The 144179-nt window shown below is 37.5% G+C and overlaps 1 protein-coding gene and 1 pseudogene across 5 annotated transcripts; one reads left to right on the top strand and one right to left on the bottom strand.

Annotated features, from left to right (window-relative positions):
* Window positions 1–45030: 45030 nt before the first annotated feature.
* Window positions 45031–139603, top strand: TANK (TRAF family member associated NFKB activator). 5 transcript variants are annotated; one of them, XM_047871646.1, is made up of 8 exons: window positions 45031–45252; window positions 79572–79719; window positions 105635–105743; window positions 106833–106951; window positions 128060–128136; window positions 128577–128692; window positions 134230–134810; window positions 138264–139597. In XM_047871646.1, the coding sequence occupies exons 2-8, from the start codon at window positions 79621–79623 to the stop codon at window positions 138441–138443; spliced, it is 1281 nt and encodes a 426-aa protein (XP_047727602.1). In that variant the 5' UTR covers window positions 45031–45252; window positions 79572–79620; the 3' UTR covers window positions 138444–139597. The 5 variants fall into 5 exon arrangements, with proteins under 5 accessions (XP_047727602.1, XP_047727603.1, XP_047727601.1 ...); XM_047871647.1 differs by lacking the exon at window positions 45031–45252 and adding an exon at window positions 59661–59793 and having other exon boundaries at window positions 138264–139596; XM_047871645.1 differs by lacking the exon at window positions 45031–45252 and adding an exon at window positions 59827–60158.
* LOC125172968 (60S ribosomal protein L37a-like) lies at window positions 117822–118136 on the bottom strand (annotated as a pseudogene).
* Window positions 139604–144179: the final 4576 nt, after the last annotated feature.

Genomic DNA, 144179 nt, shown 5'->3' with positions numbered 1-144179 from the left:
TACGCCTCTTACATTTAATATTTTAACCTTGTTTTTAAAACTTCAAAAGGCAATAGTACTGAGTACTCCACACTGGAAAAGCTGGAGAAAACCCCAGGCATGAGAAGAATCTCCCCAACTCCCTCAATCCCCAAGATTTATACTCAGTTAAAACTGCAGGCTCAAGGTTCACATATGTCCACAGATGTGTTTAGTTAACCAGAGTGACTTTTTGTCGAGTTTCACTCTCCAATTTGCCACAATCCCCACCACTGCTTATTATATTTCAGAGTCACTTCATACATTCACCTTACCTATTAGTCCCTGTCTACATCTCAGATTTTGACCCTTGCAAATGAAGATTTATCCTCATAGACTCACATAAACTCAGCATCGGCAGGGGATTTAGGCTGAAACAATCATCCATTAGATTATTGGATTCTCTAACACATTTCTGCCTAGTTTTTTTTGCATGTCAGAAACACCAGAACCTCTAACAAATATAGATGCCTGAGCCCCCTCCCTGATATACTGAATTAAAATATCCAAGGATGGAAGCGGGGGGCAGGGGGAGGTTCCTGACCATCAGTGCAGGTGAATCTGATGAACAGCTAGGGTTACAAACCATTTCTTGATTATATTTAGTAATAAAGAACTCACTGCTTCCCAACAGGTTTTTGGAGAAGAACTTAAGAAAATTCTCTCCTCACGCAAATCTTAGTGTTCAGACTAGAGATAGAGAAGTTACCTGCCTCAGCCCTGGAGTGGCTTGACAGTATATCAGAGAGCCTTGTCAAAACTTGCAGGGGTTTGTTATAGAAGCTAGTCTTTACTTCTTCCACTTCCTGCCATATGTTTCGTTCCCCGCTGGCTCCATTCTGAGAAAATTTTCCATCTCTGTGTCCATGTGAAAGCTAAAGTTACCTATTCAGGTGTTGCAGCTGTCATCGATGATATCCTGGTGATGGGATGAAATAGATTTTGCTTCAGAAACTATGAAAAGAAAGTCAGTGCACAGAAATGACACGTTATGAAATGATGAAGTACAACATCTGGCTGAGAAGTGAGTCATACAGGTGCCATTAACAAGAAAAACAGGAAGCTTCTTTATTAAATCGCAAAGTTAAATTTCCAGGCTATTTTGGACTTTCTCTACACAGGCCTATTCACCAAGTCAACCAAAACATTACAATGGATTTGACCAGATGTTCAGGTGAATTAACTGAAATGGTTGATTATTATAATGTAACAAAGATTCATCCATATGATTGTTAGCAGAAATTTGATAACAGAAGGTCCAAAAAGACATCATCATAATACCAAGTAGAAATATACTGTATAATACTTTATACTTTTCAGAGCACTTGCTTACAGAGAATCTCTTTGAAACTTTAAAAAAATCCTTTTGTCAGGTGATGATAAACCCATGCTATCGATAAACAAACAGAGACTCCGGTGAAATGACTTACCTAAGTTTAGTCAGTTAGAATCAGAGCCTGCACAATTCCCAGATTTCCTAAATGTAAGGCCGTGCTCAAGTTCTGAGGGCCTGCAGATTTTACATTATAAAAAGGAGCTTAAAAAAATGGCAAAATTGTTAACTAACCTAAACCTAACCATAATTCTGGAAAACATGTGACCAAGTAGGAAGAAATGCAGTAAAAAAAAAAAAAAAAAAAAAAAGGAATTGTAAAACAACCTCTATCCCTGGCTGCCAAGGAGACATGTCAGTTTTAAAACCAAGCCCTAAGGAACTACTGGTGATGTAAACATCTGCAGCCAGTCCCCAGGCCCTTTAGGAGCCAGTGGTCAAGGGCACAGACTGAGGGCAGAGAAGAGAAGAATGACACCACCTTATGGTTGTACAGCACTTTATACAGTGACATGGAAGAAGTGAGACGCATTTCCCTGCCAGGTAAACACTGGCTGAGGAATGTTGAGGCACAGGGACATTTTGGGAAAGAAGATGCAAAGTGCAGCTGGAAGGGCTTTTTGAGCCTCAGCCATGACAGTGCTTCCTGGTGCCCAACGGTGATAGGGGTGGAACCGAGGTTCAAGACAGATAGTTTGAAAACACAGGACATAATGCATTACTTGATTCCGTCATATCTGATTGAGCAAACAAAGTTAATTCATGGGAAAATGAGGAAGAATGTCTCTTAAAAATCAAGATCTTAATGCCCTAAACGATTAAAGCCTTGGATCATTCATCTGAGACAAGAGGAAATTGACAGTGAAAACAGCAGCGCCCTCTATTAAAATGTTGAAGGGATGAAATGAGGTATGGAATGATTCCCTCTTCCTATCTAATTCCTTGTTATTTAGGATACTTTATTGAGAACACTGCTATAAAATTATTAGTAGATTGAAAATTTCTTATTTCTTTTTACCCTCCAAATTTTGTTAATTTTCAGTGTTGATTTTTAGGATGGAGGAATTAACTCAAAATGTTACGTATCCTTATATGAATACTCCTTAATGGGATATATATGTTTTAGGAAAAAATCAACATATATAATTGATATATACATATATTCTATATATATAATTAATATATTTGATATAAAATTAATAATTATATATGGAATATATATTAATAATTATATATAATTACATATGGAATATATTCTAGCTCCAGCTTAAGGAAAGGCCAATGCAAGCAATAAAATTCAAAATTATTAAATGGATAATTATTAATGATTATTTGCCTACATTAATTCAATATATATTTACTAAGTACCAATCCTGTCAAATACTACATAAACATAAGGATGCAAAGATGAGGAATACAAGACCCCCTGCCCTTGAAAGGTTTACTATAAGAGGAGAAGCTTTCAAGGCTATGAGAAAAAAATGTATTCAGGATATAGTAGAGAAACACAAACCAGTAATCAAAACTCAGGTGATAAATAACCTTCTATTCCCCCCTAAGGAATACAGACTTTTTATGATGGGCAAGGAGAACCATGGAAAAGTTTTAAACAGTGAGTGATTGTTAAAATAATGTTTTGTGAATAGCAACACTCCAGTAATGGGGAACAGCGTAGCTTGAAAGGATTACGACCAGAGATAGGGAAACCACATAGAAGACTACTGCAGAGCTCACAGAAAACATGATCAGGGCTTGAACCAGAGTCCAAGATGGAAGTTAAGCGGGGGTAGAGTAGAGAGCAGGAAATGTGTGCCATTAAGGTACCCTATTAAACATTTTTTACAACCATACTTTAGAGGAGATAAGACTATGAAATATGGGAATTTCGTTACCCAAGAAAAGAGACTTCTTCTACAAGGTAGAAGGAGATGTCAGGAAAAAGAAATATGGACAAAGGACTTAACTAGACATTTCTCCAAAGAAGATATACAAATAGCCAACGTGCACATGAAAAATGTGCAACATCACTAATCATCAGAGAAATGCAAACCAAGACTACAATGAGGTATCACCTCACACCCATTAAGATGGCCACTATCAAAAACAAAACAAAACAAAACAAAACAATACAAAAACAAAAAATAACAAGTGTTGGCAATAATATGGAGAAATTGGAAGACTAGTGCACTCTTGGTGGGGTTGTAAGATGGTGCAAACTTCTATGGAAGACAGTATAGAGGTTTCTTGAAACATTAAAAATAGGGGCACCTGGGTGGCTCAGTCGGTTAAGCATCCAACTTTGGCTCAGATCATGAGCTCACAGTTCTTGGGTTTGAGCCCTGCATCGGGCTCTGTGGTGCTGTTTAATCAGACACAAATAAAATTCCTGAGGATCTCAAAAAAATAATAATAAATAAAAAGAAAAAATTTTAAAAAGAAAAATTAAAAATAGAACTACCATATAATCCAGCAATCTCACTTCTGGGTATATATCCAAAAGAACTGAAAGCAAGGTCTCAAAGACATTTGCACTCCCATGGTCATAGCAGCACTATTCACAATAGTGAACAGCCAAAATGTGAACACGACCCAAATGTCCAACAATGGGTGAATGAATAAACAAAATGTGGTCTAGACATACAGTGGAATATTGTTCAGCTCTAAAAAGGAAGGAAATACTGCCTCATGTTACAACACGGATGAACCTTGAGAACATTACACTAAGTGAAATCAGTCAGTCATAGAAAGATATATACTGGGGTGCCTGGGTGGCTCAGTCGGTTAAGCGGCCGACTTCAGCTCAGGTCACGATCTCGCACTCTGTGAGTTCGAGCCCCGCGTCGGGCTCTGTGCTGACAGCTCAGAGCCTGGAGCCTGTTTCAGATTCTGTGTCTCCCTCTCTCTCTGACCCTCCCCCGTTCATGCTCTGTCTCTCCCTGTCTCAAAAATAAATAAACGTTAAAAAAAAATTTTTTTTAATTAAAAAAAAAAAGGAAAGATATATACTGTATACTTCCATTTATATGAGGTACCTGGAGTAATCAAATTCATAGAGACAGAAAATAGAATGGTGGTTGAGAGGGATTTGGGGGAAAGGAAAGTTGTTCGTGGATACAGAGTTTCAGATTTGTGGGAAAAAACTGTTCTGGAGATGTGTTAACACTACTGAACTATACACTTAAAAATGATCAAGATGGTAAAAAAAAAAAAAAAAAAAGAGGAAGAAGGAGGAGGAGGAGAAGGGGGAGATAAAGAAGAGAACAAGAAATCAGAGGAAATGCACCCACTTCCCCCACCGCCCTCCTCCCACCTCCTCAGGGGTAAACTTTGGATGGGTTGTGCAATAGATAGCAGATAGGAGAAGCCCCAAAGTCACATGGAGCCTCGACCGACACGGTACCTGAACAATAGAGAAGTTACCGAACAAGGTGCCTGACCAGATGGGCCTAGGAGAGTACTTTGTTCCCCAGGGCCTGCACATGGCTGCAGTGGTCACAGAAGATTGTTCAGGGTGTTGGTTGTCACGCCTGTGAGAAGTTCACAAAGATTATGGGTGAAGAGACTCTAGCAGAGCCAATACTAAGCCAGGGATCACAGCCAGAAGCCAGAGGTTTTGTCTCACTGTAAGTAAGGTGAAGGCCATGTTACACGATAGTTACTGGGGCCAAGGGCACTTCAGCAGCTCATCAGCAAGAATACAGAGTGCAGCACAGGGTAGACGCCCTACCCCTCCCATTGCCTAAAGGATAATTAGAATCTCCTCTCGCCTAGATGCCTTCTTGAGAAGACAAAAAGAGAAGAAACTTGAGAGGAGAAAGGAGGAGCAAATCCAGGTTTTGCAGCGCCCGAGGCTTATACAATTTAAGGACTCATCTTTCAGGAAAAGAATACAAATTTGTAAATGGAGAATTGCTAGGGCCATTCCCAAGAATTTCAAGGTGGGGCGGGGCGGGGGAGGGGGATCACAGACAAGTGAGGGTCCCTGAAGCATAAGCTTCCTTTAAATTCACTTCTGGGAAGAAACCCTGAAAAACTGAGTAATTGTCAAAAAGAGACTGTTTTGAATCCGCAAAGATGAAAGTATATGCTATAGGCAGAGCCAATGCACTCTGCCATCAGTGGGAGTGAGGTGTCCAGAGTACAATAAAATCAGTCGTAGAAAATAAAGTGAAAATATGCATCCTAGTGTATAAATTTCCACCACCTACTACATCTTCTATGTTCAGAGACTTAAAAGTCACTTTGTAAATTTCTCAAAAAGGAATAAGCTGCTAGAAGTCGGATTTGAGTTGTATTGCTGACTTTAACCCAATGCATGCCCATAACAATGAGGGATGTAAACCATTTGAAAGTAATAAGTGCGAGGGTAGTTAAGATCACCTGGTATCTACTTCCTATGATTATTTCTCACTTTTCCTGGAATTGTGGTATAGATAGCTGAGCTAAAAGCTACTCTATGACAGTGGATTCTCAAAGGGTGCATGAGGTCCTCCCCTTTCCAACTACAAAGCTGTCTGAGACTGGATTTTTTTAAATATACACTTCAACCAAAACAACATTTCACAACAGATTGAATGCAGGAGCAGACATGCGAATCCAGCTGTCTTCTATTAAGCCAAAAAAAGATGGAGATTTGCAAAACTGTAACAAAGCCACGCTCCTCACTAATTTTTTTTTAAAAAACTATATTTAGGAGCGCCTGGGTGGCTCAGTCGGTTAAGCATCTGACTTCAGCTCAGGTCATGATCTTACAACTTGTGGGTGCGAGACCCGCATCGGACTCTGTGCTGACAGCTCAGAGCCTGGAGCCTGCTTCAGATTCTGCGTCTCCCTCTCTCTCTGCCCCTCCCCTGCTCGTGCTCTGTCTCTCTCTCTCTCAAAAATAAATAAACATTAAAAAAAAATTTTTAATAAATAACTATATTTATATATGAATGTATTGTAATACAAATTGTTACTTATGTTAGCAGCATAAACCTATCACATTACTTTAAATTAATAAATATGTTTAAATTTTTCTAATTATGAAAAATATTAACATAACCCACATTAACCAAAATTCTTTGGGATCCTCAACAATTGTTAAGAGTATAAAGGGAGCCTGAGAACCACTGGTCTGTGAGAAGCAAGGTGAATGCTAGGTAGCCAGCTTTATTCCAAAGGAATCAATAATGAAATATCGTTCTACTTTTATAGAATGGAGGATCCAGTAGAGATTAAGGAACACACAAATAGTGCAGATGCCACATTAGCAGTGGCTTTAGGTCTCAACTTTAATGTCAGCCTCTTAGAAAAGTCTTCCCTGATCACCCTGTCCAAAGAAGCCTTCCCTGGTCTCTGTCTCCCTCTCTATCTCTTTCTTGTTCTCTCTCTTTCTGTATGTGTGGTGTCTTTACCCTATTTCCTTTAGAGCACTTTTTCAAAATGTCTAATTATCTTATTTCTTTCTTTGGTTTTCTACGTGTTTATTTTCTGTAGTTCCCACTCTTTTCTTGCTTATTTATCTATCTCTCCCTTCGAATATCAGTCCCACGCAGACCCTGGATGTCTTGTTCAATCCTCTGTTCCAATATCTGAGTAAAGATACGACACAGTAGGAGTTTAAATAATATTTGTTGATTGACTGAATGAACTGACTAAATCTATTAAATACTCACTTCCAGAGCTATGAAATGAGGAAAAACTGGAGCGCCTGGGTGGCTCAGTTGGTTAAGCATCTGACTTGGTTTTGGCTCAGGTCATGATCTCATGGTTTGTGGGTTCCAGCCCTGCATGGGGCTCTGTGCTGGCAGTGCAGAGCCTGCTTGGGATTCTCTCTCCCTCTCTCTCTCTGCCCCTCCCCCACTTGTGTTTTTTTAATCTCTCTCTCTCTCTAAATAAACTTTTTTTCAAATGAGGAAAAACTGAGAAATCCAGAGAACATTTTTAAATGTGATATTTGTTCTTCTTTTCTGAATTAGCAAATGCTTCTTAAAATATTAAATGAGCTGCTGTTTTCCCTGTAGTTTTTCTTGTGAAGCACTGTGGTCTTGCCTATAGCCAAGTCTACTCAGACCTCCAACTGGAAATACTTTCTGTTAGTGGAAGATGGCACCCAATGGCATATCGCTAGGAAACCTGCTGGAGTGCCTCTGAGACTAACAGAACTTTTGTTATATATTTACCTCTGACCAGATTTACCACTTGCTGCTTTTTGCCTACTTTGTTCTGATAACGGTAGCTCAGATTTGACCAGCATATCAAAAAGCTCCACACCTAAACACGTACACACACGCACCACACACACACATAGAGAGAGAGAGAGACCTGAACACAGGCTATGCTAAACATAAATTTCTATCAAAAGAACAGGGGCACCTGGGTGGCTCAGTTGGTTAAGCATCCAACTTCGGCTCAGGTCATGATCTCATGGTCCGTGAGTTTGAACCTCACATTGGGCTCTGTGCGGTCTCCCTCTCTCTGCCCCTCCCTCACTCACACTCTCCCTCTCTCTCACACAAATAAATAAACATTTTTAAAAAGGTAAAAAAAAAAAAGAAAGAAAGAAAGAAAAAGAAAAAAGAAAAAAGAAAAAAAAAAAGAACAGACGGGTGCTAAAGGACTTTAAGTGCTTTCACCCAGGTAAGGACACTTGTTATTTATCACAAAGAACATATAGCACCATGTATGCAACCAGCATTCCCTAGGCAGAGAATCTGATCTTTGCCCACAATTAGTTTGCAAACAGTACCACTCATGTCTTCATATGACATCTGGGCCAGGGTCTACATAGGCCTGCATGGTGTAGCTCCTGCAAAGGTACACCATAGTTATAGCACTTGGTACATGTCCTATATCTGCCCCCACTAACAGTATGACCTTGCTTAAATCACTAAACCCTGTGCTATGGTGTTTCCCATTTACAGAACATAGAAGATAATACCTGTCCCAGGCGCTCCCCCTATAAGGATGTTGTAAAGATGGATGAGATTAGTGATGGCAAAGCTCTTTGTTTGAAAGGTGCTATTTCAATCCCACGTACTATTATTAGGGCTTTCTGCAATTTCTCAGCTAATGGACTGTGCAACAGATGGGGCCTAGACAACGTTTGATATTGATATTTCCCTTGGATTTTTTCTTTTTCCCACCTCTCCTATTTATTATTTATTAAAATTCTAGCTCTGATCTACATAACCAGAAAAAAAAAACAAAAACACAGAAGGCTTCTGTATTTGGAATGAATTTGTGAAGATCACCCTACCCAGACAGTTACAAATCTATCAGGGCAATGCATCTGTAAGTGCACTGGGGTCTTAGCAGCAGAACAACTGACAGAACTGGATTGAGAAGCTACAGAGCTACTAGGATTTAATGCAGTCGAGTGGATGGATTATGAGTTACTTTCATTTCTTTTAAAACATTCTTTTTTGGTGTTTGATGTTTATGAGATAAGAAAAAAAGAAAAAAAATTTTAAGCCCTACCTATACTCAAAACACCTATCTGGGAGGTCTAATGCGAACCCTTTCGACTAAACTGATAAAGTAGCATGAACTATTAACCAGAGACATACTGGTCTTTTACAGTTCCCCAAGGAGGGAATCAGGAAGACTTACTAATGGGTGCACTGGCCACTCACTAGGAGATAAGAGAAGAGGGGCGAAGGATTACATCTGGCAGGTGGAGGTATAACAGCACAGATACTAAAGGTTTAAAAAGCAGCCTGATTCATGGGCCTGACAGACAAATCTCATGTCCGGTAGCCTCCCCCACCACCTTGCTTTCTGCTTAAAGCCACTTCTGACTAAACCAATTCCATTTTGAGTACGATTTAGTCTTCATTTTAATACAAGTTATTTCAACAGTTAACTCACTGCCATGATGCCACTTTAAACTGAAAAACACACATCCAAGATTTCAGAGGGAGATGATGCCCAACGAAGACACTATTTGGCCCCATTTCGTTTAACCCAGTCACTTAAAAGTTGCTGCAGCTGGGGGAAGGAAGTCTCCAGCCGAACAGGCTGCTGAATTGAGAGAAAGGAACAGGTTGTGCCTGTTTATTGCTGTTTGGTGTTGTTCCCAAATCAATGGATGCTAATTGAGAGGGAGCGTGGCTTCATATTGCATGACACTCTGGGTATACGATAGGAAGTCTCAGGAGGGATGTTTTACATTAAAGCTAATGTTATACTCCGCTTAATTAGCATTGCTGTAATGGATTTCATTTTTCCCTGTTAGGAGAAGAATGTGCTATGTTACAGTTTTCCTGCTGCAAAATACTAAACTATATGATGGAGGTGAAGAAGTGGTTTGAGAGCTGAACGACTTGCTGGCAAAGCAGAACCAGACGGGATGGCATTTCACTAATCGAGATGAGTGGTACGCTAGCCAGATGGGAGGAATACAGAAGGGAACAATGGAAAGAAATCCTCAGAATGGCACCATTATTTCGGAAATTATTATAAATCAGAAGGGGCTGGGAACCTATAAGCAATTCCAGATTAAAAAAAAAAAACAAAAAACGAGTCAGTCACTCTTGAATAGTCTGTGGTAACAAACATTAAGGATGCTGAGGACTAAAACTCCTGAATCTCGTGTAATTCATCTGTACCTGATGGGAATATATTAGGAATAGCAGAGGTGGGAATAGCCCCTACTTTTGCCAGATATCACTGCCAGTCAGCACACCGATTGCTCTACCTTTGACCTCCTTAATTTCATCTCTGACACTGGCTGTTGCTTTGCTCCCATTTACACATAAGCTGTGCAGCCTTTACACGTTAAAGTTCCTTCCTTGCGTGCCAGAGTAAGAGGTGCCATACTGGCTGCCCATTCCCCAAAGCGTTGGTGACTTTAGCGGCAGCAGATGTGAAAGTACAAGACTGGATGTTTCTGGACTGGCCACCAGACACCAAGCCCTGGCCATTGCATAAGTACAACCGGGCCAGAGAGGCTTTCACAGATTGATAGAGCAACAAGTTGCCCAGACAAAGAAATTCAAGCTTGTAGGTACACCTAAATTGGTTTACTTAAGTGAGCTTATCCTGCTCATGGTCTCAAGAGAATATTTCTGAGGATGACCCATACTCAGCTGCCTACCTCTGCCAAAGAGGCCTGTTGTTATCCCAGAATAAAGAGATGATTATTCAGTTCTCTGATACAAGTCAAAACACTCACATCTTCTGCTCACAAGGAGCCAGCAGAAAATGGGTACTGAGCTGGGAGAACAGGTGTGTTTGCGCTTGGAGGAAGCAGCGAGGGATATGAAAACGACTTAGCAGCTGGTGAAAAAGAAGATTGAAATTGTGCCAGGCAAAGGGTGTTTTTTCCCTAATTATGCAAAAGCCTTAATTCCATTGATCATGTTGTTCTCTTCTTTCTCCATCTAAATAATATAAAATCTATGTAACAACTCTTTTGGGGAGTCAAAAACATTGCCAGGGATGCCTATTAAGGGAATGAGGGTCAAGAAACACTCTTTAGTGGATAACCTTGCTATTTTCTCAGGGTTTGTGAACCATGGTAAGCTTAATTAGAAAAAATAAAAGATGTAATAAAATGAGATGTAGTCATTAAAGCTAAAAAAAAAAAATGGCATAGAAAGAGTAACCTCAGGAAACAACACCCAGGAAACCTCAAAGGCTCCTTTTTCATTTGCACTGTTAGTTAATTGTTGGCATTCATTCCTTCACTCATTTGACAGAAATTTATCAAATATGTATTTTGTGCCAGACACTGAGATACACGTTTAGATACCACAAAGATGAAAAATGTGTTTTCTGCCTTCTGCAGTGGCTCACAATCTGAGGTTGAAAAAGCACTTCTCCCCTTCAGCCGAGCTGGTGTTTGGGGCGGTCACTTAGATATAACTTCATTCTATTTGTGAAGGTTAGTCTGACCTTTCATTTCAGGTGCAAATTGCATTCTTAAAAGTTGAATCTTAGTTGAATTCTTCTGATGATTTGTGAGAAACCCAGCACATGATTTGAATTGAGGACAAGGACCTTGCTCAGATGTGACCATGCGATCCAGAAGGCCCACGTTCCCCCTCGGTTTGCTTTGTGGGTGTGTAAGTGATCCTACATGAGCACCCAGCCCAGATATGCTCACCATTTCCAAACCCGAATAAAGTAAAAGAGCAAAATAAGACTCAAAACAGTAAAATAAGAAACCATCCTCACCCCCAACTTTCACACAAAAGAAGAACAACTGCTTGAAAGCAAGTTAGCAGCATCACTGCCCCTTGTCTCAGTTCTCTCTCACTCAAGAAGGCAACATGTGCCACACCACCCAGGAGTTAAGGCCACCTTCTGACTCTACAGCTTGTGGTTGCAAACCAGCATTACACATCTCTCCACACTGTCAGAAACTGCATCAGCAGACCTCAGAGCTGGAAACAGCAGTCACAGTATGAGGTTCCATGTCTCTCTGTTTGACTTATAAAATGTCAATCATTGTGTGGTCTCAGATACATTGACTTACTCACTGTTTGGTAACATTGCAATGACAATGTGTTTTAAATATATGCTGGAAGGACAATTTAAACACTTGACAGCAGTGAGAGTCAAGACAGACCATATTTTCCTTTCTGAATCTAGTATGCAAGAGAATCTGCACATACTGCCAGTGTTTTATTGTCATTTACATAGTCTTCAAATGCAAAAGTGTTGGTTAAGCAGGCATTTCGCTGGTTGGTTTTACCTTGAGAGCCTGATAGAGGGAGGAAAAGTTACTAGATGAAGAGAACAAAGAGAGCAGGAGCCAAAGGCACCAATCTGCAGGTTTCCCATTCATTTTGCTTGCTCTGTGTATATCCCATGTCCTTTCTTAAATCCCACTTCTACCCCCGGGCTACCATCCTGGAGCTTATACCCTTAAGTAGTCCATGCCCTAAGGTAAAAATGGTCATCCACTTTTATCAGGGGACAGGATCCAAGGAGAATATAAAAAAAGAAAAGATATAAAATACATTGTGGCAGGATAATTCATTCAGATATTAAAACAGGCTTTATTCTAAAATTACTTTTCCCCCCTCAGCCCCTTTTGAGAAAAAGAGCCATGCCCTTTGGACTCCTTTGCTCCAGGAGTCCACATGTTTTCTTCTTGGCTTTGTTTTTCAAAAATTGTGAATTCCTTGAAGGTATTAAGTTATAAGGATGATGAGAAAAAAAAGTTGGCCTGACAGAGAGAAAAGGTTTCCCCACATCCAGAAAGAAAGTGAGGAGCCTAAAACCTGCACCTTCTTCCCTAGATAGAGCTTCAGCAGGGATGATGTCCATGCAGAAGGTGTCACAGAAGCAGAAGGGTAAGCTGCTTCAAGGGGACCTCACTGGCTTAAACAAAAGGCATTTCAGTGGTGACCATAATGGATGATACTCGCTTTGCCCCATTTTCTGGGCAAAATTTACACCTCTGGGAGGAAGAAAAAGGAGCACAATAATGACAAAGATTTGGTTTCCTATTTGCTCAGCAACTTATAGAGAATAAAGTAATATGACACTTGTTGGTCACACAAGTTTGTTATTCCAAATTCAGTAATTTCAAATAAAAACAAAATAAACTAACCACATTTGTTAGCAGTTAATTCTACTTAGGGGTGCCTGTGTGGCTCAGTTGGTTGAGTGTCTGACTCTTGATTTCGGTTCAGGTCATGATCCCAGGATCGTGGGATCAAGCCTCGTGTCCAACTCCACACTGAGTGTGGGGTCTGCTTAAGATTCTCTCTCTCTCTCTCTCTCTCTCTCTCTCTCCCTCCCTCCCTCCCCCTCTCCCCCCCCCTTTGCCGATCTCCCCCACGCACACACACACACCCACTCTCTCTCTAAAAATAGATAGATAGATAGATAGATAGATGATAGATAGATAGATGAGAGAGAGAGAGAATTCTACTTAGGTGTCTTTTTCTCCCAGGGTATGTGTGGCTGCTGTTATTTCTTCCTTGGCTATAGTTGGTAGAGCAATGCTGACTTCTCCAAGTGCCATAAATTTGTGGTCAGAAGACCTAGAGTCTATTATTTGGCTGTTGATTCTATTCCACAAACTTTAATTGAACACTGTTTTGTGGTTACCAAGAACCGTGCAGGTTGTGAGATATTACTCTATTGATTAAATAACAAGTTAGCCTGCCACAGTTTCATGATTGTTGGCTGATGACATGAGACTCTTGGGTCAGAGACAAGAGTTTTATTACTCATAGCACAGCAGGCAGCACGAGTAGCATATTTTATCATTCTTCCTTGTCTTCAAGTCCCACAGTGGCTACACAGATGGGCCTAGATGGGTGCTTGCACATGGCATGAGTTGCATTTCAGGAAAGAAAACTTGAACTTAGGGAACTTGAATCTTTCATACTGGACAGCAAGAATAACTGATTATATATATATATTTTTAAAATATATTATATATATATTTTACATATTATATATATATATATTATATATATATATATATTCATTTTTGAGAGAGAAAACATAAGCGGGGGAAGGGCAGAAAGACAGGGGGACAGAGGATCCAAAGCGGGTTCTACACTGACAGCAGCAAGTCGAGCACAAGGCTCAAACTCATGAACCATGAGATCATGACCTGAGCTGAAGTCATCTGACTGAGCCACCCAGGTGCCCCAAGCATGCCTGCCTTTTGCTCTAGGGAAAACACTATCTCTGTCTTCAAAGGCTGCCTGCTGTATAAACCTCCTTGAAAAGACATTCTAGAGCAAAGGCCAGTCCATGTCTCTGTTCCCAAGACATGTAGAAATATGACAGACACATGGAAAATTATCTCCTGGCAGTGTTAAGTCACTTGCTGTAGCACTTATAAAGGCTAAAGAAGCATGACATCAACCCTCAAAGAATCCAGTAAAAGAGATCAATTAGTTGGTATGGGACTATAAGCAAAGAACTTCACTTTTCAGTGTTTCTCTTTCTGTGATTATAAAATAGGAGCGATATCTGCCCACTCACTGCTTATTTTGAGAAATAAAGGAAAAGGAACAGTCTGACAATGCTTTGAGTTTCATGATGGACACTCTAAAATAGAAAAACATCATATAAAGAACATACTGGTTTCTAATCACACTTTATTTTCTGATGCCCTTGGAGGAAATGTGATAAACATAAAGATATTTCATTCTGATAAGGTAGAGATACTGATTTTTTTTTTATGCTGAATGTGTGTGTAAGCCATTAATATTATCAAACTGCAAAGCTGACCAGATATGTTTAAATGCTCTGTTCCAATAGAAATCACTGTTCAGATTTCTGGGGAAGAAAATCAAATACATTTGCTATCTCTGTACCACATCACTTTGTAGCTGGAAAAGACAACTGATCTGCGATCCCTGAGTCCGCCTTATACTGTCTTCCCCACACACACAGCTGACAGGTCTGCCTCCTTGTCTGTCTTCCAGTTGGGGGGTAGCTGATCTCCTCTTCATTCTCCTACTCTTAACTTCCTTTCTGCTGCCTACCTAGTTTTCACATAAAGTCAAAACTAGATTTTACACTTATAGATACAACAATCATTAGACTGCACATATTATCTTTAGAAGTTTACCTAAATTCAGATATAGAATCTCCACCACTCTCTGGCCAATTCTAATACCACATGTCTGAAAAGATGTCCTACCTTTCCCTGAAGTCAGTGTTTATCCATGTGCTCTATAACCCCTGCACAAAAATGCTTAGGCCCACATCCCTGATCTAGTTAATCAGAGCATCTGAAAATAGAGCCAGAAGTGTGCATTTTAACAAGCATCACAGGTGATTCCGACAGCCACTAAAGTTTGAGAACTCCTTTAAAACAATCACCACTAACTTCAATAATTATACTTTTCTTCTAAATTGTAGAATAAAAGACAGAAGCATGAGCCATTCACTGAAAGGCAAAAAAAAAAAATACAAGAGGCAAAAATATTTTTAAGGTTTATTTATTTATTGAGAGAGAGGGAAAGAGAGAGAAGAAGAGAGAGAGAGAGAGAGAGAGAGAGAGGATCCCAAGCAGGCTCTGCATTGTCAGCATGGAGCCCGATGCAGGGCTTGAACTCACGAAATGCAAGATCATGACCTGAGTTGAAACCCAGAGTTGGATGCCCAACTGACTGAGCCACCCAGGCACTCCAAGGCAAAAATATTTTTAATTAAATAGAATGATTTCTAAAGACCAAATGTATTTTAATAATGTATATACATGAATAATAGCCTGATTACTTTCATTAAAAAGAAGAGTCTACAAGATTAAATATCCAACAATAGGAAAACAGTTAACTACAGTGTAGTGCATTCACTTAATGGAATATTTTGCAGTTGTTAGAAGTAATCATTATGAAAACCATATATAAAAAATATCTCTGAGAAAATAAACAAAAATGTGGAGCACAAACTGCATGCACATAAATACTATAACTAAATATATGTAGGTATTAGGGGAAAAACTAGGAAAGGTCAGAGTTATAAAAATTATATGTGACTTGTCCTCTCTATTTGTTTTCAAAAATACATTTAATGTTACATTTTTCCTAGAATTTAAGCTAAAGAAATAGATTGTGATAGAACTTGGAAATCCAAATTGCGATTTAAATCTTCTGACAATTCTACCAACTAGATTAACAACACTATTTGGCAGGCATTATGAAACAAGGGACTAGGTGACAGTGACAAATTCTGCTCACCTTGATTTCTGATGGAGTCAGGTTTCACTCTAACATATTAAAATCTTTTTATTGCCCATCATCTTCTCACTAATATCAAACCATATACCATCAAGACTTCTTCTCAAACTAGAAATAGAAATTCTCTCCCTCTTCTCCCCCTCCGCCAATGGCCTCCAGTATCTGCATCTGTTCACTGTTACTCAAAGAATAGGGGCGCCTGGGTGGCGCAGTCGGTTAAGCGTCCGACTTCAGCCAGGTCACGATCTCGCGGTCCGTGAGTTCGAGCCCCGCGTCAGGCTCTGGGCTGATGGCTCGGAGCCTGGAGCCTGTTTCCGATTCTGTGTCTCCCTCTCTCTCTGCCCCTCCCCCGTTCATGCCCTGTCTCTCTCTGTCCCAAAAATAAATAAACGTTGAAAAAAAAAAATTAAAAAAAAAAAAATTCAAAGAATAGCATAAAGACACACCCTCCAGAAAATACTTGCATTTCTGCTGTCTAGAAATCCACAGGTCATCTGTCCAAACTTCGAATTCACAACAATTTTGCTCTGCAGTGTAGAAGTGACTGATTGACCCATCAAAATTGGACGTTTTGGGGTTTTTTTGTAGTTGTTTTTAGAATTTCAACCTAAGAAGGGAGAATTTTTTCCCTCTACTTTTAAGTTGAAACATATGATATTGAGAATCTCAGGATGAAATACTCTTCTTAAACCAGCCCCTTATTTTATACGCGGTAAAACAATATAAATAAAAAGAAATCTTATACCAGGATGACACGAAAGTTTGTTCACGAGTTGCAGTACAAAAGAGCTCAGGCAAGAGGTTGAATGGCAGCCAACATCCAGCCAGAACTCTGAGCATCAGCTCTGTTCTTTTGTTGAGGTAACACCTGGAAGGGAGTGTACATTCTCTGTTGAGAGAAGAAATCTGCTATATGTTTGTCTATTTTTAAAGCTCCTTGATTGCATGATTTTCACTCCATCAAAAATGCCTGCCCAGGAAGAGCTTTAATATAACAGACAACCTGTGAATACAGAATTGTTCCCTTTCTCAGAGCTTCCCCGCCCCCTCCCCCGCCCCTGCTCTTCTAATTGTACTGGGAAACAAAAGAGCTGGATCAAACCCTGCCAAGGCTACTCCTGGTGCTCAGCTTCTTCAGGGCACACAGACTCTGGAACAGAGTAAGACTTGGATTCCTTGGACTTAAGGGAAATAATCCTCAATTCCAGTATCTGTCCTAACCAAGCACAATTCCAGAGAAACTCAGTATAATGATGCTGGTGTCTCTGAAAATGGCATAGCTCCTTTTGGATACAGAGTATAAGATGTAAGCTAGCACTATAAGTGCTATGATACTTATAACAAGTAATGTATACTTACATAATTATAATAATACTTATAATAAGTATATTTATGAACTTTTAAATTCATAAACTGTAATATATATACATGTGCCTAACACGCACTGCCTAGGACAGTCATCTACCTAAAGAATCGTACATATTATTATCATCAGGATTGTATCTCTCAACTACACTCTAAATAAAGAGGAAATTAGTCAAACATTAAATTGGAGGTGGGGATATCCCAAAGTAATGCCCTGGGTAAGCTTCAGACTAGCTACAAAACTGTATTTTCCACTTGGCTAACCCTTATCCAGATTAGTGAATGTTCACACCAGACTTAGTATTGAAACCATAACTTGTGACAATCATGTGCCCATACAACTGTCCCAAACCACCATAAGACTGCTTCTGAGTGGCTGCACCAGTTTGCACTCCCACCAACAGTGCAAGAGGGTTCCCGTTTCTCCACATCCTCTCCAGCATCTATAGTCTCCTGATTTGTTCATTTTAGCCACTCTGACTGGCATGAGGTGGTATCTCAGTGTGGATAAAGAAATTGTGGTTTATATACACAATGGAATACTACTTGGCAATGAGAAAGAATGAAATATGGCCTTTTGTAGCAACGTGGATGGAACTGGAGAAGTGAGATAAGTCATACAGAGTAAGACAGATACCATATGTTTTCACTCTTATATGGATCCTGAGAAACTTAACAGAAGACCATGGGGGAGGGGAAGGGGAAAAAAAAGTTAGAGAAGGAGGGAGCCAAACCATAAGAGACCTTAAAAACTGAGAATAAACTGCAGGTTGATGGGGGGGGGGGGGAGGGAGGGGAAGGAGGGTGATGGGCATTGAGGAGGGCACCTCCTCAATGGGATGAGCACTGGGTGTTGTATGGAAACCAATTTGACAATAAATTTCATATTAAAAAAAATAAAAATGGGGCACCTGGGTGGCTCAGTTGGTTAAACAACCGACTTCGGCTCAGGTCATGATCTTGCCGTTTGTGAGTTGGAGTCCCGTGTCGGGCTTTGTGCTGACAGCTCAGAGCCTGAAGCATACTGCAGATTCTATGTCTCCCCCTCTCTCTACCCCTCCCCTGCTCACATTCTGTGTCTCTCTGTCTCTCAATAATAAATAAACGTTTAAAAAAATTTTTTTAATAAAAAATAAAATAAAAATAAATAAAAATAAATACATAAATAAATAAAAGACTGCTTCTATAGTCAAACCCATCTTACAAGTATTACTGATTTTTTTAATCATTGGTATTTTTTATTTTTTAAAAAAAATTTTTTTTTTCAACGTTTTTTTTATTTATTTTTGGGACAGAGAGAGACAGAGCATGAACGGGGGAGGGGCAGAGAGAGAGGGAGACACAGGATCGGAAACAGGCTCCAGGCTCTGAGCCATCAGCCCAGAGCCCGACGCGGGGCTCGAACTCCCAGACCGCGAGATCGTGACCTGGCTGAAGTCGGATGCTTAACCGACTGCGCCACCCAGGCGCCCCTCATTGGTATTTTTTAAAGAATCACTCATTTTTAAAACTTCCTCTAGTTCAAATCCAATAAAAACCACAGAGTTGATTTCAGTTATTCAATATTTAGTGTCCATTTTTGTTTTTGTTTTTTTAATATTTATTTACTTTTGAGAGAGAACGTGCATGCACTAGCAGGGGAGGGACAGAGAGGATCGGAAGCAGGTTCTGTGCTGACAACAGCCAGCCTGATGTGGGGTTTGAACTCACAAACGATGAGATTATGGCCTGAGCTGAAGTCAAATGCTTAACCAACTAAGCCACCCAGGCTCCCCTTTCCATTTTGTGAAATTCATCAAAAGAATGTTCTCATGAGCTCAGCCTTAGTGATTTAAGCAAGCAGTCTTGAAATATTAAATTATAGTGAAGAAACAACCCCAAAATGAATTAAGAAGAGTTAGTCCCACCAGTTTTTAGAGATATACAAGTTTCTCAGAAACTCATAACATTTACATTGAGTGTTAAATCTGAACTAATTTCTGAGAGTGTTTCAGGCTACAATTCTTTTTAAAAATTTTTTTTTTCCAACGTGTATTTATTTTTGGGACAGAGAGAGACAGAGCATGAACGGGGGAGGGGCAGAGAGAGAGGGAGACACAGAATCGGAAACAGGCTCCAGGCTCTGAGCCATCAGCCCAGAGCCTGACGCGGGGCTCAAACTCACGGACCGCGAGATCGTGACCTGGCTGAAGTCAGACGCTTAACCGACTGCGCCACCCAGGCGCCCCTACAATTCTATTCCAATTCCACCTGGGTCTAACTCAAATCAATGCTCAAACACCATGTAGCTCACTGAATTCTCTTGAACGTCTTCAGGTTTAGGACAATACGACCCTCCACCTAAACTTGCAAAGACTGCCAGGCCAGAATCAGCAGTTATAGGATTGATAGAGAGTCTGGGAGTTAAGCCGGCATTTGACTCTTCAGCTCCACAGGGAGAGAAAGATGGGAATCCCTTCCCACCATAGGATGGGAATCAAAAGTTTACCAGAAAGAGAATGATAGGAGGTGATGTGAAGTGAGGGGAGTCTGATCACAGCTGTACACATCTACCTGTGTTTCACATGAAATTTAGTTGTTGATTCTTTTTTTAATTTTTTTTTAATGTTTATTTATTTTTGAGAGAGACAGAGACAGAGTGCAAGCAGGTGAGGAGCAGAGAGAGAGGGAGACGCAGAATTCGAAGCAGGCTTCAGGCTCTGAGCTGTCAGCACAGAGCCCGATGCAGGGCTCCAACTCATGAGCCATAAGATCACGACCTGAGCCGAAGTCATATGCTTAACTGAGCCACCCAGGCGCCCCAGTTGTTGATTCTTAAAGAAACAATTGTCAGCCATATATCATGTTTAAGAAACATCATTACAGACATAAAGGAAAATGATCTCACAGGTCCTTCAGCCCCGTGGGGAACATAGCATGTGTGCCATAGAAAGACCATAGGCCCTGGAGAAAGATATACCTGACTTCAAATCCTGATCTGGCATTTATTATCTATGTCCAAGTTACTTAGTCTCTCTGAGCCTCCTTTATCCTCAGAAAAATATCTAATTCACAAGGTTGTTATGCAAACAAAGCGAGAAAGTCTTGCCCAGCACAGAATGCGTACCCAATAAAAGTTAGTCTTTTGCTCCTTTTCTTTCCAGGAATTTACAAACTAGGTGTTAATTAAAAGAATTTCCACATTTCCAAGATTAGACTTTTGTGGAGATGATCCACTTTAAGATGGTCTAATTAACACCCATTCTTCACCTTCATCCATGCATGATCAGGTTAATCACTGGCACGAGGTCATAGGGCACATCCAAGCCTCGCAATTCTTTTTTTTTTTTTCTAATTTTTTACTTTTTTTTAAGTTTATTTATTTTGAGAGAAAGAGAGAGAGAGAGCACACGAGCGGGGCAGGGTAGAGAGAGAGGGTGAGCGAGACAATCCTAAGCAGGCTCCATAGAGTCTGATGTGGGGCTTGAACTCAGGAACCATGAGATCATGACCTGAGTTGAAACCATGAGTCAGACGCTTAACCGATTGAGCAAACCAGGCACCCTTAAAAAAGATATTTCTAATTAAATGTTTACACTATTTTTTGTATTAATTTATATAGCATATACTTATGCTGTGGTAGAGCTGCTTTTTCTATGGAGTATAAATACTTATTAGTTTTTCCCCTGCAGGTCTTTATTTAAAAAATCCTTGAAGAAGTAAAATATTACAGACTTCACCATGCTGTTTGCACATAACCATCAACAATCGACTTGGGACAGACCTCAAACCAATTAAATCAGAATTTCTGGGGATGGTACCCAGGCACTGGAGAGTTTCTGAGGCTCCCCAGATTATTTTAATGAGCAGCCTGAGGGAAGTGGAATGGAGGGGCAAAACTACTTCTCTACCCTTTTGTTTATGAGACCTCAGAGCCCTGCTCCCCACTGATTAATCTTTGAGTCCCAACTCCAGCCAAAAGCTGGTTGGGAACTTACAGGAGCCTCATCTCCTCCCAGGAAGGAGCCCTGTGAGTTTGCAATGACTTTCCAAGGCACACCCTGGCAGCATTTCCTATGATGCAGCTGTTCCTTTCAACCCTCCTGACAAATTGGCCTGCCCCGAGTCCCAGCCACACTCGGCTCCTCTCCTAACCTTGTGCTAAGAATGCCCCCATCTTGCCATAATAGACAAGGTTCTGTCTGCTAGTCCTCGGGTCCTGTTTTCCTCAACAGAACGAGAATCGCCTGGGTATATTGTCAAAATGCAGGTTCTGGTTGAGAAATGGAGAGGCAGGGCCCTGAAATTCTGTAGTTTGACTAGTCTAATGGTGCTGCTGATGATGATCAGCCAACCACACTTACGTGGCAAAGACATCAACGCTTTTCTCATCTCTAAATTCTAGGGCGGAGCACAATTCTATTGTTCCAAGACCATTTTCTTTTGCGAGACATTCTTTGTTGATTAAAGCATGGCTCGGGGCGCCTGGGTGGCGCAGCCGGTTAAGTGTCCGACTTCAGCCAGGTCACAATCTTGCCGTCCGTGAGTTCGAGCCCCGCGTCGGGCTCTGGGCTGATGGCTCAGAGCCTGGAGCCTGTTTCCGATTCTGTGTCTCCCTCTCTCTCTGCCCTTCCCCCGTTCATGCTCTGTCTCTCTCTGTCCCAAAAATAAATAAACGTTGAAAAAATAATTTTTTTTTTAAATAAATAAAAAAAAAATAAAGCATGGCTCAAATGGAAAAGCACAATCCATTTTACAAAAACCCACTTTTATCTTTGATTCACAGGAGGCATTATGATGAGAAACAGTTTTCTGTATAAATACACAGGTAAGTACAATCTGGAGCAGTATATGCTATGGAGCATTGACCTGAAATGGCAAATACACCAAATACATCGCCACCACAAATATGTCCACTACTTCTCTTTCAGATTCCTTGGCAGATATCAATGACCATTCATAACATTCTATTTCTTTGAGCCCATGTTTAGCCTTAGAATTGTTCCAGAGCAGTGACCTACCCAATATCCAATATTGGCATCCCTGATAGGGATATAACATAATGGGAGTTCAGAGGAGGAAACCATGGGCTCCAAGTAGGGGCATTTCCTAAAGGGAGCTGATTTTGTTCAGCCTTGACAGATAATTCAATAGCATCTCTTTCTTTGTGACACTAACCAATCAGTGATGATAAACTAGTGTTTTTAAGTGCTCACACACTTATGATAACATTAACTATTCATTTTATCTGTAACTATAAAATCATAATTTGTACTTTATCAATACTTCTTATAAAATCTTTGTTGTCTTCCTGATTTACTGTTAATAATAAGAAAACAACATTTTCAAATGGTATTCAGAAATAGCATTGATAGGAAACCCCATAGGTGACATTTATGACAGGCTCAGCACCTGCTGCTGACTTAGGGAATTGGTCTGAATTTGATGCCATTTTTGTCCCACATTCTGTTTGCCACCATCCAAAGAACACGGTCTCTTCCTGATTAGGTTTCCTGTTTCTTTGTCAAGGGTATTTCACTAGATAGTGTTGTGGCTTATCTCAAAACTTCCAGAATGTTTCAATTTTATAAACTAGTAATATTTTCAAAAACATTTTGGGGATCAATATAAGGTTGTTAATCTTTAATTTGCTAAGCAAAGATATAAAAACAAAGAATTGCTATTCACTAACACTGTTGTTTTATTTAAAAAAAAAACACATATTGATACCAAAAAAATAAACTAAGAGAGAACAAATCTCAGAATAAAAAGCAGTTCCTTAAAATAAATAAATTTAGGTTTAAAGAAAAATCACTACATTATCCTTCTCATTTCATATGGCCTGGTTAAAACTTTATTATAGACAACTGTCCTTTGGGTACTATAGTCCTAAGTGACTGGAACTTTTGACATCAGGTAATGTTTTTCTCATCAATGACACAGACTAGGGTCTTTGCTCAAGGCATGAGTAGGCTCTTTCTGAACCAGGTTTGAAAATAAATACCTGCCCAAACCACTCATGTGCATATCGTGCTTTTTGTGCTCTGTGTGGTCGACACCAAGCTGGTCCTGGAGGTCCACTTTCTATGTTTTTCCCAACTCCACTTCCTTCTCCCATCTGCTTGTCCATATTGATAAGTTCTATCACGTCCAAGCCATGGCAATCTTCTAACTATTGAGGAAATGCCAGGTTATGGACAAAAAGAGCTTTTTCCTTTTTTCAGTTTTTCCAGGAGTAGAATCTCTGATTTCCATTAAGTTGCTGCAGACTGTTTTACACTTTTGGGCTGCATTTATGAGCCCATTTATGATCAGCTCACACAGTATAAGTACCTAGAAGAGGGACAACAGTCTGAGTCTCTGTCAGGATTTAATTTTCTCATCATTTTTCAAAACTTACATTGTCTTTGAAGAGAAGGCAAACCTATGTCTTCTCCCATGTTTTAAAAATGACTTCAATAATAATAAAGATGAAATCGAAGAAAAGGCTTTTGGAATTAGATATATTAACCTTTGAAATCTTTATTAGTTAGCAAACTGTGAAAGCACTGGCAGGATCTTTCCTTCTGCGTCGTGACAACAAGATGAATCATAGTGAAGCAAATTCAAAGCCCCAGATACCAGATCCCAAGCAAAGGAGAAGCAGAAATCAGGCCCAGGTTGTAATCAAGAGTAAAGCAGAAATAGCACAGGAACACAGGTTGTTTGAGTCTGGTGGTCATGCCAAAATTCAGAATACAGTAGATCAGAATTAGGCCATTAGTTGAGGATCAGGAACACAAAAGATCAGACATCAATGGATGCTAAGTGAAGCCTCTTCATTCCAGCTTTCTGGGAAAGATGCCTAAGAGACCTTAAACAGGGCTTCTGGAAATGGTCTCCTTGTGAACTGTAGCCTGCAAAATAACTCCAATGTGCTCAGTCTATCCATTTGCCTGTATGGAGGGAACCACCCCGAAACAATGATGAAAGGATCTGAGACTAATCCACACCCTAAACTGGTCCAACCATATTGACGGAAGCAATACTCTGAGAAGACAGGTCTGGAAATTAAGCCATCTTGTTCTGTTTTAGATATACACTACGTCTAAACTTTGTGTTTAAATGATCTCAATAGTAAAATTACTGACTTATATAGCAGTATAAGTAGGCGTGTTCCTGTTGCCTCTGATTCTCCTCTAAAGCCCCAGAGCAGAGAACACTATGAAGAGCCACATTACCTATATTTTGCTTTGGGGTCACCCAAAAAAGTTGATCTAGAAACTCAATCCCAAAAATAAAAGGAGGCAAAGTGATGAATAGTGGAGAGTTGTTCAGAGAGAGTAGTCAGCACGTAGTGCATTCTCTCTACCCATCTCATGGTAGAATTCAGAAAAGTATTCACAAACACACAACCCTTCAAGCTAGATAAGGAGGAGAGCTTCCAGAGAATCTGTCAGGGGCCTGGCTTGTATCCACCAAAGTTAATGGGGTACAGAGACTCTTACCTGGAAAAGTTTAGAAGCAAGAGGCCAACCTGGACCTGGCCTTGAAAACAGAGCAAGGAGAGAGGATCATTGTGGATCCTAGAGTTGAGCAGAGCAATGATGGTCCAAGTGGGCACTGTGGGAGGTAATGAGGTTAAGTCAAGGTCCCAAAACAGAGTCTCTGTAGGATGTACTGTTGAAGCAGGGACTGAGGAGTCATAGTAACAAGGCAGATAGAGATTGAATTTTTCACACCTGGGACATGACAAATGTCTCAAGACAACCGGGTATCTGTCTTACAAGAGGCACCCAGAGTCAAATGATCACTCCAGCCAACCAGTAGTACGTCTTCTGTCCCATACCTCTCCTCCCTCCTCACAACCCTGCACCCATGTCTGGAAGATGCAGAGGTAACATAGACAGGAGACTGGGAAATGAAAGAGCAAGACAAGAAAATAATGAAGAGGTATACATGTCCTCTTTTGCCCCTTTTCTTACTGCAGGTCCTGAACTAAAGCTGGGAGAAAAGTTTGTTGTTGCTGTTGTTTATATAGAATAATACTATTTATTTATTTATTTATTTATTTATTTATTTATTTATTTATTTTTATTTTTATTTTTGAGAGAGAGCACAAGTTAGGGAGAAGGCCAAAGGGTGAGAGAATCTCAAGCAGGCTCCATGCTCAGCATGGAGCCGGATGCAGGACTTGATCCCATAACCCTGGGATCATGATATAAGCTGAAATCAAGAGTCAGATGCTCAACCAACTGAGCCATCCAGGCACCCCCTAGAAAAAGAACTTTTAAAACCTAAAAGAAGACTTTGCATTAAATATGGCAAGGGGACTGGATACATTTTAGGACTTACCCAGACTTTATCAAGGGTCAGAGAAAAATTCAAATAAGTACAGATAAAAAGCAGTGGTGGGAAAAGAAATTAAGTTCAGTTCATATAATGTTATTAGCTATATTATGTCCCATCAAATTCATATGTTGAAGCCCTCATCCCCAGTACCTCAAAATGTAACTGTATTTGGAGAGAGGGACTTTAAAGAGGCGACTAAGTTAATATGAGGCTCTTTGGGAAAACCCTAAGTCAACCTGACTGGTATTTTTATAAAAAGAGGACATTTGGACACAAGTCAGGGGCATGTCTGCATAGAGAGACCACTGTGGGAAGAGGGCAGCCATCTACAAGCCAAGAAGAGAAATCTAGAACAGTTTTCTCCCTTATGGCCCTCAGAGGAAACCATCTCTGCCAGCATCTAGATCTCCATCTTTTAGGTTTTCTCCAGAACTATGAGAAAATAACTTTATTATTTAAGCCACCTAGCCTCTGGTATTTTGTTTTGGCAGTCCTAGTAGATTAACATCTCTAAAATACCAGCTGGTGGAGGGAAAAAGTTCTTCTGCTTACTAACTTCAATGCTGTAGGTCTTGTAGCCACACAAAACTTCTGAACCACACCTCTAATCAAATTTAAAATTAACCTAAAAAATCAAGTTAAAATTCAGTTCCCTATCTTTTTAAGAAATTTTACCATCTTGCTAGAAAAAGGAAATAAAATTCTCTATCTTCAAATCTTCACATTCCATAATATCTGAAATATTGCAGCCTCATACTGCTTATCATGTGTCAGAAAAATAAACACTTACCCCCACATAAAATAAGTGAACTTTTCTCATTAACATAAGTGCATGTTTAGAAAGGAGTACTACTTGTGAGGCTTTAATTGTGTTTCTGAAGCTAGAGAAGAAGAGAGACTATTGAAAGCTCAGTCTCATACCATTTGTAGAAAAGTTGCAAAAGAGAATGGTGATTAAAGATACAGAGCTTCAGTTAAAGTCTCCTCCTCAGCCTCTTGGTAGGACTTACCTCGTTAATACTCAGTGGGTGGATGGAAATCCTGATAGATCTCATGCCCCACTACTTACTGGATATCTCCACACAAATGCTCTACTCACTGCTGAATAGCCATGTCTATAAAACTGAACATCTCTTCTCTGCCACCATGATCCTGTTCTCTCTACATCTTTTCATCTGGGTTCTGGCATGGTTGGGAAGATTTTGCAAAATGACATATTTGTGTGTGGCAGCTAAAATGGTGCTTGGACAGCAGCTACACTCACAGTCACGGGCATTACCAACTTCCCAATCACCTTGCTGGAAATCCAGTAGCCTTATCAACGATTCCCTTTCCCTGGTTTCCCACATTTAGTCAGTCCCCATACTCTGCCAATTTTACAGTCAGCTAATTATTCCTAACTGATCTTGCCTCTAATCTGTCTCCTCTCCACTAGATTCAATTATGTTATTCCTCTCTGTATCTCACATAGTAGTACAACATGATTTGCTCTATTCAATTAGAGCTTTCAGCTATTAACAAACCATTCGCGCTAAAGCCTCAGAAATAGCGTTGTCTACACAAGGTGCCTCCTCTAGTTGACAAATATAAAAATATAATGGGAAATTCCAAGAAATAAATATTTAAGTTACTTTTATCTTCAAAAATTTACCAAGCTCCAGAGCTAGATGAGCTGTGACACTACCTGTTTCCAAACCACACCCCCTCCCTCTGGCAAGGAGCACCCCACTGGAGAAAGTCTTTACCAGCTCAGCCCCCAAAACCTGCTGGGCCACCAACTGGACTAAGACTGTGGCTCTTACCTAGGCAGTTTCCTTGACAAGCTCCCACTCTACTCCAGCCAATCTCATTCAAAGCTACAAACCCAATCCCCACGGAAATGTTACCTGCTTTTATTTTTTTTAAATGCCTATTTACTGAGGGAGGAGCCAAGATGGAGGAACAGCATGAAAGTTGTTTTGTGTCTCGCGTCCATGAAATACAGCCAGACTGACACTAACCATCCTGCACACCTAGAAAACTGACCTGAGGATTAACGCAACAATCTGCACAACCTGAACCACAGAATTCAGCAGGTAGGCGGGGTGGAGAAGTGAACTGGGGGAGGGAGAAGCCACGGAGGGCAGGGAACCATTTTTGCTTGCAGAGAGAGAGAACGGAGACAGGGGTAGGGGGGAGAATACAGGAAAAGCACCCCCCCCCCAAAAGCAGCTGGAGAGAAAGTGGACAAGTGGAAACATCTGCAGGGACTGAACTAAAAAGGAGAAAGGAGAAAGGAGAGGGTTTAAATTCCATTAAGACTCTATAAACAGGGAGAGTGCAGAGTCTCAAACTCCGCGGCTCGATACCTGGCAGTGCTTTGGTGAGCGCAAACCCCCCGGAGCAGAGTGAAATCCGGAGGTCTTTGGGCCACGCGGGGAGAGCTGGTGGTGGGAGGACACCTACTTGAGGCTGTGTGGGTCCCCCAAAGGCAAGGCCCTAGTGGACCCAGGAGAACAATCACTTTTGCTGGTGCTGGAACAAGGTCGCTGGGGGTGAAGCCTGGTGCCAGATGTGTGTTGCGATTTTCCATAATTCCTGAAACGCTGCTGCTACTCGGTCGCGTGAACTTTTTCTGGAGCGGGCTGGCACCCGCAGTCTCTGGAAGTGGGCACCAGCGTGGTTCCGCACACATTACCGGATGAGGCCAGCACCCAGCCATTGCTCCGTGAGACCCTTCCGCAGAGGGGCTAAACGGGTCAAAGCCATAGTACCTCAGAAATAGGAGGTCAGGAAAAACAGCTGCATCTGAGATAAAGCCCAGGAGGGAGGTTCTGCCTGGGGCTTGGTCACAGACAGTGTAAAAGCAGGGAGTGGACAGAAGCTGAATACAAAGGACAGGTGCGCGGTTGCTGATGGGGCAGATCAGAGTCCTGATACTAGAGACTGGATAGATGGGTAACTCCATTTTCATCACTCCTGCGCATGCACACACATCTACAAGGGCCAGAACAATCCACCCCAGTAAGCTAAGCAGCGCCATCTAGTGGAGAATGGAGCCATTACACTAAGCCCCGCGCAACTGGGCCAACCTTGCTCTTCAGGAACACAAGTCTCTCCGCTTGCTTAGTTGATGGACTATAAAGAGCTTCATAGTATGACTTCTAGAGGAAAACGAAGTAATTTCAGTCGTATTTCAGTCTGTTCACCAGTCCATCTATTCAATTTTCTTTATTTTTTTCCTTTTTCTCTTTTTTGTTTCTTTTCTTTTTCTTGAATACAGAAAGAGAAAAAATTCATTTTTATTTTCAACTTTTATTAAAAATATTTTCTTTAATTTTTTCTACCATATTTTTTACTTTTGTGTAATTTTTTTCAAAGTCTATTTTACTTCCATCATTTGATTTTAATCTACCTCAGTGTATTCACTTTTTCAAATTTTCAAATGATTTCCTTTTTTTTCTCTCTTTCCCCTTTTTTCTCTAATCTATCAATCCCCTTTCAACACCCAAGCCAACACACATCTAGGATCTAGCATCATTTATTCAATTTTGTGTGTGTGTTTGTTTTTAATTTTTTAATTGTAATATTTTTTTAATTGTAATATTTTTTTAATTTTAAGGTTTTAACCTCATTAATTCCTTTTCTCCCTTCAAAATGATGAAATGAAGGAATTTACCCCAAAAGAAAGAGCAGGAAGAAACGACTGCCAGGAACTTAACCAACACAGATACAAGCAAGATGTCTGAGCCAGAATTTAGAATCATGATAACAAGAATACTAGCTGGAGTCGAAAATAGATTAGGATCCCTTGCTGTGGAGATAAAAGAAGTAAAAGCTAGCCCGAATGAAATAAAAAAATGCTATAACTGAGCTGCAATCTCGAATGGGTGCCAGGGCAGCAAGGATGGATGAGGCAGAACAGAGAATCAGTGATATAGAGGACAAACTTATGGAGAATAATGAAGCAGAAAAAAAAGAGGGAGATTAAGGCAAAAGAGCACAATTTAAAAATTTGAGAAATCAGTGACTCATTAAAAAGGAACAACATCAGAATCATAGGGGTCCCAGAAGAGAAAGAGAGAGAAATAGGGGGAAAAGGATTATGTGAGCAAATCATAGTGGAAAACTTTCCTAACGTGGGGAGAGATACAGACACAGACACAGATCCAGGAAGCTCAGAGGACTCCCATGATATTCAACAAAAATTGACCATCGACAAGGCATACCATAGTCAAATTCATAAAATACTCAGGCAAGGAAAGAATCATGAAAGCAGCAAAGGAAAAAAAGTTCATAACTTACAAGGGAAGACAGATCAGGTTTGCAGCACACCTATCCACAGAAACTTGGCAGGCCAGAAAGGAGTGGCAGGATATATTCAATGTGCTGAATCAGAAAAATATGCAGCCAAGAATTCTTTATCCAGCAAGGCTGTCATTCAAAACAGAAGGAGAGATAAAAAGTTTCCCAGACAAACAAAAATTAAGGGAGTTTGTGACCATTAAACCAGACCTGCAAGAAATTTTAAGAGGGACTCTCTGAGAGGAGAAAAGATAAAAACAACAACAACAACAACAACAACAACAACAACAAATAAATAAAGACCAAAAGCAACAAAGACTAGAAAGGACCATAGAACACCACCAGAAACTTCAACTCTACAAGCAACATAATGGCAATAAATTCCTATCTTTCAGTACTCACTCTAAACGTCAATGAACTAAATGCTCCAATCAAAAGACATAGGGTAACAGAATGGATAAGAAAACACAATCCATCTATATGCTATTTACAAGAGACCCACTTTAGACCTAAAGACACCTTCAGATTGAAAGTAAGGGGATGGAGAACCATCTATCATTCTTATGGTCAACAAAAGAAAGCCAGAGTAGCCATACTTATATCAGACAATCTAGAGTTTAAAATAAAGACTATATCAAGAGATGAAGAAGGGCATTATATCATAAGCAAGGAGTCTATCCACCAAGACCTAACAATTGTAAACATTCATGTGCCAAATTTAGAAGCAACCAAATATATAAATCAATTAATCACAAACATAAAGAAACTCATTGATAATAATACCATGATAGTAGGGGACTCCAACACCCCACTTAGAGCAGTGGACAGATCATCTAATCAAAAAATCAACAAGGAAACAATGACTATGAATGACACACTGGACCAGATGGACTAAACAGATATATTCAGAACATTTCATCCTAAAGCAGCAGCATATGCATTCTCCAGTGCACATGGAACATTCTCCACAATAGACCACATACTGGGACACAAATCAGCCCTCAACAAGTACAAAAAGATTGAGATCATACTGTGCATATTTTCAGACCACAACGCTATGAAACTCGAAATCAACCACAAGAAAAAATTTGGAAAGGTAACAAATACTTGGAGACTAAAGAACATCTTACTAAAGAATGAATGGGCCAACAAGAAGTTAAATAGGAAATTAAAAAGTTCATGGAAGCCAATGAAAATGATAATACCACAACCCAAAACCTCTGGGACACAGCAAAGGCAGTCATAAGAGGAAACTATATAGCAATCCAGGCCTTGCTAAAGAAGGAAGAAAGATCTCAGATATACAACCTAACCTTACACCTTAAAGAGCTGGAAAAAGAACAGCAAATAAAACCCAAACCCAGCAGAAGACAGGAAATTATAAAGATTAGAGGAGAAATTAATGCTATCAAAAACAAACAAACAAACAAAACAGTAGAACAGATCAATGAAACCAGAAGCTGGTTCTTTGAGAGAATTAACAAAATTGAGGGGCGCCTGGGTGGCTCAGTCGGTTAAGTGTCTGACTTCAGCTCAGGTCATGATCTCATGGTCCGTGAGTTCAAGCCCCGCGTCGGGCTCTGTGCTGACAGCTCAGAGCCTGGAGCCTGCTTCAGATTCTGTGTCTCCCTCTCTCTCTGACCCTCCCCCATTAATGCTCTGTCTCTCTGTCTCAAAAATAAATAAAACATTAAAAAAAAAGAATTAACAAAATTGATAAACCACTAGCCAGTTTGATCAAAAAGAAAAAGGAAAGGACCCAAGTAAATAAAATCAAGAATGAAAGAATAGAGATCACAACCAACACAGCAGAAATAACAACAATAATAAAAGAATATTATGAGCAATTATATGTCAATAAAATGGACAATCTGGAAGAAATTGACAAGTTCCTAGAAATATATACACTACCGAAACTGAAATAGGAAGAAATAGAAAATTTGAACAGACCCATAACCAGTAAAGAAATTGAATTAGCAATCAAAAATCCGCCAAAAAACAAGAGTCCAGGGCCAAATGGCTTTCCAGGGGAATTCTACCAAACATTTAAAGAAGGGTTAACACCTATTCTCCTGAGCTGTTCCAAAAAATAGAAGTGGAAGGAAAATTTCCAAACTCTTTCTATGAAGCCAGCATTACCTTGATTCCAAAACCAGACAGAAACCCCACTAAAAAGGAGAACTATAGACCAATTTCCTTGATGAACATGGATGCAAAAATCCTCAACAAGATATTAGCCAACCGGATCTAACAATACATTAAAAAAATTATCCACCACAACCAAATGGGATTTATAGCTGGGATGCAGGGCTGGTTCAATATCTGCAAAACAATCAATGTGATTCACCACATCAATAAAAGAAAGGACAAGAACCATATGATCCTCTCGGTAGATGCAGAGAAAGCATGTGACAAAATACAGCATCCTTTCTTGATAAAAACCCTCAAGAAAGTAGGGATAGAAGGATCACACCTTAAGATCATAAAAGCCATATGTGAAAGACCCAACACTAATGTCATCCTCAATGGGGAAAAACTGGGAGCTTTCCCCCTAAGGTCAGGAGCAAGACAGGGATGTCCACTCTTGCCACTGTTTTCCAACATAGTATTAGAAGTCTTAGCCTCTACAATCAGACAAAGATATAAAAGGCATCCAAATCGGCCAGGAGGAGGTCAAACTTTCACTCTTCGCAAATGACATGATATTCTATATGGAAAACCCAAAAGATTCCACCAAAAAACTGCTAGAACTGATTCATGAATTCAGCAAAGTTGCAGGATATAAAATCAAGGCACAGAAATCGGTTGCATTCCTATATACCAACAATGAAGCAACAGAAAGAGAAATCAAGGAATTGATCCCATTTACAATTGCACCAAAAACCATAAAATACCTATGAATAAATCTAACCAAAGAGGTGAAAAATCTATACACCAAAAACTATAGAAAGCTTATGAAAGAAATTGAAGAAGACACAAAAAAATGGAAAAATATTCCATGCACCTGGATAGGAAGAACAAATATTGTTAAAATAATGATACTACCCAAAGCAATCTACATATTCAATGCAATATGTATCAAAATAACACCAGCATTCTTCACAGAGCTAGAATAAATAATCCTAAAATTTGTATGGAACTAGAAAAGACCCCAAATACTCAAAGCCACCTTGAAAAAGAAAACCAAAGCAGGAGGCATCACAATCCCAGACTTCAAGCTGTACTACAAAGCTGTAATCATCAAGACAGTATAGTACTGGCACAAGAACAGACACTCAGATCAATGGAACAGAATAGAGAACCCAGAAATGGACCCACAAACGTATGGTCAACTAATCTTTGAAAAAGCAGGAAAGAATATCCAATGGAATAAAGACAGTCTCTTCAGCAAATGGTGCTGGGAAAACTGGACAGCGACATACAGAAGAATGAACCTGGACCACTTTCTTACACCATATACAAAAATAAACTCAAAATGGATGAAAGACCTCAATGCAAGACAGGAAGCCTTCAAAATCCTCGAAGAAAGCAAGCAAAAACCTCTTTGATCTTGGTGGCAGCAACTTCTTACCCAACACGTCTCCAGAGACAAGGGAAACAAAAACAAAAATGAACTACTAGAACCTCATCAAAATAAAAAGCTTCTTCACAGTGAAGGAAACAATCAACAAAACTAAAAGGCAACCAATGGAATGGGAGAAAATATTTGCAAATGGCATATCAGATAAAGGGTTAATATCCAAAATCTATAAAGAACTTATCAAACTCAACACCCAAAAAACAAATAATCCAGTGAAAAAAATGGGCAAAAGACATGAATAGACACTTCTCCAAAGAAGACATACAGATGGCCAACCGACACATGAAAAAATGCAAACATCATCAGGGAAATCAAAACCACAATGTGATACCACTTTACACCTATCAGAATGGCTGACATTAACAACTCAGGCAACAACAGATGCTGGCGAGGATACGGAGAAAGAGGATCTCTTTTGCACTGCTGGTGGGAATGCAAACTGGTGCAGCCACTCTGGAAAACAGTATGAAGTTTCCTCAAAACATTAAAAATAGAACTACCCTACAGCCTAGCAATTGCACTACTGGGCATTTATCCAAAGGATACAGGTATGCTGTTTCAAAGGGGCACATGCACCCCCCATGTTTATAGCAGCACTATCAACAATAGCCAAAGTATGGAAAGAGCCCAAATGTCCATCGATGGGTGAATGGATAAAGAAGATGTGGTATATTCCTGTGTGTGTGTGTGTGTGTGTGTGTGTGTATGCGTGTGTGTGGAGTATTACTCCACAATCAAAAAGAATGAAATCTCGCCATTTGCAACTATGTGGATGGAACTAGAGGGTATTATGCTAAGTGAAATTTGTTAGTCAGAGAAAGACAAATATCATATGACTTCACTCATACAAGGACTTTAAGACACAGAACAGATGAACACAAGAGAAGGGAAGCAAAAATAATAGAAAAACAAGAAGGGGGACAAAACATAAGAGACTCTTAAATATGGAGAACAAACTGAGGGTTACTGGAGGGGTTGTGGGAGCGGGGATGGGCTAAATGGTAGGGGGCATTAAAGAATCTACTCCTGAAATCATTGTTGCACTATATGCTAACTAATTTGGATGTAAATTAAAAAAATAAAATTTAAATTAAAAAAAAAATGCCTATTTATTTTGAGAGAGAGAGTAGGGGCGGGGCAGAAACAGAGGGAGAGAAAGAGAATCCCAAGCAGGCTCTGTACTGTCAGCGCAGAGCTTGACGCAGGGCTCGAACTCACGAACCATGAGATCATGACCTGAGCCAAAATCAAGAGTCCGACATTTAACCAACTGAGCCACCCAGGCACCCCTGTTACCTGCTTTTAGAGGATACCCATGTCATGGGCCTAACGTATGTCCATTTTCTACTGATTCTGATTATTAAAGATTCTCTTCTTAAGAGACACTGCGTCATGTGGTGGTAACAGCATAGGTTCCAGAGTTGGACCAGACTTGATTCTAATCCTGGTTCCAGATTAGTAGCTATATGACTCTTGTACCTCTGTTTTCTCATCTGCAGAATGAGAATAATATTTACTTCATGGTATGGTTGAGATGACTCAGTAAGGTAATGTATTTGTATATTGCCACCAATGTGGTAGCTGGCATAATGAAGTTACTTAATAAATATGTTTATTTATATTCTTTATTAATTTATTTTTGGCTCTCTCATCATATACCTTAAATTACATTGAGGATCTTGGAAGAAAGCCTGGAGTCCTGCCAGCAATGACTTCACCTTATACTAAGTATTGTCATAAATTTCTTTGTTTAATGTCTTGTACTATAATTCTTATAAGTGGGTTGGGCCAAGGTATTCAATTGGGTAGTTTCCTCAAGTTTCTGGGTAGAAATCAACTCAAGAGAGGAGTAAATGAATCCGTTAACTTCTTATTTCTTTGAATTAGAGTCTTGCTACCATAAAAAGTTTTTCTTAATGTATAATGCCAAAGAGGAAATTCTTCCTTCAGTAATATAAACTCATTCTGTGTGACCACCCATTCAGCAGTAATAAAGAATGTCAGGTTGCAAACCCAGTCTTATATTTCTCTATGCCCCAGATATATCATGGACTATCAAGTGCCTACCAAAGGCATAGCACTTCTAGCAGTTTGTGAGGGTACAAAATACACACAAGTCATGGCCTCTGCTCTCAAAATACATAGGACAGTTATAACAATGAAGGAATGTATAAAATAAGCTAACCTATATGCCTCAGAGTCTCAGTGCTAGAAAAGTTCAGAAGAGAAAGGAAAGTTTTCTGACTAATGGTAGGGGAAAGTTTCACCTTTGGGCAAAAAGGACAGCTAATTCAATTAAATAGAATGTCCCAAATGAATGTGCCATCAAACACTAAATACATTGTATTTGTTTCTGGATAGCTTCACTTTTTTCTTCTTAAAAACCCTACCTCCTCCTTTCATACTGCAAGAATGCAAGGAACCCTCTCTGTGCAGCCATCCTGAACACAGCCATCCTTCACATTCTTCCTTCTCACGCCCTCACCCTCACTTTACCTGCTTTTCTTCTCTATTATCTCCTGTGTCCTATCCCCTAATAAACAAGCTCTGTGTAAGAAACTCAATCCTGCCAGGGGATAGAATCAGAAAGTATTGGTATGTTAGAGTTGATTGACACTTGAGGCACTGGAGAGTTACTCTTCCCTTCATTCACTGTATGCAGCCAAGGACTTTCCATCTTCTGGTATCATTCAGTCATTTATTCTTTCACTTAAGAGGATACAAGCCACCCTATCATATACAAAGTTCCCAGTAACTGTATTTCTGCCAAATTTCCCTTATTCTTAAAAATCATATCCTCTGCCTCATTTCCATGTAATCAGTTTAGACAAAATCGAGAAATGGGTAAAACTATCTTTTGTACTCATAGACTCCTCATTCTTCGCCATGTTCCTCTTCAGTGACCACCTCCAACCTAGTTTCTCAAATATTTCTCATTGTCCTTATCAATAGTTAGCATTAGAGTCTCAGCCACCTTCAGGTTTAATGGCCCACAACAGTATAATGGTTCTCCTTAATGGATAGATTTAATTGGGTTCAAAGTCTTGTATTGTAAATAAAGGTCAAACCTATTTCAGACATCACTCAAGGACGATTTGGTGAGCCCCAAGATTTTGGTGGGGACCACGCCTGAAGAGACATTTTGTAGTTAACACTGTTTTACCTACCTTCAAGTAATATAGATAATATGCTTAGTAAAAGCTACTGTTAAATATTGACATAACAGAATATAATGAAAACAAATCCCTTACATTCAAAAGTGTGCCAGCTAAAAATATTTTGTCTCCCAGTTCCAAAGCCACGCTTTATTGTCTACTCTGAAAAAATGGAGCTAAAATATTGAAACAATTCTCCTTTTCAGTGAAGATGATGGTAACCTTTGTCAGTACAGGGATCTGGAGAGACATTATGAGAGAAATAGGGCTTCACTTTCTGAGTCTGGTGTTTCCTATTTGCTTCTTCTGGTTCCTATCTCACTGCTTCCAACTTTACGTTTGGGGTTCACCCAGTGGCACACACCCCCACTGAGTTTCAGTGGCAAACATATGGATGGCTTTCCATCAAGTCTCAGTAACATCTCTATTGACAGTTTCCCAATGAGTCTCATTTGTGTCAGAAGTCAGCATCCCAGTCTTGGCCCACCTACATTTAGGAGGAGTGTTTCAACCTCTTTCCTCAGCATCTGTGGATCAGGTCTGGCAGGGCAACCAAGCAAAATTCTCTGTAATCCAGTGATGTGAAGCCACATCCTTTCCAATGTGGCCAGAATTTCAGCCTTGGAGAGGAAGGCTCTTTTCCACGTTGTTTCTTCCTTAGGTACTCTGCGTCCTAGGGTTTTGTTTTGTTTTTAGTTGTCTTTACCTCTTTATAGATCATCAGCTGCTATAGTTAATAATTCTTTATATTAAACTTTTCCTATTCAAACTACTGTATGTTTTCTGTTTCCTGATTGGACCTTGATTGATATAAGAGGGAGGATAAGAGATGTTTGTCCCTAAAAAAATAAAGGTTCAAAGAATTTGTCTAAAGGGCACCTGGATGGCTCAGTCAACTGAACATCTGACTCTTGTTTTCAGCTCAGATCATGATCTCATGGTTCGGGGGTTTCAAGCCCTTTGTCAGGCTCTGTACCAGTACTGCACTACTGGTGTTTGGGATTCTCTCTCTCTCTCCCTCTCTATCTGCCCCACCTCTGCTCACCTGCACTCTCTCTCAAAATAAATAAATAAAAAAACAAACAAACAAACATTTTTAAAATTTTATCTATGGGAATAGGGAAGAGGGACCCTGGCCAATTAGGTTTCTAAATTGAGGTATAATTGACATATAACATTATACTAGATTCAGGTGTACAACATAATGATTCAAGATTTGTATATATTGAAAAATGACCACCACAATAAGTTTAGTTAATATCCATCACCATATATAGTTACAGTTTTTTTCAATGATGAGAATTTTTAGGAGCTACTCTCTTAGCAACTTTCAAGTATGCAATACAGTATTAACTATAGTCACCATGTTGTACATTACATCTCCGTGACTGATTGATTTTATAACTAGAAGTTTTTACTTTTTGACTCTATTCACCCACTTCACCCACCCTTGACCCCCCACTTCTGGCAGCCACCAATCTGTTCGCTATATCAATAAGCTCAGTTTTTGTTTGTTTCTTTGTTTGTTTGTTTTTAGGTTCCACATATAAGTGAGATTATACGGTATTTGCTTTTTTCTCTCTGGCTTATTTTACTTAGCGTAATGCCCTTGAAGTCAATCAATCCATGTTGTTGCAAATGGCAAAATTTCATTCTTTTTGATGGCTCAACTATATTCCATTGTATATATACACCACATCTTCTTTACCCATTTATCTATTGATGACTACTTAGATCATTTCTATATCTTGGCTATTGTAAATAATGCTGCAATGAATATGGAGGTGCAGGTATCTTTTTGAGTTAGTGCTTTCTCTTTTATCTATAAACACCCAAAAATTGAATTGCTGATCACATGGTAGTTTAACTTTTAACTTTTGGGGGGAAATTTTTTCACCAATTTAAATCCCCACTAGTTACACAAGGGTTCCCTTTTCCCCACATCCTCACCAACACTTGTTATTTATTGTCTTTTGATAATAGCTTTTCTAACAGGTATGAAGTGATTTTTATTTGCATTTCCCTGATAATTAGTAATGTTGAGCCTCTTTTCATGTGTCTATTGGCCATCTGTATGTTTTCTTTGGAAAAATGACTATTCAGATACTCTGCCCACTTCTTTAACCAGAGTTTTTTGTTTTTTGTTTTGTTTTGTTTTTGTCACTGAATTTTATGAGTGTTTTATATATTTTGGATATTAACCTCTTCCCAGATATATAATGTACAAATATTTCTTCTATACAGCAAGTTGTCTTTTCATTTTATTGATGGTTTCCTTTGCTGTGCAGAAGCTTTTTAGTATAATGTAGTTCCACTTGTTTATTTTTGCTTTTGTTGCCTTTGCTTTTGGTGTCAAATCTAAAAAATCATCAAGACCTATATCAAGGAACTTGCCACCTATGTTTTTTTCTGGGAGTTTTGTGATTTAATTGGACTTTATACATCTGTTTCTTCAAAAATATTAGCACAAAATAGGCCACAAACAGGCCATGTTGGAAATATAAGAACTGCAGTCATAATATTTTGCACATGGTATTCAGACTTCCAAACTTTGAGAGACAGAGAAAGAGAATACCTGTCTCAGGGAGTTGTAAAGATCAGTACCTAGGACAGTGCTTGCCAAGTAGCAAATTCTCCAAAAGGCTATTTTTGTGTGTGTGTGGTTATTGCTGTTACTCATGACTTCTTTCTTACTATATGAGTATTATGTCAAGATTTCAATTATGAGTAACAGAAAATCCAACTCAAACTACCTTAAACAATAGAAAAAGACTTTGGGATTACATAATAACAAAGTCAGGAACTTCAAAGTTGATTGATTCAAAGACTCAGAGATACCATTAAAGATTCATTTTTGTCTATCACTCTTTCTGGACACCCAGTGGTGGCTTATCCTAAGGCTGAAGCTTTTTGTACAGTTAGGCTGGCTGTCAGACATAACAAGCTTTGTGCATCCTTGTTTACTCTCAGTGAGAAAGTGACCTCTGTATTCCAAACAAGAGTACTGGGATTCACCAAGATCATTGCTTACCCATGTATCAGGAATGAAATTAGCTTCCCAAACAGTACATAGGCTATAAGGGGGAATAAGAAAAGTCAGTATGGATGCTGCATAGATGAACCAAAATATATTGCTAAATAATTTAATTTCCTCTGTCAGGTTTTCCTGCAGTCCTTGTACATATTCACATTATGATTTTTACAGAGACAGTAAATAAAAATATGACAAGGAATAAAGAACATAACAAAAAACCTTTTATATAGTCTTACCATGTGCTCAGTGTTTTAAATGTTTTGCATATACTCACCAATTTGATCCTCAAAAGTACCATAAGATTTAGACAAGAAGCTATTCAAGAATGGAATCAGGATCTGGAATATAGGCAATATGGCTCAGGTATCTATGCGCTTAATGCTTCTACTATAATGCCTCTTAACAAAGAGGTGATTTTCAATTCCTCTGATGTGTTAAACAAAAAGCTTGGTTCTATGGTACCCTCTCCCCAGAGGTGATCAGCATAGAGCAACTGGTGAATGAAGGACTAATGAATAAATGAATGGCATGGAAAAGCAGTGCTTCTAGGATTTTTTTCCCCATCCAAACAATATTTTAAAACTTGAAACCCAATGACAAGAGGCAAAACACAACACCAATAGGGTAATTAGAAAAAGTTCTCTAATCACATCCCACTCAGCTTTCAAACCTTTACAGCATCCTCAAATTATAAAGTCAGAGATGATCAAGTACTTTCGAACTAGGTTGTCTAATGCCAGTGGAAATCTGTCAACACCATCAATCAGCTGCTTGATATTGACAAAATCAACCTCTTGGAGTCTGTTTCTCCTTCTTTGAAGTGAAGGGATTCAACCAGGTTATATGAAAAACAACATGCACACACACACACACACACACACACACACACACACACACACACACATGCATACACACACAATTACTCTTACACTTCCAGCACTACTTCAATCTTTCCTCCTCAAACAATAGCTTGTGATTTTACTTAGAACCATGTTTATTGACTCTTTCATCATGGCTCTGGCATCCCTCCAAATATGAACAAATTCAAAGGCAACTGGTAAACCAAAGACAAATAACACACAAAGAGCCCTGAAATCTTTCTGCGAGCTTCAACTAGTTAAGCCTTCCAGTGTCCCCCCCGGAATCAAGCTAAACAGTTTCCAAAGGGCAGATGTCTTTGAGAGTTTGACTTATTTTATTAAAGCCATAAAAAAACCCAGAGTTTATGGATTATCCTTTTTGTCTCTCCCTCTTTTCTCTTCTCTCTAATTTCTATCTCATTGTCATTGCGTCTTAGAGGTTACAGATGGGTTAACATGGGTTTTTTTAATCTCCTCATTTGTAGAAAATTACAAGTATGAACTATTAATCCTGCTAATATTAGAAACTATATCAGGACTAAATTACCATACTGTATGTGTTTGCATAGAAAATTATTGACGACCTTAATGACTTTAAGCATCTCGCAGGAATTTCAATTTCATGAATTCATAAATCCAAAAGAAATATGTTTCCAGTAATGCAAATTTGTTTTCTACCATTTATAAATTCTGGATCTCTGTGAAGGAGCCAAGTAATTTTTATTTTCTTTGTTCCAATATCTAAACCATTTTTCTGGGTTTCTCAGTTTAGAAAGAAAATGCCTGTGAGACTCATTCTTTTGGTCGGTGGTTCTCATTAACCTTGGACAGGAGAAATCCCAGTATATAGATCAAAATAAAAAGGCTATTTGGCAATAAACTAAATGTATCACTACCTTGGCCACTAAAAGAGAAAGTAGGATGCATAACATCAGACGCAGACATTTCAATAGTGAGGTGCATTTATTCCTTGGTGAAATTTTGTCAACTTATAAGATTTTTAATGGAAAGTTAGATAGTTCACGTTGTACCCTGAAGGAAGTACCATGGGTTTTGCTTTTGTGTGTGACTTACCAAATTATACATAACAGATTAGAAAGGAAAAAATTGAAGGATAATTAAATCTTCACAATCAAAAGGTGCACTGTCATTTTTCTTAACTAATGACATTGAATCTGCTCCCAGTCTGCCCTATTTTCCTAAATTGATATTTTAGAAAAGGCATGAAGTCAATTCACTCTTCCACTCTCAGAAAAAACCCCCTTCTGCATCACCCTCCTTTTCATTTCCCATCTTCTTGTTGTCTCTGATTACACCATTCTTACATGCCCTTCCTAAAGCCAAACTAGTGCATATCGAGCAGGGATTGGAGGTGATATACTCTCTGTTCATTAACTTCTTGTCAGTCTGGCAGCTTTCAAAATTAGGCATAAGAAGAAATAAAAATTGGTAGGGAAAACATCTGAACTTCTTTTCACCTCCTCTAAAATTCCATAGTATCAGTGAATGAGAAGATCTGTATTAAATAATGTGCCCTATAATGGACATCAGCCAGCCAGCAAGTGGAGGCTAGAAAATTCTACTGCTTCTACAAATACCATGCCTGGAACAAGGATCCACCCTGAAGTTTCCCATGTGATCCATCATCTGAACCAAGTTGCTCAATCAGATACCTATCCCATGCAGCCCAGCTGTTTAACTAGCTTCTTGTCCAGAGTTGCAGGTACTTGGTGTCCCCTCATGGAGGAGAGAACCTATCCCTGAATCCCAGTCAGCAATGAAGGGCACTGGCCTTCCTGCCCTCCACTTTTCCCAGGGAAGACTTGCTTTCCCAGAATTCTTCTTAGGAAGACCTTTCACCCAGATCTGCCCTGAGAACCCTGCCACCCCAAGGTGGCATTATTTGTTCATTATATGGTCATTATTTGATTAGAAACTCCTTGGCCACTCTCCTCTGCCTGAATGGGAACCTGACTTTTGCCTCTCATTCTCTAATTTGGGCTTGGAGCACCCTCCCATCTCCTCCTGCTCCGGTCATCGTACCCTAACCTTTGCCATATTGGCTTGGTGCCATTTTGCTCCTTCCTCCCCTGCAGTAATCTCCACATTTCTATCAGCCTGGTCACAGGGTTTATGACTCTGAGAGGAAAAAAGGAGGGGGAGGGAATAGGAAAAGGAACTGATAAAGACAACAGAGTTAAGAACTTACATCTGCCTCACATGTTCTGCCTAGAGCCAGAACCAGTCGGTGGCACAGGCTTTAAATACCATGCACTCAAAAAGATTTTCAAAAATCTCTAACTACAGCTTCTCTGTCTTGCCTCAAGACCCTCTTGCAGCCAGTGCCCCTCCAGGTTGAGGCCAAGTACTCAGGACTAGCCTGCTCTGCAGGCGCTTGGACATCAGCCAAGCTCACATGCCAAAGTAAATAGAAAAGGGAAAGGGCACAGAATAGAGAGATCAAAAGGGCATTTCCCAGTTAAGACATCAGCACCACTTTTTTTTAAGGTGTATTTTTAAAATTCTGCTCATGGGAAAATATAAATTTTTGAGGAGAAAATTCTCCTTCCACTGTTTTATTTTGTGGTACTTACAGTATTAGATAGGTTTTATTTTTCTGTTGTATACAAGAGAGTTTAATGTTTGATATCAGTAAGATAATTTGTAAAACACAAAGTGCTGAAAGAAATTAATATTTCACTGTATGTTAGATGAGTAAACGGAATGTTTTTCATTACAAGCTAACTCATCATTTTAGACATTTTAAAAAGTATTTCCTTTTCAGGGGCACCTGGATGGCTCAGTCAGTTAAGTGTCCGACTTCAGCTCAGGTCCTGTCTCCCAGTTGGTGGATTTGAGCACTGGGTCGGAGCTATCAGGCTCTGTGCTGACAGCTCGGAGCCTGTAGCCTGTTTCAGATTCTGTGCCTCCCTCTCTCTCTGCCCCTCCCCCACTCACACTCTCTGTATCTCTCTCTCTCAAAAATAAATAAACATTTTTAAAAATTTTTAAGTATTTCCTTTTCATATAATAATGTCATCATGGGTAGAAATATCTCAGACTTATTTAACATCTAATTTAAGAGAAGGCAATGTTTTAAAGTAGAAAAGAAACTAGGGGCGCCTGGGTGGCTCAATCAGTTAAGCATCCGACTGGTTCAGGTCATAATCTCACAGTTTGTGAGTTCAAGCCCCACTTGGGACTTCACGTTGACAGTGCAGAGCCTGCATGGGATTCTCTCTCTCTCTCTCTCTCTCTCTCTTTTTCTCTCTCTCTCCTCTCTCTCCTCATAGGATTCTCTCTCTCCCTCTCTCTCTGCCCCTCGTGCACTTGCACCTTCTCTCTCAAAAAGTAAATAAAATAAAATAATTAAAAAAATAAAAGTCCTTAAAAAAAAAAGAGAGAGAAGAAAAGAAACTAGACTGACAATCAGAAGTTCTAAATTCTAGTCATTCTTCTGACTGTGGAACTTCTGGTAAAGTCTCAAATTCCTCATCTGCAAAACGCAGAAATTGAACAAAGAGACTCTCCACCTTTTGTTGTTGTGATTACGGTCATTTTCCTGCTCAATAACTTGCTGTGCTGAGAGCATAGTACGGTAAAAAAAAAAAAAAAAAAAAAAGTGCACTTGGATTCAAAGCCTCAGATGCCTCTAACTTTCTTTGTGACTTTGAGGATTTACCCTCTCCTGTTTCCTCATCTGTAATAAAAAGGAAATGGAACATATGGTGTCTCAGGACATTTCCAGCTCTAAAATTTTATAACAAAGAAAAATGTCTGTGGTGCCTATACTGCCTTCCATTTGCATGTAAAACTTGATGTTTTGCTCCAAGTGGCCTGAGAAGAATACACGCATTTGTGGAGCATTTCCCCAGTGTGCTAGAACATGCACTCATCCATATGAACAGGGCACCTCAGCTCCTAAGGAGAAAGCTGAATTAAGAGCCTTTTTTTGCTTCACCTTTTTCATTAGTCCCTGAGATGATGCTCTGGCATCCAGCATAAACTTTATTATTACCAGGCTTCATCCATGTGACCTCTGAAGGCCTTGAAGCAAAGACAACCACCCTCAAGTCTAGTCATTACCTGCTGTTTATAAATATGCCGCTTAGGTTGAAAAATGCCTTCTTAAAAGCCAAAAAAAAAAAAGCGCCATTTATCAAATGAACTTTAAAATTCTCTTGCGTGAAAATGTGTTTCATACAAAAATATTTTTGTGTTTACAATTTCCGGATTTTTGTTAAAATGCCCTAACTATTCAAGAAAAAGTATCTTTGATTCAGAAGGAAGTCAGGGCTATAGTCATGGGTGGTTTACAGAACATTTTCTGGTAGTCTTTACTTCATTTCAATATCTTGCCACGATTGGCTGTTGAGAGCTACAAATAAGGAAGTCTTCAATTTAGGGGATTTCTCAGTGGAAGTTCCCAGTTCAACACAAGGGAGAGCTCAGGACAGTTTGGGCAGCATTGCTAGAGTCTGCAGATAAAGTTTCCAGACTCTGTAACGGCCTACGTCTTTCAAGAGCACTACTCTGTGAAGGAAGACTTCTAACTTGGAAAAGAGATAAGCCAAATTTGGGCTGTTCCTACCAATTCTCAACTAGCAAGGTGGACTGGATGTCTTAGACTGAAGCGTTGCAGATTTGTTCCACTCTTGCTTCTGCAAAGTGAGTAATTTATGACATGATTCGATAATGCCTTGTATTCATTGTCATAACTGGAAATTTGGCCTTTAAAAAATAGGGCCCCTAGCCAAGACCAAAGAAAATTTTTGAAAATACTGTGCTCTTTTTAAATTCCTCTCAACTTTTAGGAGCAAATGTATGTCTCTACTTGAAATAATTTTTTTAAGTTTATATCTGGAATATAGATCTTCTCCAATGAGTGGTTTTTATAACATAATGTAAGACTTGAAAGATATGTATTTGGCATATGTTAAGGTATAATTAGCTTACTAGATTTAAAAGTAAAATAATACTGTATATATTTGTACTTCTGGGGAGCTAAATTCTTAAAGATCACTTCTGGCCTGATCCAGTGTGTCCATTCAAAAATTAACTCAAGTTTAGTATTTTTTCATCTCCTAAGAAACATATGTTAATGAATATTTCTTTACAGTAAAATATTAACCTTATAGACAACTTTGCATTTCCTATCTTAAAACATTTAAGAGTTCACCATTACGGTAATCCAGGCTTATTTGATTACCAATTGGCTGTTATATTCACTATCAAAAATGAATATTTAAGGATTGTGTACTATTTCTTTAAGTTTTTTCTTAAGGATAGTCCTAGGAAAAGTTGATAGTTTGGACAGATTAAACGTCAGAAATCATTATTAGCATCAATAACTGCCATTTATTGAATGTCTGCTAGAGAAAAAGTTACAGGATCTTCCAGCTAGTAAGTGGCAGACCCAGGGCTTAAACCTGAGCCCTGAGGTTCAGGGCTGGACCTGACTGAGGTTCCTGCAAGCAGCTAGTAGGGCCCTACGGCCAACATCCAGTTATTTCCTTAAACACTTGTGACAGTAAAAGACATGGCCAAGTGGAAACTTTTAAATACATTCGTTAAATTCTGCCAAGAAAAAACAGTTCTAGCTGGAATTTCATGGAACTTAGGCACTAATTGAAGGAAAAGATCATCCTTACAATACAGAACCTGTCTGCACACATTATTTTTCTTTCCGTATATTAAGGCCTTGGGAAACATATAGGTTCTTTGTTTATTATCAAATGTATTCCAATATATTTTATCTTTTTTGTGTGTAGAGTTAGGGACGCTTATTGGAGAGGGATGTTCTTTCCTCTGTATTTTCTAACTAATTACTGCTATCATTTAGGAGAGTTCTTTATTTCGTATTTTTATCTTGTATCCAGCTATTATATTGTTCTTCTATTTGTTCTAAATTAGTTAGGTAATTCATATGTGATGCCTGTTTAGGAAAAATATAATTTTTTCTCCTCTTTTTTTTTTTTTTTTTTTTTACTTCTCTCCAAAACTTCTAGGACAGTGTTTAATAACAGAGGAGATAGCAGCTAACCATGTCTTGTTCTGATCTCAGTGGGAATTTCCCTAGTGGTTAACATTAAGAATGACGATGGCTGTTGGTTTGAGATAAATACATTTATCATGAAAACCAAAGTAACTACCAAATCTACTTCTCATTCTATTTTAGTAAAGGTGTATCAGTACTTCATGTTAAACAAATTCAGTGTAATTTTGGTATTATTATGGCCAACTCTATGGTTTGTCTACTTTAAAGTATATAGTGCTCTGCTGTTACACAATATGGTAATTGCATTATTTAAAATTTCTATGTTATCAGAGCACCTGGGTGGCTCAGTCAGTCAAGCTTCTGATTCTTGATTTCAGCTCAGGTTGTGATCTCATGGTTCGTGAGTTCAAGCCCCACATCAGGCTCTGTGCTGACAGTGTGAATCCCTGCTTGAGATTCTCTCTCTCTCTCTCTCTCTCTCTCTCTCTCCCTGCCCCTCCCCTGCTTGCACTCTGTCTCTCAAAATGAATAAATAAACTTAAAAAAACATGTTATAAAAAATCATGCCTCCATCATAAAGGTAGATTTATAATATAAGGCATATTTAGTTATTGCTTTAGTTAAAATAATAAATTAGTTCATCAAAATGAACCAAACCAAACCTACACATTTCCTCATTTTCTCTTTATCCACATGCTTAGATGCCTCTCCTCTATTATTTTGGCTTCACAATTTAGTTCGCAGCTCAAATTAACAGAAAAGAATGAAAACAAGGTAGCATAGCCAAGGAACCCTATCCAGGCAGAGTAACCAGATACTCAAACAAAGCAGCTGTTCCTACAGCTTTGTGCAAAAAAGCTTTCTCCTTATTATGACTGTGCTAGTTGTAAGCCACAACTCTGTTATAACCAACAGTGGTGTGCAAAGTATGTGTCCAAATTAATTAATTTTATGACTGCTTTGGATTCTGTGTCTCCCTCTCTCTCTGTTTCTCCCCCACTCATGCTCTGTCTCTGTTTGTCAAAATAAATAAATGTTAAAAAAAATCAAATTAATTTTATGCCAATTTATATTAAGAAAATGTATGCCAAAAGAGAATTATCTGGGGGGCGCCTGGGTGGCTCAGGTGGTTAAGTGTCTGCTTTGGCTTAGGTCACAATCTCGTGGTTAATGGGCTCGAGCCCCACATAGGGCTCTGTGCTAACAGCTCAGAGCTTGGAGACTGCTTTGAATTCTGTGTCTCCCTCTCTCTGCCCTTCCCCAACTCGTGCTCTGTTTCTCTCTCTTAAAAAATAAGCATAAAAAAATTTTTTTAATAGAAATTAAAAAAAAAGAAATATCTGTAATTTACTGAGAACTTTTGCTTTCATTTTCACAAGTGAAATGAATCTGTATTTTTATTTTCTGATAAAAATACCAAAGTTTTCTATGTTCTAAAAAGGTTTAATGAGAGTTTTCTGTTCCTTGAAATATTTAAAGAGCAAATCTTCACACTGTTTATCTTTGGCACCCACTTTTGGATGTAGTTCTTTAAAAGCTTTCTGATATTTTCTATGGTTATTGATATTGTTGGATTTTATGCTATTTTTTTCATGCAGTTTAGGTTGCTTATAAATGATCCTTGTCATCAAATTTTTCAAAGGTATTACCATACACAGTATTCTCGTACTTTTTTATAATCTCCACAATCATGTAGATAACCCTTTTTCATTAGCAATTTTGTTTATTTATTATTTCAAAGGGTTTTTTTTTTTATGTTTATTTAAGAGAGAGAATACATGGGCATGAGCGGGAGAGGGACAGAGAGAGAGGGAGACCGAGGATCCAAAGCAGGCTCCAAGCTGACAGCAGAGAGCCTGATGCATGGCTCAAACTCGTAAACTGTGAGATCATTACTTAAGCCGAAGTCAGATGCTTAAATGACTGAGCCACCCAGGCCCCTCGTTATTTTAAGTTTTCAAAATAAGTTTGCAGTTTTGTTTCCTCTTCGATCCAAGAATTATTTAGGACAACGAAGTCTTTTTTCAGTTAATAGATTTTGTTTGTTTAGAACAGTTTTCGATTTAGAGAACTGTTGAGCAAACACAACAGTTTCCATACACCACCCCATCACCCAGTGTCCCCGGTTATTAACATCTTACATTAGTATGGTACATTAAGGAACCAGTATTCGTACATTTTTCTTAACTCAATGCATAGTTTATTCAGATTTTCTTATTTTCTCCCTTTTTGAAAAATTGAGGTAAAAGCCACATAACATAAAATTAAACTTTACAAAGTGAAAAATTCAGTGGCATTGACTACATTCACAAGGTTGTGCAACCAACCACTTCTATCCAGTGTTAAAACATTTTTATTACCCCAAAAGAAAACTCTGTTGTCCATTAAGCAGTGCTCTGCTTTTCTTGCTCCTCTCAACCTCTGGCAATCCGTGTTCTGTCTCTATGGATGGACCTGTTCTGGATATTTCGTGTGAGTGAAATCATGTAACATGTGACTTTTTCTAACTGGCTTCTTTCATTTAACATAATGTTTTCAAGATTCATCCATGCTGTACCATGTGTCAGTACTTCATTCCTTTTATGGCCAAGCAATATTCTATCATATGTACATACCTCAATTTGTTTATCCATTCATGTATTGTTGAGTAGGATAGTAGGGCTACTTTCACTTTATGGCTATTGTAAATAGTGCTGCTATGACTATGCATTTACATGTATATGTTTGAGTACCTGTTTTCAATTCTCCCTGGGTATATACCAAGCAGTGAAATTGTGCAGTCATATGGCAATTCTCTTTAACTTTTTAAGGAGCAACCAAACTCACTTATTAGCTCTAGTAGCTTTCTTGTGGATTCCTCAGGATATTTTCTGTATATAAAATAATGCCATCCGTAAATATAAATATTTTTACTTCTTTCTAATTTACATGCCTTTTATTTCTTTTTCTCATTTAATCCCTCTAGCTGAAACTTTCAGGACAATGTTGAATAGTAGTGGTGAAAGAAAACATCCTTGTCTTTTCCTGATCTCAGGGGGAAAACTTCTGTTCTTTCATCATTGAGTATGATGTTAGCTATGGGTTTTCATAAATTCTCTTTTTTGTGTTGTAGAAGTTCCCTTCTATTCCTAGTTTTCTAAGTCTTTTTTTTTTTTATTCATGAAAGGAAGTTAGTTTTGTTAAATGCCTTTTCTGCATCAGTAGAGAGCATCATGTAGGGTGTTTTTCCTTTATTCGATAATGTAGTGTATTTCATTGATTTTTTTTTTCTTTAACCATCTTTGCATTCCAGGGAAAAATCACATTTTGTCATGATGCATAATCTATTTAATATGCTATAGAATTCAGTTTACTAACATTTTGTGGAATCTTAAATCTTTATTCATAAATCATGTTGGTTTTTAGTTTTCTCTTTTTCTGGTGTTTTTGTCTGACTTTGATATCACAGTAATGCTGGCTTCATAAAATGAGTTGGGAAGCATTCCCTCCTCTTATATTTTTTTAAAGCATTTAAGAAGGATAGATGCTAATTCTTTTTAAAGTGTTTGATAGACTTCTCCAGTGAAGCCATCTGGTTCTGGACTTTTCTTTGTTGGGAGGTTTTTGATTACTGATTCAATCTCTTTGTTACAGGTCTGTTCAGGTTTTCTGTTTCTTGTAGATTTAGTTTTCATTGTTTGTGTGTTTCTAGGAATTTCTACATTTCAGCTAGATCATCTTATTTGTTAACAGATAGTTGTTTATAGTATTGTCTTATAATCCTTGTTATTTCTATTTGGTTGGTAACAACGTCTCCACTTTCATATCTGATTTTAGTTACTTATTATTCTCTGAAAAAGTTTTGTCAATTTTGCGGTCTTTTCAAAGAACTGACTTAGCCTTCATTGATTCTTTTGTTTTTCTATTCTCTATTTCATTTATCTCTGCTCTAATCTTTATTCTTTCCTCCCTTCTGCTAGCTTTGGGTTTAGTTTGCTTCTTTTTCTAGTTCCTTGAAGTGTGAAGTTAGGTTATTGATTACAGATCTTTCTTCTCTTCTATTGTAGATGTTTACTACTATTAATTTCTCTCTGAGCACTGCTTTCACTCATTCCATAAGTTTTGGTATAGTACAATTTTGTTTTCATTAATCTCTAAGTAAATCTCATTTCCCTTGTGATTTCCTCTTTTGATTGGTTGTTCAAGAATGTGCTGCTTACTTTGCACATATTTGAATTTTCCAGTTTTCCTTCTGTTAATTGGCATCTAGCTTCATTTCATTCTGGTTAGAAAAGATACTTTGTATGGCTTCAATCTTTTTAAATATATTGAGGCTTTTGTGTGTGTGTGTGGCCTACCATTTGATTTATCCTGAAGAACTTTCCATTGAGAGTAATGTGTCTTTTGCTGTTGTCGGGTGGAGTGATCTATATATGTCTGTTAAGTCTAGTTGATTAATACTATTATTCAAGTTCTCTCTTTTTTCATCTTCTGTTTTCTACCCATCATTAAAAGTGGTAAAGTAAAATAAAGCGGTAAGTAGTAAAATCTCCAACTGTTATTGTAGTACTGTCTGTTTCTCCCTTCAATTCTATCAATATTTGCTTCATACATTTGGGGGATCTATTGTTTGGTGTGTATATGTGCATAATTGCTGTATCTTTTTGATTAATGGCCCTTTTGTCAGTGTATAATGTCCTTCTTTGTCTCTTGTAACAGTTTTTGATTTGAAAGCTATTTTGTCTGATGTTAATACAACCACCCCCATCTTTCTTTTGGTTACTGTTTGCATGGAAAATCTTTTTTCCATCATTTTACTTTCAACTTATGTCTTTGGATCTAAAGTAAGTCTCTGGTAGGAACCATATCATTTGATCATGTTACATTATCCATTCTGCTAAGTTTTGCCTTTGGATTAGAAAGGTTAATTCATTCATATTTAAAGAAATCACTGCTAAGGAAGAACTTATTTCTGCCATTTTGCTATTTGATTTCTGTATGCTTTATACCATTTTTCTGTTCCTCACTCCTTACATTAATGTCTTCTTTTGCGTTTAATTGGTTCTTGGCTTTGTACCACCTTATTCCTTCTCATTTTATTTTATGTATTTTTTTCAATGTTGTCTTAGTGCTTACCATAAGGATTACAATTAGCAACTTAATTTGTAACTATCCAATTTGAATTAATACCAACTTAACTTCAATAATATACAAAAGCTTTACTCCTATACAGCTTAGCTTCTCTCTTATGTTGTTGTAATAACAGATTTTTATCTTTATACACTATGTACACATTAATATAGATTTATGATTTTTAAAAGCATTCATCTTTTTTAAATCATGTAGGAAATAAAAAGAGGAGTTATAATCATGCTGGCTTTCATATTCACCAATGTAATTGCCTCTGTCAAAGTTTATTTTTTGTAATGCTTTGAATTATTGTCTAGTAGCCTTTTATCTGAGCCTTCAAGACTCCCTTTATCTACTAGCACGGAACTCCTTCAGCTTTTGATTATCTCAGAACATCTTAAATTTTCCTTCATTTTTGAAGAATAGTTTTTCTAGATAGAGAATTCTTGGTTGACATCTATTTTTTTTTTTTAGCACTTAAAATATGTCATCCCACTGCCTTCTGAATTCCATGATTTCAAAGTGAAATTGGCTGTTAATCTTACTGAGGCTCCCTTGTGCATCATGAGTCACTTCTGTCTTACTATTTTCAAGATTCTTTCATCTGTGGCTCTCCATGGTTTGCTTATAATATGCTTTGGTATAGATCTCTTTGAGTTTATCCTTCTGGAGTTCATTGAGTATAACATTCAGAGTTTGACAAGAGAGAAAGGGAGGCGAACCATTAGGAGGCTAGTATGATACATTAGAATTGATGGTGTCTTGAACAAAGAGTGGCAATAGAGACAGAAAATGGCTATGAAGACAGTGTTTAACAATGAGGACAGAAAGTATATGCATGCAAGAAATGTTGCAGAGGAGTACTCATATGAGTTACCTTATTGGGGGACTGATTAAATGTCAGGAAGTAAGAGTTTTATAGCTTTGTTATATGGGCAATGTTTGCTTTTCATTCTTCCTCTCTTAATGTGAAAAAATAACCATAAAAATTTGAATTCTACTTATAGCTACTTACCTTCACATTAAAAAAGAACCTAAAACAATATATGTTCAATTATTATTGTTAAAAGGACATCCTATTTATTATTTCTTATTCCTACATGTAGAAGATAAGAAAATTAGTAAATTAGAACATTTTACTTCCTGCCACTTCTCTTCCACCCACTTGAGTTTTTGTTTCTATAAACAAGAATTTTAGAATACATTCTTATTAAGCTATTTATTTATACTTGCACCTTATGTCTTCAAAGTTACTTTTAATAGCCTCATTATATTTGCTACAGATTTTTACTTAATCCAATAATTAAATTATTTCCAATATTTAGATATATTTCTTTTATCTCAGAATTTTACCTTTCCTTCTTTTTAAAAGTTTGATTCCCTTCTTGACCAACACAAGTGTATCTTCAAGTATTTCGGGAAATGGGTGGTATATTTGTGAGCCTTGAAGTATCAAAGAATATCTTTGTTTTCATTTCCTATGTGAATGACAACTTGGGTGGGTATAGACTTTAAAAGTTAAACCTTTCCCATGCAATTATAGATGTTATTCTGTTCAGCTTCTGAAGCTTAATGTTGAAGATAGTCTATTTTTTTCTATTTTTCTTTCTTTGCGAGTAATTTATTTTTTTCTCTCTGTATTCTTGTTGAATTTTTGCCATACTTTAGATATAAGAAAACTTCCCTCATCTCTCAAGCCTGAACTCAAGCCTCTCCAGTGTGTTTTCAAAGTACCCTATACTTAACCCGTATTGTAATATTGTAATACCACATTGCGGAGCAATTGCCTGCTTCTTCTATGTGTGTTACCCACAACAGACAGGAAGTTCTTTTAAAGTAGGACTGTGTCTTAGTCATCTTTGTAGCCCCAACTTTTAGCACATAGCAAGCACTCACAAAATATTTGCTGAATAAATAAACTGATAGATCATTTAATATCAAAATTTTATCAGGATATGTCCAAGTGTTTGGTCTCATTCCATTAATTATGTTTCAAAACTTAGAGTCCTTTTCATCTCCAATTGCTTTGGATACATCTTCTGATGTATCTATAGTTGGTATTTCTGTTCCATTTACTCTGATCTTTTCTCCAGGAAGAAGGTAGAGAACTATCTTTCCACTATTCCATTTCATGGTTTTCTTCTGTTTGACCTTTCCATTGACATTTGAGAGAGTTTTTCAAGCTTTTACTCTAATCATTGATTAATATTCTGTAGTATTGATTCCATCCTTGATTATGTTCAAATAATATCTGAATTTTGCCATTGCATGTTTCTATAATCTTAACTTATCCAACTTTGTTGTTATTTCTCCCTGCCTCTTAGCTAGGTCCTTCCTTTTCTTCGTCTAATATCCTGTCTAATATGACATCTCTTTTTTCATAGAAAATGCAAAGCAGATTTTTTCCATTTACTTATGCTTCTGGTAAACCATTTTCCAAAGTGTTCATTTTCTTTGCATTTTGAGAACTCTATTTTCTTCCTTTATACAGCATAATCTTTCAAAATGGATGCTTTGTCTTGTATTTTCTCATTCCCAGCATTCTATAGCCCTTACTAACCAGATGTATGGATTTTTCTTGGCTCTTCTCATTATCTGCTCGATTTCTATTAGTTCCTCAGCACAGATATAGAGCTGAGAGACAAGTAGACATGCACAGGTCACAGCTACACTTTTGCCTGAAGCTGACATTTATCAATTTTGTCACTATAGGTATTTACCTGAGCCCAAATCCCTTACCCTTATTGCCTAGTTATTTCACTATGAAGAGGAGAATTCCTGGTTAATCAGCAGCAATCACTGGTCTTTTCCTTGATAGGAACCATAGATTAAAAATCGAAGTCTCAGAGAGAGCCCAACACACAGCTCTGTCTGCTCATCCCTTTTCATTATTGGCTTCACATACCCTTAAATATGGAACATTTGTCCACTCTCATTGGGATCATGTTGGTATGTAGTCCAAACCACAGCTCCAAAATGGACAACAGAGAGAAGTATTATTGGGTGATATTTGGGCAAAGAATTGTCAAATACTATGTGCAGGTCCCACATAGTAGTGGGGTTATTGTTTAATTGACTAGTAGGTGCCATGAGGCAGATAGTTTTATTACTATTCTTCAGGCCAATTAAAACCATTACTATTCTTTATCTTCAAGCAACAAAGTTTATGTCCATTTCAATCCCACGGGTCTTGCAAATGATTGGAAATCCTGTCACATTTTGTTACTAGGATGCTTGTCAACAGGGTTACAGTTTCTCTTTTGACATCTTTTTCTGACTTAGAAAAAGGCACCCCTTTGGGGTATACTCAAGCCCAAGGGGGCAAGGTTTGGCAAGTGACCACCTCTGTCAGCTGGGTGCTCTGTACAGGGGAGAGCCTGCTCAGCCATCCATACATGCTGGATCTGGCCACCAGTTCTTCCTTTCAAAACTGTTATGAGTTTTCATATTTCTCTAATTTTTCTTTAGTAATTTAATTTAGAGTCTAAGGCACAAACAGCTAGTCCAGATGTCATCCTAAATCAGAAGTCAACCAGATTCTATTAATAGTGATATTTCACATCAAAGATTTGGCTGAGATCATTGATGCATACCTGGCATTCCAAGTTGTAGTAGGTGTTTATACTGGCAGCTTTCCTTTTCCCTAGATTTATATTCAGAACTCTCAATAAAATATTAAGCAGTTTGAAAATAGAAACTAAAATATATTCAATGAGTATGCAGTTCTCATTTTCCTTTTTTTTTAATTTTATTTACTTATTTTTGATAGAGAGAGAGAGAGAGAGAGAGAGCAGGAGAGGGGCAGAGAGAGAGGGAGACAGAGGGCAGAGAGTGGGACTCAAACTCGTGAACCATGACATCATGACCTGAGCTGATATCAAGAGTCAGGTACTTACCCTGCTGAGCCACCCAGGTGCCCCCGTTTTTTTCAGTTCTCATTTTCATCCCACTCCACCTCAAAGTCCTGCTTGCTAACCTAAGGTATATAAACATAATATGAATAAAGGAAAATTGTAGGGAAATTATGTCATCCTTTTAAAGGATTAATCCTCAAATAAATGTCTCAACTCAAGTCTTAACCTCAGTAAAACATACTATATGTCAATTCTAAAAAATTAATCATCATTATAGAAAAAGGAAAATGTTTGAAACTGTTTTAGCATGAAATTCCTCTATCTATCCCAGCATGCATGCATGTTTCACACACTGGAGAAATATGTAGCCATTTCTCTTTATGACTACAATATCATGGAATTGAAAAGAGAGGAAAAAGTATATTTAAGGAATGTGTATGTTTAATTTTTTCTTCCTTATTCAAATTTTTTAGCATCTCCACGTTCAAAATGCTTATGCATTCTAGGTGTATTATTACATTCCACCATTTCAATTAGAAGTCACCAAGCAGCTCTTTCAATTTACTAAAAAGTTGGATGAGTTGGACTTCATTAAAATTAAAAATTTCTGCTCTGCAAAAGATAATGTGAAGAGAATAAAAACACAAGCCACAGACTGGGAGAAAATGCTTGCAAAAGATACATCTGATAAAGGACTGTTAGACAAAATACACAAAGAACTCTAAGTTCAACAACAAGAAAACTAAAAATCCAAATTTTGTATTATTTTATTTTATTTTTTTTATTTTTTCAATATATGAAATTTATTGTCAAATTGGTTTCCATACAACACCCAGTGCTCATCCCAAAAGGTGCCCTCCTCAATACCCATCACCCACCCTCCCCGCCCTCCCACCCCCCATCAACCCTCAGTTTGTTCTCAGTTTTTAAGAGTCTCTTATGCTTTGGCTCTCTCCCACTCTAACCTCTTTTTTTTTTCCTTCCCCTCCCCCATGGGTTTCTGTTAAGCTTCTCAGGATCCACATAAGAGTGAAAACATATGGTATCTGTCTTTCTCTGTATGGCTTATAAAAACCCAAATTTTAAATGGGTCAAAGACCCTAACAGATATCTCACCAGAGAAGATGTATGTATGGATGGCAAATAAGCATATGAAAAGATGCTCCACATCATATGTCATCAAGGAAGTGAAAATTAAAACACAGTGAGATATACTACATGCTTGTTAGAATGGCTGAAATCCAGAACGCTGACAACACGAAATGCTGACAGGGATGTGGAGCAACAGGAACTCTCATTCATTGCTGGTGGGCATACATTGCTGGTGGTCCAGTCATTTTGGAACATAGTTTGATAGCTTCCAACAAAACTAAACATACTAAGGGTGCCTGGGTGGCTCAGTTGGTCAAGCGTCCTACTCTTCGTTTCAGCTGAGGTCATGATCTCATGGTTCTTGAGACCGAGCCACTGGTTGGGCTCTGTGCTGACAGTATGGAGCCTGCTTAGGATTCTCTCTCTCCCTCTCTCTCTGCCCCCCCCCATAAGTAAGTAAACATTTTTAAAAAACATACTAAAAATATATATGATCCAGCAATTCCACTCCTTTGTATTTACCTAAAGGCGTTGAAAACTTATGTCCACACAAAAACCTGCACACTTATGTTATAGCAGCTTTATTTGTAATCACCAAAAATTGAAAGCAACCAAGATGTCCTTCAGTAGGTTATTGGATAAATAAACTGGCACGCCCAAGCAATGTAATACTATTCAGTGCTAAAAAGAAATAAACTGCCAAGCCATGAAAAGACATGGAAGAAACTGAAATGTTTATTACTAGATGAAAGGAGTCCATCTGAAAAGGCTACGTACCTTTTTATTCCAACCATATGACATTATAGAAAAGGCAAAACTATGGAGACAGTAAAAAGATTAGTGGTTGCCTGGGACTGGGGGTGGAATGGATGAATAGGTGGAGCACAGAGGATTTTTAGGGCAGTGAAACTACACTACTATAGTATGATACTATAATGATGGATACATGTCATTATCTATCTGTCCAAACTCATAGAATGTACAACATGAAGACTGACCCCTAAAATAAACTATGGACTTTGGATGATAATATTACGTTGATGTAGACTCATCAGTTGTGACAAATGTACCACTTGGTGGGAGATGTTGATAATGGAAGAGGCTTATGCGTATATTGTACTTTCCACTCAATTTTGCTATAAACCCAAAACTTCCATAAAAAATAAATTCTTTAAAAAAACAGTGTTTTACTGTCATGTTTAACTCAATTACTACTTACTTCAGAAACTTTTCAACTGATCACAATGTTATATACAAGATATTTCTGTTTGTTTAAATGTTTTTTGCAATACATTTTGGCTTTAACTTTTAAATTTTTTTTTCAACGTTTATTTATTTTTGGGACAGAGAGAGACAGAGCATGAACGGGTGAGGGGCAGAGAGAGAGGGAGACACAGAATCGGAAACAGGCTCCAGGCTCTGAGCCATCAGCCCAGAGCCCGACGCGGGGCTCGAACTCACGGACCGCGATATCGTGACCTGGCTGAAGTCGGACACTTAACCGACTGCGCCACCCAGGCGCCCCCTGGCTTTAACTTTTAAAAGTAAGCTCAATATTTTAAAATGCACTGCAACTTGGCAGGCTTTTAAACCCTTGGACTTGCAGGCTTAAGGAAAATAATGCAAATAACCATGGCTCAGAAGTGTAAGAAGAAAGTGAAGCAACCAGAACCTGATCCTCCTGCTCTAACAAAGAAAAACTACAATCCCAGGGAGCAAGATGCTGAGTTCCCATGAGAAGATACCACCTTCTAAGTTATATGGGACCATGTGACCAGAAAAAAGGGAGCTCAAGAATTCCAGGGCTGGGCTTGAGTCTTCAGAATGAAGAAAGAATCACTGACTGAAGACCTGTTCAGGCAGGGCTTGGCCAAGAGCCCTGTGTCGGGCTGTGTGCTGATAGGAGCCTGGAGCCTGCTTCAGATTCTGTTGTCTCCCTCTCTCTCTCTGCCCCTCCCCCGCTCATCCTCTGTCTCTCTCTCTCAAAAATAAATATTTATATAATAAAAATATTTTTTAAATTAAATAAATAAATAGGTAATTAATATGGAAGCTTCTGAGAGTGCTATATGCATTCAGTCAGATGAAATTATGCTCCAGTCAATGTGGAAAGTCCTAGACTTTAATGCTGTCAGGAAGCTTCCACATGTGCAGTAGTTTCATGCAAAGAATCCCAGGGAAAACCTTGATGGTGGCAAGAAGCCAGCCTGACATGAGGCTGTCAGGACAATATCTTTCATTTGCAGAACATTCTAAAATTTACCATGTGCTTTTGCTTACATTATTGGATTGACCATTCATCCAGCGAAGTAGGTTATCACTGTCTCCATTTGTCAGATAAGAAATTAAGGTTCATTAGGTTAAGCAACTTGCCTGAACCAGTAGGTATCAGAGCTAAAACTGGGAGTTCCAACATTTCTAGATGTAATGTCTAAAATTTCTATCTTGGAGAATATTCAGGCATGCCGAGGAAATGGAATAATGGGTAAGTCTTAATTCATGAGAATTTTCTATGAAGTTCTGCTTGTATTTACCAACTATCCAACTTTAGCAAGTATATTTAGTGAAAGGTGTTACAGTTGGGAAAAAGCCAAATGGGTGTGTGTGTGTGTGTGTGTGTGTGTGTGTGTGTGTGTAGTGCTTCTCAGTGTGGACCTTAACCACCTTAATCACATTTACATGAGGATTCGATAAAAATGCAGGTTCCAGGCTTCCGCCCACAACCCAGTTTGCTCTGAACTCTAAGATCTCTAGGGGTGAATTGGTAAATCTACGTCTTTAACAAGTCTGTCAGATGATTCTTGTGTATGCTAACCCACTTACAGGGTGATGTGAAACCTGGTTATTTTCTCTTTAGCAAAAATTCTAACCAAGGCCGGCAGGTGACCTTTAACCTTGACATTGATGGTTGTTGGCTGCCGTCCTTTTTCCTTTCCCCGGTGAGACGGGACGGGGCGGGGCTTGGACGGGCGGGGCTTGGGCGGGCGGGGCGAGTGTGGGTGGGGCGAGAGGGGTCTGGTTCGGCCTGGCCTGGTGGAGGGTGAAGGGTTAAAAGCTCCGCGCGCAGGCGCTGCCCTCTGAACAGGAACGGAAAGCAACTTCCGGTCGATTCACTCGGCCGGGCGCCGCGGATCCCGGGCGCGGAATCCCTGAACTGTGAGTAAGAAACTTCGCGAGCGAGTTCGTCTTTCGGAACCCGTCGAACACAATGGCGGGGAACTTGTGTGTGTGAGCGAGGGCGGTGCGCTGGTAGTACTGGTGCCGCAGGGAAAGAAGCCGAAGAGCTGCGGAGACAACCAGCTCTCAAGAGTGGAGAGGGACGTTGTGCGAGAGAAACCACCCGGGTGTACGTCCCAGAGCGGACCCGGGAGGGGTTTTCCGGGCCCGCGACGTCAGCACTGCAACGCTGTCCCCGCCGTGACGCCCCGTGGGGAGGGATCCTGCCCAACTCCGCGTCCAGCGCTCGCGCCGACTTGACCTATTCGCCGGGAGACAGGGGAGGCAGGGCTTGCGATGTCTGGGTGAGCAGTGGGTCCCGGCACGAGTGTCCCAGACTCCCTTCGGGGCAAGGGTTGTCTTCCGGAAGCTAGTATTATCGTGGTTATTCTTTCGAAAACTTTTAAATAGGTCTTTCTGTTCTTCCCAAGGTTGTTGCCTAATTCCGCTCTCTGCTTTCCTGTGGGGTGTCATCATAGCCGTGTCAATGAGAAGTGGGGTAACTTCCCCGAGGGTGACGGAGAGAATGGGTGGGCGAGGCGGAAAAAGCAAAAGCATACCCTACCCGCAGTGGGAACCATGCGTTACTTAGGGTCTCCACTCTCGTGCGAACAGAGACAACGAGTTACAGGTGTAAAAAGCTGTGCTTGTCAAGCGAAGAACGTAGGGGGAAGATACTCAAACCAAGGAGTGGGTGTGTCCCTTGTTATACTGTAACAAGCAAAAGTAGAGCAGCCTTGCTATGTAAAGTGTCATTTATCTCACCGATGCTTTTGACAAGTTATCCTAAGGGAAAAAGGGTAGTAACAGAAGTGAAGTGATATGAAAATGTAGGAAAATAAAATGATCTTCCTGCTTACCATGGTTGGAATACACATTTCAAATGTAGCAGAGAAGCAAGTACTGTATTCTGTTGAAAAATTATTTTCTCATCATTAGGAAGGGGTGGAAAACCCCAAAATGATACAACCATGTATAAAGCCATCAATTTCTAAAGAAAATGAAACGTTCTCAGGCCTTTCTCCAGTCGTAGGTACTCCAAGACCGTCTACATCTCTCTTATGTGCACAAAACATGTTATTTCGTTCTCTTGTGAAAGTGAGATTGTATATACATACTATTCTGTTTTCTGAATTTTCAGACCAAAAAATATATGGTGCAAGTCTTGCCATGCATAGCTCTATTTTATCTTAATGTCAGCATGGTATTCCTCTATCAGCATGTACCATAACATAGTTAACCATCTCTTAATCTGGTTTGTCCCTATATTTTGCCCATTATTATTCAAAATTATTTATCTGTATTTGATTAGAGGACAGATATATTAATCCTTAATGAAATATATGGCAGATATTTTCAAGAACTGTCAGTCTTTTGGTTTAAAATGCCCAGGTTTTGTTTTTGTTTTTTATCACTTAAGGCAGTTCCTACTCAAAAATTATTAAAATATTTTCCTATATTGCCTGTTAATTATTTTATAGTTTTTTATGCTCTACTCTTTAAAACATCTGAAAATTATTTTTGTACATTATATAAGATAGGGATTTAGCCATTTTTTTCTGAACTCATTTGTTAAAATCAATTCTTCCTGACTAGAAATACTACCTTAGTATAATAAATTTACATGGGTCTTTTATTATTATTATTATTCTGTCGCTTTGTTCTAGTTGTCTCTCCCTATACAAATACCAATCTCTTTGATTCTGGCATTTTTTAAGTAATTCCTACAGCAAGTCCTTCTTCATTTATCTTTTTCAAATTTTCTTGAATATTATTGCACTCATTTTGACATAAAATTTAAAGTAAACTGTTTATGTTTCATTAAAATCCTTTGGTCTGTCTTAGCTATTATATTCACTAAATACTTTGTGGCTGGTATGTAGGTGAGTGATTATACATCTGGCCGATTTTCTAAATTTATTAGTTTTAATAAATTGTCCCCCTTGAATTTTCTAGGAAAACAATCATTTAAACATAGTCTTATCTTTCTTTATACCTTTTTTCTTTCTTTGGTTTAATGAATTGCTAGTTTCTTCAGCCTAGTGCTGTGTAATCCAGCCTAGTGATATGTAATAACAGTGATTCTGGCCGTCCTTTTCTTATTTCTTAGTTTTTGGATACTTTTACCATGTCATCATTAAATATGGCATTTACTATTAATTTCCAATAAGTTCTGTTTATCAAGGAAGTGTCTTTAATATTTCTAGCTTACTAGGATTTTTCGAAAGAGTGGATTTTGGACCAAGGTTGTGTGTGTGTGTGTGTGTGTGTGTGTGTGTGTGTGTGTGTGTTTACATTGGCTAGCATATTGCGAGCAATTTTGAATAATAGATGTTGAGTGTTCATTTGGTCTGTATATTTCTTGTTGTTAAGATGATGTCTTCTCATTACTACTTAACTAAACATTTTTATCAGGAGTGAAAGTTGAGTTTTGTCATATGGCTTTTAGGCATCTGTCGTGACCTATTGTGTGCTTTTCTTTGACCTATTAGGATGATGGGTTATTTTAGTTGATTTCCAGTTTGTGAACCAACCTTACAGTTGATCATGGTGGAATATTTAAGCATATAGGTTCCTTTTTGGTAACATTTTTACTTAAAATTAGTAATTGGGTGTCATCTATAGTCCTCTTCTTCTGTATTATCTTTGCTAGAGTTTGATATCAGGGTTATGATGGTTTCCTAAAAAGAACTGAGAAGAGTTCCTTCTTTCTCTGCTGTGAAGTAGTTTAAAGAGCATAAGAGCCCTCTATTCTTTGAAGGTTCCTTTTTGGTAACATTTTTACTTAAAATCAGTAATTGGGTGTCATCTATAGTCCTCTTCTTCTGTATTATCTTTGCTAGAGTTTGATATCAGGGTTATGATGGTTTCCTAAAAAGAACTGAGAAGAGTTCCTTCTTTCTCTGCTCTGAAGTAGTTTAAAGAGCATAAGAGCTCTCTATTCTTTGAAGATCTGAAAGAATTAACTCATGAAACCATCTTGGCCTGAAAGTACTATTGTTCTTAAAATAGCAGCATCCACAGAAAAAGGCTCAGAACTTAAAAAAGCTAACAATCAGAAACTCCTCAGAGTAAATCCAAATAAATGAAAGAGTCTAAAATACCCGTATGTTGAGAACAAAGAAGAATTCTGTGTTTATCCTAGTCCTTTCTCTCTCCCACCTCTTTTTTTTCTCATGGTCAGAGAAAATGCTATAGGTAGACTGAGGCTGATAATAAAAGGTATTGCTGTCCTTTCCTCTATTCCAGTTATACTATAAAGAAAGTAAAGGGTGTTGCTTCTACATGGGCAAGTTCTTCTATGCCTTGAAGGAAACCAGGAGTGACACTCAACTGGGAAAGCATCAGTTTCACTTTGTTGTCATTAGCTTCCCAATTTTGTTGGGAAATTTCTTTCTTTAGAGGTAATAACCAAGCTTACATGCTACTGTAGCCAAATCCCATAAGAGGGTTTCAAAATGAGTTGGTGAAAAAAACATACAAGCTCAGCATGCCTGTACTTATTTAATATGAAGTGAAAATTATTAACACAGTCCAGATATGTGTGTGACAAGTGCACACACATAGAACAGGGATGGCTTTTAACAAGTACAAACCACCAAAGGCCACCTTTTTTCTAGACTAATAGTTTATATGTGGATAATAGTGTATTTTGTACTCTTTGGTAGAGTTATTACCTTTTTTTTTTTTTTTTAAATAGGCTTCACGCCCAGTGCAGAATCCAACACGAGGCTTGAACTCCTGCCCCTACAATTAAGACCTGAGCTCAGATCAAGAGTCTGACACTCAACCGACTGAGCCACCAGGCACCCCGAGTTATTACCTTTTATAAATGATTATTCCAGATACTTTTTGATCACTGTCAAGAATATGACCTTAGGCGGGTAATGTCATATAACAGTATACATCTGTAAACTATGGAGGACTTTAAGACACTCACAAGTGCTGTTTACAGAGAGATGCAGTCATTATCTGAATGCTTGCATATTGGAGTATTTTAACTGACTTTGTATCAATCTAGAAAAAAATAATTATTGACATGATTTGGGAGTGTGCCTTATAACAACGAAAGACTTTGCATGCTTTTTAAAATTGTGCTCATTATCTAAAAGTAAATGGTAAATAAAAATAGATAGCCTGTGGTATAAAACTTCACTATTCTAACTGTTCTGATGTGATGCATTAACTGATTAGCTGTTAACTACTGTTTGGTTTTTTGTTTTCTAACACCTTATAAACATCTGTATTACTGTTTAGTTTCACCTAGTTTGTGTTTCATTATATCAAGACAAGTTTGGGTTTCTGGTTCCTGTAGGATTTATGTTGTGGCTGCCATTCCCTTTTACTCGTGTTTCCCCCCCACCCCCCATTCTTCTATGCTTGCTGCTGTGGTTTTCAGTCATAGGTAGAGGGAAAGAAGAGGCTATTATCTAGAATAGGTAACAAAAATCTCTTTATAGTCTGGGACCAAGATTCTGAGTCATCTTCAAAAAAGGCTAGCAGAGAATATAAAATGAACTGCCTTGTGGGTGGATGGCTAATTAGTGTACAGTCTTTTGAACTAGGTGCAATATTTGACACTGTTCAAAAAAAATTGAGAAGGACTGGAACTAGGTTCTTTGAAACTGAAAACAAGCCTTTGAGACCTGTGTAATACATATGTCATAGTTTTTCAATCCCCAGTCTATAAAACATTTTTTTAAATTATGGTAAGATACATATTACATGAAATTACCATCATAACTATTTTTAAGTACAGTTTGGTAAGGTTTAATGCATTTGCATTGTTGTGCAACCAAGAAAAACATTTAAGGGACTTACTCTTTTAAGAAAAAGAGTCTGGGAAGTAAATAATGATAATCATTTATCTCACAAGGGAGATGTCCTGTATAGTAACTTGATAGTAACCTGAGTTTTCTTCCTTTTACACAGGGATACTCTCTTTGATAGTAATTATCAATACTAAATTATGAGAATAAACTGAGCAGTGGTAATCTGAAGTTGCTTTCACTTACTACCAACAGTTTTGCTTTGCAAAAAAAAAAAAAAAAAGTGTTGAAAGTAGATTGTGAACACAAGGTCTATCTTTTCAAGTCATTTCAGTAAGGCACTAACTGGGAATTGAGTGGACTAAGAAAAATAATGTAAGTTCCATTTTGATTGTTACTCAAGAAGTAGAAGTTATAAGAATCTTTGAAACATTTGCGTAGAATGAGTTATAGAAAATTATTCTCTGGAACAGCAGAACAAACACAACTAGGTAATTTGCTAGGGAGAGTGACTTGTTAAAAGGACAGAAATCAGGGACTGAGATCTTTTTAAGAAAATATTTCAAATTGCTTGAATAAAATCAACTATTGTGGGATATTTAAATGCATTTACTGTTCATGGCCATTTGTTATGTAGCATTTACTATAATATAATTTCATGATTTCATATATTTGCTGTCTCTAAACTAGAAATGTCTTTCCATTGATATTGATGTTTCTTGGTTTTTTAGAATCCTTATCTCCTTTTTGATTAACGTTTAAATCTCACAGATCCTAGGACATTTCATATTTGCTTCTCTTTCCCACACAGTCTTCTTTCTCTTGTAGTTCCCCCATCCAAGAATATTCTGCAGAGCACTGCTTTATATGACTTAAGAAAACAGATTTTTAATATTAAACAGTCATTTTAAACTGCATAAACCTCACCCCCACCCACCATTTCCAGATTTTAACATGGCCCTAATGCAGGAGAGGATACCCCTTAGGAAGCTGAGCAAGCTAACTGAGCAGTGCCATGTTTCTGTTCACATCGGGGTGGAATACCACATGTCATGTCCGGTTTTCTTTTGGTGTTACACTGATTGTACACTTCAACTCACAAAATTTGATAAACAGTCTGAGAGAAAGAAGTACTACTGGAGAAAAAAAAGGAAGTAAAGCAAAGCTGAAATACATGGGTGTGGTCTTTGGCTGTGAAATCTTTCAACTCTTAAAAGATAGCACAAAAAGTTTACCAAGTTTTAACATCCAGCAAAATGGAAACCTGGTCTGGGGAGCTTTTGGTTTGATGAGTAGGGAGTTGTCTTACCTTGTTTATCGTGATGCATTTAGCTAACCACCAGCTTATGGAAAAAATACAAAATCTAAATTCTAACACTGCTGGCTCAATGATATTTAAGTTTCTATTATTTCATCTGCCTGACTGTAACACACTAACAGTTGAGGTACAGCGTGCTATGGGTATATTGGAAAGTGAGACTACAAATGCAAACTGTCATTTTGGGAAATTGGCTGCTTATGTTAGGGAACTCTCTTAAAAGTGGGGAATGATTATAACTAAATGTTAGGAGTGACAGTTCTTATCCATTTCCCTTCTTCAAGTAGGGAAAACACACATACTTTTGCGTGTCTTTAAAATTTTACCCTAACTGTGTAACAGAGGATGTCCTTTTATTTAAGGGTATGTACTCCCGTTATTGACTCGTACTTTTGTTTCTGATACTAATTGTGGGTAAGGAGGCTAATACAGAACTAAAATACAGAAAAGACAGGGTGTATCTCTCACTAATTTATTTATCTCTTTTGCTAAGGTGGCAACTTTTCTGAAATAGAATGTGAATGCTTATTACTATTCGTACCTCAGAGGGTTGGAAAAGCAGGCGACTTTCTTTTCTAGGACAGAGTGGAAGAGGTAACTCAAGGTGATTTCCTCCCCCTGTCCCGAAACTGCATTGGATTTGAAGTGCCCTCTTACCACAAGTGTGAACCCTGGCAGAACACTTACATAGAAGTAGAATAGTCTCAGCAGTGGGGGAAACCCAGCAGAGGGGCCTTTCCCACCTTCCAAATCACCCATATTGTCTCTACTACTCGACAAAAAATAGACCTTATCAAAGCATTATAAATCATTCTGGGTGGAGGCGGTGGGAATCTGATACCTATAAGCCGGTGATTCTTTTCAAACTTGAAATCCCAAAATATATAACTAATCAAAGTTAAGTTATTCTGGTTTAGCTGGGCAATTGGTGGTGGAATGTTGTTTGGTTCACATACGCCCAGCCTCAGTAGAGCTCTGGAAGCACTACCACTTTGATTACTATTTTATTTTCTTCAGGATTGGTTAACTGTCACTTAGAGAATAATATTGGTTACCAAAGACAGCAAGCTTAAGATATTTTATCTATGAAGTAAGAAAAGTTCATTTAAAAAGAAGGTGAATGGGAGGAATTAGAGTAACACTTAAGAAGAATCAACATCCTGATAGAGGAGTCCCACAAAGGAATACAGAAAGAATGAAATTGGCCAAAAAATATTTGAAGAAAATTTCCCAGAACTGAAGGATGAACTTCCAGGTGAGTTAAGTATAAGATCAGGAATCAAAATGGCTCTAGACTTCAACAAAAACAAATGGAAGCTAGAAGAGTGCATAGCAAAGCTTTCAAAATTCTGTGGAAAAATTGCTTCCAACTTAGAATTTTTAACCTGGCAAACTATCAGTTAAATCTGAGGGTAGAGTAAAGGTATTTTCAGTGATGCAAGGTCTCAAAAAATTTTCTTTGCAAACACTTTCTCAGGAAACTGTTGGAGGGTTTAGTCCACCAAATGGGATGAGTAAAACAAGAAAGATGAAAATTTGGGATACTGAAAATGAGGGATTCAACTAGAGAGAGAGATGAACAAAGGGAATCCTCAAAATCAAGGTGAAAGAAGGTCTTGAGATGAAGGTTTACCTTCAGGCATAGAGATCAACAAATCTAGACTGAAGTCACAAAGCTCAAGGGGAGTTCCTCTAAGAAGGTGAAAATGGTAGAGTAACTGAAGTGTCTGAATGGATTGTATTAGTATGATGGGAAATAAAGTAAATAAAGTTTTTTCAGGGAAAGGTGTTTCAGGGAAGGGAAAGGAGTCATAGTATGGCTTACCAGTGAATAACATTGCATAGTTATAAGAAAGTAAAAGCTGAATGTTTATCTAACTATCCTCTTTTTAGAAGATATAACTATTTTGGGAGAATGGGGAGAGTATAAAGTTGCAGGTCAGGGCCAGGGAGTGGGGGGTTAAAAAGAGCTGAATCCTTACTTTGCATAGTGGGAAGAAAAGTAAAACTGAAAAATCAATAGTAGCAACATTAGTATGTTTGGAGATACAGAGATAAATACCAGAAAGAACCAAAAGAACTGAAAATTGTTGCCAAGGTGAAGCAGGAAATGGGGAGGGGAAAGAAGAGAGCAAGGGACTTAATGTTTTTCTTAAGCCTTGTGAAGATCTTTGACTCATTAAAATATAGATATGTATCTCTGTGGTTAAAAATAAAAACTAAATTAGAATAAGATGAGCTAGAGATTGGACTTTCATATTGGAGAGACCTGGAGTTATCTGGGTCTTGCATTTTCTAATTCTTTGACCTTAGTCAACTTACATAAATTTGAGGCTCAGTATCCTTATGTAGAAAGGGAAGGCAATTTGTGATCCTGCAATAGAAAAATTAAAATAAGGTACTTTATATAAAGCACGTGAGGCAAGCAATATTACCTCAGTAGGTATCGATCCTTACCCCCATCCCTGATGTTCTCTGTGAGGAAATACCTCCTTCATTGTTGGAATTGTTGTCATTCAAACAGAAATCTAAAATCGTCTTTTTGGTCCATGGCTGTGTGCCTTTTTGGAATGAAGTCATGTCATTGAGATCTATGTCCTTTCTCAACTATCTGTAGATAGTTTGAGAATTTAGATAGAATTGAAATGATTAGGGTATTGGTAGGGGGAGCATCGAGTGGAAAGGGCCATTGCTGCTTGGTGGGAGAAGACTTGGTCCCACTCAAATTTCTCTCTCAAAATGAACCTCAGTGCAAATGCAATCAATGTAGTCTCTTCCATTAATAGTGTTTCCAAGAGGAAACACTTGTCATATAAACTGATGAGTTGTGGAATTTTCACAGAACCAAGATTAACATTAGAGTGCTATTGCTGTGGGCCATCTGCCAAAGTATCAAAATACCTTTTTTCTTTCTTTCTTTCTTTTTCTTTCTTTCTCTTAAAGAACATCTTCTACCTTAGCAACTGCTATTTTTGTTTCCAAATTCTATATGCTTCTTCTGAAACAGTTCAAAAAGCAGATCATTGTGGAACACAAAGACACTTTATCAAAAGTCTGTTTCCCTGCCATGGTGCGTATTTGTACAGTGTTATACAGAATACAGGGCTTTACTAGTTATGAATTGACCCCCTGTGGCAGTGATCCTAAATTTGTCTTACATCCGCTTTTCCCCCTCTCCCCCGCCCCCCAAATTATCCAAGAGGTCTTGGACAGTGTTTACTGATCCGTTTTTTTTTTTTTTAAATCACCCTGGATGATTCTGTCAACCCATGTCCAACAGGATGTTCTACCCCAAACATCCTAAACTGGGGCAGATGAGGGAACTGAGGTCCACAGAAAGGTTAAATGACTTGTTTACTCTTACCTGTCAACAAGTTTGTACTCTGTACTCCTACATCTGATTTTATCTTTGGTTGGCTAAGCTTTTTAATTTTGATCTATAATGTTCAAATTGTCTCAATAAAGAAATGAATATATTTTACACAAGATGTTGTCTCAGTTAAAAATTAACTTTGGGGGCGCCTGGGTGGCGCAGTCGGTTAAGCGTCCGACTTCAGCCAGGTCACGATCTCGCGGTCCGTGAGTTCGAGCCCCGCGTCGGGCTCTGGGCCGATGGCTCAGAACCTGGAGCCTGTTTCCGATTCTGTGTCTCCCTCTCTCTCTGCCCCTCCCCCGTTCATGCTCTGTCTCTCTCCGTCCCAAAAATAAATAAACGTTGAAAAAAAAATTTTTTTTTAAATAAAAAAAAATAAAAAAAAAATAAAAATTAACTTTGGAATCTGCATTTTATAGCATCTTTTTGTTTCCAGATACAAAAAGAAGTGAAAGTGAAAAAAGTGAAAATTTTTAATAAGCTCTTGTTTCCTCACAGTAGGATAGCACAGCAAGTGTTACTTGGTCTGAATATTCACATTTGAGAAAAACTGGCCTTGAGGAGAGTGGAGACTTGGGTAATTTGGGCACAAATGCTGGTTTGAGAGGTTGGTTTGTCAGGATATCCAGGGATTTGGGGGTTTTATCTTCAGGAGTATCCAACAGTTGGAGTGAGAGAGTGTGTTGCATGGTATTGTATCTGATTTTAAACTTTTATCATATTATACATTTAAAGTCACACCCTAAACGTCTTGGGAATGACTGGAAATAGAGATCTGGAAATCTCTGAAACCTTATTTATTTTCCCATTGGAGTTCTCACAATTACTTCTAATAAAACAAGTTGTGACTTGCAAACATTTGCCCAGCAGCCTTTAGGTGTTCCTCAGGGAAATTAAAAACAAGGTTATGAAGAGCTGAGGAGTCCTGTGCCCGTGGTTAAGAGCACTGAGTACAGCTTTATAATTATGTAAGCTTTTGCCTTTTTCCATTTATCATTGGTAATATTCTCAACACTAAATGACTGCTCAGCAATTTAAACTGTGATTTAAGAGAAAACAGGCCTTTTTGTGAAAAGGTCCCCTGTCTCCTGAAGTTTCACTGTCTTCATAGAAGAGCTCTTTCATAGTGGTTTTATTTTGTTCTGATACAGTAAATGACTCAGAGATGCTGGAGGGGTCCCTAATCTGTTAACTCATGAGATTTTAGCTACTTCTTTTTCAAAAACAACTTTGCCTTTTATGAATCTTGTGCAGCCTGTGACATCTCTTATATTATTGTGGTCTGTGTAGGGGGACTTTTTTAAGATTACTGAAAATATTTTTTTTTCCCGACTCTTCTGGTTAGCACCAGAAGATAGGTACAAACCATCCTACTCTTGTGAAAGATCATTAGTAATGCTACTTTATTGTCACAGATTTGGCAGAGTAGAAGGGAGGAGACTTAAAAAAGATCACACAATCAGACAGAATTATTTTTCCTGTTACTCAGCAGCATGTAAGGGTTAACAGACCCTTTGGATAACATTCCTACCTATTTGCCTTTGTATAAGATAACAGACTTCTGCTAAAATGCCTTACTATTTTATGCATTCCCTAGTTTATTTACCTTCTGACATGACCTTGTCCAGATAATAAGTGGTCCTATCTTTTTTGCTTTATATTTGGAAGGAAAAGAGTGTACATTTTGTGACATGAAATGATACAATAATGGGCATTGCTTCTTTCTCTTTCCATTATTTTCTTTACAAAAATGTAGGGTTTTGTTTGTTGGTTTGTTTGTTTTTGGTAAAAAGATTAGGGCTTGGTTGACTGTCAAAGGACTTACCAGTATCAGAGGACTTTGAAAAGTCCTGGTATTTTGAAAAATATCGCTGGTGAACCATCTTCAACAAAGTCACCTGGGTTGCTTTGCTTATTGAAATGCATATTCCCATCCCAAGCCAGCTGATTTAGAATTGCAGGGACCTGAATGCTGCATTCCTGTGTATTGTGGACATCCATTTGGCCAACAAATCCTGTTGATTCTGACTTTGAAATGTCTCTTGAATCCATTCATCTTTCATTTCCCCTGCTCTAGTTCAAGCCCATCTTTCACCCAGAATACAGCAGTAGCTTCCTATAGATATCCTCACTTTGTCTCCAGGTTTGTATTCTACAGTGTATCCAGTTTACCTTTCTAAAATGTGTTCATCTCCTGCTTGAAAATCCTCCATTACTTCTTTTTTTTATAAAATTTTTTTCTAATGTTTATTTATTTTTGAGAGAGAGAGCATGACCAGGGGAAGGACAGAGAGAGAGGGAGACAGAGAATCCACAGCAGGCTCCGTGCTGTCAGTAGAGAGCTGAATGCAGGGCTTGAACTCATGAACTGTAAGATCATGACCGGAGTCAAAGTTGGACACTCGACCAACTGAGCCACCCAGGCACCCTAGTCCTCCATTACTTCTTAATGTCAGCAGGTTAAAACCTAAATTTCTTATAGTAACATTCAGGGTCCACTGCAATCCGGCCATAACTGAGTCTGCTGCATATAGTTAATGCAGTTAGCACACTCTATAACTCTAGGGGGTTCCAATTATGGTCTGCATGAATCCCCTAGGGCTTTTACAGTGCAGCACAATCATACCTGGTAGCCTTGATTTCTCTCTTAACACCCTCACCTCTCCTTCCTCTCTGTACACATCCTAGACTTCATAAATAAAATACCTACAGTCCCTAAATGCACTATACTAGTGGCTTCTCAATTCCTCTGCTCTTTCAGAGTGAATATTCTTTCCTCCCTCTCAATTCTCCACTAGTTGAAATCCTCATGTGTCAGATCCTGTGTGAAGCTTTCCACAATCCCTCTCATTTTAATTGTTCTTCCTCTTGAGCTGTTATCCTGCTTACACCTTTTATTTAGCAGTTCTTTTTTCTTCTTTTGAGGTAAAACTTACATGCAATAAATCTTCAGTGAACTGTTGGGTGAATTCCCACAAATGTTTCCACCTGTGCTTCCCAGACCCCTATCAAGATATGATATGATCATACCTTTTTACACATTTATAATTGGCCTGCTAGTGTGGTTAATCATTTTCATGCATGCCTGCCTTACTAAATTACAAGCTCTAATTAGAGAAAAAGGCAAAGACGATGACTTTGTCTCTTTCCCATGGAAAAAAGGAACATGTACGATGCATTCAGCACTGAACTAGTGTTGACTGTTGTACCAGTTAACATACAGCTCACCTCCTCTCTTAAGGGACCCTCAAAGACAGTGGCTTAAATAAGACAGAAATTTTATTTCTTCCACATACCACAATTTAAAGTATAAGATGTCCAGGGCTGATCTGGCAGCTCCACGGTATCAAGGACATAGACATCTTCATTCTTGTTGTTCCAGCCTTATGAAGTGTTGTCCTCACCATGGTGTTCTAGGTGACTAACCACAACATCCTGTCCAGTTGGGGAAGGGAAAAAAAAGTGAGGAGAAGAGCTCCTTTTGGAAGTTGCACTTACTTGCCAATGACCATAACATAGTCACATGACCATACCAGCTATAAGTCAGGAATACTAGAGAAGAGAACAGATGTTGAGGAACAGATAATATACATACTTCATATTTAATCTGCACAATAACACTACAAACTGTGTATCATAAGAAAACTAATACACAAAGAAGCTAAGTAAATGGCTAGAAAATTGCAGATCTGGGATCTGAATCCAGAACCTTTACTTTTCTTCCTTCTATCTGGTACAATGTTAGGAGGGCATACTTAAATGTTATTAAGTAAATAAAAGTAGTCTTTACAGTGTTATTTCACATTTTTTATATCACATACTTTCACAGTATCATATCATTTCTTTACTTGCAGGACACCCTATGTAACTTGACTCCAGGCTTCTTGCCATCCTAAAATTAAATGCCATATCAGCTGGTTTGTAACCAAGGCCTAGTTTATAATAAAAATTAAAACAAAATGAATACTTCTTTTAAATCTATATCATATGAGGAAAAATATATCACTGTACTTGCCAAGCAATCGCTTCTGTACTCTTTTTGCTTGGAAATGCTATATAATCATAAAGTTGAAGGAGATTAAATAGTTTAGCTCCTTCATTTTAAAAGCAAGGAAAATTGAGGTCCAGTGAAGGGACAAGACTTGCCTTTTATTTCGTTCCCACTGTTACTTCTTTTCAAGTATCATGGGAAGAGCACTAGCCTAATCAACCCTTTCTGTAAGTAACCATCATTGTTATACTGAAGAATTATCTCAGGTTTGCAGAGTTGTATGATCAGAAAAATCAAGCTGAACAATGCACAAAGAAATGCTTGTTATCCTAGCCTTTTTTAGTGAAGAATAAATATTACCTAACACTAAAAACCTCTTTATAGCCCTTGGGAACCCACTTTAGAAAGGATGACTGCTGTTTGATAATCAAATAAAAGGAATGGGTGAGGTCATTCCTATCCATAATTCAAAACCCTGTGCAAATGTTACTTACCTCTCAAAGCCTTTCCTAAACCTCAAAAATAGATGTGACCACTTTCCTCTCCAAATTTTGTGGCCTTTAGATACCTCAGGGAGTGTGTGTGTGTGCGCGCGCGTGCGTCCGTGTGCACACGCACTTTAAGTTACAGCTAATGATGTCGTCGTGAGGATAGGTTTTGTGTATGTTTTGTTCTCACTGTGTCAGTGGTGCCCAGTACAGGCTTTGCTCCTCCTTGGCAATGTTTCATCAAATGAACATATCCACCATGGCACCCTGGGAGAATACTTTGCAGTTGCCTTTAATAAACAGTTCTTGAACTAAGAGTTTCAAATCTTTATTCCCAGTTCGCACACTTACAGCTTTGTAGCTCTAGGCAAGTCATTTAATGTCTCTGAGCTCTTAATCAGTCAAATGGCAATGTGAATAATAAGAAATAAAGAATTGGTGGAAAAACTTTGTAAAAGGAACACAACTCTAATGTGGTACTCTCTGAAGCCCCTTGCTAATAAGTAAACTTTTTTTTTAATTGAATTGAATAGTAATGGGATATATTTTATTAAAATCTAAGTTTGACCCTAGCAGTTGGCAAACTTTTGTTGGAGCTTGGAAACTTTTCCAAGGAAAGATAAAATTACCTCCCTTACGTAGGCTACCTCTTTATTATTGAACAGTTTCATTATTGAACCAAGGGATTCATGAAAGAGGAAGCAGCCTGCTGCCCAGGGATTTTCTTGGTGCCTCCTCCTAGTGGGCACACAATGGACCCAGGAGGCAGAACAGGAACTTGCTGTCCTTCATTTTCCCTTCTCACAGGAACCACCCAGGGGAAAAAAGGAACTACTGCCAGAGGGGCAGATGTGGGTGGGTAGGGACTATCCTAGCTTCAGGGGATTGCCCTGAGTGAGTAGGGGTGCTTTGCCTTCTCCTTGCCCAGATACATTCTAGGGCATCAGTGACTTAATCTTTTCCTCATAGAATGGAGGGGAGCCAGCAAACCAGACCATGGATGGCTTTCCTAAAAATACACTTAAGAGAGAAAAACCAGGGGCGCCTGGATGGCTCAGTTGGTTGAGCATCCGACTTCAGCTCAGGTCATGAGCTCATGGTTTGTGAGTTCGAGCCCCGCATCGGACTCTGTGCTGACAGCTCGGAGCCTGGAGCCTGCATCGGCTTCTGTGTCTCCTTCTCTCTCTTCCCCTCCCCCACTTGTGCTCTGTCTCTCTCTGTCTCTCAAAAATAAATAAATGTAAAAAAAAATTAAAAAAAAAAAAAGAGCGAAAAACCATAACTGTAAGAATGTTTCCAAGGCAGAGGTTGCTCTAGCTTGGATCTCCTGGGTTTAGGTGATGAGATTTGCGTTTGAGCATGTTTACTATAAATAAAACCATTTCCCTGGAGCCTGGCAAGTTTTGCAGAAGGCATACCAAAATGTAATTGAAATGTGACTGCCTCTTAAATTGTGAAATTAATTTTACACTTAACAAATGCTTTAAAAAAATTGAGGAACAAGTGGCTTTAAAGTTCAGGGTGTTAATATTTGAAATCTGTCCAATTTAATTAGTTGGGTCCCAGCGACTTTTTCTGTGGTCAGTGTCACTGATCTAACACCCAATTCTCTTCTTGGTTGTGAGATAGAAATTAAATGTATCATTTATTTAGTTGTATTGACCTGAATTGTATCTCTCCACCACACATTCTTATTTCAGGAAATAGGATGCATCCATGTGGAATTTACTCAGTAACTCTTCTTAGTGACATTTGTGTGATCTAATTCAAGGACCTGAAGTAAAGCCTCCACACTATTTACTTGCATATGATGCAGCTATTTTTAGTACTGCATTTACATTTTTAAAAACAAGAATGCACCTTCTTGATGGAGCAGACCTGCATTTTTAGACTCACAGACTCAAGAACTGTAGAACAAATAAGTTTCTTAGACATCAAGTCCAAACATCTTTTTTTGTATTGGAGAGAAATAAACTTGGGTTCAGAAAGATTTAAGGGCTCCTGGGTGGCTCAGTCGGTTAAGCAACCAACTCTTGATTTCAGCTCAGGTCATGATCTCGCTCACAGTGTGTGAGTTCAAGCCCTATAAATTTTAGGGCTATGTGCTGACAGCATAGGACCTGCTTAAGATTCTCTCCCTCTCTCTGCCCCTCCTCCATTTGTGTGCATGCTCTCTCTCTCTCGCTCTCACTCTCTCTCGCTCTCACTCTCTCTCGCTCTCTCTCGCTCTCAAAATAAATAAAACCTAAAAAAAAATAAAAGATTTACTTGCCCTGAACTCAGGTCACAGACTTATTCAATGATAGAACAAAATAAGAAACTAGATGGATTCCCAATTCAAGGCTCCTGTTTGTCTCAGATTTTAAAATATAAATGTGTTGTATGTTGACAATTTGTTACGATATGCAGGTTTTTAAGACAGTGATAGGTAACTTAGTCACTTAGTTACTTAAAACCTCTAATTTCTGCGTTAGCATATTACGGTATATTATAGTCTCTATAGCTGCCTATCCTTGTTTTCTTTCGCTTCTTGTATACTTATTTTTATCTTGCTTGTATTTTTATAAGCTGCCTTAAATCCTTCTTTGAATGATATGGTGTCCAAAGTACTCAAAGTGATACTTTGTGTGTTAATATTATTTATTTTTCTGTAGTGTCTATGGCATGTCAGAGATCCTGGCAGTGTTAGTTATCCTAACAGTATTTTGTCCTTTGTATCTATCAGAGGTGGCAGTAGAAACACACTTCCTGAGTGGAATGCCAAAAAAAATTACCATTCTTTTATTTATTCAGAAAACAATAACATTCTGATTCCCATAACAAACCCTCAAAATTGTTTTTATTAAACCTGAAAATGACTTAGTGTATTTAGTATCTTAAAATGAAAAGACCATCTGATAGGATTGAAATATTACCTAGGTATTTAAAAAAGCATTGTGATTTATGGTCAACTAATTTTGATAAGAATGCCAAGGCCATTCATTAGGAAATGGCAGGGCAGCTGGATAGCCACATGCCAAAGAAAGAGTTTGGACCCCTACCTCATGCCATATACAGATAAACTCTGTGTGGATCAAAGATCCAAATATAAGGCTAAAAGTATAAAATTCTTGTAGGGAAACATAGATGAAAATCTGCATGGCCTTGTATTAGGCAACAGTTTTTTAGATATGACATGAAAAAAAGCAAGCAACAAAATGAAAAATAGATAAATCAGACATCATCAAAATTAAAATCAAGGAGTAGAAAGACAATCTACAGAATGGGAGAAAAATTTGTAAATTACATATATCTGATAAATCTCTAGTTTCCAGAATATATAAAGAACTCTTACAACTCAGCAATGTGAAGGGCCACCTGGGTGACTCAGTCGTTTTGAGCATCTGATTCTTGATTTCGGCTTGGGTCTTGGACCTGGGGTCATGGGATCAAGCCCTATGTTGGGCTCCGTGCTGAGTGTGGAGCCTGCTGGAGATTCTCTCCCTTCTCCCTCATCCCCTTCCCCCCACTTGCACGCTCTCAACAATATGAAGACAAATAACCGAATTAAAAAGTGGACAAAGGATTTGATAGATAGGCATTTCTCTAAAGAAGATACACAAATGACCAGTATGCACTGGAAAGATGTTCAACATCATCAGGGAAACGCAAATCAAAATTGTTGAGGTACCACTTCACACCCACTAGGATGGGTGTCCATTTAAAAAATGAACAATAAACGTTGGTGAAGATGTAGAGAAATTAGGGCTCTTATATATTACTAGTAGAAATAGAAATTTGTACACATTCTGTGGAAACAGCTTTGGCAGTTCCTTAAAAAGTTAAAGAGGATTATCATCTAACCTAGCAATTCTGCTCCTAGGTATATAACCAAGAGAATTGAAAACATATATTCACACAAGTATGCATACACAAATAGTAACTTTCTTCAGGATAATCAAGAAATGGAAAGAACTCAAATGTCCATTAACCGAGGAACATATAAACAAATGTGGTAAATTCATACAACAGAATATTAGACATCAAAAGCAGTGAAGTACTATTACGTGCTACAACATGGGTAAACCTCAAAAATTGTATGCCATGTGAAAAAAGCCAGACACAAAAGCCATATATTGCATGTTTCCATTTATATGAAATGTCCAAAATAGGCAAATCCATAGAGTCAGAAAGAAGATTAGTGATTGCTAGGGGATTGATGGGAGGGGGGAATTGGGATTAACTGCTAATATTACCTTCTTTGTGTAGTGATAAAAATATTCTGCAACTAGGGGCTCCTGAGTGGCTCAGGTCGTTGAGTGTCTGACTTCGGCTCTGGTCGTGATCTTGTGGTTCGTGAGTTCGAGCCCTGCATCATGCTCACTGCTGTCAGCATGGAGCCTGCTTCAGATCCTCTGTCCCCCTCTCTCTGCCCCTTCCCCGCTTGCACGCTTTCTCTCTCTCTCTCAAAAATAAACATTGTAAAAAAATGTTCTGGAATTAGGTAATGGTGATGATTGTACAACAAAAAGCCACAGAAGTGTATTCTTTAATGTGGTGGATTTTATGTTATATAAATTGTATTTTTAATTTTTTTATGTTTATTTATTGAGAGAGAAAGAGCGGGCAGGCATGAGCAGGGGGGTGGGTTGCAGAGAGAGAGGAAGAGAGAGAATCCCAAGCAGGCTCCACGCTGTCAGCACCAAGCTCGAAACAAGATTTGATCCCCCAAACCATGAGATCATGAACTGAGCCGAAATTAAGAGTCGGAATCTTAACTGACTGAGCCACCCAGGCTCCCCTATGTGATTGTGTTTTAATGTAAAATACTGAAAAAAAAATTTTTTTTTAAAGCATTGTGTACCCAAAATAAAATGAAAGATGTTATGAAAGCTTAAAGTGTAAGATTAAGAAGGATTTCCAATCATTAAGAAGTGAAATAATTTAATACCCTCAAGCCCCCTAGGACTGATAGAGAATTTTATCTATTCTCTGGCTTTCAGAGGATTAAGAGAAAAGTCCTGTGGTGTTGTTTTTTACAGCTGGACAGGAGGAATCAGAAGCATTATATGGTCCTCTGCTCAGAGCCAAGGAATGTGGTTAGAGATGTTATGCAAATTGAGATGATAAAACCAAATTACCTCCATGCAGTAGATCACCTGTAGTTCAAAAACAGCAGGGAGTTTGGAAAACTAATAGAGAGTGTGGGTAGGACTGAAGGGATGTGATTTTTTCTTTTTTAATGTACAATCCAACAGCAACTCTCCCTAGATTTTGTGCTAAAATAAGAGCATTTTCACACATTTTAATTGCTCTGCGATAACAGCAGTGTGAACTCCATCCACAAACATTTATTATCTATTTAACTTTGCTCTAATTTCAGTGTAGCAAGAATTCACCTTGTAAGTGGGAATAACTGTCCGTTTAGTAAAAAGAAATCCCTTCCCACGTTGTTAATCCTGTTGTGCATTTCTATAATAAAGTATTAATAACAAATGGCCTTTTATATTTCTCCATTTTAAGGTTGCATTTATAGATTACTGTTTTCAAAGTAGCATCTTTGTGAATTGGAACCCCACTTGCTCCTTGAACATTAGTAAAGAATATTAAAAATTGTAGAAGTTAAGGTTTCTTAACATTTCTAATCAGGATTTTAGATGAGACCCATATGCCTTTATAAACCTTTATAGTACTTGGTGCTATAACGTTCATGATAAACTGTATGGAACTGTTTTTAAGATGTGTCTTAAAAATGAGATTTGTGTAACTTCATAGCTATCTAAATTGTTTTATTTTCCAGACCTGTCATTTACTCCATCCTTTATAGTGATGCTACAGAACAGAAAGGAATGGATAAAAATATTGGCGAGCAACTCAATAAAGCTTATGAAGCCTTTCGACAGGCATGTATGGATAGAGATTCTGCAGTAAAAGAGCTACAGCAAAAGGTATATGGTTTTGGTTTTGAAAGTTATTTCTTCTGGTAAATGGAATTTGAGAATCTTTTGCAACTAAAAAATATTGTACTGTTTGAAACTTTCTTGAAGAACTATAAATAACTAAAACATGGAGATTTATATTAATGGATGGAATTTAAGATTGTTATTGTTTTTTTTTAAAAAAAAAACACTGTGACCAGAGGGAAGAGTTCACAAAGAGTATTATCTTCCATGAATAATTTTTAATTTTCAGTTGCAAAAGAGGGTAAGTTGGAGGAAAGGTATACTTCCTAGGCATAAATTTACCTTAGTAGTTCCTAGGCACATGTCTGCTATTGGCCCATAATTAGGTCTTCACTGATCTGTAGCAAAATGAGAAAAATAAGAATGTAATGAACTTCTTGTAATGCTAAATTTATCCAATTCAAAAGTCTGTCCTTTATTCTCATATTATGTTTCCATGTTTCCACACTATCAGAGTATAGGGCAGAATTGTATTGACACACACTTTTGTGGGGCACCTGGATGGTTCAGTCGGTTGAGCATCCATCTCTTGACTTCAGCTCAGGTCATGATCCCTTCCCAGAAGATCAAGCCCTGCATTGGGCTCCATGCTGAGGATGGAGCCTCCTTAAGATTCTCTCTCTTTCCCTCTGCCACTCCCCCCTGCTTGTGGGTTCTCTTCTCTTTTTCTATCTAAAAAAAAACAAACAAACCAAAAACAACAAAAAAATCCGCCCCCCACTTTTGTGAGATGATAATGATAGAGTTTTTGTTTATTTATTTAATATCACTATTTAGTAGTGTCTTGGGGGTCCCCAATAGCATATATACATTCTGTGTTTCTAAAGGGACTCACAGGACTTAGCATACAGTAATGCTCACAGCCAAGATTTATTACAGTGTCATGATAAAGATACACAGCCAGATCATTAATATAAAAAAACCATCAGGCAGATTCTAGAAGGATCCACATGCAGGCCTCCTATGCTCTTTCCCACCTGTGAGGAGTCACACAGAGTGCACCCTGCCTCCAGTCAAAAATTTAGTCACACATGTGCAGTGCTTCTACATAGGGAACTCCATTTGAGACGCAAGAGTTAAGGGTTTTTATTAAGAACTAGTCCCATAGAACATCTACAAAGGCAAGGTAATTAAAAGCAAAAATGAACTATTGGGACCTCATGAAGATAAAAAGCTTCTGCACTGCAAAGGAAACAATCAACAAAACTAAAAGGCAACCAACGGAATGGGAAAAGATATTTGCAAATGACCTATCGGACAAAGGGCTAGTATTCAAAATCTATAAAGAGCTCACCAAACTCCCCACCTGAAAAACAAATAATCCAGTGAAGAAATGGGCAGAAAACATGAATAGACACTTCTCTAAAGAAGACATCCAGATGGTCAAGAGGCACATGAAAAGATGCTCAACGTCACTCCTCATCAGGGAAATACAAATCAAAACCACACTGAGATACCACCTCATGCTAGTCAGAGTGGCCAAAATGAACAAATCAGGAGACTATAGATGCTGGAGAGGATGTGGAGAAACGAGAACCCTCTTGCACTGTTGGTGGGAATGCAAACTGGTGCAGCCACTCTGGAAAACAGTGTGGAGGTTCCTCAAAAAATTAAAAATAGATCTACCCTATGACCCAGCAATAGCACTGCTAGGAATTGACCCAAGGGATATAGGAGTACTGATGCATAGGGGCACTTGTACCCCAATGTTTATAGCAGCACTCTCAACAATAGCCAAATTATGGAAAGAGCCTAAATGTCCATCAACTGATGAATGGATAAAGAAATTGTGGTTTACATACACAATGGAATACTACTTGGCAATGAGAAAGAATGAAATATGGCCTTTTGTAGCAACGTGGATGGAACTGGAGAGTGTGATGCTGAGTGAAAGAAGTCATACAGAGAAAGACAGATACCATATGTTTTCACTCTTATGTGGATCCTGAGAACTTTAACGGAAGACCGTGGGGGGGGGGGGGGGGAAGGGACAAAAAAAAGTTAGAGAGGGAGGGAGCCAAAACATAAGAGACTCTTAAAAACTGAGAACAAACTGAGGGTTGATGGGGGGTGCGAGGGAGGGGAAAGTGGGTGATGGGCATTGAGGAGGGCACCTGTTGAGATGAGCACTGGGTGTTGTCTGGAAACCAATTTGACAATAAATTTCATATTAAAAAAATAATAAAGGTAAAGACAAAAAAAAAAAAAAGAACTAGTCCCATAGATACCCTATGTCAACCAAAATTTCAGACTCAGAAGGAAAGTAGGTCTTCATCATAAATCTCATAGTCTCTTGGTATAGTCTAAGTAAGCTGTCATAGCAGTCAACTTTATCACTTAGGAAATGTTCTCAAAGTTAGACTCCCAGATGCCAGACAAGGGCTAACCTTAATTAGTTTCAACAGGTAGTTGAAAGTGGGAGATCTAGGGGCGCCTGGGTGGCGCAGTCGGTTAAGCGTCCGACTTCAGCCAGGTCACGATCTCGCGGTCCAGGAGTTCGAGCCCCGCGTCAGGCTCTGGGCTGATGGCTCAGAGCCTGGAGCCTGTTTCCGATTCTGTGTCTCCCTCTCTCTACCCCTCCCCCGTTCATGCTCTGTCTCTCTCTGTCCCAAAAATAAATAAACGTTGAAGAAAAAAAAAAAGTGGGAGATCTTACATTGGTTCCCTCATTTAAGAAAAAAATATATTAGCCTTGAAATTCTGAAGTCTAAGAAATATGCTAGCCATGCAGTTCTTAGTTTCTTCCATAAATTTAGGAACTACACAATTCTCTTCATCCTACTTTAAACATCTATAAAACTAGCTGTTTTACATATTTCCCTGCATTCCTCAGAAATCATTTGTGAGGGGCGCCTGGGTGGCGCAGTCGGTTAAGCGTCCGACTTCAGCCAGGTCACGATCTCGCGGTCCGGGAGTTCGAGCCCCGCGTCAGGCTCTGGGCTGATGGCTCAGAGCCTGGAGCCTGTTTCCGATTCTGTGTCTCCCTCTCTCTCTGCCCCTCCCCCGTTCATGCTCTGTCTCTCTCTGTCCCAAAAATAAATAAAAACGTTGAAAAAAAAATTAAAAAAAAATCATTTGTGATTCTCCTGTTGGTTTATAAAAGAATACTTCCATTTGTATAGGCAGACTTATGGACTAAGTTCTTCCTTGGGGTGCGCAGAGGAGAAACAGGCACATAACAATGACAGGGAGTTTTCTAAAATTATTGAAGTTTAGAATTTGGATTTTTCCTTTCTAGTTCAGGTATAAGGCATAATCACTTTTTAAAAAACAAAACAGAAAAAACAAAAACAAAAACAAAATTCCCAACTTTTATTCTTCACTATTTTCCTATTAGGTTCATTAAGAAATTTCAACAATCCTATACTTGTTCTAGGAAAGTTAGGAAACACAGAATTAGGGAAGAGCAGTATTGACATATTCTTAGGTTAAGGCAGAGACAGAAATTTCTCTAACTGCTCCTCTGCCTGCACTAGCCAATGGTAAGCAACTCTTATATTTACTCTTGTAATGGTAAGAAACTCTTGTAATTTAACCTTTTAACTGTCATGGAAGAAGCCTTTGTTCACGTCAGCAATTATTTCAAGGAGGGTAAAGGGAATTTTTTTTTTTTTAATATTTGTCAAGTACTCAAGAATAAAAGAAAACATGTATACTATATATTCTTATGTACTAAACTCAAAATATCCTGATCTATTTTAAAATATTATTGTATGCCTGCCATATACTAGGCCCTTGATGAGGTTCTGAGAATGCTGATACAAAACATAGTTTATACCTTTAAGGAACTTTCCAATTAGAAGCTAAAAAGGAAGAGTAATAGTTCTTATCATAGGATGCTAAGTGCTAAAGTGGAAATCTGTGGAGGATAACATAGGAGCACAGAGAAGAGGCACCTCAATCAGTCTGGGAGGATCAGGTGATAAGCCAACTCTCACACCCCTCACTTAGGCTAAGATTAGGAGTTGGGTAAATTAAGGAAGAACAGTCCTACAAGCAGGGGGAGCAGTGTATGTAATAAAAACACAAAAGGAAGGGAATATATGGTACGTTCCACACAATAAGGGGATTCTATGGCTCCAACAAGAACAATAGAGCAGTACAGGAAAAGAAGCTGTGAAGGTAGATTAGGGGCCTATCATGAGGAATAGTACTAAGTAGTTCATACTACATTCTTAATCAAAATGTACTGAAGGATTAATATACATGCTTCAGAAAAGGCTTCCTGACATTAGGATATAGGATAGAGGACAATGTAGAATTCAGCTCAACAAACATATTGATGATAAACAGTGTTCTAAGAGCTAGGAATATAAAAATAAGTGGTAATCATCAAGGCACTTTATCAACTTCAATATATATATATGCATATATGTTTCATGTATTATGTGTATGTAAAGGTATACATATATAAATGGTATGATTATATATAAGTATCCATTAATATGCATATGTTTTATATATATACAGTTGACCTTGAATAACGCAGGGGGTTAGGGGTGCTGACCACCATCCCCGCCTGCCCCGCCCCCCCCCCCCCCCCCCGCACTGTCAGAAATCTGCATGTAACTTTTGATTCTCCAAAAACATAACTACTGTGAGTCTACTGTTGACTGGAAACCTTACCAATAACATAAAACAATCGATTAACACATATTTTGTATGTTATATGTATTACATACTGTATTCTTTCAATAAAGTGAGCTAGAGAAAAAATGTTATTAAGAAAATTATAAGGAAGAGAAAATACGTTTATATATAGTACTGTACTGTATTTATTGGGGGGGAAAATCCACATATAAGTGGACCTGTGCTGTTCAGGGGTCAACTGTGCATATATTATACTTCAATGTAAAAAAGAAAAAATGAATCATTTTAAGCAGTCAGCATGCAGACTTAAGCATTAGGGATGAATTAGGGAAGCAGTCTAATGTTTATTTAGAAAGCAGAATGGAAAGTAGGTGGCACCTGAATGCAGGCCACTTCTGAGTGTGATAACATAGATTCTAGATGATAACTAAGTATCTGGAATAGAAGACTGGATTGATGGTGGTACTGATGACTGAAAGGAACAGTAGAGAAGATGCAGATTTACAGATGGGGAAATAAGATGTGTAATTAGGTTTTAGCTATCGAGTTTAGTTACCTGTGGGACATGCAGGTGAAATTGTATAATGGATGGTTACAAATACGGATTTAGAAGCCTAGGTAGAATTGTGAAGAAGAGATTATAGTTATAGATTATAGAATAACAAATTTTATTATAGCGTTGTATAAAATAGCATTTCCAAGTTAGAGTGTATAGAGCAAAGGAGTATTTGAAGGATAAGAGGGTGAGAGGATGGAAATAAGACCAACCAGTTGGTCATTGGAGATTTAAAGCTAAAGAATTGACTATGAAACAGGAGAAACACCTATTCCTCAGAACTGGAAGGGATGAGAAAAAAAAAAAAAAACAGGTTCACAGGAAGATAAGTTTGCAGATAGGAGTTGGTGGTGGCAGGAAGTTAGCAGGGTTATCATGTATCACTTATATGTGGAATCTAAAAAAGTCAAACCTATTGAAAACAGTAAAATGGTGGTTACCAGGGATTAGGAGGTGGGCATAATATTGATGGTGTTTAAGGGTTTAAACTTGTAATGAGGTAATGATTAGTGAATAAGCCAAAGAGATCTAATGCACAGTATAATGAATATAGAAAATAATATCATACTATAATTATATAATGTGTAAATACTGCTACAGGGGCAGTCATATTACAATATATAAATGTATCAAAGTAACACACTGTACACCTCAAACTTACACAATGTTACATGTCAAATTTATTCAGTAAAAGAAAAATAGGGTTATAATGTAAGAGTCTATTTTTTTCTGTGAAATACATGGTGAGGTCATCTGAGTGAAGTGACTTTAGGATATTCTGAGAGTGGTAGTAAAGAATTGAAATAGCTTCAGTTAAAAAATGGGAGAAGAAATATGTTGCATCCAACATTTACCATGAATTTTTGGTGGTATCAATCCATGTTTGTTGGTCATTTTTTTCAGCAGCTTTCTTTGTATAGAAGTGGAATGAGCAGATGGCCAAATCCAGGATTAGGAGATTGCAGAGTTAAGAGTAGAAGAATGTGGATAGTGTTGGCCAGAAAGTGGGAACAAAAGCAATTGAAATTGTGTGCTTTGAGATACAAACTAACATCAAGAAGAAGTTAATCTAGCAGTCTAATAGACTAAAACAAAAAAAGAGGGTTTATGTCCGAAGTTTCCATGAAGCGAAAGAACAGATCCAGAAGGAGTAAAAGAATGTGAGAAGTGAAAGGATTGACTGTTCGCAATGAGTTTGAATTGATGTTTAGGATTTTCTGTTTTCATGAGTCATGAAAGTGGGTAGCCGGAGTGGGATTGAGAAATTTTAAGAAACTCAGATTAGAGCACTTCTCCTTAAAGTGGTGACAAGATTAGGAGCATTTAGAAAGACTGTGTGAGAGGAAGAGCTGAAATTCTTGAATGTGAGAGAATGACTAGTATGTTGTAAGATAAACAGTTTTGAGGAGAGACTGGTATTAATTGCATGCCTTGTGGATGGCCTTTTGCTTAAGTTTAAAGGAATATGGCTCAAAAGTGGCAATGATGAGGCGAGATAGTGTTTATCTTCTTGTTCTCCCGCTTCCTATTTCATTGCCCAACCCCTGTGGTTTGATAGGACATTAGACAGCTTCATATGAGGGGACTGCAGAGGTATTTGTGTCCTCCAGAGACAACATAATAATTCCCATTTTAAAGTGAGGTGTGCCTAGGTTACTCAGTCGGTTAAGTGTCCAACTTTGACTCAGGTCATGATCTTTCAAGTTCATGAGTTTGAGCCCCACATCAGGCTCTGTGCTGACAGCCCAGAGCCTGGAGCCTGCTTCAGATTCTGTGTCTCCCTCTCTGTCTCTCTACCCCTCCCCTGCTCATACTCTGTCTCTCTCTGCTCAAAAAAAAAATAAATAAATAAACTTCAAAAAAAATAAATAATTAAGTGAGATACAGTCTTTTTGAAATTCAGTTGTTTTTAGCCATTACACTTCCCTATAGTATAATGAAATAGTTCTGACATTAGGTATTATGCTTCGATCTCATTTGTTATGCTTTTTTAAGTTAACAATTTTCTAAAATATTTTTGTGGGAAGGCCTGTATACTTCCTCTTGACATTTCTTGGGATTTTATTTTATGGAATATTTATTGTTTTTTGAATTACAGACTCAAAGATACCAAGTGTAAATCACTAATTTGTTCTCATCTAACTACTCCCAGAAATGAAATTGAACTTTGAAGTAAAACCAGCTAAATATTCCTCATTTAGAATCTTTAGTAATAAGATGATACATACAAGTTCTCAAACTTATAGTATGAAGATAAGAGCAAAGGTTCTGAATGCTGATTTTGGTAAAGGAAATTATTACTTGATTTGATCTGGATATTTTGAGTTCAAGTGTTAGAGAAGATTAGGTGAAGATGATCAGCAGGCAATTGAAGTGTGCATCTTTGAAGTAAAGCATCAGTTGAAAACACAAATTTGGGAATCATCTTCACAGAGATATTTGGAGCAATGGGAGAAGGAGCTACAAATGGGGAAGAGAATCGGGTGAGAGAAGAGAAGCAAGAGGACAGCCTTGCAGAAGTTGCCTGGCATTCTGATGTCAGAAGGGCCCCGAGGGATGTGCTGTCAGTAAGCCTAGCGCCCTTCCTAACACTGTGCTTGAAAAATTGGTCTATTGAGTGACATCAGCAAGATGGCAAACTAGGAAGTTCCAGGCCTTGTTCTTCCATGAAAACGTCAAATAAACAACTACAGATTGATTGAAATAATTTTATAGGAGTTCTGGAAATCAGTGATTATCAGCAACCAAGCAAACGCCTAGTCAAGGAAAAGCCATATTCAAAACTGTAGGAAATTTCATGGCATTTCTACTTGCCCTTGACCCACTACCTGCCCGGTGTGGTATGGTGCATTTGGGAGGAAATAGCCCAATTCCTGGTTCCCTCCCTCAGGAAGGAAGGAGAAGAGTGAAACTTGTTTGAAACATCCTGACCTGTCTATGGACTATCCAAGGGAGTGTGTTCTGTCTCATCTGACTTGGAGCTCAGAGTTGGGAATGGTAGCATAAGTTTGGGTCTCAGGCTAAAAGTCATGGAAGGCAGTGGTGGGCAATTTAGCCTGTGGAAACTGCAGGGGGACTGCAATGGACAGCTGAGTGCAAGAGATTGAAGGAAGAAGACTATAATAGAACATCTAAGATCCTAAGAAGCTGGGGTAAGACCTTTTGAGAAGCTAAGATACTTCCAGCCAGCCAGGGAAAATCAGAAACAAACAGAAACCTACACCCACTGGCCCAAACAGGATACACACTCGGCAAATACTGAGGAAGACCTTAAGGCTTTACCCTGAGCCAATCTCAAGGCTAAGGGGCCTGCTAATTAGTTTTTGTTAGTTTTCTTTTCTTTTCCTCTGACTTCTTCTTTATTATTATTACTAAATATAATTTACTGTCAAATTGGTTTCCATATAACACCCAGTGCTCATCCCAACAGGTGCCCTCCTCAATGCCCATCACCCACTGTCCCCTCTCCCCCAACCCCCATCAGCCCTCAGTTTGTTCTCAGTATTTAAGAGTCTCTTATTGTTTGCCTCCTTCCCTCTCTGTAACTTATTCTCCCCCTCCCTCCCCCACAGTCTTCTGTTAAGTTTCACAGGATCCACATATGAATGAAAACATATGGTATCTGTCTTTCTCTGCCTGATTTATTTCGCTTAGCATAATACTCTCCAGTTCCATCCACATTGCTACAAATGTCCAGATTTCATTCTTTCTCATTAGGGGCCTGCTAATTAGTGAAGATCTTCCACACCAGGCTTTAGAGACTGGAAGAGTTTATTCACATGCCCCAGTTTTCAATAAATTACAAGGTCTATGAAGAAACAGGGAAATGTGGCCTTTTCAAAGAATAAAATAAATTTCCAGAAACAGTTGCTGATAAACATGCATCAGACTTACTAGACAAAGACTTTAAAACACTGTCATAAATATGCTCAGAGAGCATACAAAATAAACAAAGGAGGGATGCCTGTGTGACTCAGTTGTTAAATGTCTGACTTCAGCTCAGGTCATGATCTCGTGGTTCGTGAGCTCAGGCCCTGCATCAGGCTCTTTGCTGACAGTTTGGAAACTGCTTGAGATTCTCTCTCTCCCCGTCTCTCTGCCCCTCCCCCACTCGTGCTCTGTCTCACTCTGTCTCTAAAAAATAAATAAATGTTTAAAAAATAAAATCAGTGAACTCCAAGACAGGCCATTTGAAATAATGGAGTCTGAAGAGCAAAAAGAAAAAAGTAAGAAAAGTGAGCAGAGCCTAAGAGACTTAGGGGACACTATCAAGTGGGGCAATATACACATTATAGAAGAAGGTGAAGAGAGACAAATTATTTTTTTTAAATAGAAAAAAAGAGATAGGTTATTTAAAGAAATATTAAATGATGACTTCCCAAATTTGGGGAACAACATAGATATACATATCCAAGAAGCTCAACAAATTCTATGTAGGATAAATTCAGAGAGCCCCATGTCAAACTCCATTATAACCAACTGTCAACAAAAACAATCTAGAAAGCAGCAAGAGAAAAGGGACTAACTCATTATATTCAAGGGAGTCCAAATAAGACTGTCAGTGGATTTCTCAGCAGAAGTCTTACAGGCTAGAAGGCAATGGGATGACATATTTAAAGTGCTGTAAGGGGCGCCTGGGTGGCTCAGTTGGTTGAGCATCCGACTTCGGCTTAGGTCATGATCTCCTGGTTTGTGAGTTCGAGCCCTGCATCGGGCTCTGTGCTGACGGCTTAGAGCCTGGAGCCTGCTTTGGATTCTGTGTCTCCTCCTGTCTCTGCCTTTCACCTGCTCATGCTCTGTCTCTCTCTGTCTCTCAATAATAAATAAATGTTAAAAAAAATTAAAAAAAAAATAAAGTGCTGTAAGAAGAAAACCTGTTAACAAGAATTCTGTATATCTGGTAAAACTACCTGACCTAGAAGACCTGACCACTAGACCTGACGTAGAAGAAATGCTGAAGAATTGAAATGCCTTCAAGTTGAAATGAAAGGATGCTGCATAGTAAATTGAAGCCATGTGAAAATGGGTTTTCTGTAAAAGTAAATATACAAATATAAAAGCTAGCATTATTGTAATTTTAGATTGTAACTCCCCTTTTTATTTTCTACAGGATTTAAAAGACAAATGTATAAAAATTACTTTAAATCTTTATTAATGGGTGAACAATATATAAAGATGTAATTTGTGATATCAGTAACAAAGTAGGGAGGTGGAGCTATAAAGTTGGAGGGTTTGTTGTATGCAGTTGAAGTTACTTTGGTATCAACTTAAGATACTGTCATAACTTTAGGATGTTGTATGTAGTCTCAGTGGTAACCGCAAAGAAGATATCTACAGAATATGCACAAATGGAAAGGAGAAGACATCAAAATGTGTCACTACAAAAAACCAGCTAAACACAGAATAATGGAGCAAATGAAGAACAAAAAGCTGTAACATATACAGAAAACAAATAACAAAATGGCAAAAGTAAGTACTTCCCTATTGGTAATTACTTTAAGTGTAAATGAATAAAACACCCTAATCAAAAAACATCAATTTCCAAAAACCATAAAATACCTAGGAATAAACATAACCAAAGAGGTGAAAAATCTCTACACTGAAAACTATAGAAAGCTTACGAAAGAAATTGAAGAAGATGCACAAAAATGGAAAAATATTCCATGCTCCTGGATTGGAAGAACAAACATTGTTAAAATGTTGATACTACCCAAAGCAATCTGCATATTCAATGCAACCCCTATCAAAATAACACCAGCATTCTTCACAGAACTAGAACAAACAATCCTATAATTTGTATGGAACCAGAAAAGACCCCGAATAGCTAAAGCCATCGTGAAAAAGAAAACCGAAGCTGGAGGCATCACACTCCCGGACTTCAAGACATATTACAAAGCTGTAATCATCAAGACAGTATGGTACTGGCACAAGAACAGGCACTCAGATCAGTGGAACAGAGTAGAGAACATAAATGGACCCATAAAGGTATGGCCAACTAATCTTTGCCAAAGCAGGAAAGAGTATCCAGTGGAATAAAGACAGTCTCTTCAGCAAATGGTGCTGGGAAAACCGGACAGCAACATGCAGAAGAATGAACCTGGACCACTTTCTTGCACCATACACCAAAAAAACCCCTCAAAATGGAAGAAGGACTTAAATGTAAGACAGGAAGCCATCAAACTCCTCAAGGAGAAAGCAGTTAAAAACCTCTTTGACCTCAGCTGCAGCAGCTTCTTACTCAACACCTCTCCAGAGGCAAGGGAAACAAAAGCAAAAATGAACTATTGAGACCTCATCAGGGTAAAAAGCTTCTGCACCGCAAAGGAAACAATCAGCAAAACTAAAAGGCAACCAACAGAATGGGACAAGATATTTGCTAAATGACATAGATAAAGGGTTAGTATCCAAAATCTATAAAGAACTTATCAAACTCAGCACCCCAAAAAAACAAATAATCCAGTGAAGAAATGGGCAAAAGACATGAATAGACACTTCTCCAAAGAAGACATCCAGATGGCAAACAGACTCATGAAGAGATGCTCAACATCACTCATCATCAGGGAAATACAAATCAAAACTATACGGAGGTACCACCTCACACCTGTCAGAATGGCTAACATTGACAACTCAGGCAGCAACAGATGTTGGCAAGGATGCAGAGAAAGAAGATCTCTTTTGCACTGCTGGTAGGAATGCAAACTGGTATAGCCCCTCTGGAAAACAGTATGGAGGTTCCTCAAAAAATTAAAAATAGAACTACCCTACGACCCAGCAATTGTACTACTAGGTATTTATCCAAGGGACACAGGTATGCTGTTTCGAAGGGGCACATGCACCCCAATGTTTATAGCAGTGCTATCGACAATAACCAAAGTATGGAAAGAGCCCAAATGTCCATTGATGGATGAATGGATAAAGAAGATGCGGGATATGTGTACACACACACACACACACACATACACACACACACACACACACACACAATGGAGTATTATGCAGCAGTCAAAAAGAATGAAATCTTGCCATTTGCAACTATATGGTTGGAACTGGAGGGTATTATGCTAAGCGAAATTAGTCAGAGAAAGACAAATATATGACCTTATCATATGAGGAATTTAAGATACAAAACAGATGAACATAAGGGAAGGGAAGCAAAAATAATACAAAAACAGGGAGGGGGACAAAACATAAAAGATTCTTAAATATAGAGAACAAACAGGGTTGCTGGAGGGAATGTGGGAGGGGGGATGGTCTAAATGGGTAAGGGGCATTAAGGAATCTACTCCTAATATCATTGTTGCACCATATGCTAACTAACTTGGATGTAAATTAAATAATAAATGAATTTTTTTAAAAATGGGTTAGCAGAATGGATTAAGAAATGGAATCCCACTGTGTTATCCTACACAGATAACACTGTGTGTTATCTACAAGCCTCACTTTAGATTTAAGTACATACATAATAGGTTGAAAATGAAAGGATGAGAGAAGATTCTATGCAAGTAGTTACCAAAATAGAACAAGGGTGTCTGTATTGACATCAGACAAAACAGACTTTACATCAGAGATTTTTATAGAAGATAAAGAGGGGCATTTCATAATGGCAAAGTTATTAATTTGTCAAGAGGATAACAGTAATTATGCACTAATCATCAGAGCTCTAAAACATATGATACAAACATTGACAGTATTAAAAGAAGAAATTATAGCTCTACAGCAGCCATCAGAGACTTTAGTACTCTATTTTCAACACTTTCAGTAATGGATAGAACAACCAGATTAGAAGATTAATAAGGAAAATGAGGTCTTGAACAGCATTGTAGGCCAGTTGGAACATATACACAATACCCTACTCAACAACAGTAGAATTCATATTTTTTCTCAAGTTCATATGGAACAGTATCCAGGATAGACCATATGTTGGGCCATTAAAAAAAGACGCAATAAATACTAAAAGATTGGAATCATACAAAGCATCTTTTCTAATCACAGTAGAATGAAACTAGAAGTCAACGACAGAAGGAAAACTGGGAAACTAAAAATATGTAGAAATTAAATAGCACAGTCTTAAACAGCTAGTGGGTCAAAGAAGAAATCACAAGGGAAATTAGAAAATATCTTGAGACCAATGAAAATGAAAACAAAATACCAAAATTTATGGGATGCAGTGAAAGCTCTGCCAAGAGGAAGGTTTTTAACTGTAAATACTTATCTTAGAAGAGAGATCTCAAATCAATAACCTAACTTTACACCATAGGAAACTAGACAAGAAAGCACAAACTAAATCAAAAGCTAGCAGAAAGAAGTGATTAATAGTAGTGATTAATAGTAATTAAAAAGCTCCCAAGAATGCCTAGTACCCAGTGGCTTCATAGTGAATTCCGCCAAACATTCAAAGAGGAATTAACACCAGTCCTTCTCATATTCTTCCAAAAATTGAACAGGATGGAACATTTTCTGATGCACTCTATGAGGCCAGCATTACCCTCATACCAAAGCTATATACACAGACACTGCAAGAAGACTGCAAATTTTCTTAAGAACATTGATATAAAAATCCTCAACAAAATACTAGGAAACCAACTTCAACAGCATATTAAAATGATTTTACACCTTGACCAAGTGAGATTTATTCTTGCAATGCAAGAAAGGTGCAGCATACAAAATCAGGTAGTACATCACTTTAACAGAATGAAGGGGGGTTACCACATGATCATTTCAATTGATGCAAAAGAAGCAGTTGACAAAATTCAGCATCCTTTTATGATAAAAACACTCAATAAACCAAGAATAGAAGGAAGTATTTCAACATAATAAAGGCCATTTATGAAAATCCCACAACTAACATAATAATCCATAGTAAAAGACTGAAGGCTTTTAAGATCAGGAATAAGACAAGGATATCCACTTTTGCCACTTTTGTTCAACATAGTACTGTTTCCAGTACTACCCAGAGCTATTAGACAAGAAAAACAATATCCAAATTGGAAAGGAAGAAGTAAAATTATTTGTTTGCAGACAACTTAATCTTATATCTAGAAAACTCTAAAGATTTCACCAAAACTGTTAGAACTAATGAATTCAGCAAAATTGTAGGATACAAAATCACACAAAAATTAATAACATTTCTATAACATTGACATTAAACAGTGTGAAAAAAATTAAGAAAGCTTCATTTGCAATATCATCAAAGTAAATAATGTACTTTGGAATAAACTTAACCAAGTAGGTGACGGACTTTTACAAAACATTACTGGGAAAAATAAGACATCAGCATATGGTGGAAAATTCCATGCTCATGGATTGGATTTACCTTTACCATATACAAAAATGATCTCAAGCCAGGACCTAAATGCAAGAGCTAATACTATAAAACTCTTAGAAGAAATCATAGGGGGAAAGCTTCATAACATTGAATTTGGCAGTGATTTTTTTGGATATGACCCCAAAAGATCAGGCAACAAAAGTAAATTAGGTAACTTGAACTTCATCAAAATTGAAACTTTTGTGTATCAAAGGATACTATCAACAGAGTGAAAAGGCAACCCAAGGAAGGTGAGAGAACAGGCGTGCTTGGATGGCTCAGTCAGTTAAGCATCCAACTTTGGCTCTGGTCAAGATCCCACAGTTCATGGGTTCAGGCCCTGCATCAGGCTCTGTGCTGACAGCACAGAGCCTGGAGCCTGCTTCAGATTCTGTGTCTCCCTCGCTCTCTGCGCCTCCCCCACTAGCACTTGCTCGCTCGCTCTCAAAAAAAAAAAAAAAATGAATAAACATTAAAAAAGTATTTGCAAATTGTATATTTGATAAGGAGTTGATATCTAGAATATATAAAGAACTCCTACAACTGAACAACAACAACAAAATAATCTGAATAAAAAGTAAGCAAGGATATGAATAGACATTCTCCAAAGAAATTATAAAATGACCTATAAGCACATGAAGTGATCCTCAACATCATTAGCAGTTAGGGAAATGCAAATCAAAACCACCATGAGATACAACTTCATACCCAACTTCCTTCAAAGATGTGGAGAAGTTAGAATTCTTATACATTGCTGATGGGAATGTAAAATGGTATAACCACTGTGGGAAATGTATAGTATTTCCTCAAAAAAATAAACATAGGATTACCATATGACCTAGTAGTTCCACTTCTGGCTATGTACCCCAAAGAATTGAAAGCAGGGACTCAAAGAGATATTTGTACATCCTAACATCCGTGTTCATAGCAATCTTTGTAAGTCAGAAGGTGGAAGCAACCCAGATGTCCATGGATGGATGAATGGATAAACAAAATGCAGTATATACATATAATGGAATTTATTCAGCCTTTAAAAAGAAGGAAATTCTGACACGTAGTATAACATGAATTAACCTTGAAGATATGCTAAGTGAAATAAGCTAGTCACAAAAGGACATGTTTATGTATGATTCTACTTACATGAGTTACCTAGTCAGATTATAGAGATAGAAAGTAGTAGGGTGGTTCCTAGAAGCTGAGGGAAGGGAATGGGGAATTAGTGTTTAAAATATACAGAGTTTCAGTTGAGGAAGATGAAAAAGTTCTGGAAATAGTTTGTGGTGATGATTACACCACATTGTGAGTGTTACTTAATGTCACAGAACTGTACACTGAAAAATAGTTAAAATGGCAAATTGTACATATATATTTTACCACAACTTTAAAAAATCTGTTGCAAAAAAAGAAAAGAATTGGTGTGGCCTAGATTCTCTTACTAGATATGTTTTATTGCTATGCTATTCATCTATACAAACTCACCAGCCTTTCACCACTTAGTTGTCCATACTCCAAGCCAGTTTTTCTCATAGTGTTTCTGTGAAGAAGTACACTTCAGGGCTCTTCTCGGGGCCTAGGTGGCTCCATTGGTTGAGCATCTGACTCTTGAGTTTGGCCCAGATCATGATCGCAAAGTCGTGGGATCAAACCCCACATCAGGCTCCATGCTGAGTGTGGACCCTGCTTAAGATTCTCTCTCTCCCTCTCCCCTGCTCATGCATGTGCGCTCTCTCTCCCTCTCTGTCTCTTACATTAAAAAATAATAAAATTTTAAAGACTCCTCTTTAAGAAGTCAGTGTGCTACATCCATTTAAGAGCATTCGGTCAAAAAACAAAAAAGTATTCGGTCAAGCAAAGACATCCAACTATTACAAATTAATGAAGGAAACAAAGATAAATAAGGGCAAGTCAGTGATTTTTAAAATATTACTGGCGGAAATTACAAAAGCAGCACATGCTTATTGAAAAAAATGCAAGTAATTCAGGATATACAGAACGTAAAGTGATTGTCTTTTCCCTTACTCTCCAAGGGTAAGCATTGTTAGTAATGTGATATATATTCTTCCAGAACATGTGAATCATATTTTTTTAAATGGAATGGTGCTGATCTGAAAAAGGTTAAAATTTTTCAAAAATGTCTTTATCTTCACCATCATCATCACTAAGATTTATCAAAGCTATGTTTACCAGAGTGCTTTATACAGTCATCTAATTTAATCATTATACAAATCTGGTGAGGAAGTATTATTTTCATTTTTTCAGATGAGGAAAAGAAAGTGCAGAGAGGTGAAGTAGCTTGCCCACAACCACACATCTAATGAGTAATAAAAGTGGTAGAACTGTGATTTGACCATAAATTTTACAAGTATCAAATAACTTTGTATGTAAATCCCCCTAGCTCTGCAAAGTTAAGCATTGTTAGCCCATTTTCAAATGAAGAAATTGAGACTCAGAAATAAGTTAATTTTTTTATGCAAAGTGGCAGAATGTGTACTGAAACTAGGTTTATCTGAATCCAGAGGCCACATTTATTTTACTAACCTAGCAAATCACAGCCCATTCCAGGTACTCAAAGTGTTCTTCCCATTACTATGAATAATCTAATTTGGCTTCCTATTTTCTTGGATAAATCCTTACTTTGTGTTTTATACATCTCTTATGAAAAGAAGCTGGGGAGTATAAGGCTTACTGTTCGTATTTCTTTCATTCATTCTACAATTTATGATGTGCCAGGTACATAATAAATGCTAGGGATTACAAGATAAGTAAAACAGATCATACACTTAAAGGGTTCACAATCTGATATTGCTTCTTCTATTTGTTGCCTTGTATAAGCATTCATATGTACCCATGCTAAGAGGTCTTCTGATTTTTTCCAAAGTAGAGTGATGTTTTAATCATAGTAGCCCCTAACATGGGCAACTTTTAATATGCTTTCAGAATAAGAGAAGAAACTATTAAATAGAACAGTGGTAGAGTTGGCTTGGTCCTTGAATCAGTTACTGTACAGGGTAACTAATTCAAGAGACCAGGAAGTACTGTGTTTAAATAAGATAAAAGTTTGTCCTCTCGTGCAACAGTCCAGGGTAGCCAGGGATAGTGGGGCAGCTCTACCATCCTTAAAATACGGTTTCCTCCTCTGGAATCACAGCGGCCATTCTACTTGTTAACATTTCCCTGCCAGTGAGAACAGAAAGAAGCAGTGAAAAGCAGACAGCTTTCTTTTAATAATGTGGTCCAAAATTTGTACAGGTCACTTCTGTTCACATCCTGTTAGCCAGAACTTAGTCATATGGTCATATGGCTAGTAAATGTATTCTCTAGCTGGATGACCATGTGCACAGGTAAAAGTCTATATTACTAAAAGAAAAACCGAGAATGTATATGGGGGAATAACTAGCAGTCTTTGCCACACATTTTGACTAACTAGGCTAAGGTTTCAAATATCACAAGAGTCTATAATGTGGACTTAAATATTTAATTAACTGTATTACTTATACCAAGTTGCTTCTGATCCATTTCTGCCACTGTTCTGTGGAAGAAACCAAATATATTTAATAAAGACTTAAGTACCTTCTATTGCTTATTTGACCATCTTTCCAAGAGAAGAATCAGTAATAAGTAATTTAAAAATCTGAAAATTTTAAAACTGATTGCCATTTAAAAATCAGATTACAGTATTCATAAATGATTAAGTTTCAGAAAACTTCCTAGAGCGGGTCTCCTGCTTTTCCCAAGATCTTTGCATTATGTAAAAAGAAAATATAAATCTCCTTTGTTGAAAGAGAAATGTGGAAAAAAATGTATTTGTCTTTTCTTGCCAGTTCTTGGTTAAAAGTGAAAAATCAACAATGTCTTATGTGGGAAGGTAAAAATCTCCTTAGTTATAAGATAGTTCAGGTGCTTACAAACAAAATTTCCTTTCTTTGTACTGTTAAGAAAGGTGAAGGATACAGAATACTTAAAACCATCCTGTTTGCTAAGTAAAGATCCTCACTAACTAACCAGTGAGTCTATGATGAAGGCCTCAAATAAGACTAAATTTGACTGTGCACTTTTTGTCATAAATTATAAAGCCAAACATTTTTCCAACAACAATGTTAAACCATTAAGGACTGTGTTGTCAGATTGCTTGATTCTAGAGCTAGTCTTGACCCATCTGAAATGTAAAGTGTCAGACTTGTGTTACCTGTAAAAGCGGGTAGACTATGTTTACTAAAGCATAATGTGCCTTTATTATAGGTAGTACTTTATTTAAAAATCCTTTATTTTCACTTAAGATGTGAAGGGCCTCATTGTTTACCACCCTTCTTTTTTTCCTTTCTTTGTTCCCCAAAATCTCTGTGTAAAGTGTCAGTGGAAATGGAGCAATTTACTCTTCTTTCTTTCTACAGAAGCTACTGGTATTAGAATAAAGGTGCTTCTGCTGTTTCTGACTGAAGTTTTATTTCTTCTATTGTACATCGTCAGTACGTTGCCATAGACTCATTTTCTACCTATCAAAATTTAAAATATTTGTATCCTTTGTTCCAGGTTTTTATTTCCAGAAATACGTTCTGTCAAAACTTCTAGACAGGCATGCTAAGGTAGAAGTTCAAGAAGTTATGTTAATAATTAGGAATGTTTAAATTATGATAGCCATTCAAAGATACTGTGAGCACCTACTCAGTATATTGTGTCAGGAACTGTTCTAAGTACTGGGTCCACCATGATAAGCATACACGCTATCTGCTTCGTGGAATGGTGGCACATCTAGTAAAGAATAGACTAGCCAAATAATCTCATAAATGTGAATTTTCGTGGTGCCTGGGTGGCTCAGTTGGCTAAGCAGCCGACTTCAGTCAGGTCATGATACTGCGGTTTGTGGGTTCGAGCCCTGCCTCGGGGTCTGTGCCAACAGCTCAGAGCCTGGAGCCTGCATCACATTCTGTGTCTCCCTCTCTCTCTCTCTGCCCTCCCCCTTCTCTCTCTCTCTCTCTCTCTCTCTCTCTCTCTCTCTCTCTCTTTCAAAAATAACTAAACATTTAAAAAATTATTTTTAAATAAATGTGAAATTTCAAACTCTGGTAAGTATTAGGAAGAAAAGTAAACTGTTGATAGAACATCTGTTAGGGAGTTGACCTAATCTAGGAGATCAGAGAAGATAATATTTATGAAGTGATTTTTGAAAGGACAGGTTTGAGGTACTTTCCAAGTAAACAAACTGTGTTACAATGACTCATTGGCCTGAAGAATTGAAAGTATAAGAGAAAAGTGCAATAAGAATCAGGGGCAAAACTATGTAGGCTCTTTAGAGGCCCTGTTGAGGATTTTTGATTCTTTATTTTGAAAACAGTAGGAAACCATTTAAGACATTTATGAGGGAAGGGTGAGAGAACCCAGTGGGTGTTATGATTATATTTGCATTTTGCAAAATACATAATGGCTACAGTTTAGACAGTGGATTGGCTGCTACACTTAGGGAGAGCAGTAAGGCTATTGCAGTAGTCTATTAAGGATGTGATGGCTTGAATGGTGATGGCTACATTGAAGATAAAAAAGTGGACAAATTTGAGAGATATTCAGTATTAAAATTGACACTTGGTAATGGATTGGCTATAGAACAAGTAGATGTCAAGGATGGTTATAGCTTTCCAGATGGATAGTAGTGCCCTGTACTGAAAGAAGGAATGCAAAGGACCTGATTTTCCCAGGGGCTGGGGTGGTAGGAGGGAGAAGGAGATGTTGGAAGGAAAAGATCGTCAATTTTGAATATGTAAAATTTAAAATGCTTTCCCAGCAGCACTTGGCCACATAGATCTAGAAGAGAGACCTAGAAGTCCCAGAGAAGTCTGGGCTAGAAGGAGATATTTGAGAGTCTGGAGTATAACCTGCCACTCGGGATGATATTGCTTAAGGGGAGCCTATATAGCAAAAAGAGGACCTTGCTAGAATATACTAGCACAATATACTAGAATATACCTTGCTAAATATACTCACATGATCTGCCATGGTGGTTATTTAGGGTCTTGGGCTTTGGTGGTCAGGCAAAACCTGGATTAAAATCCCAGCTCCACTGCCTACTAAGAAACTTTGGCCAGGTTTTTTTGTACCTCTTTGTGCTTCAGTTTTCTCACCTGTAAAATGTAGGAAATAACTGCCTCAGAAGATTAGTCAGTTTAACAGCTAAAATGAAATAAAGGTCTCTGATTTTGGTGCATAGTAAGTATTCGGTGAAACGATCATATGATGATCGTTTATTGTTGAAAATTTTGATTGCGGAACAGTTCACAGTTTTTAAGAAGTAGAATACATATACATGTGCACGGAAGTTCCCAAAGGATATAGACCAAAGTATCAGTAGTTACCTCTGAGGAGGAATGAAAGGCATAGTAAAGGGAAAGACTTACTCTTTACCTTGTACATGTGGGGTTTTGTGGTGGTAGCGATAGTAGACATTTTGTTTTGTGCATTTTCTCAACAAATGTGCCACTTTTGTAATTTTTAACAGCCATTAATGGTTCCGTAATCATTTTTGACTATTTTTTCTCTTTGTAAACTTTGAACAACCAGGGCTCTTAGTTTTTTTGCTTGACAGAATGTTTTTGATTCAATGGAGGTACCATACTGCTTTCTCAAAAAGAAACTTCTGAATCCTGGGTTACAATGAACTAGAAGAAAGACTGAGAAAACTGGCTTAGAGCATGGGGAAATTGTGTGGTAAGTCTGGTGACAAATTGTCCGTGTTCAGGGGTAATAGAGCTACATGCTATGGTAACAGGTATTATGTAGATACCTTGCTCATTATTAAAAGAAAGAACTAACATTTGCAAAGAGCTTAGTATGTACCACATAATTTATACATGTCATTTCCTTCAGTCCTTCAAGTAAATACCATTTTCATTTCAGGAAGAGAGAAACCAAACCTCAAAAAGGCTAATAAGTAATCAGAACCAAAACACAAGATTGCAAAATAAAAATAGCTTGTCATAGTTTACCATTTGGCATGCTGAGAAATTGGTGGCAGCACTGAGTAGTAGATAATTCACATTGATAATTTGGTCTGTCAGATTGCAGGTCTAGGTAAGACTTGATGCCAGGAGGATGGGGGAGGGCAGGGTTTATAACCTAGTTATAATAAGAAAATATAGCAGAGAATGGTTGAAGAATAGGCTGTGTAAATCAGGATCTCTGAGTTGCTAATCCTATACAATCTTTTTTTTTTTTTTAACTTGAAGTTGATGTTTAGTTTACCAGAGTTTCAAGATAAAACAGTTTGTGATCAAAGTGCTGTGTATTGAGACAGTTATTATTTGTCTTCCTTCAAGAACTGTGGAGCTTCCGTATTGAGAACATTTGTGGTAGCGTTCTACAAAGCTTTTGTTCTCTCTGTTAATCTTGGAACAGTCTGAAAGATTTTTACATTGAGATTCTTTTTTTTTTTAATCCATTCAATTTATTAAATTCCTATTCTTCTTATACCTGGAGGAAAACAGTGGTATTTTTCAGAATATTGAGATTAGTTTTTAAGGATGAAAAGAGATAATGTTTGACCTTTAGCAAGTATCATCAATGACGTAAGGGTACTTAAACTTTTTTTCCCTCATCTAGGAAATAAGTGCTTTGAAAGATATTTAAAAAATGAGAATTTTCAGTGTCAGCAATAGGGAAAAAAACAATTTATAGAACTCTTTTAATATTTATAAAACACATGAAAACTTGAGCAGCTGTATATCCAAAATTATAGAGAATATGCTGCCTTAGCTTTAAAGGTGGATTGAAATTTCCCGGGATAAAGGGACAGTTCTAAAGATAATCTTTTTGCTTTGTTTATGATAATCAAGGAAGGCATGTATGGACAACCATTTATAATAAATTTAAAATGTATACCATACTTGATCAGCATTGTTTTCAGCTTTGCTTTTGAACACTAAGAAAGAATACAAGTGCATTATGGCACAAATACCTAAGTACCTGTTTACCTCTTTCAGATACTGGTAGACCACTTGTTTTGCTAGTCTTTGGAATTGGAAGGAGTGTCAAATACACAGAAGCCAGAGTCATCTTGGCCAGATGGTGTTTGATACAGATGGATGGTTAGTTGTCATGCAGATCTCCTAGTTGGTAACTTGTTGCTGCCATCTGACTCAAAGAATCATTCACACACACTGGCTGTCAAAAGCATCTTCTCTTCTGTCTGTTTTAGCTGTCATGTCTGTGCTCTGTACAGACGTGTTGACAAGACATTGCTGTTGTACATTTTCAATGTGGTTGTTAGTGATTTTTCTGTTTTGTGGGATCTTTGATCGGGCTGGAATGTACTTGGTTTGTAATTGTGTTGTTTTTTTAAAAAATACTGTGACAGTGCAACAATTATCTGACCTTTTAAAAGGACTTTTCAGGTTATAAGTTTATTCAGATCTGTTCAGTGAACAAAAAGCATTTAATAAAAAGGAAAGAAACCTTCTTGTTTCAGTTTCCAAATATAACAAATAAACTGAATTCTACTGGTTATTTCTGAATTTGAATCAATATCTTCTTGTGGACTCTCCATCTTATAGCCTTGTGGTCAAAATCTTTATACTATTTCCTGAGTATATATTTTCTTTTCTTGAAATGGTACCTTTTTTTCTGACGGTAAAGCTTCCCTTTTTCTTCCCCCGCCCCCCCCAAAAAAAAAGAGAAAGAAAAGATCTTCAGACATTGCCTATCTTTTGCACCCATTTTCTCAAACTTAATTTCCTTTTCTCTTACTCACCTAGTGACCTGTCTCCTATTTTTCCTGTTTCCCTTATAAAATATAAGCAAAGCCTTTCTCCATTCTTTCAGATAGCTTCTTAAGTTATTTCTGAAGTCTATTTCTCTGATAATTAACAACTTAATTAACAACTTAAAGTCTATTTATTCAGCTAATACTTAGCATCTCAAAATGTGCCACTCTGCTATACTCTAGAGATACCAGAAGAAAATAGTCTCTGCTCTTGAAGAGATCATAGTCTAAAGTGAAATCACGGGGCGCCTGGGTGGCGCAGTCAGTTAAGCGTCTGACTTCAGCCAGGTCACGATCTCGCGGTCCGTGAGTTCGAGCCCCACGTCAGGCTCTGGGCTGATGGCTCAGAGCCTGGAGCCTGCTTCCGATTCTGTGTCTCCTTCTCTCTCTGCCCCTCCCCCGTTCATGCTCTGTCTCTCTCTGTCCCAAAAATAAATAAACGTTGAAGAAAAAAAATTAAAAAAAAAATAATAAAGTGAAATCAGAAGTATAGATAATGAGACTAGAATACTACAATTGCTTTAAGTATGTGGAAAAAGCAGTAAGAGAACAAGGGCCATTGCTATTCTTTTCCCCCGCTGTATTTCCAGAATATCAGTTTTTAATTTATTACAGAATTTGCTTGAGTTTACAAAGTACTTTATTAAGTGGTTTAAGAAATAGTTCAAAACTTTAACTTGAAAGAGTTGTTGATTTTTCCCATCCAGTGACTACATTTTCAGCATTATTCATTTATTATAATATTTTATATGCAGGTATGCTAAAGTATGTTTTTAAGCCAGAGATAAAAGATGAATATTACCTGGCAGAACCTTCTGACTTGGTTCCAAAAGAAAATACGAGTCCTTTGGTTTTCCATGCAGGTGGGGAAAAAATATATAGTAGAAAGAGAATAGGCTGAAGTTTGAATCACTTACACACTCATTCTGGGCCTATCTCTAACTTGCTAAGTTTTTTATACTGGTTACTTAGTGTCTGGATAATAGAATATTTTTACCTATCAAAACATAGTGATGAAAGAATGGGCAATTATTGGTTAGTATTTATGAAGAGCTTTGAGTTCTTTGGAAAAAGTCGTAAATACACAGAAGTAGATAGTGAGGAAGTAACATCAGCATGTTTGCTGATTCCTCAGCCTGGTAGCTCTGTGCAGCCCAGGTAAATTTAGGTATTACAGAATTTGCTATAGACATTTAAATCCTCCTTTCAGTCAGCCAACTCACTCTTTCTAGGGACTTGGGTATAGATTTATCTAGGAAAGAGATGTCTTGTCCTGAGAGGCATGGCCCTAGACTGGATTTTGATATTTAAGGTTTAGTTCTGAGACTCATAATTGTAGGATATGTGACCCATATGGATTAACAAGATACATTCTTCTATTTGCAATAATAAAGTTTGGATTCCTTTTTTTTTTCAACTTGGATTCTTTATTTCCATTATTTTTTTTTTTCAACAAGCATGTACTAAATATCTCCTATGTATAAGTTACTTTGCAAAGTTTAATGGGAGTATCAAGTCCTATAACACTACCCTCAGGCAACATGCAAAGAAAATGAACCACTTAAGTTACTTATCAGCTCTGTCAGTTACTCTTCTTTGAAGTGTATTACTTATAGAATTTCACCTTTTGTTTGGCAAAATGTGGTATTTTGCTGTAATTTCCTAAGCTGATGTATTTTGGGAATCTAGGAACCGCTATATAATTTATAAAGAACTTTAAGCTTACTGGTCTCTGAAAAGAATAATTTCATTAATTTTGAACTCTGAATTAAAAAAAAATTCAAAATCAAATACTTAGTATGTACTGAAGGACATTCCAAGATTATTAGGACCTTCTTTTATATTCAGGGAATTTACAATTTAGTCATTTATTGTTGCACCAGTGATAAAAATTGATAAAGAATTCTCTGTTATTTGTTGGTGATAATTTTTAAGACTTTGTACTAATTTGGTAATTGTAATGTAGCATTTTCAAATTTGCTTGAAGGTTTGTTAACATCTGTATTCTCTAATGCAAACTGCTGTCTTTTTTCATTGCGTAATTTTCACAGCCACTGCAATAAAATAGCAAGATGAATGGATTAAAAATATAAGGGAAATTATGATATTTAAGATATCCAGTAAGGATTAAGCACATATTCTCTTGACTTCTTAAAACTTAATCTGAGAAAATAAGTTTTTGGTCAGTATAATTTTGTAATTTGTACTCATCCCTTTAATTTTCATAGGGTTTTAGTCAGAGCTACTTTCTTTGTGATTTTATACCCTAAGTATAAATTCAAAAGTGTTTTTACTTAAGAGACGTGAAATGTTAACATTTTTTAAGTTACAGGTATTTTTATACAGTAGCATAGAATGATAGAATGAATCCATTTTGTCATTCATGCTTTTTTTGTTGCTGCCATTAAGAACTGAATTCTAAATTACAATTTTTATCCTAACTGAAAGACCAAGAGTTGAACTATTAACTGAAATTTCTCTAATTAAAGTGACTTTTTAAATTTTACAGTGTTTTATGTCAGTGATGTTTATAATGATTATTACTGTATTGTTGGATCTGGTTTTTGGCTCACAAATAACATGCTCACTACCTGGGAAATGGCAATAGGGCAAACCATATCTATATGTAATTCTTAATGGACAGTAGATGTATGTACACACATCTGTCAATAAATATAAGGCTGAATGGTTTTTATGTCCACAGACTGAAAACTATGAGCAGAGAATACGTGAGCAACAGGAACAGCTGTCACTTCAACAAACTATTATTGACAAGCTGAAATCACAGTTACTTCTTATGAATTCCAGTCAAGGTATCTTCATATTTATTTTTTACGTATTTCTTAAACCTCTTGAAGAACAGAAAGATGGAAATCAAGTTTTTCTATTTTATTTCTCCATTGTTTCTCAGTAGTTCTGATATTTTAATGATTGCGGTGCAGTTACATGTTTTCATTTATGAAATGAGTACTTGCCAGGGTGTGGGAAAATGAACATTCTTGTAGAACTCTGTGTTGATAAAACTTCTTAGAGGGCAATTTGCCAGTAAGTAGTGAAAGCTTTCTTAAATGTCTGTGCCTTTTAAACAAAAAATTCAAGTCCTAACCATATGCCATAAGAAAATGTTTGTTCAAATACTCAAAGATACGTATGTAAGGATGCTTATCACAGTATAACTTCTAATAATGAAAAATCAGATATAATGAAATGTTCAACAGTTAAATTATAGTCTTTCATATAATCATCAGCTGTGTAGAAAAAGCGATGATAATAGATGTTAACTTACTAACATGAGACATGTTCATTATATATAGGAAAGAACAAAACAAGATTTTATATATATACATATATATACATATATATATATAATTTTATTTTTTGTGTGCAACAAAAAAGATTCTTGTATGAATTTATATGTATTGGAAAAGAAAAACTGTGATAAAATATAAACTAAAATTTTGACAGGAATAATTCACAGGTCATAAAGGTTGTGAGCAGCTTTTATTTATTTATTTATTTTTGGTATGTCTGCATTTTCTAATTTTCCTATAATAAGTATGGAGTAGTTATGCAAATGATGGTCTTAAGCAAGAAGTGCACACCTGAAAATACTGCTTATTACAAGTTTCACTGCTATTGTTGTGGTCGGCCTCAAAGAGCTTCTAGTTTTCTAAATTCTACATAGTTTTTATACCACTGATTTGGGGAGTGTAGTTTTGTGGGAATGGAAGAAAATCTAAATGGGCAAATTTAAGTTGTCAAGGTAAGTTTTATCTTAAGAATTTCTGAAACTCATAGTTTAAAATTTCTTTAAAATTAGGTTTCTGATTTGTTTTTATTTTTTCAGCTGGTACCAAAAACAGGGATATCCTACTTATATCCAAGAGGTTTTTGTCTTGCAGATAACAGTTTTGGCTATGTTCCTCTGCTTGAAGACAGTGAAGCAAGAAAGAATAATTTGCCTCTTGATCAGCCACATGATAAAGTAAAATCAGGAATACCAAGAGAAAAAGAATTAAAGGTAGACTGCACTGCTGGTTTATTCCCTAAAGGAAATAAGAAGTGATGGGATGCCTGGGTGGCTCAGTCTGTTGAGAGCCCAACTTTTGCATAGGTCATGATCTTGCGGTTCGTGGGTTCAGACCCCGCATCGGGCTCTGTGCTGACAGCTCAGAGCTGGGAGCCTGCTTTCATTATTAGATTTTATGTCTCCTTCTCTCTCTGCCCCTCTCCCACTTGTGCTTGGTCTCTCTCTCTCTCTCTCTCTGTCAAAAATAAACATTGAAAAAAAATTTTTTTCAAGAAAATAAGAAATGAGAAATTGGGTTCCACAGACTTACTGAATTATTCAGTCAGTATTCTATCGAATTTGGGTGGGCGAGAGCAAGGGAGAAGGTGGAGGAGATTTTTTTCACTCCTACCATTGCTTCAAAAAGCAACATTCAAATGCTGACACATAACACATGTGCCTCTTTGTTTTGTTCTCCTGCGGTAGATCCACCACTGGAATTCTAAACAAATTGTAGATGTACACAAACAAATGACTTACATATTTCAAATAGAAGCACTATTTCCAGGTAAAATAAAGTCTTAGGGTTCATGTTTCCTGGTATTCTCTTTTCTATATCACAAAGAAATAAAACATTTAACTAAGGTAGGTAGTAAGGCACAGATGATTCTGGATTAGAAAATAACATTCTAGTTTGTTCTTAAATTTCCTGTGCTTAATTTTTTAAAAAATCCACCTAACCAGTTCGGCAAAAGTCTTCACTGAAACAATATAAGAAGGAATGTTCCATATCTCTGCAAGGAGACATGTATAAGGATGTTGGTTAGAAACAAATTAAACATCCATCAGTGGCAGAACAGTACACCTTTACAGGAAACACTTTAGAAAAATTAAAATTAACCAAACATTTATAGATTAGTATGCCTAGATTTCAGAAACAGTATTGAACAAAAAGTGGAAATTACGAAATGATAAAATGGGAATGACTTATGTAAATTTTTTCAGATATAAAATATTATGACACTTTCTAAAAACACAAGTATGTAGTAAAAGTATAAAAACATGGACAAGAACGTTCCACAACTTTCTTAGAAAAATAATCACCTCCATAGTTGGGGAGAGAAGAGTCTCTGATTCTGGGAAGGGAATAAAATAAAAGATCAGTTGTATCTATAACTTTTCTTTTTTTAAAGAAAACTACTGAAGTGAAATGTTAACACTTGTTCAATCAGGGTACTAGATACATAGATGTATATTATTTTCTATGTTTTTATGAATCCTTGAAATGTGTGTTTAAAAAGGAATTTTTTAATGAGTTAGGTTTTAGAAGGATGAAATAGCTTTTCAATAAAATAAGATTTCCTAACTAATGAGGACTCTTAACATCCACAAGACCAATTAAGTCAAGAATGCTATATTTATTTCTTTTCTTCTAAATATGGTAGAAGATTTTAGCTTTGTGTGCCAAGGTTATTCATTTATCGATCCCATAACTAAGACTGTTGTAATTTGTTTTTATTTAACATGAAATATGAGAAACCCAGTTTAAATACTTTTCTATATATAAAAATTTATAAAATTTATATAATATATAAAATTATATAAAATATATATATATAAGTATATATAAAAAATAGAATGAGAAGTTCTCTAATGTATCTCCCCTTTCATTTTTTTAAAAATCAATCTTGTTTTTTTATTTGAATCATTCAGCTCTCTTCACCCTCACTCCAATTTCCATTTATCTAAAAATGCTGATAAACACAAGAAACTCTGGCACTGGAATATGTTTCAGTTTATTTTGCAAAAGACAAAATTCAGAAACAGTGATTCTGACTTCTGAAATACAATTTTATGATTGGGTCTATTATAGTGCATTATAAAATAATTGAATTACTGTGAAATGGCAGCACATAAACTTAGTGCTTAAGTAAACAATATTTACATTCCATTTTCATGTTTTGGGGACTTCTTTTTTTTACTTAAAAAAATTTTTTTTAGTATTTATTTTTGAGAGAGAGAGACAGTGTGAGCAGGGAAGGGGCAGAGAGAAAGGGAGACACAGCATCTGAAGCAGGCTCCAGGCTCTGAGCTGCCAGCTCAGAGGTGCAGGGCTTGAACTCAGGAACTACAAGATCATGACCTGAGCCGAAGTTGGTTGCTTAACCAACTGAGCCACCCAGGTGCCCCTTGTTTTGAAGACTTTGAAATGTGATTCTTTACCATCAATTTTTAATCAAAATTCCTACATATATTCCAGTTATAACATTTCTTTGAAGATAATAAAATATCTCTAGTTCAAAATATACAGAAGGCATTTTTGAAAATAATTAATCTTGGTTAGAACAAACAGGATGGTGTAAAAGGCTCTTAGATATGTTAGTAATTTCATTTATTTTATATTTGGGTAATTTGTCATTGTTTATGAAAGGTTTAGGGTTTATTTTTCAGTCAGTAAGTGTTCAGTGGGAACCTTCCTCTGAATTATTTTTTAAATTACATTCGTTTTATTTTTATAAGATGTCTTTTGTCTACAAAATATATACTATCTGGATATCTGGCCTACATTAAGTGTAAGTAATAGAAATTATGTCAGAGATGGCTTATTTCCAAAGAATTAATAATGTTGCACAATTGTAACTTTATTTGTAAACAGACAATAGAGGAAAAGATAAAGTGAGAAATATAAATCTAGTGAGTTCTCTTAATGATCTTTACGTATAGGGGAAACATTTATGTGACAGCCACATATTTAATACTTGGAATAGCTCATCAACTCAGTCTTCTTATACTGTAACTATTTAATAAAAATAAAATTAACTCTTATATTTCCGGTTTCTCATCTTTATCTAGAGTCAAAGTGCTAATGAGCACTAAATATGCAACAGATTAAAAGGAAGAAATATATTCCAAAAGAAGGAAGGAATTGGATTTATTGAATATTTGAGAGCTGGCTGTATATTGTAAAAAAATAGGCCTCATTTAGAAAAATACTGGCCAATTAAGCAGTTGAAACTCAATTCAGTTTTAGTTAATACAAGTGAAATCCTTTCCTAAAGAATTTTGACTTTGGATGTATCAGAGTTTTTCCAAAATGAAAAATTGCATATTGGTTGTCAGTTGCAGCTTTGTAAAAGTGTGCATGTACATGTAGAAACTGAAAGGCAGCATGTACAAATGGCTAAGAGAATGGTACAGTTCACTTTTTTTCTGTTTCCAATATAATTTTATGTAATTAGTCTTTTTAAAAACTAAACAATTTCTAGAAATCACGTTCCCAATCAGTTGGCCTAGCCTCTGTAAAGAATAAGTTAATAGAAATGCTTTGAACCAATAACACAAGGAAGCTACTGCTAACCGCTCACAGTCCTTTCCTCCTTCTGTTTGGTGAGTTGTTTGAGGATTTGTTTTCTTTTGACTATTTATTTTGTTCAGGATTTGGTTAGGATATTTGACAGCAACAAATGACATTATGGCATTATGGCAAATGATGTGGCTTTCTTGTTGCTCTCTTCTCTTGGATCTCTTACTTACTTTGAGGAAATAATGCCATAATGCCAGGCTGCCCTGGAAAATGAGACAAAAAGCAGAGGAAAAGGGTATTTGAGGGGAAAAAAGCCCTTTTAGAAAATTTTATTTGAGAAACATGAAATTTGTAGATCGGCCTCTGTTCATGGTACTCCTCCACAAAGAACATGCAAGAATTCTTCGACTTCTAAAAGGACATAAGGAAGTCACGACAGCAGAGCTTGTATAATTGGGTGGCCCTTAATTCTCTGCTTTAGTTTAGAGACATTAGAGAAAAAGTACTCAGTTTAGTGGAAAACCTGAATTTCACTTCTCATATACCACCATAGTTTGCACAGTCTTTCTTGAGGAGATACGGTTTTGGCAAAGGGGTCATTGCGTTATCTATCATACAACAAAGTACCCCGAATTTTATGCCCAAACTTAACAACTTAAAACAACAAATATTTATTATTTCAGTTTCTGTGGGTCAGAAATTTAGAAGTGACTTAGCTGGGTAGTTCTGGTTCAAGATCTCATTTGACTGAAGTTAGGATGTGGGCAAGGGCTTCAGTCATCTGAAGGCTTGGCGTGGTTGGAGGATCCACGTCCAAGATGGCTCACTCAAATGACTGTTGGCAGGAGACATCTCCATGGCCTTTTCTCACAACCTGGCCAATAATTTCCTCAAAGTAAGAGAGTAAGAGATCCAAGAGAAGAGAGCAACAAGAAAGCCACAGGGCTTCACATGACCTAGTTTCTAAAAATCACATACCTTTACTTCCACTTTATTCTGCTCATTAGAAATAAGTCACAAAGTGCTTCAGAGGCAAGGAAATACGCTCCTCTTCTTGAAAGGAGGAGTACCAGAGATTTTGTACATGTATTTTAAAAGCATCACGGGATGGTAGATTGTGGCATACAGAGAGGGTACCATAGATCAGGGTGTGGTGTGTAGTATTTGATTTATATGATAAATACTAATGAAAAGTCAAGGACCTTGGCAGAGTTTAATAGTAAATTCAGCTTCCTGAATCCTATCAGTGTTAATCTCAGAAGAAACAAATATCATAGCTTCTCATCTTAACAATTTGAAAAATTCTGGGGCGCCTGAGTGGCTCAGTCGGTTAAGCATCCGACTTTGGCTCAGGTCATGATCTCGCGGTTTGTGGATTCAAGCCCCACGTCGGGCTCTGTGCTGACAGCTCAGAGCCTGGAGCCTGCTTCAGATTCAGTGTCTCATCCTCTCTCTGCCCCTCCCATGCTCGTGCTCTGTCTCTCTTTGTCTCTCAATAATAAATAAATGTTAAAAAAATTAAAAAAAAAAAATTTCAAAAATTCTGACGTGAATGTAGACTTTCCAGAGAACAGCTGAGCAGTGTTTTAGAGAACCAAGAAACTATTGCCTCTTGTTACGTTTTCTTTTTTTATAACCAGTTTTGAAAATTGAAAATATTTATATGTAGAAAATCAACACAAAAATGCACACACTTATTCTTGACAAAACTATCTCTTGTTTATAGAACACCATTGTCAGACACAGTAGCATATGTCATGAGAGCAGTTATTTAAATAACAAATTGTGTTTCTTAATGTAGATATAAATTGGCATTGTTTAATTCACTTTTTTAAAAACTAGGATTGTAATATACTGGATCATTTTTAAGATCTTGGAAATAAGAGATTTTTATAATACTGCTTCTGAGAGGCACTTCAGTTGCCAAACTGAATACTATTCTAGGTGTCCAGGGTTTGACAAAAATTGTTTGCCCTCATCTTTCTATCCTACAGTATTTTTTTTGGAAGTTACACAAGAGTCTAGATAGAATGTTGGGATGCAAGAAAATGTATAGGGAGTGATGATATTGAATACATAGAAGAATTTGGTGATACTGGTAAATTTTCTTCACTCACTCGTCCAGTGACTGAACTGCTATGTACCTGACACTGCCAGCCGCTGGAAGAACAAAGAAATATTGTCGATGCTGGCTTAAAGTTTTGATTTAATAACCAAAATCAATGTTACTGAATATTGTAAGGTAATTTCAGAGTCTAGGATCCAGGATACAAAGTGTAATATGAGTTTATTTGAACTTCTGTTTTTTAACATAGAGATCATGTGTCCAAAGAGCTGATTTTCTGCTTTGTTTCTGATTTTATGTATGTATTTCTCATTTGTTCTTTATACATGTCTTTTTTCATCTGAGTTACATGCTTTAAGCAAAAGTGTAAAAATACAAAGAATGCAGTTATTACGGAAAGATGCCAGTTAGACAGTTGGCCCATCCCTCATGTCGCCATTCTTGTGATTAGATCGGTAGATAGACGGTAGCATCAAGGAGCAGCAAAGGTTTTGTGGGTTTTGAAGAGTAAAACAGTGATGTAGCCGTGGAGCTGCCATCAGTGCTAACATTAAGGAAATAAGATGTGCTGTACCTGGTAATTCTAGTGAATATAGAGGCTCTGACATGTTTGAAGAAAGCTGATGTCTAAAAATTCACTTGTCAATCACTTAGACAAGAAGAATTTGTTGAACTCCTTCTATTTGCCTAGTCTTGCTAATCATTGACAGGAGTACAAAAAAAGAATGAGACATGATCCGTCTCTAACTTTAAGGAGCCATGTAGTCTGATTGGAGAAACAAAGATTTGGACCCCAAAGCAATTAGCAAACATTGTAAGTCAATGTGAAGTCTTAATTATATGATAAAATGAAATGCTAATTATAATTTTATGGTACAGATAAAACATATAGGACCTTAATTTAAAAATAAAATTCCCAGTGAGCTAAAAGGTAAGCTTGAGCAGGGGATCAACATTTAGTTCAAGGAGAGAAAAGAAAACATATTCTTATGTGCCTATGTTTTGGTACTGTGTGCATAGATATGAAAACCTAATTTTCTGCAAGATTTTAATGGGAAAAGAATAATTTCTAGATACGAGCTGAGATTATTCAAGACCACTTTGGAGAACATTATGTAAACTGAATCTGGGTGCCTGGGTGGCTTAGTCAGTAAAGTGTGTAACTTTTGATCTTAGGGTCATGAGTTCATGCCCCACACTGGGTGCAGGATTACATACATACATACATAATACATACATAACTGAAAGGTAAAACTGATGATTTTGAAAGATCAATTTCATTTACTATAAGCTTTTTTTTTTTTTAAGTTTATTTATTTATTTTGAGAGAGAGCACACACAAAGAGAGGAGGGACAGAGAGAGACAGGGAGACAGAGAATCCCAAGCAGGTCCCATGCTGTCAGCGCAGAGTCCAACACGGGGCTCGAATTCACAAACTATGAGATCATGACCTGAGCCCAAATCAAGAGTCAGACACTTACCTGACTATAGTAGGTGCCCCTACTATAACCTTTTTAAAATGACATAATCATGGCTTCAGAAGACAGAATGCTCCCTACTATTTTGTTACCTTATTCTATGGATGGTCCTTGAGAGGCATTGGTGTGTTCCTCCAGTTGTTATGCATGACAGTTTCAACAGACAGTGTATGAACTTTAATGCTGCTTTACTTTCTGAACTTTTGTAACTTATAAAACTGGCCTCACAAGTCTAGGTCTTAGATGATATCCCCATCCTTGCAGTGTTCATTTGTCATATACTATGGATTTCAGATGCAGCTCCCACTTAGGGATCTATATCTGAGTTTAGGCCCCCTATAGTTTCTCCCTTTTTTTTTAATGTTTATTTATTTTGAGAGAGAGTGCACGCACAAGCTTGCACAAGTGCGGGGGAGGGACAAAAGAGGGAGAGAATCCCAAGCAGGCTCCATGCTGTCAGCGCAGAGATGCAAGGCTTGATCTCACAAACCCGTGAGATCATGACCTGAGCTGAGATCAGGAGTCGCTTAATCAACTGAGCCACCCAGGTGCCCCAGCTTCTCCTTTTTTCTATTGCAGGTCTTTTCAACTAAGTTTGTTGGCCAACTTGCCATATATTGTCCAAGTACCTGGTTTTATAAGCATTATAAAAGCTTTATAATAGACCGTCGTATTATGAATACCTTGCCACATGTTTCTGTCAATGCATATAGCAGTTTTTGTGAAAGTGTAGCTGATAAAGCCTCTCATCTCTAATTTTGAATACTGCTCTAACAACAAAACCATAATATGAAACCAGTTAAGTTTTGCACGAAGAGCTCTTACAGTAGAACTTGCATACTGTTTCCCCCTTCCTTTAGCAGTTTACTGTCTTCAACCATTAATAATTTGTGTTTTTTTTAATCCAGAAGGTATATAGGAACCTTTTCAGCTTTTTCTTCTCTTATTTGTTCATGTGGATGTAGTTCTATTCAAATACCTTATTTTACCTTACAGATATTTGTTACATAAGCAGACACTACTATATTTAGAAATGTTTATTTTAGTCCATTAAAAACTGTAAAACCAATCTGTATCATGTACCAAACTGATTTAAAATATACATATTTATTGGAAAAAATAAACTGCCATATACAGGTATATGATAAATATTTTTTCATCATTTGAATGAAAGTTAGAAATTAGACCATTAGTCAAGATACGTAACCATCAAGTGATTTCTGTGGGAAAAGTCAGATTTGGTTACATTGTCTAAACACTACCTTTTCTAAGAGAGGAACTTGAAATAAATTCACTTAATGTTCATTACTCAACTTTGTTAAAAAAATGACTATATTTTAATGCTCAAGCTTCTCTTTTTATCATCTTTTATTAGATAAAAATAGGGATGTACCCTCTATACAATGGCACATGCCAGCCTAAGCTGAGGCTTATGTAGTATTGGAGAAATGTATGTGAGCACCCTGTCTTCTCAGTCACAGCAAATGTCCTATTCCCCCTAAGTTGTTTCTAGAGACTGGATTGAATATACCTTTTTTCAAAGTATTACATTTCTGTATTACTCCTCTTTGGAGATGGGCTTTTGTTTATAGATTATCTGGTAGAATAATAATTAGAAGGCAGAAAAATCCTCTTGAGTCAGCTCATTCATCAAAGTTCAGAGTTTTTTCCCAAAGTGTTATAATAAATATATCACAGATTTTAAGAAACAAAAAAATATATATTAATATCCAAAACATTTCAATATTTTGAATATTTCAATATATTGAAACTTCTGTTGCAGTTTTGATTGTTTCCAAATCTGAGTTATTAATCCATCCTAACCCTTTCCTGTTCTGGGTCTCTTTTTTAATTCAATACATCATTTTAGAGTTTTTGTTTTTATAATACTGGAAATAATTTTTAAGGGGAGAAAAAAATGAGAAGTGGTATATCACTTCTTAAATTCTCTTCCCAGGCTTCTAAGCAGATTTGATTATTTCTGGTATGGTTTTTCTCCCCTCATTTCCCCCTATTAAGCTCTTCCTCGCGTTTCCCGTTTTTCTTTTCTCTACTCTTCTCCGGAGGCCACAAGCCAAGAGTTAGTATATTCTGTTCAGCCCTGATTTCTCTTGACCCAAGCATGAAAGTCTATTCTCTCAGCCTCAGTAGGTTAGGACTAGCCCCCCAAAACAATCTAGTTTCTCTCATATTATTATCTGTCATCCTAATTTCAAAATCTGTTTTGAAGACATTTGTTTTTCAACATTATAAAATGCTTCTGCATTGGACCTGGTGTGATTTGTTGTGTTTTTTTATTGTTTTGGTTTTTTTGGTTGAATTATCTGAAGAAAATCTTGTTTCATATAGATACGTAGTTAGGAAAGAGAATAATATTTTAATAACCTTTTTAGAAATTGTGGCTGTTCTCCTTTGATACTATACCAAAATTCAGTAAGTAGTAGTTTAAGTGTCAATTGCAATATAAAAGCTGAACCAATGAACTTTTCTACTGCATTAAAAGCCAGAGGTCTATCTTGTCTATCTTTAGATCTATCTTTTACCTATATGATTTTGTAGCATCATAAATCGGTCATTTGAAAAATACTGGTTCACTGTGCTATGCAAATCTTGCAAATGTTGACTTATGATATTTAAAAATCACATTTAACATCATCACTGATCTCATCATAAAAGTCTTTTTAAGTATCGGGCAATTGTCAAGCTTACTATAAGAGGTACATAGTTCCCAAGATTTTAATTTTCACTTTCTAAAATTTTTTTCATGGACAACAAATCTTGTCAGTTTTCTATAAAGTGAGAGGCTAACTTCATTTGCTTTTGAGAATGTCTGAATAACCATAGCATGCATGTCAGTCATTCTTTCAAGTGAAAATGGTGTTCCATTAAAAAAGTGACTAGTTCAGCTTGCAACTCTCAAACAGTTGAACCAGTGCTTTTCCCCAAGAAAACCCTTGTAGTTTGGTATGAGATAGAAGTCCTTTGTGTGTATTTCCTATTTTGTCTCACACAGTATTTAAAAGCTATTAACTTGGGATCAAAATTTAATAAAATTAATAATTTTTACTATCTCATCAAGGAGACATTTCAGGACCCCAAGGATTTTTTTTTTTTTTTTTTTTTTTTTACTGAGTATGTGGCATTAAAGAGAACGGTAACTCCAGTTTTGTGTCATGGCCTTGATATGTTCAGGCACTAGCAGTTTTACTCACCATTGCTTTTGCATCATCAATATAAATATCAAAAGAGTAAAAAAAACAAATAACATCTAATAGTACTGTGATAATAGCTGACGCCATATATGTCAGGGTCAGGGATTTGATTTTACGCTACCCACGAGCTAGTAAGTTAGCCAGTTACTGCTTCACAGATGCTGTAATAAGACACAAGGCTCTTGAATCAGAAAAAAATCTTTGTTATACACAGCACATAAGCAGCAAGAGCATTATTATTTGTGTTGGTCCCTCCAGGGAAGAGGGAAGGGTAACGTGGTAAGACCCAGATGGATGCCTACATCTGTAATGGGTTGCATTAAAAGTGAGGAACACTGAGCTTGGGAGATGGGTCATTTTACAGCAAGCAGTAAGTAGCATGCTCATTGTCCAAGAGAGACATTAGCTTTCATGTTTGCCCTCTGCAAACACAGTCCTCAGAAATATCCCAGGTAAAGAACAATCAGAGCCTTATATTCTTGGCATACACAGCAAAAATGTAGGGACACTCAGGGCCCAGGCAGATTTCTTTCCCAAAGTAGATCCCTTGAAAGAATCTCAGGACTTCCAGGGATCCTAGACCTTATTTTGAGAACCACTGTTTTACTAGATTATAATTTACTGTTAGAAAAATATTGCCTTTTTCTCAGTAAGTTACTTACTTTTCCTTCTATTGAAAAAACATCATACTTTAAGAATACTCTTAACATCCCCTCGGGAACCCTTATTTATGTATGGAAGTCATACTGCTTGTTCATCATTTTCACATTTATTAGATAACTAATTGTTTTACATCTTTATTTTGTTGTTGTTACATAAATTACCCATTTATTATAGGCTAACAATGTTTCAAATGGTGGAGCTTCTACCAGTCTTCCAACTCCTTAGTCTTTTGATGGCTGACTTTCCTGTAATGGCAGAAGTGATGTTGGTCCAAACACCACCAGCTACCGTTTTTATGTAAGAACCACAGTGCCAGATGCCCACAGCTCATCTTTTCATCTTGGTTTTGCCACAGAAGGAGCACGTGTATTTGGCATGCTGGTTTATTTCAGTCTTCTTCACCATTTTCCCAAGGGAGGCACCATAATGGGTCCCATATTTACCGGTGATTCCGACCTTGGTGTGTTTAGCCATGTCACTGCAAACTAGGTCTGAGCCCAGAGAGCTACATCTTTATACATTAAGTCATGATATCTGTAAACTGCTCCCAGTTACTTACTATACCTAATATATTAAGTCTGGAACAAACTGAATTTTGACTCTCATCTGTTAAAAGATTGTGTGGTGCCTGATACATTTCCTGAAGTGTTCCACAGAACCCCAGACCTGTAAAGTGCTGCATACTGTGTACTCTTTCTGATGAATTTTAAAGGCATAAGAATGTATTATAGGATCTGAAATCAGCAGTAAGAAAACCACTTCGCTTCATCTAACCGCAGAATCTCTAGCTAGCATTTTCCCCAATATTGTATTTTAACAACTTCTTGCCAGATTTGTAGTCCCCTTTAAGATATTTCTAGAATTTGGTGGGGGAGAGGCAGGGAAGGCTCACCCAATTTTTCATTTGTACCTAATATGTTATACTCTCTGAACTCTGCTGCTTACTTGCTATGTTATGAAACCTGACGTTTTCTCTGAAAAATTTTTTTTTCTATCAAAGATGGGTGTCTTTTATTTTCTCTCTCCCATTTTGTCAGCAGTGGTGTGATTTTTGTATTCCAACTCAGTTTTCCTCTGAGTAATTCCATAACGGCCATATTGGATGGGTTTACTCAGTTCTTCTATCCCTAATTGCTCTTCACTATTTAACATTAAGGACAGTGTGTTTCCCTATACGTTGCATCCACATTATGTTGCTCACTGACTTGTCCATATTCCCCAGAAGTGTCATTTGAAATTAATTTATGCTGGATGGCTAAATAGCCACAATAACTCTTGCTTTCCTTCTTGCTGTAGCTGTTTAAACATTCTCTCCTCCTCTTTTTCCATGCTGCAGCCTTGGAGTCCCAAGTCCTACCCCTAGCTCTTGCTTTGCCTCTTGTCCTAAGGACAAACTGGTAATAACTTTTTTTCTAAAGCTGAATCTAAAACTCTCTCCTTCCTACTTTTTTGATAAATGTCTATTCTTTTTTGACATAAGAAAGATAATAGATCTTGGCATTTTATTGCTCTTTGTCAGACCTACAGTTTTGTTTTGGATTTTGCTATGTCAGGAAAGCCTTACCTCACTTTCTTTAAGATTTTATCTTGCTCTAAGATTTTTGATGCTAAGGAGAACAGCCTTATATTTAGAAAAAAAAGGGGGGGGGGATGAAGATTAGAGATAGGAACTATATTTGAGGAAAAGGTAATTAGGTTAGGTTTTAAAACTCGGTCTACAGTAGATAACAGAACAAGTGAAAATCCATTGGCTCAAAAGAGATGAGAGTGGTTATCAAGAGAGAGGATAGGCCTGAAAATACAGACTGTAGGAAATGAATACTCAATAGAATTGACATGAGAATGAATGATAAGAAAAGTATATAATGAGAGAAGAACAGTGTACCCATGTCTGAACCTTAGAGAATGTCCACATTTATGGCCTAGGAAGAGAAGCCAATGAAAATATCAAACTTTAAATAGAAAACCTAAATAACATGTTATACTGGTAGCCAAAAAATGTTTCAAGGAGGAGGATATGGTCAGTAGTGTGAAATACTGTCAAATGAGCAGTGAACAAAATGAGAGTTTTAAGAGAAGCCATTGGATTAGTGATGAAGACATCTCTGGAAAACCATGGTAAATCTCAGAAGAATGAAGGGATTAAAAAAAAAACAAACCCTGAGTTTGCTAGTTGGAGCTTCTGTTATAGAAGAATGAGTACTTAACCATCCCTCTACAAATAACAGTATTAACTCTAGCAACATATACAAGAACAACTCCCTGAGAAATTGGACATTGAACTTTGCATATTTTAGAGAGGAGTCAAAATGTGGAGCAAGTAATCAGTTCAGAGTAAATTCCCAGTTTTCTATAGTTTTGTCCTGAGAATGGCCATAGTTGCAGTGGCTGAAATTCCAGTAGAAAGCCCAGCATCCTTCAGGCTGGAAGAATCAGGAAAGAGAATGAGTTCAGAAGAAGCATAGCCACCAGGGAGAGGGAAGGAGCCCCAAAGAGGAGAGAGTCAGAGAAGGAAGGAGAACCATAAGCTCTGTGTTTAGATTCAGCTCAAGTTTCTGGCTGTTCCCAGAGCCCATGGATGTGCTGAGCAAATAAAGCAGTTTGCAGCTAAAGCTTAAAAAGGACTGACTGAAATCTGAACTACCCTTCTTGAAAGGAGTGACAGTTTGGAATCTAAGCCTAACCAAGTGCCTGCAAAAACAAAATCATCACCACTTTTGGCACCATGTAGCATAATGTCTCCACAACGTATTCAGTGTTCAGGGTACAGTCCAAAATTACTCAACATGTAGAGAGTCAGTAAAACGTGACCCAGTTTCAAGGGAACACACCAACTCTGAGTAGATCTAGATAGTGAAATTATCAGGCAAGGGTTTTAAATCAGCTACTAAAACTATGCCTAGTCCTCTACTGGGAGATGAGAAGTCAGGAAGAGAGTTCAGGTTTTGAGAGGATAGAATTAACAAGAAGATACCTCATTGTCATTCTTTGTCAAATGGCTAACTTCTAATAGTAAGTTTGAGAAATATTTGAACTGTGAAGTTTTGGTTAAGAAAAACTATTGCCAGATTACTTCTGTCAGCAAGTGAACTGGTTTGACAGAACTTGGGTAAATCTATCTGGGTTATTTTTAAATGTAAATTTCTACTTGGACATTCTTGAGCACACACACACAGACACACAAAAAAAAGCCATACCAAAGGTTTTTTCCCAGGCAAAATTTAAACATCAAAACTTGGCTTATCACTACTCAGTGAAAAATGTATTTGTTGTATGACAAGTTTTAGAAGCTTAAAATTAGTTTGCATTGGTACAGTGTGTAAATGTCACCATTCTATATCTACCTCACCATGCTAGATACCCACTACTGAACTTCTCTGGCAGCCAAGCCCTCTCTCAACTGGAGAAGTTAAGATCATACAGTGATAAGGGTTCCAACTGCAGCTACCCCACGTACCGAACTGTAGGCAAATCATTTACCTCTCCAAAGCCTTATTTGCTACAGCAAACTTTAAAATTAAAGTACCTAATTTACAAGATTATGTGGATTAAGTTAAATAATTAATATATACAAGTTGCTTAAGTAACAGCTACTTTCACGAAGGTATTTTCTGTTTACCATGACAATGCTGTAACATTAAATTTGTGGCTAATGAAGAGGGTTTTCCCAAATCAGTTTGTTTTAAATGTAGTGTTTGGAGAAGGGGTGAGGGGAATGGGTTATCTTATTTTTTTTTAATTGGTCGTTTAAGGTATTCATTTTCTATTTTTCATAAAAAGGCATCCCCACAATTCAATATTTCTTCCTATTAAGAAAATAAATTCAGGGGTGCCTGGGTGACTCAGTTAGTTAAACATCTGACTCTTGATTTCAGCTCAGGTCGAGATCTCACAGTTAGTGGGATCGAGCCCTGCGTCGGGCTCTCCAAGAAATTCAGAAAGATGTGTGCAGAAGGAACCTAATACACAGTGAAGACTCCAAAGGCAGATGATAGGAAAGTATTAATCTCACTCTGCTTCAAATTAACATAATAGAATTGAAACCATAGTCGTTGTGTTACTACTAGTAAAGGATTTTAACTTTTTTAAAAGAATACTGTAGAATTGATAGTGATTTGGGGGTATTTATATTAAACCAGAATCCTATAAAGATCTTGGAAGTAATTGGGGTATTTAACTTCATGCTTATATTGTTTATTTTCTTGCTGCTTCCTTCAGAACTCTGGAATGGATCCCATTTTGCCTTGAAATTGTTCCTGCACTGGCAGTGGGTTTACCTGGCATACCTTGCCATGCCAAGCAGATGAGACTCATAGGATTTGTGTTCCTCTTGCTTTGCTAGATTTTCAATAATATTAATGAGGGTGAGAGAACCATAGATTTCACACGGCCGCAAATACTCATAAATACAATTTTCTTGTATTTTTTGTTTACCTTTTACTATGCTTTTGTACTCTCATCAGATCTCTTTTTTTGTAATTTTTTGTTCGCGTTTCCACCTTAATCTCTTTTGTCATAGCCCTATTCTCACTTTCTCCCTATTTAGATCATATTCAGTGCCTGACTTGACCATATCTTTGTCTAAATATATCTAAAACTGGTAAGAAAATACTCAACCTTAGTTTCTCCTTTCATTTCATTCTTACTTTCAGTAACCTAAGTGATAAGTAAATTATTTTCAGTTTCTTTTTACGCTGCTCATTTATTTCTCCTTTTTCTGTAGAAAACTTTATCAAGCTAATATTTATAACTATTCCACAGTTTATATTTCCTTTACTAATCCATCCTATCTCACCTTGGCTCATTTCTTGAATTATATTGTTCCAAGTAAGAGCGTAGTTCTCTTTTCTGTTTTAAAAGCATAATTCTACTGGGGCACCTGGGTAGCTCAGTAGGTTAAGCATCCGACTTCAGCTCAGGTCATGATCTCACAGTTCGTGATTTCGAGCCCGGCGTGGGGCTCTGTGCTGAGAGCTTGGAGCCTGCTTTAAATTTTGTGTCTCCCTCTCTTTGCCACCCCCCTGCTCACACTCTGTCTCTCCCTCTCAAAAAAAAAAAAAAAAAAAAAAAAAGTGTGTGTGTGTATGTATATATATATATAAACATTTTTAAGTTAAAAAAATAAAGTAAAATAAAAGAATAATTCTATTAAGCCTCATCCAGAAACAAAATCCAATAGTGGCTACATACAGTGGCTTGAGCCACCTAAAAATAAATATTCCTTCTGCATCTTAACTAAATTTTAGAGGACATCTTTGGTAGGAACACTGGAATAGAATGATAGTCATTGCTGTAGTTTAAATATGTATCATTGCAAACTTACCACCTTTATTCAATATTAGCCTTTTAAAGTTTAAATTCCGTATGAGAAAGTATACATTGTATTAATGAATTTAGTATTATCTTTAAAAGTTTCATAACAATTTAATTCTGACTTCAGTTGCTTAAAATTTTTAAGAAAAAAAATGATTTTGAGTCTAAATTTTATTGCATTTTCCCCCCAGCTTTATAGAGGTATAATTGACAAATAAAAATTGCATAGGGGCGCCTGGGTGGCTCAGTCAGTTAAGCATGCAATTTCAGTTCAGGTCATGATCTCACGGTTCATGGGTCCGAGCCCACATTGGACTCTGTGCTGACAGCTTGGAGCCTAGAGCCTGGTTCAGATTCTGTGTCTACCTCTCTCTCTGCCCCTCCCTCGCTCACACTCTATCTCTCTCTCTGTCTCTCTCTCTCTCTCTCTCAAAAATAAGTAAACATTTAAAAAATTTTCATTGTATATGTTTTTAGTATATATGGTGCTTTGATACATATATACATTATGAAATGATTACCATAGTCAAGCCAACATATCCATCATTTTACGTGGTTATCTTTTTTCCATTGTGATGAATACATATAAGATTTATTTTATTAGCAAGTTTCAAGTGTACAATGTAATAGTATTAACTATAATCATCATGCTATATATTAGATCTTCAGAACTTATCCTGCATAACTGCAACTTTCTACTCTTTGACCAACATCCCCCCCATTTCCCCCACCCCGAAACCCTGGCAACCACCATTCTACTCCCCACTTCAATGATTTTGGCTTCTTTAGATTCCATATATAAGTGAGATCGTGCAAATTTGTCTTTCTGTGCCTGCCTTATGTCATGCAGCGTGATGTCCTCCAGATTCATCCATGTTTTCTCAAATGACCTGATTTCCTTCCTTTTTTAAGGTTGATCTGTTCATTATGTATGTGTGTGGATATAGATATAGATATAGATATAGATATAGATATAGATATAGATATAGATATAGATATAGATAGATATATAGTTAGGGACACTGACTCCCCACATAGTTGAAAATCCACATCTAACTTTTGGCTTCCCCAAATCATAGCTACTAATAGCCTACTATTGACCAGAAGCCTTACTGTTATCAGTTGACTAACACATATTTTGCATATGTATTATATATTGTATTCTTATAATAAAATAAGCTAGACAAAAGAAAATATTAAGAAAATCATAAGGAAAATACATTTACAGTACTGCCCTGTATTTGTTGAAAAAATCTGCATAGAAGTGGGCCTGCACAGTTCAAACTGATATGGTTCAAGACTCAACTGTACTATATATATATGTATGTATACACACACATACACACACACACACACACACATACACACACACTACATTTTCTTTAGCATTCATCCATTTACAGACACTTAGGTTAAATCCATATTTTGGTTATTGTGAGTCATTTCTTTATTTTTCAAATCAGTTTATAAAAGGAATAAAATACTTTCACTTTTGTGCTAAATATTTTATAAAGGCAAGAATTAGGGAAAGCGTACATTTCTCTTTAAGATGCTGATATCTGCCAGATCCCAGACCAACACAAAAATGTTTTCCATTATCTGTGCATTAAGAATAAACCTGGTTTTCGACTAACAAAAATATTAGCCACTTTTTCTTTTTCCTTCTTAAGTATCATTGCATATTCAGCTGGCCCTGGAGCATATATTTTTAATATGATACCCATCTATGAGAAACTTAAATTGATTTACACTAAAACAAAATTCTCCCAATTCACATAAGAGGCAATTTAAGGAATCATTTCACAACATCTTTCAACTGTTTCAAATGGGTTTATCGTAATGATTTAGTTGAATGACTTCTCCAGCGCCATAGTGGAAGTGTAAATGAAAAGTACGACGTGTAAAGCTCTTATTTCAGTATTCATTCCACAACTTCGGCATTTCCAAACTAGTACTTGGAACAGTTTATAATGTTAAGTATTTTAAGTTTTAGTACCTCAAAATAAACTCATTTGTTGAATGATTTAACGTTTAAAATCTCCTAAAATATAATGTTCAAAGTTCCCTTGCTTTCTTATTTGAAGTCGCAGTAACTTCAGCTTCCTGCAGTGCAGGGTCCGCCTGGATAATATTTGAGAATAGAAAGAAAACTACAAGTTACCTCCTTTAATGTTTATTTACTCTCTGGGATGTTCAACAAACTGCATAGTCTTTATTAAGTAAATTAACTTGGCATTGAAAAGCAAGTCTTGAGTTTCTGGGAGAAATGTTGGAGCTGCCATTGACTACACTAATTCTACATCCTTTGAGGTATAAATGATTGTTTTCAGAAAGTTGTGTCAGATAGCTACAATGGAAAATAGCATTGACATGCTACACCCATTCTAGATAAAACCCTGCTTCACAGTGTCGGAGAACTGTTTGCCAATTTTGTTGTTTGTTTGCAGAGCTAACATGTTAAAAGGCCCCTTTTAAAATTTTTTCTTAGGATGCTGGAAACCTAAAATTTTCATTTGAACTATATCAAGAGATTTATTTGGTGTGAATGATAGAAGATGCAGTGTATTGCCTAGTACAATCGTAGTATTTTTCTTCAATAATAGTAACAAAGATAACAGTAAGCAGGGCTGTATTCCTAATCCCAAAGAAGCTGAAGACCTTAAGTTTACATACTTTGTGGAAATTTCTTAATAAGAGAGTCCTCCCTTTACCCCCTACCAATACACCTGAGGAGTCTTTTCTGGATAAATTAATTCACCCACACCAGTTATCAAATCTAAACGACAAACAAGTAGGTTGTCACAGGTTATTTACCAAACCATACACAAGTTTATCATTCTTTTCCTGTCTTTTCCTTCACCTTCTTCTCATCTCCACCCCCACCCCCTCAATTTTTAAGGTTTCTTTTTAACATAAGAAGCAATCATTCCAAGTACTGATTCCAAAATCAGTACTTTGGAACTGGAATAGTCTTCACTACTTTATGTAAATATCTTCATTTTTAGGTTTAAAATTAGAGTACAGTTAATCCTTGAACAACACAAGTTTGAACTGATTGGGTCCACTTATATGTGGATTTTTCCCCATAAATACAGTACACTACTGTAAATGTAATTTTCTCTTCCTCGTGATTCTTGTAATAACATTTTCTTTTCTCTAGCTAACTTTATTGTAAGAATACAGTATGTAATATATATAAAATACAAAATATGTGTTAACCATTTATGTTATTGTAAGGCTTCTGGTCAATAGTAGGCTATTAGTAATTAAGTTTTGGGGGAGTCAGAAGTTATACATGGGTTTTATACATGGGGGTTGGCATTTCTAACCCCATAGTTCAAGGGTCAACTGTGCTTCTTTTTGGTTCTTTCTGGCTTGTGATAAAATAATTTTGTTTCATATTCAGGATTTCAAGTAGTAAATTTTAAAAGAAGATTAGTCATTTTATTTAATCATATATTATGATTTGTTTAACATTAAATTGCCAAGTGTTTCTATTCTCTTAATATTACCTCTTCTCTGATTTTGTTGATACAGATTTAATATAATATCTTTATTTTATTTTATTTTTTTAAGTAAACTCTACACCCAACATGGGGCTTGAACTCATGATCCCCACGATCAAGAGTCTACATGCTCTACTGACTGAGCCAGCCAGGCACCCCTTAATATAGTATCTTTTAAAAGTTTGCTTTCCTACTTATAGCATCCTGAATGATTGGCTATCTTTAAAATGTCGCCTCTCTTCCTAGTACACACTAAAATCCACTGAGTGTTTTTTAATTGCACATAACACTAAAGAAAAACCTTGTCTACTGCTTTTAAAAACAAACTGTGAATGTGAAAATGTCTTCTGATGTGACTGCTTTGTAAGCTCAGTAAAACACTTTTCATCCAGAAGAGGACCTGGCCTAAGTGTTTGCCAGACAAAAAGTATGCAGCAGCAAATGATCTTTTTGTTACCTTAGTCTGACAACATAATATATAAAATCACAAATTGTTTGGGTTGCTGAGATTTCATTTTACTAATTAAAGGAATACTCTATTTTAGAAATGTTAAGCCAACACTGGTATTTAGAAAAAGCTGGAGAAGTAGAGCAATAAACTGAAATAAATTGGAGAAGATACTAATTTTAAAAAACAAACTGGAATCAAGTCTTTTTCTTAAAGAACAAATGAGACTCCTAAGAAACTGAAGGAACTTTTCGAAAAGCAAGATTAAAAGAGTTATACTCAGATGACAAGAAACAATGAAGTAAAATCATCCACTTTAATAATGGCTACAATGACCTTAAATCTTAAAAAGTCACTAAATATAAATGACCACTGGTTTCATTTGAACTTAAACAAGACCTATGCAGGTTTGGTAGAATTACAATTTATGATTGTATAATATTAAGACTTCTTCAAATCTTTGTATTTGTCAATTTGTGACTTTAGAACATACACAGAGTTTTCTAGGTATGATTAAAGATTTTTTTAAAATCTAAACCATACAGTGGATGTATTACATGTTTTTTAATGTTGACTTTTAAATGTCAGAATGAATGTAATACCGGAATAAGCCACAGGGTGGGAGTGAAAGGCAAGAACTTAGCTTCAGAAGTAGCTTAAATACATCGTTGCACTATCTGTAAAATGCTTGTTAAATGCTAAGGTGCTGAGCCTGGTTTTCTTTCTTCCTCTCTACATAGCTGCATTCCTCAGCAAAGAATCTATAACAAAATACAAAGACATTAATTTAAACCTATAGACCAATAATGGAAAAGAAGTAAATACACACACATACACAGATTTTTTTTTTCCTGGTTTCTGGTCATATCAGGTGCTTCTTAAATTGTCAGTACTGGAAATAGTAATTACAGAAGTTGCCTGAAATACTTCTTGTCTCCATCCTGTTTTTCTGCCTCAGTTTTCCTTTTTCCCTGATGATTCTTATTTAAAGAAAAGAAAGATATGTATCTGTAAGCTACCTACATATATGTTTCAATGACGGAGGTGAATTTTCCATTGTATTTTCTGTTAACCTATTCTCATTTGAGTTTAGAAGCAATTTAAATTGGTGATTATTTTGTATCTTTAAGGTAAGAAGACAAGAGGTTTCTTCTCCTAGAAAAGAAACTTCACCAAGGAGTCTTGGCATTCCTTTATTCCATGAAAGGTATTAATATTTCAATAGACCAAGTATTATGGCCATATTATGTTATATGGACAGATCTTAACGTAAACATTATCAAAATGAGGAACATTTCATTTTCTTCTATTTAAGATGTTTACTGAGAACAAAAATCCATGTATTAAAATTTCTAATGTGAGAATGAGACAGCCAGCAAAAGTGTGATTTATAAATAAGTAGATATGCTAGTCTGTGCTACATCTGTGTATTAGAACTTTTAACTTACTGCTTACTTTGTGCCTTTGTGCCTGGCTCTCCAAACATTAGAGTAGTTCTCTGGGACATTTTCTAGGATTTTAAAATAATTTTTTAACTTTAACCTTTCAGTAATTATTTTGTGGTACATAAAATGGTGCTATGTAAATTTAATGACAATAGAAAATATTTAAACATAAAGCTTCATATTTTAAAATATTCATTTCTAGGGCTTATATAGAGAAGACTTTCCAGGATCTAAAAGAAGAATTTCACAGAATATGCATGCTAGCAAAAGCACAAAAAGACCACTTAAGCAAACTTAATGTACCAGCCACTGCAACTGGTAAGGTTTGATTTAACACACAGTACTATTAACTTGATTGATTTAAATGTATTTCTTTTTGATCGTAAAAATATTTCTAAATGCTTGTTAAGTGCTAAGGATCTGCAATTTGCGCCTCCTACCACTTATAATGGGTAAGTGCTGTTAAAGTTCTGTACTGTATTACATTATCTAATGATTGGCTTTTTTCTCTCTTTATTGTGTGTGGGGCTATGTAGAGTGACTTGAGTGATGTAATTACTAATCATCTTAATGAGAAGTCCCACCTTGCAAAGGGTACAAAATAAATATGGGAAATATGTCTCAAAGTTTTCAGTTGCTATTTGGGGGAGTTAATTAAACATTAACTCATGTATTAGTAAGCAGCCTTGAAGCTGCACTACCATATATATATAAGCTAAGTAAAATTAGAACATCAGGTTTGTTTTTAACTTCTGCTTGAAAGTTCGTTGGACACTATGGATTTTTATAATTTGGTTCAAGAAATAAACATTTCACATTTCGTGAGGCTAGCCTGTTGGAGATACAAAGTACAAATTTAGTATAAAATATAACTTAAAAGGAACATCTGTTTTTACACGTGTTGCCGTGTGTTTTTTAAAGCCTGTACCCTTTCCTAAAACCCCAGACCAGGGTTTGCTTCAGCCGTTCCATATGAATAGCAAAACACCAGAGATTGAATCTAGCTACCAAGCACTTCCATAACAAAAGGAAGGTAAACTGATCATTTAAAATGATAAATTCTCCTTTACCCTTGTGATTTGAGATATTCTGCATATGGTTCCCTAGAGATGTGATTTACAGTTTTCACTCTGAAAGATGTTGCGGCAGTGCTAATGCCCCTTTAATTAAAGATCACTTTCCATCTCTTCCATCTCTTATATCTAGACTATTTAAAAATCATTTTATAGTGTAAATTCACTTTTTGCATACTACTCCTGTTTTATCTTCAGAAAAGGTACACAATATGGTGGGGAAACAAAACAGTCTTTGTAGACAGACATAATTTATTTCTTCCCCTTTTCCCCCTCCAGCTACCCAGAAAGAATGCTAATTCTTTCACCTGAATTTTTGTCTTTTTCATGAGAAATTGATCTTTTGTGTAGGCTAAAGACACTAAGTACCTCTGGAGTAAAAGAATTATTTTTATTTAAAATCTACTAGCTAAAGAGATGTAGTACATAGAACTCATAAACATGATTTTTTTTAACATCAGCATCTTATCAAAACATTGTAATGGTGATATATTCATCGTTATACAGAGAACCTACCCCATTATCAGTGGCTTAATACTTTGACCATTTTTAAATTGTGCAGGTCTAAATCTGAGTATGTATCTGTCAACTAGGACACTGAGTGTTTAGCTTCATTTTCTTCCCCACTAAAACCGCTTCCTAATGTTATTCTTATGTTTTATAGTAAATGTGTCACAAATAATAAGTACAGCATATTCTTGAAATGTTTTAGATCTGTTGTGCCATAGACTACAGTGAAGTTTTGCTGGGTCTAGACAAAACTCAAAATATTAAATATTATTCTGGTAGTAGTAGATCAAAAAGGGAAAGAAAGAAAAATGTTTTGGGAAAAGATGCCTATTCAGGCCTTTTAAGGATGAACATTACATTGAATAAAAATATAAGGAAAATATTTTAAATGTGGTTTGCATAATACATCTGGAAAGAGCGTATTTAGCAGTATTGTCCCCATGTTATTTTTTTTGTTAAAATTTGACTTTTACCTTTAGATAAACATATAATTCATGAAAAATTGCTGAGTTAGTAGAATTGTACATTTCCTTTTTCTTTTTTCTTCTCATCCACTTATGGCAGTAGCCTTGAGAAGGGATAAAGATAAAATGTATGTTTAAGCAAATGTGGCTTCATAAAAAGTGCTATTTGGTCCATAAAGGAGAGTCCTATTTCAGGGAAGATGAAGAGAGTAGAATATAGGATCGCAACTTACAAACAACCATCAGATCTTTTTCTTTTGTCAATATACGAGGTAATTAGACTAAGAAGTAATCTAAATGGACAGCCTGTACTTAAAATTTAGAAACCTAAAAATGTTTCTCATTGTGTTTTTTGTGTCCTTGCGAAAAGAAGTGTTCTGAAAATGAACAAAATAGAAAGGCAATTTGCTCCACCTGATCATGTTTCTCAGTATAGTGTCAGGATCACAAGTGCTTTTATGCACCTCATTTAAATCTTTTTTTTTTTTAATGTTTATTTATTTTTGGGAGACAGACAGGGTTGGGGGAGGGGCAGAGAGACAGGGAGACACAGAATCTGAAGCAGGCTCCAGGCTCTGAGCTGTCCGCACAGAGCCTGATGCAGGGCTCAAACCCACGAAGCACAGGATCATGACCTGGGCTGAAGTTGGACGCTCAATTGATTGAGCCGCCCAGGCACCCCAAATCTTTTTCTTTTTATACTAACTCATCGCTTGAACAGATTAATTCCAAAAATTATTTTTATGTGGCTGAGGTATGCCTGCTAGCTATAAAAAAGAAAATATCTGCTTTATTATAGGTGTTTTGAGTTTCCCAGGTTTTGTTCACAAGGGAGATATGTCATCTATTGGAAAAGAAAATGATTTCGGGGACTGTGTGTGTGTGTGTGTGTTTGTGTGTGTACATGTGTGTACATACATATACACACACATACAGTATGTTTGTCTTCTGTGTCTTCTACATGTATGTGTGTATATGTACAGCATACAGTATGTTTGATTTAACATAATGGTTCAGAGCACAGGATCTAGATTAGGTTGCCTGGGTTCCAATGCCAGATGTACCATTCATTCATTAGCTGTGTAGCCTTGGAAGTAACTGCTCCATGTCTCAGTTTCTTCGCATGTAAAGTGGGGATAATCTAATGCCTACCACATGATTATTTTGAGTATGAAATGAATTAAGACCCATAAAATGATTATGGTAGTGCATGACACATAGAAGTGCTATTGATGTTAATAGTTGTCATTAGCAGCAGCAGCAGATTCTTCATCATTCTCCCTGTTCTCCTTGTGAAGATCATTTTGATAAGCATTTCCTCCTCAGGTGTTATAAAATGTAGTTACCTCAGCAGTTGAATTTCCTGATTTGTTACCTGCAGTTAGCAAATGTAATCTGCAAAGAAAGTACCTTTGCCCAGAATTCCTGCTACTGTTAAGTCTACTATCAGGAAAAACGACTACTTGAGAGTTAATGGACTTTGAGAAACCTGCAAGGACAAAGAAATCCTACCAGACAATTGAGCTCGGTCTTTGTTACTGTACTACTTCTAGTCACAGACAGATTATCTAGTGAATGTGGATTATTACACTGGGCTGTCTTGGGAACAGAATACAAATGCATTCAGAATACATTTATTGAGGGCATACTATGTGTCAGCCACTGGGCAGGGTACTGGGGTTAAGTGGGAAACAAAGCATGGTTTAAGACCTTAAAAAATGTACTTCAGTGGGAGAAAGAACAAATACAGTGCAACATGTGTAAGCCTCGGGACACCTGTGAGTCATGCCTAACCCGGTCTTGGGGAGCTAGAGAGAACTATCCAGAGAAATTAAGTCTACATTAAGGAATAAAGGACAAGTAAGACTTTGGTAGAGTACTTGGAGAGGACATTTCAGGCAGCCTGCACAGCTTGTGCAAAGGCCCAAAGACAGGAGAGCCTGGCTGTTTTGGAGAACTGTGCAAAGTCCATTATAGCTGGAATAAGAAGTGCAACAGTTGGGAAAGATGAGAGTATGGACAGATGACCAGGGACCAGTCATGAACAGTTCTATATGACTTTTCTGAGGGATGAGGCTTTGGAGAGCCATGAAAAGGTTCTATGAGGAAGGTAACATGATCAGATTTGTGCTTTAGAAAAGAAATAGGGAGCAATGTAGAGAATGGATTGGCTATGAGCTAAGTTTAAAGGGCAGAGAAGCAGTTCAAAGGCTGTTGTAATAATCCAACAAGATAAGGTGGTGTGTACTAAAGAGAGGCAGTAGATATGTAAGAAGGTAAACTTGAGGATTTGGTTGCAATATACTGCAGTTGTGTCCAAACAGAAAATACCTTGTGTTGGAATGTGCTGTGGCAAAAGATAGGAAGGTGTCATGAGACTGCAAGGACCAGAAGGAAAGGAACTGACGTTTGTTAAGTGCCTCCTAACTTTGACAGACACTACACAAGGTGTTCTGTGTACCCTGTCTGCTTAAATCAGCATCCTTGGGCAAGTCTCCTTTTGTGAAGATAAAACTTCTCTGATGACTACCTTTTTAAAGTGCTGATTTCGTTTTTAATCTCTACCTTCTGTCCGCTTAATGAATATCACACATTACCAATCTCCAACCTACTGTCTTCTTAGGTAAGATTGTGGAGCATAATTTAGTGTTTTCTAATGTCTCAGGATTATCAGCATAGAGAATGCTTTGATCATTGTGTTTTTGCATTGAGAAATGTAGCCCTTATTGGCCCTACACCAGACTGTAGTGTTTTGTGAGTTCTTATATCTGCTATTTTGTTTTTCTCGTCTCCTCTCATGCTTTCAGCTCTTGTTGATATCTATATCTGTCTTCAGCAACTCCTATCCCTACCTTTTAATTTGCTGCTTCTAACCAGCTCTGAGCTAAGGGAAATATCATCAAGCTTGTTAGAATAAATCTAAAATGAGAGTAAGAGCAAAATACATATATCTGTGGGCCTTTTGGCTCTAATTCTGACTCCTCAGAAGCTCTGTTTACTTACTTTCTAGCTTTTGCCTGTGTCCTAGAGAGCTGAATTTGTTCTGGAGCTGAATTTGTTGGATGAGCAGCTTCCAGATAAATGAGCTGCAGGGGCCATGGTATCTACCTGATATCCACCTGCTATCTTCATAGGCCTTTTATATATGTGTGTGTGTGTGTGTGTGTGTGTGTGTGTGTGTGTGTGTGTGTGTATAACGGGAGAATTATATATTCATATACAGTTTTCTGAACATGCATCCCAAAATTTCATCCTTCTTTTGCCTTTACTGTCTTCTTTCTCTCCAACCCCCACCACTACTACTCCCTCACATGAATTATTGAGAATACCCAAGGGCTAGACTGATTGCTGATATATTTTGTGACACAGTGATATTAGGGCTAATAAATGGCCAAATTCATGTAGATTCTTAACCTGTATAGTGTTATATATGCCTAGTAAGGAATTTTCTTTTTAACAACTTATTTGTCTAAGCAAGCTCACAGTTGTAGCTTCCATTACTGACAAAATGTTTAAATGTATACACTACAAGCAAATGTTTTTTAAGCATAGAGCAGTATAACTGTGAACAAGATGCAAAGCTTACAGCAAAAGACCTAGGAAAAGACAAAGTGGTTTCACTGCAACTAATAAGCTACGTTCCAGTTCACCCACTGGAGACTGCTAATATTCCGTGGAAGGTGGTAGCAAAGGTAAAAAGTACCAGTTGTCTTCAGTTGCTATAAAAAGGAATTGTAAAAATAATATTCATCATTTTTAAGAATGATTGGAATGCAACCATTTTCCTTTTGTGTTCTTTTCCCTGCAGAAACACAGTGCTCTCTTCCTGTACAGTGTACGGATACAACAGATAAACAAGAAGAGCTGTTTAAGCCTCAGGCTAAAGATGATATAAATAGAGGTGCACCATGCATCACATCTGTCACACCGAGAGGACTGGCCCGAGATGAGGAAGATACCTCTTTCGAATCACTTTCTAAATTCAATGTCAAGTTTCCACCTATGGACAATGACTCTACTTTCTTACATAGCACTCCAGAAAGACCCAACATCCTTGGTCCTGCCACATCTGAGGCAGTGTGCCAGGATAAATTTAATATGGAGTTCAGAGACAACCCGGGAAACTTTGCTAAAACAGAAGAAACTTTATTTGAAATTCAGGGAATTGACCCCATAGCATCAGCTATACAAAACCTTAAAACAACTGACAAAACAAAACCCTCCAATCTTGTAAACACTTGTATCAGGACAACTCTGGATAGAGCTACGTGTTTGCCACCTGGAAACCATAACGCATTATATGTAAATACATTACCACTTCAGGACCCATCCGATGCACCTTTTCCTTCACTTGATTCCCCGGGAAAAGCTATCCGAGGACCACAGCAGGTAACTGTTTTGCATTAAAAAATATATTATGCATGAACACGTATTTTACCATACATGCACAGATATGCATCTTTTTTAGGTTATCAGATATTCCTTTTAAACTAATGACTGGTTAAAGTTAAGACTTAAAAAAAAAAAAAATCCAAGTCCTATAATACATGACATGAAATTATAGAAGATACTCGTCTTCTATAGTACATCTCTATTATAAAGTACCTTAAAATTTAGGGAACATTTTTAAAAAATACATGTCAGCCTAATCCATAGCTAGTATGTGTCACTTTCTTAGTCCCTTATTCAAAGCTTTTTACTCAGCACCAGTGTTACAATAGGATTCTTTGTTAAATTTCATACTGGGAAACAAATGGCATTTTTTAAATTAAAAAGTTTGTGTATATCATACTCATCTTTAAAAGAATGCTTTTCATAAGTAAATAATTGCATTGCATATTTTTATATATGAAAATAAGTGAACTGTCTTTCGTCTAATACTCTGTTACATTCTCAGTTATACAGTACGCAGATCTGTAGGGTTTGGTTTCTAATCTGGCAATGAATATGCAGCCTAATACATTTTTTAAATGGCCTCTGCATATGTATGATTTTAATCAAACACTTCGATGTTTTTAAAGCTTGCAGCCCCCCAGTCCACTACTACCCTCCCATTTATTCAGGTTCTGGCAGAGAATGGTGCTTTTATTTAAAAAAAAAAAAAAAAAAATTAATGCCTGAAGGCAAATGAAAAATATATCATTGTTACAATAAGCAAAAGCCTGTGAAAATACTGACTGGTGTAAATATCTATATAATTTGCAAACATTTGTTTAATTTCTTTTTGCCTTGAGATACTTATTTAAAAAAAATCCAACACCTTGATGGATACCTTTTGGCTTTATAAGTGCTGTATAGGTTACAGACTTACATCAGCATACAAAGGAGGCAGTAGTCAAGCTGTGGCATATTTTAGTAGTGGGGAAAAACTAGGCATCTCTGACAATCAGCTTTAATTATAAACTCACTTATGTTCTACATTGTGCCTTATTTCACATCATAGTCTCAGTTATAGTTACTACTAAATGAAACAAATTAAACAATTTCATTTATTACAAGTAGAATTCCTGTGGAGCTGTGAAGTGCATCAGTTCTAATGCTTGTTACTTTTTTCTCCATTATATCTCCTGCTTGTTCTTTTACTAGTTAGTCTGTGTGCATTCATGTTTCAGTAGATGGCACCCTGCATTGTGCATTTGCTTTCTATGCTACAGCAAGGGAAACAGCTGGTATGTGATTACAACTTGATGGAAAAGTATTCAGCTTAAAAAATGCAGGAGAATTGGTGTTGAGCTGTCACAAGACATGGGGCATAAGGTTAGATAATTGATATTTTGGCAGAAAAGGCAAAGAAATTAGTTTGTTTGAAGGCCATGTTGCAGTTTAGGATTGAAAGAATATTTCTTAATTTTTAAAAACATTTTGTTGTTTGATTTGTATTAATAAAGCTAGTATGATAAATACAAAATTCTTGAATTGTTGGTAATGACAAAGAGAAGTGAAAATTTGGGATTTCATGTTTCCGATTTTTATGCTATATCGATTACCACTACTTAACACCTTTTTAAACCTTCAGCTATCATAACAAAGCCTAAAATTAAAATATGTCTGCTTGTTTTTGCTCTGTGTGACTTTATTTTCTTCATAGTTTTGCTGAGTCAGTGAGTGGGGTCCCAACTGAATTCTCTGAAAAGATCCAATCTGAACGAATAACTCCTAATAGAGAAGGATAAGGATGGACTTTGAAGATAAACTGGCAGTGGAAGATTGGCTCACCAAATTTAGAAGCTAAATTGCTTCTAAATCTATTTCTTACTGTTTTATAGATCTTAATAAGAATCATCTTTATTTATAAGTAATCTTTTATTTATATCCATATCAGTTTCCCATTAAAGAGATGCATATTAATCGCTTGTACTTTTTGTTTAAACTGCAAACAGTAAAATTTAGATCTGGCTGACTCTAACTTATTTTGGCTTATATACTCACATTTATTACCACTGCTTTTTAATCATACCTTTTCTGAAGAAAATTATCTTACCCCAGATTTTAAAATAAACATGTTAAATATTCCTATTTTTTTGTGATAAAATTGTCACTCCTCTAAAAAGCAATTGAGTCAATGTTATCATAAACCCTCTGTTCTGATATTTGAACGTATCTCGGTCTAGACAGACTTTGTATATTTACACCAACTGTACGCAGCTGTCCAGTAAAATGTTTATAAGACAGTGATGTCGTGAAACTTAAATGCTTCAATTAGTAATACACTGTTTATTGTAAATGATTGGTTAACTAGAATGAAAGAGATTGGTTAAGGGAATGAAAACTTAACACTGTATCAGGTGTTGGACTAATAAAAACATATTAGTAATAAGAGCCCAAAAAGGTCTCTTTAAATTGACTTTTTAAGTGATTTTCCTCAAAGTATCAGAAATTAGCTGTGTCAAGGTAATTTACCTATGTCAAGGTATACCAGAAAGCAAATTTTAAAAATAATTTGGTATGCAGTTCAGGAAAATAAGATATTCCAATCAAAAAATATTTATTGAGCACCTACTATTGAACTAAATGCTTTTTCTGCCCTGTTAGATATTTTTTTTAGAAAGAATAAATGCAGTATTTTCACGTATTTATGTGCTGCTTATAATGGAGGTAGTTCTGTTGAATTGTGATTTTCCATAATTATTTAATTGGGCAACTGTTGACACTATTCAGTCACAAGAAAGGGGAAAGAAGGCAAAACTACGCACTATATAGCAGGAGCAAAATAAGCCAAAAGAATGCATCCCGTGTTAGATTTTGTTGAATGATTAAATATTTGAGGTTTCAAAAAAACAACTGATCAGTGGAATTTGTTTAGTACTTAAAAAATTTCGTTCCGAAAACCAAAACAACTTATTCCTATGTGTTTTACTCATTGTATATTTCCTTATAAATAGTGAAATTTAAATTGCTCTTGATCAAACTGCATGTGTACACACATCGTGTCTAGTGCACTTTGTATTAATCAGAGCCCTATAACTTAAGGTTTCTGTTGTAAGACAGAAAAGATAGAATTCAATTTTTAAAAAGTCTTAATGATTGACTGTTGTGCCAAACTACTGCTGTTATGATAACGAGCATTAAAATTTGCTGGTGGTAAAACTGGAAAAATTTTAAATATGTGAAGATAAAGTGCATGTATGTATTTTAAGTGACTTAATCGAAGTTTAGCTGGGCCCTTAATGAAAGGAAAATTGAGTTAGGTCTTCATGCTAACTCTGTAGAAAGGTAATTTGCTTTCATAGAAAGGAATTTTGTACTTATACACAAACCCACTCAAAAAATTTGAATTTGAAATTTATTCTAAGTTGATTTTACCTACAAATAACAGAAGATATTTTTGTTTGTTTCCCATAGCCCGTTTGGAAGCCCTTTCCTAATCAAGACAGTGATATATCATCGGTACTAAGTGGCACAGGCTCAGAACTGCATATACCTCGAGTATGTGAATTCTGTCAAGCAGTTTTCCCACCATCCATTACATCCAGGGGGGATTTCCTCCGGCATCTTAATTCACACTTTAATGGGGAGACTTAAGATGCATTTGAAAACAGCTCCGTGTAATGATTCTATGTGATCGTCAGGTTCTATGTGATGATCTTGGGTTTGTAATACAATAAATACTTGATTGAAAACTTAGTTCAAGATCGTTCATTGAAAAATAGCTATGTCACAGCTATTTGAATTTTTTCCTAAACTTATATTGTAACTTTCTTTTATTAACTTTTATGGATCATTCTGTATAAAACTGTAATTCATTGCATTCATGTTTACAGTGTTTATTACCTTAATTTATGTTTGTTTCAAATGTCTAAGCTTATTGCTTGGATTTCTAGTTAAATTTATTAAATTTGGTGATGTCAAATGTTTATAGGGTGTTTCACTTAAAAATTAGATTATTTATGCTATCGGTGATTTTTTTTTTTTTAATAAACCTGTAATACAGAACAGCAGACCACATAAATGTCTAAGTAAATACCAAAACCTAAGATTTGTTACCCAGTGATAAAATCACTGGTAGGATTATTCAAACACTTCAGATTGTTTTTTCTTTTAATAATATACATGGTTTTAAATTTTACTATGTGTATAGCTACATGATGAAATGAGTTAAATATTTAAAAAGTTACTTATGTCATGATCATTAAATATGTTCTCTGTTCCTGAGTTTAAAAAAAAAGGAATAAATCACATTTGGGGGAAGTTTAAAACATTCATGTTTTCTAATGATAGAAGGGTGATATCAGATCTGGTGGCATTTAATTACAAGTAGTCGATCACTTTGAATTTAAAAATTATTTTCAAAGTAAACTTGCTAAAGAAACGTATTTGTATTTATTGGGAGCAAATCTAAAACCCTGTAGGAACTATCCACATTTATTGATTTGTATTAGAAATGTTTACATTATTGTTGAGAAATTTGTTATTCATTGTCAGCAGCCTGACTGATGGCCACTGGAAGACATTTGCAAGAAAGGCTACCAAATCAGAATGCTGCAAAATTTTGTTTAAAATGAGACTTCCCTTTCATTTTTCTTCCCTATGCTGCTTGTTTTTTAGGTTTCCCTTTGCCCTCCAATTTTTAAAATGAGGCATGGCTTCCGTTTTATAAAGTGAACACTGATTTGCAACTCTCAAAACAGAAATTTAAGCCTTCTTTGGAGGAAGTGTTTTTAAAAATTGGAAGGTTTTAGGATGGGGGAATTTGAGAGGCCTCTGTGCTGCAGTGAGGAGCCTTAACTGGTGGAAGCATGAGAATGGTGCCTCGACTGCTCAGGGTGCCAAGCACGTCAGGTTGACATCTTCCTCACCAAGGTGACATAGCGATTATTAGGTATTCACTGTGAAGGTTTCTGAGACAGACGTGTACATCTTTCCTCCACTGCCACTGGGGCTGAATGGAAATACCTAGACAATTACCCATGTCTCCTCCCTACCTCCCACCCACCCAGCCTACCCTCTCACTCACTTCTCTCTCTCCCTCTCTCTCTCTGTCTCACACACACACACACGCACACACGCACACACACAATTAAAAATAAAAACTTCTCAGCCTGTACCAGCCAGAATATACCACTGTACCTATCTCGTAAACGGGGTTTCTTTTTCCTTCTCCTTTTCTAGAAGAGAAAGAGCCCCTCTCACACAGTTGACATCTACTAGCCTGCTGACAGCCAAAGGAAATTATAGCCCACAAAGTGACTCGAATTAAAGTGTTATCACAGACTCTTCCCCAGTCCTCCCTTTTCCCACCTCCACCACCGTTAGTAAGAGCGGGAAACTCTCCTTTGCTTTTGGGTTCCAGGGCTCCAACTTCCGAGGGACAAAGGCCCTCTTGGGCCACAGGAAATGCAGCCTGGGGAGCAAGCTCCAGCCCCGCGCCGCAGAGGTGGCGCTGACTGCAGCTTTCAAGGTGGAATGGGCACCCGCCAGGTCTCTCCCTCTGTCTCTTATTACGGAGTCGTGCAGGGGCCGCATCTTGGCATCTGCTAAGCGTGGCCGGGTAAGAACAGCTCCCAGGTAAAAAAGCTGCACACGCGAAACGCTGAGTCTGAAAAAACCACCCCCGCCGAGACGAGGCAGTTGTGAGCGGGATGCCTGAGAAGTGGGAGGTGAATGTCCTCGGGAGGGCCCCCCCCCCCCCCCCCCCCCGGTGCAGCTTTCCCCGGAGGCTGAGGCTGCTGCCAGCGGGGACATCTGCTTTCTTACACTCCAGCCTGGCTCACCCCGCCCCCTCAGCCCGGGTTGCGTGGTTATTTTACCAACACGGAGGGAGGGAGAGCTCGAGGAGGTAGAAAAGGGGTGGATGGGAGCTCAGGAGATGTTCTTCCCACTCCCCCACGTCCCCTCCTTTTTTTTCACATCTTTTAACCTTCAAGGTAAAGACTTTATAAATATGAAACGGATAAACGCGTCCGCTGGCTCCCAGGCCCGCCTTCTGCTCGCGGGGCTCTCGGGTGCGGGGCCTTGTCCTCTCCATCCTGCATCCTCCACGGAGCCGGGCCGGTTTGGGCGACTGGGCCGGGCGCAGGGGCCGGCCTGGTGCGCTCCGCCTGTGGCGCCTTCTCTCCCGGGCTGCTGCCTCGACAGCTGCTTGTAGCTACAGTAATTAGACTGTCAGTGCTTGTTAGAGGAGAGCGGGGAGAACACGCTTCTGACAGCAGATTCCGAGACTCCCCAGTTTGTTAATTTCTGAGAGATCTTTAAAGCATTAATTGAGGTCTCCCCAAGTCTCCCCTCCGGTCCCTCTCCCCAACTCCTCCCTTCCCCAAAATATCTTCAGGAGAAGAGAATTCTCTCCCCGTGGAAGCAGTGATTCCCGCAAAGCTGCAGGGCCGCCCGCGACTCTCGCACAGACACCCTGTTTTACATATACGCATATATGCGCACACGTATACGCGTGAGGTGAACTCCACGGGGGCCGGGTCCAAATAGGAACCAGGATTGCATTTAAAATAATAATAAATAAATAAATAAATAAATAAATGGGGGTGGGGAGGGAAGCAGAAGTCGGGAAGAAAAGAGAAAAGCAGCAGGCTGATTACGAGGTGTCAAAACTGCCAGGAGCAAGAAGGTGATAGCAATCAGGGGTGAGAAGAGTGCGGCATTCGTGCGGGGCAACTAATTATCCGTCTCATTTGAGAAGAGCAGCATTTGAGGCAGCAGCGTTCGCCTGCTGAACGGTGACAGATTGGCGCGGAGGAGAGGGGAGGTGTTAAAACAATGGAGCCGGGCGCGCGAGCGCTGCTGCATGCTAATCAGCCCTCCCTCCGCCTGCCTGCCGCGCTCCCTCCTTCCTCCCAGCCTCCCTCCTCCGCGCTCCCTCCTCCCGCCTGCGGCGCTCCCTCCTTTCCAGCGGGCCCGCCGCCGCCGCCGCCGCCGCCACCCGCTTCCTGCTCCCTCGCTTTCCCGCGCGTCCTTCCCGCCGCTGGCAAGTGGAACTCAGCCACAGCTATCGCGTCCCTCGCGGGCCGGGAGCCCCCTCGCAGCCCGCCGCGGGCATCCTCCGCTGGGCCCGGCCGCAAGCTCGCCGAGGGCCAGAGCCACCCGGCGCCAGAGAGCCCGGGACCGGCCTGCGCCCAGCGCCCACCCCTGGGCGCCTCCTGGGGGTGGGGCAAGCGCCCGCGCTCTCGCACCCACCTCTTGGAGAAGAGGCCGAGGAGCCTGCACTCTCCTGCCCGCCTTGCTTTCGGCTGGTGGACTGAACGCGTTGGGCAGCGAGTGGGAACCCAAGCGAATTCATGAAGGGCAAGGGCCAGGAGGGGCAGACAGGAGTGGGAAGAGAGTTGAGATCAGAAAGGCAAAGACGGCCCCGGGACAACCTGCAGATCTGATAACCGGCCCTAGGGCAGCCGCCACCCCCAAAGGCCTCCGGCGGCCCGCAGCCTGCCCCGGGGCAGCCGCGCAGCGAGCGAGGTCACACCCTAGCGAAGGCTCCCTCATTGTACCCCGCAGACCGCCCCCCCCCCCCCGCCCCAGCACCTTCCACACCCCACCAAGCCAGAGCAGCGCTCACGACTTAATAATCAGAGTGAGGAGGACAAATAAAGGACCTTGGCATTAGTTGCGTTTCCAAGGCCTGACCTCCTGACCCCAAGGCTAGACCGGATCCCCAGAGACACACCATCACACTGTTGCTGGTGAGAGAAAGCCATTAAAAAAACGGCCACCCCACCCTCTGCCGCATAGCCTGGGAGGCAAGAGGGGGCCGGGCATTTCCGGAAGGACAGGTCTCTGCTTGGTTGCTCCTCTCAGTACTCTGACCTGAGTGAATTTGGTCTCTCGACAGAGAATCCACCAGAACCAGAGTCCGCTGGAAAAGGTCTATACCTGTTGAGGCAGGCAGGCCTTGGACCTGAGGTTTTGCATCAATTTCCTCCTACTTTTTGAGTTTAAAAGCTGATTGTTGAGCTTGAAGCTTTTGCTTAAAATACACTTTTACCCGTACCCAACACTTTTATATTTGCATATGTATTAAAGCGTTGAAACACTGACTGACGTACTCGTGCCTTGAGAGGGTTAACCGAAACATAGCTTCAGAGAACTGGTAGGAATTTGGACTGAATGAAAATGCAATTCCTTCCAACGAGTTCCGTGCTATTTAGCTAAGCAGGTGTCTAAATTAATATCATAAAACTTCCTTCCCCCAAAACATAGATGGAAAAGGAAAGCCCCTGAAAGATAATCCAGCCATTATAATTTTTTTTCTGCTGACCTTTACCATTGCATTAATTTACACACACAACTGTTCATTTAAAAAAGATCAATTTAAAACGTGAAGGTTTGATAAAGCTGTCATTTATACACAAGAGTTTCATTTATATTAACCTCTCTACCTTTATCTGTTTGTAATGTTTCATAATAAAAGTACAATATGAAAAAATAAAATAAAAATGACTTGAGTAAATTTTGCGATTTTATACCATCATTGATCTAGTCGTATGAAAACCTACACAAACACAGAGTGAATCGTTTTTCCTTTTAGAAGATGCCCAGGCATACCAATACAATAGGTGAGTGCAAAATTGTTGGGATCTACTAAAATAATAGAGAATGTTTAAAAGTTTTAAAATTGAGAATTTTTTAAAGGCGTTACATCAATAATTTTGTATATAAATAATGGGGCTTTTTGTCGTTTTTTGTTTGGTTTGGGGGTTTTGGGGTCTTTTGTTTTTTGGTTTGGTTTTGTGTGTGTGTGTGTGTGTGTGTGTGTGTGTGTGTGTGTGTGGTTTCTACTCCTTGGAAAACCACTAAGCAGCACTCTCTGCACTTAATGCAACACAGACTTTTCAGTGCTAAAGTACTATCTGGTATTTGGAAACTCCCTAGCATCTGAATCTAATAAAATATCTCACAGAAAAAAAATTAACCTTACGTTTATTAATGTAAATTTGGAGGTTCAGACGCTTCATCAGCATCAAAATTAATCAATTCATTATCTATTCATCAGTCTTTTCTTCATTAACCAATTCTATAGAACCAAAACCTCTCTCCCTGAAGTGGTAAACCAATAGAGTTCAAACATACATTTAGTTCAGTTCCGTGTTGCATTATTTATTTCTAGTATCTAATATCTAATCAAATTCTTTACCTTCCAATATCTTGGTTGGGATGACTTTAATGCAATTTCTTCTCAGTCTACAGACTTCACAAATTTGCATGGTTGTTCTAATGGTGTATTTACAGATAAGTTTTTATTTGCACATAAGGACAAAAAGGTGAAGTGAAATTTGGTCCCAACGGAAACCTGTTAGGTTCCCTGAACATATGGCT

This window comes from Prionailurus viverrinus, chromosome C1 (genome assembly GCF_022837055.1).
Source record: "Prionailurus viverrinus isolate Anna chromosome C1, UM_Priviv_1.0, whole genome shotgun sequence".
Classification (NCBI taxonomy): Eukaryota; Metazoa; Chordata; class Mammalia; order Carnivora; family Felidae; genus Prionailurus; species Prionailurus viverrinus.
This window is presented reverse-complemented; position numbering and strand designations above follow the sequence as displayed.

What these genes read in the sequence shown, in the direction of transcription:
- TANK (XM_047871645.1), top strand. An exon ending in TCTTATGAATTCCAGTCAAG is followed by an intron (nt 105,744 to 106,832) that starts GTATCTTCATAT and finishes TTTGTCTTGCAG; the next exon opens with ATAACAGTTTTGGCTATGTT. An exon ending in ATTCCTTTATTCCATGAAAG is followed by an intron (nt 128,137 to 128,576) that starts GTATTAATATTT and finishes ATTCATTTCTAG; the next exon opens with GGCTTATATAGAGAAGACTT.